Raw genomic sequence first — 123433 nt, forward strand, 5'->3', positions numbered from 1 at the left:
TGCCTTTCCCCTATTAGCATGGATCTCAGAATTTTAGTTTGAGAAGTGTGGTCATAAGGTGGTCTATACGCCGGTGCCCCAATGCAGTGGGGAAGATGAGGCCTGAATGCCCTTGAGCCAGTACTTCAAGGGCAAAAAAGTCCCTGGTCTTCATTAGCTGCAGTAGATGGTCAGTCAAAGCATGAATGTACACAGTTCTCCAGACACCGACGTTTCCTGTAAAATATTGCTACAAAGACATCGTGCTAAAAACAATAGACTGAGGTTACTGAGTTAGCTCACTTTGTGCTTTTCTTCCCATTTTCAGTTTTAGATTCACTTGTAAGCGTACTCTCCTTTTCCCAATTAACGCTGTCTGTTAAACAGATATAACCCGTTAGAGTTTAATGTGGGAGGGGAATGTTTCTTTTCATTTCAGTTACAAAACCTTATGTGGGTGAAATTTGATCCAACAAAGCCTTGTTAGTATCTGTTTTCATTCATTTGCCTGATTACATAAGAAGAAAACAAGCACGTGTTCATATAGGACAGGGTGGGAGACTGAACAGAATTCAGGATCTGCCAAATGGTACTCTGTTGCCATTGATATGGCTGCTTAAATAAACAAGGAAAAGGATCTGCGTTCATGGGAACCTCATGTGGGTAATAGGACTGGGCTTCAGGAATTCAAGTTTTTTTTCAATTAAAGAAGCCAAAGTAAGCAAGGAAGGAAATTCTAAAACAATGAAAATGATGTGGAAACTCGTATTGTTAAAAATACTCAAGACTAAATAGAAACAATATTGCCTCATTATGTAAAAAGTGATATGGACCTTCCTAAACGCATCTATCATCAGTATTTTTAAGGGCTAACAAATTCTCTCAGAACTTTAACCAAAGATATCTGCTGGTCCGAACACATACAAAGCAGATAAGCTTAGAAATTGTTATAAGATCTTGCTGTAAAATCCTGCTACAGATACTAGAATTCTGTATTTATTGTGATGAACAAATGTTTGAAAGACATCTCAATAACTAGTAAGTAGATTTTGAAACTTGAAAACAAGACTGGCTCTAGACTTCAAGCAAATGTGCATCTTCTGCATCACAAATACCCACAGTGGCTAATAGCACACAGAGCACTTCCTGCCTCAAGACTTGGCCATCACTTCTCACGAACACAGAGCAAAATGAAGAAATACAAGTGAGCTAAAGGAGGATGTGGGGAACAGACATGATGAGATGATGATGATCGGAGTGTACGCTATGGAGGGAAGTGAGGGAGGAAAGGCACCTTGAACTGATGGCGCTGGTGTATTTGGCAAAATGTTTGAGCAGTATAAGCAAGGATGAAGCAAGAGAGTGTGGGGAATGTTTGAGACAACAGTGGATGAAGAGCTAAGGAAGCATCAGAAAGCGCCAAGAACAGATACTGCAATCAGGGCTACAAACTGACCTCAATGCTTGAGAACGTGACTGTGTAACAGACAGTATGGCAAGGGCAGAGGGGTACAAAGAGATGACAACAAGAAAAATGGCAAAAAAGTGAAAGCTGGCTGATAGATGACTAAAACCTTTAGCAATGGAAGTGGGCAAGGAAAGAGTAGAGAAAGCTGGAACTAGTTCTAGAGGGAAATGGTGCAAATAGTGAACTCAAGGGTAGGAAATAGTCAAAGATAACACTCTGGGTTGAAGAACAGAAAAGTTTCTAGTGCTGGAGAGAAGTCATGAAGGAAGGAAAGTTGCTGGAGATAAGGTGACCTTGGCCAGACCATAATAGTGCTGGTTACACTATCTGAGCTGTAGGACAGGATCTAGCAAGAAGGCTCCTTGCACATTTCATGCAGAGTTTTCTGCTAACACACCATGTGGTTGTTCTTGGAAGAAGTGGTTTTAAGGGCCATTAATGTTTAATATTTTAAACATTAAAAATATGATGTTCTCCATCAAACATACATTACCCACCTGCTTTAATCCTCAGCTACCCAGGAGCAAGATACTACTACACGGAAACATAAGTAAGAGAAAGTAGCAACGGCAGAGAGATCCTTGTGTCAATGAAGGTATCAAAGCTGCATGTTGAGTGTACATACTGGTGCTCTCATCAGATGCTGATTTAAACCTTTTGTGCCTTAACTGATCTAAAACTAATCTACATGGAGGAGGAACAATTCACCAGATAGCTGGGAGTTCTAATAGAAACGGAGTACGTAATCTGTACTGTCCTTTTGCTTACGCAGTGTAGTTAATACAGCTCTCTAAAAGATTCTACCCCTTTGTCTCAATTACTTATGGACCAAAAAAGCTGTGAGCAAGCTCAAGAGACTGAGGAAATGGAAGGTTACCAACCTTAGCTTAATTTTAGTTAAATCCCAACTAAATCAATAACAGGTCTAACCCACACAGCTTGTGCCTGTCTGTTTCTCCATTTATCTTTTCATAGAATATCTTGGGTTGGAAAGGACCCATAGGATCAAGTCCAACTCCCTGCTCCTCACAGGACCACCTAACACTAAACTGTGTGACAAAGAGCATCGTTCAGATGCTCCTTGAACTCTGACAGGCTTTTGCACTGCTATGAACAAGCAATCTTTGTCTAGAGGATTGCAGTTCTAAAAAGTTCCCAAGATTTTCACATCACAGTCATTTCCCTGATTCTCAGTATTTCTTCTACTTTCACGCACGAATAGCCAGAAGGATGCTATGGGAGCACTCTCAAACTGATTGGAAGTTTTCTGTCTCTGTAAAAGGCTGAGATGCTGCAGCTGAACATCCTCAGATAATGAGCAGCCCTGAAACAAACATATCCATAGATTAGGTATTTTATGGGCTCCCAGTGCACACACAGGTAAATTCCAACATCTGGATAACTAGAGAAAAAAAAAAATCCTTTTGCATAGGTACAAGGAAGCATTTTCCGTGAGTTTAAAAAGAATGGGATAATTTCAGTCAGAGATATTTAAAGCAGCAAGGGAACGTAGACTTCCACATCCTATAACCTTCAAAATACCCTGCCAAACGGTAAAACAATCAGACTAGAGGCACTACATAAAGCTCACTTTGGTTCTTCACAGACATACTTTCCCACTTACTTCTTGCAGAAAACTCCCTCTTTCTTCCAAGGCAATCCTCTAGAGATGCCTAGGCAGTCCACTGGAGAGTTGTGCTTCTCCAGCTGGAATATCCTTCTTAAACTCTCATGATCTTCCTTAGCAGTGTATGCCCAAACACAACCCGTGCTTTACTTGCCATTAATGTGTCTCTCACTTCCAGAGCATGCCAACTACTGAAAAAGCAAATGATTTCCACATGGAGAAGGTGCCCGCTGTTCGTAGTGTGGTAGCCCAGCTCCATCCTGAATCAGAAGACAGCCAGCACCTGACATTGGAGAGGAGGGGAAGCCTCTTACATTTTAGCTGATGATGTCTTCTTAAAGCAGAGGCTGTTTAGCTCTCTCAGAAACTATCTCACACCATAAATCAAAAGCATTAGAACACTATGGTGTGATATTAATCTATTTGACTCCATAAGAGTGTGGTGCAGTAAGTCTCATCAACAGCCTCATTTTCCCCTTCCTAAGCACCCTCTCCTTTGGCATGACATTCAGATCACGCCATAGGGTGTCACTCACTGAAGTGGGAGCTGGGCTCCTTCTGTTTTCCCTTTGTCATGCAACACATGCTTTTCACAGGCTAATGCCAACGCTCAGATCTATTACTCTTCCTCTTTCTAGTAAGCAATACACACATTATGTACTTTGGCATAACCTCAGAGCTACGTATCCTCAGCTATGACAATCTTTGGTTAAAAACATGCAAGTGTTTTAACTAGAGCTGATCAGAACAGCATCTGGGAGGGATAGAGAGCTCACATTGGTTTCCATGGCATTCTGTGTTTTGTTTTGGACATGTTTTAGGTTCCTAGTTTCTGTGGAATAACTACATTTTCATTGTCCTCATTAAAAACCAATTCTGCTCCCCTACCACTACCTCCCCAAAAAAACCCAACAGTCAATAAACTGTCCCTTCTGTGGCTTCAGCAGGGGCAAGCACAGGTATTCTGCCACTGGGTTGCCCACTCCTCTATTTTACTCTTCAGTGGGGTTCTTCACAATCCTCCAAATCTGAATTAACCTCAACTTTGTGTCACACTTCAACTCACATTTTGCTGCCTTTAGGACCCAAGTTAGCTTTTTAAGGACTTTCCCATTTGATAAGCTTTTAAAGAGCTTATCAAAACGGTCTGTTGTGCACTGTTTTCTTCGTACTTTTGAAGAAGTCATTGTGACTGGAAAACATCATTTAGTTTTGCAGAACTTGCCATAGCTTCTCCCAGTCACGTTCAACTCCTGCCATTACTCTCTTAAATCATAATTTTCCTCATCACTTTCCAGCTGATGCCCTTCTCTTAGTTCTAATGGCAGCCTCTAGTACCGGCTTTCAAGATAGACTTTCACAGTCCAGTATTTCTCCAGTCTAGCAACCCTTCATAGCAATAAACTTCATCTGTAATTTTTAGTAACTGAACTATTTCACTCCGTACTGTTACATCAGATTAATTCTGCCTGGAACTGGCGATTTGTAAAAACATTCCCAAGTTTTCCATCTTGCCTTGAACATCTCCAGCACTGCCAGGATCTGATACTCCACAACTCTGAGAAGCAGAGAAGCAATTTTTACGATACAGTTTTTTGGCAAAGCTTACCACAACTGATTTTTTTCTTCCCCTTTCATTTACTAACACACAGCTAGGCTCATGTTTAACCCCCCCAAAAAAGTGTTCATCTCTTTACATCCATTTAACACTCAGGTTTTAGTAATTTCACATGAACTAACGATTTCTGGAGCATTTCTTCCATGTTCTATCTTAAAGTCATTTACCTTTGGCTGAACTTCTAATTTGACCCCAAACATCTGGATGATCAGGAATAATTTCCAACCACATGGTGTTCCTTCATGCGTCATTTTTCTAAGCTGAGTACTAGCCATTTTTACAGTGCACTTACACTTGGAAATGCCACTGTTACAGAAAAATGTAAATTCTATATTTTAATTCTTCTTCTAGAGATTTTATGTTCTGAAATCAATTAACTGAAAACAGAAGAGGTCTGTTCACTTCACAATCAGCTCCCAAGCTTGAGGAACAGCTGAAAAATACCTAATAGGAAAAAAGTTTCCATGACAAGGTGTCTCTGTAGAGGATCTCGACTTCAGATTTCCTGGCAAGGAGACACTCTGTCACTGCTGAGCATGCAACTTCTTATAAGCAATTTCCACAGTATTTCTTTTACTTCAACCAAATACCATCGCCATGCAGCGCGAGCAAGCTTAAGCAAAATTTGTTTCCTCACGTTGAAAGGCTTCACTGACTTCAGAGTTCGAGCATGCTGCAGGGAGCGAGTGTTGCCAAAGGCACAGCCCCCCTTGGCTTTCTCAGAAACCCACTGGCTACTTAACTGCCTCCTTGGGATGGGATCCCCTTCAAAAATCTGTCCTTTAACAGAAAACATGATCTAGAGAATTAAAAAGTCACACATATAAACTGAAGCTTTCCATTATTAAACAACGTTACTTGAAGTGTTGTGTCCAGAATAATTTACAGCACTATTTAGCACATGTAATTAGCAATCTTCAGAGACCACACGCTTCCCCCACGTCAGGTAACACCAGCATCCTACAGCCCTTTGCCACGTGGCAAAACCCAGGGTTCTTGTGGAGAGGTCTCTTTTTCCTGGTGCTCAACCCGTACCGGAGCACGGCTGTTCACTGCCTGCTGCCTGCACTCCCAATGGCTGGGCCCAGCCCCCCACCCACACATGGCAGATCTCAGTAGCCTTCCAAGTTGTGCAAATTGGAACCACCACTATTTCATTGCAATTCCCCTTTTCTTGGTGGAAGGAATTGAGAAGCCTGAAATGCTCTGGCAGCTCTGCCCCCTCCACCTGCCCAGCTCCACCGGCAAAGGCGGGAAATTTGCCCATTACTTTCTCTCTCTAAACACAACTGACTTCTCTGCCATGTTAGCTTTGACACACAGAAACACCTGTTTATCCTACCAACAACTGCTCTGGACACCCAGGAAGGCAAAGAGCAGCAGCACCTTTGCTGCAGGCAAGTCCTGTTCTCTCACCCGCCCTGGCTCTTACCTGATGGCACGGCACCAGTGGGAGCACACCAACCTGGGAGCCACTATGTTTATCAAAGAACAGTTAAAAACAATTAATTGAGCAGTCTGCAAAATGACTGCACCTGTCACAGCAGGACAGGCATCTACATCAAAATGTTCCTTAATGTTCTCAAGAATGTCCAAGTGCCACAGCATCGTGTGCTTCAACAGTTGTTCCAGGCTATAACGTCTGTACTTAAAATTACGCCATACTTGAAAGGTATTATGTAAGCATTAAGTACATTTTTTTTATTCAAACTCATTAGAACTGAGAAAGTAAACAATTGTAAATAACTCAAAAGAATGACAACTAAGGTGTAAGTGACCAGGTAGATATTTATAGCAAAAACATACCTACAGTAACTGACAACCTGCAGATCAATTCCTCAGCAGTGCAGCCTGCGGGGCGATTGAGCACAAGCCTCCAAAAAGGAGCTGAAACAAGGGAGAAACATCAGTCTTTAGTGATCTGGCCAAGAATCAATGTTGAGGGAGAATTTCTGAAGAATTTGTTTATCAAAAACACTCACTATGTTCTAAAACTACTCTAGTGCACATAATTTTAAAATTGTTGCACAAACTATGGCTTGCAATTAAAATAGCAGAGAAGGCAGAAAGTTCCCTTTTGCCATTCTCTTCAGGTTCAAAGATGAATAATTTCTCACTTTTGCAAGGCATCCTGAGAGTTAAGCATGAAACAGATTGTACAAAATGCAGGCTTGGTCTAAATTGACAGCACGCTTAGCACTGTCTGAAGTGGTCTAAGAAGCATAAAATCGAATGGTCTGATTGTAAAGCAACCTGTAAGTCATGTGATGATCAATCCTCCTGAAGTCTTCAGCAAGCAGGTGACGACCAAACAGAAAAATTTCTGATACTTCTTTTCTGGCAACATTACAAAACCAAGCACAACTCTGCCACACAGAGACGCAAATCAAGACTGAGGCTTACACAAAGCTATTGCAGACAGATCTCTACCCAGCACCATGAATCATGGGTGGTTGTTTTGGTGTTGGTTTGTGTTTTTTTTTTTTCTCCCTAAGGGAAAAAAGTACAACATCCATCTATTTTATTTTAATCTTTATTATAAACAATTTTGTAGTTTCCAGAATGGGATTACTACATACTAGATAACAAAAACATCTTCAGTTGAATCAGTTTTAGCTTTTACTAGATTAAATCAGAACCAGCAAAACAAGTATTATTTTAAGGATTTAGTCTATTGCAAGAAAAACAGCTTTACAAACATGAAATAGAAATAAAGATACAAATTTGATCATATATACATAAAGCAGCCGATGACGCTCTGGACAGAAACATACAAGGAACTTCTTTGAACATAAATAGATTTTTAAAAAGTATATTTCTTTCACATGTATACAAAATTATTTGCTTTCTATACTGAGCAAAGTTCTTGGAGACATAAACAGGGATTTCTAAGAGACAAAATCTCACATATTGCTTAGGATGTGGGCTGTCGTGCACACAAGGATGTAATAATACAATTTACACAGCATTCCTATACAATACTTCAGCTTCTTATATACATACAAGACACTTTTGTACACGAGATGCCACCTTTGCAATTGAAATGGCATCTCCCCTGAAAGGCTGCATTCGTTCCAGTGTTTGTATAAAGATAAAACAAGTTTCAAAAGGCAGCACCACTTGGCTTGCAGAGTCAAGGATCCACTGCGCTGCAGCTGTAGCGAAGGCAGTGAGGTAATTACACTGGCCTCTCTGTGTTTACACAGTCCCAGCTGGGAAGCTTGAGATGTGACCCTTGAAGTCTACATGCTACTCTATAAAACATGGTTGTGGCAAGAAGAATTGATTTTAACAAATCCGCACACTTTTGCTCTTCAGCTTTCTCTTTAAGCTACTTAAGCCAAGTCTGGTTCTGTCTTTGGGGGAGAAGTTTGGCTTTTATATGACCTTTTCAGTATGGTTAAGCTACACACCAATGGCAGGGCTGGGTTCAGTGCACACACATGACCTGTGAAACTCTTCTTTAATGCAGGTAGGAGGGGTGCACAGTGCAGCAATGACAGAGGACCCTGCTAAGCTTCTCCTGGAGTAGGGAATGCTCAGCACCTGTAAGAACCAGGTGCCAAGCCTGCTGTGGGATTAGGTCAGGCTTCCACTTTCCTTTAGGCACAACAGTGTCAAAAGAATGGCTGGGGTTTTGCTCCTTGTTTCTCTTAACCATACTTTGTCCAACTAGAAAATAGTACCCGGAGAACACTCAGATCAACAGGCAGGTGATGCCTTTTAAGACCTGGCACAGTGTCTAGACAAATGTGACCCAGACGTCAGCAATGCCAAACACATACTACTAGCTGCATCCGCAGGTTACACACACCCATATTCATACCAAACTGTCTGCTGATCCCCCTGGGTATCTGCAGACCCAGGAGTGCTGCTGGAGCTGCTTCCTCTCATGGGCTCCTCCACAGCCCCAGAGTTGCCTTCTGGTAGTTTACCCTGGCGCTTGGTAAGCAGGGTATCACCGTGGCCTTGCCCTAGGGAAGTATTTCCCTCAGTGCTGCTGGAAAGAGCTCTGGCAGGGGCCACTGTGGCCACCTCCCCAGTACGAGGGGCTGGCTTGGGTTTGACTTTAGAGGGAGCGTGTGATGTGGGTGAGTAGTGTTGCCCAGGGTTCACACGCTCCTGTTGCTGCACATTCAGATTGCTGGTGGATGCAGTGGGTGAGGCAGAGAACTGATGGAAGGAGAGTGGCCTCTCATCTTTTGGTGAGGCCAGGGAAAGGCGCCTTGCATCAACCTGCCGACAGCGGGAATCGACACCTTGCAAGGAACCTGCCGCCTTTGCAGACTGGGGCCTCTCTCTTAAGGTTGCCTGGGAGCTCATCGGCGCAGAAGCCCTAGCAGCCTGACTGACAGTGTCCTTGCCCCCACGCAGGTCTGCTGCTGACTTCTGAGGGCTCTCCTGCCTGTATGCCTCCGGGCCAGTGGCTCGGAGAAGGTCTGCAGAGGCTAAGCTAAACGCCCTGCTCAGTGACGTACTCCTCCTGCTTGCGGTTCCATGCTGCTGAGGCTGTGCCATCTGCCACGTACCACTGGTGGGCTGGTGCTGTGCTGTGTGAGAAAGCTTAAGGGACCCCTGGGAGTTTGCCAGAGGCTCAGGTTCAACTTGTCTAAGGTTTGGCTTCATGTAATTTCCAGACTTAGCTGTTCTTCCTTCTTCATTGGCGATGGTCATCTTCACAGTTGGAGCAACAAGACTAGTGGACATCTTAGCAGTCTCCTTTCTGGACGGTTGAACCAGCAGGTTCCCAGCAGCTGAAGGCTCATTTGCTTTCCTAAAATAATCGCTGAGCAAGTCATCTCTGTTACTGGAGGTGTCCTGGTGTGAGAAAATATGCACATGACACATTAATGACAACATTTTTTGTTTAAAGAATCATGCAGAGCTTGGTGTTCAGATGATCTTCCCACTTAATTCAACCCAAATAAAAACATAGATTTTATATTTAAAATGGAGATCAGAAGCTATAAATGTTTACAATGAGTATAAAACCAAATCAAGGAGTAATATGCTCATTATAATTAGATCATGACAGCCTTGTTTGCCAGACTAATGGTCTCAAATTTAAAAAACTTCACCTCACTTGCAACCTGGGCAGTAGCTCTCTTGCTTCCTTTCACATCAGCCACTGTCACTGTAACATCAATATCACATTAACGACAGCCATTGGTACCAGCAGATATCAATGATGGTCTGTCATCTAGCAGAATACAGTTCATCTGGATAACTACTGTAATTTCAGGGATATAACAGGAGAGAACACTCTGTGGAGATGTGCATTACAAGAAAGTTGCATTGCTTCTCCATTGATTTCCCTCAGCTCTCCCAGTCAATATACTATATATGTTAAAAGCTGGGTGTACAATATAATAAAATGTACAAAAAAATCATTAAAAATATGGAGAAATTATTGCTTGCCCACAATTAACTTGCAAATTTCAAGTCAGACAATTAACCTGGCAGTAAAAGAAAATATACAATAAATATTTCATGCGGATGGTCCATGCAATCCAAAAATGGTGATGTTTGATCAGCTGCCATTGGACTATTAGTAAAAGGCATGCTCAGAATAGTTAAGGAACATGCTGCCTTCACGAAAAACGTGCTGAAACAAGCTCATGGAATTTATTTCTTTACTCTTCTCTAGGGAGTATGTTAAAGCTTAATATATTCATTTCGCTAGTGTTCCAAATGTTCCAGTCACAAAACTCGTTTGCTAGAAGTGAACACCATCAATGGTAATAGCGCAGCGGGAAGACTTCTATGCTCAACTAAATGTTAAAGCGCTAAGAGTTATTTTTAACTTCACTTTAAGCTTCTGTTACACACATTAACATCACAGAATGACTAGTCCTCCAAAAACACGCATGATATGAACAGGCACTGGAAATGTTTTAAGCAATTAATGCAAGTGATCTGGCAGCCTTTAAAATAACAGCTAAGAATTACAGTATGCTTCTACAGGTATTAAGATGCTAGCAAAAGCTGTGGTAAGTTGGGAGCTGTTGCCTTCATAGCAAGAACAATGGATACCCTGGGGATATACAGTGAAGCAGATCTCCTATTTCCCCTGCCTGTTCTGTGCCTCAGGCTGTCGGGACATGAATGATTGAGGACCGATTCGAGTGACTGCGAAGGTTCCTGATGGAGGGAAGGACATAGGGAGTAGCAAGAGTGATACAGTGCATCAGCTTCTAACAGAAATTGGTGCAACGAAATCATTTCTCTCTCATTTAAACTGCGCCGATGCTGAAAAGGAACAAGGATGACAGAAAGAATGAAAATGGAGACATGGTCAGGTAGTTACAGACAAAAAAACATATCAAAGTTTAAACATCTCAAAGCCACAAATTGTATTTAGAATGAGGGAACAGAAGGTATATTTGAATATTGCTCTGAAAATTCAAGGACCAGAATTTACTGATGCCATAGAATAGTACAGCTCTGCTGATTTCAATAGTGTTACCAAGGCATTCATAAAACAGAAACATCTGTTCACTTACACTATGAGTGAATTGTTCTGAAGATATTAACCTACTCCATACTGCACTGCCTCACTACTGTACAGCATGTCCTAGCAGTAAAAGACAAATGCCATCTAAAACCCAAACATTTAATTTCTGACAAAACGCTTCAGTGTGTGGCACGTTCTTGCAGTCACTGAACCAACAGAACAGTGCCAGTCAGCACACAAACGTGCAGCATGGTGAAAGCATCGAGAACTTCCTTCGGCAAGGAAAATATTCTCTCTCAAATGCACTGATGGTATTTTCAGGTTAGGAGGTGGTTTTAACAAATGAGTATTTTGCACTTCAGTTGAAAACTACTGTTAGGTTTCACTTATAAGTACAGATTTAGCAGCTGAAAATGGTACAGAAAATTTATCAGTTTATAAATAAGAACACCTGGAGCTTAGAACTAATGACATAAAACGAAACCTTGACCACAAGTGTTTGATATTAAAAATCCCTAACAGTCCAATACATAGTACTTGCAGCAAATTATATGCCTGACTTGCCATAGCTGATACACCAAAATAAATGAGCAGAGTGCTGCGTGGAAGTTAATCTCGCCTTAGTTGTTGGAACTATTTCATTCATTTTGCAAGATTCGATAGTTCTCTGCAAGTTCCACACGTATGAACAAAGATCTTCTTGTCTTTCCCTGTTTCCCTATGCTCTCATCCCCTTGGATCAGTTTTGAAGAGTTTTTCGACATCTGAGATGGGCTATCTAGCTCTATTTACTTACACTTGGTGGGGACAGCCTGTTGCTTTCTTCCAAGAACTCTTCCAAAGTTACCATCTCACTACCAGGTGAGGCAGACCGTTGCCTGCCTGCGTAAGACTGGGATGGAGTACTCTTCTGAGATGTATCATAAGCGATCAAACCATTCCTGTGGGAGGAGGACTCGTGCCTGCTGCTAGGGCTTAAGACAGCAGAAGCAGAGTGAAAGGAATAAGCATCTTGGAGCAAGGCTGGTGCCTCTCTGCTTGGCACCATATCTTCACTGCTGAGGCTCTCGGTTCTACCATGGATGTGATCTAAGGAACCTGAGAAGAAGCATAAATATCATCAAAGACATTCTTCCTACCTCATTTCAGGAGATTTCTCACTGAGGTAGGAAATTCATCATCCAGGTTCACTTCCATGCAGACTAGGTGGCATTTTTGACCTTACTTTCTTCCCCCATAGAATTCAAGGCAGTCAGAACTTTGAGAAATCAGGCCTGGTAAATGTCTTAAAGCACATACTTTGAGCCTCTCTGTTAAAAGAGCACAACTACTTGTCCAAAGAATAGGACTAACACAGATAGTAAGGAAGCCTCTTTACAACCTCTGTGCCACTGGAAGATCTCCTAGTCTTGGCTGTGTGTGATCTGAGAGCCAGAACCTGCCAGTGGGAAAGCAGAAAGTGGATTTTTCCACAGTGCCAGGTCTCCCGGCATCCTTCAAGGATGCATAATTTCAGCAAAAGCAAATCTACAGAGCACAGTGATTCCATACACAAGCTGTGTACAGAGTACGAACAGCAGACACCTGTTGTTGTATAAGGACTCTAAGAGTGGCCTGATAATTCCCACAATATGCCACCAGTCAGACTGAAGCAAAACTGGACTGCCTGCCTAGAAAGTCACCCCTTGCCAGAATCGATCTTAGAAAAATACTTCTTGCCAGCAGTTTTTATTCTCAAGACAGACATGTCCAGATTGCATAATCATTACAATTTCAAAACAGTCTTCAAATTTAATTGGAAGGAAAACAGCATTTTGCACACTGTTTCATGGAATTTCACTTCCTGTTTGTCAGAACTCGGCTGTAAAAGCTTTACCTTTCAAATTGAGAGGTGAACTACTGCTGGAAGCATTTCTACTGCTCTCTAAACTGTTTGGCCTGGACACTGAAAAACACAAAACACACATTGAACAAACAAATCTTAAGTTCCTCTGATTCTCTAAAAGACTTGGCTACGGTCTGCCTTCTGAAAATAGAACCTACGCAACTAAGTCACTTTGAAAATATTAACAACGTACAACACAAAATACACAGGATGCCAAACTCTGGACAGAGTAGAAATCATTTTCACATTTCAAGTTGCTCAGGATCCATGTTTTTCTCACTTATTTGTTGCACAAAGAAACATGTTCTAGGTTTTGCTTTTACAGCAACCGTAAACAAAGCAATGTAAAGACTGAAGTTTCTTTGGAAGGAGCTGGTAACCAGCCTGCAAATTAAGCCTTCCACAAATCTCTAAGCAGACAGTGCTGCAGTTGCACCAGTGTTCCTGCTGTGCAACCACATTCCCCACTCCAATTTTTTATTTTTTTATTGCTGATTCACTCTTTAAGGAAGGAATTTAACATTGTCCAGAAAAATCAGCAACAAATCTGCGGGACATACATTAAAGGGTTTGTTGCTGGGGCAAAGCAACTCATTTCAATGTCAGCATAGTTTTTTAAAATTTATTTTGGGAAAATGTCCATTAAAAGCTTCTCAATAAAAAACCAGAAGTACTTAAACACACATTCCCAAAACAGTTTTGTGTTACTACATCTCATCCTATCATGTTAATTTAACTAAAACGCATTAGGACAGTTCATGTGGATGCAACGTAACAAATGTTAATGTAGATGTTTAGAGCATTTGCATATACTACAAGCTTACCGTGCTTTCTGGCGCATGCAAACTCTAGCTCAGGGGACTGTTCACATAGATTATCTTCTGAATTATAGCCTGTAAAGAACACAAAACTTAAAAGGCAATATTAAACACAGGGAGTTAATCCTTCAGGTCAGTCTCCAATGCATTCCAGCAGTGTAGAAGACTGAAGTGACCAAGAGGGGTTGGTTTTTTTAATAGGGACAACATTAGAAGAGAAGCCATCTTCTAATCACTGCTGTAAACCACTGTGCAGGGAATCATGGGAGAACTGACATCCAAATGTGGTCTGTTAAGTTGATGACATTACAAGAGTAAGGAAATCCTGTATCTGATCAATTAAACCATTGTAGGAGTGAAAACACTACTCCTCTGGTTTTGTACTTGAATGCCACTAGAAGCCGTGTCTCACCCAAGCAGGAACTACACAGTAGCCTTATCTGTACTAACAGCTGGTATATCAAATGCACTGCACACCTTTTGGTCTGCTCTGGAGCCTGGAGATGGGAGTGGAAGTGTGCAGATGAATGGCTGAGGTCGAGTAAGTCCTGGGACCCAGCTCCACACAGCAGTGTTTTGTCACCGAGTCTGCTGAGATTTCAACATTATCATTGCTGCCTCCGTGATGGGAATTCCTCTTTTGCTTTAGGTCCACTAGCACTGAGGGGGAGAGAGGTAAATAAATATGAGTCAATGAAAAACAGCATTAGGAGATTTGTATTTATCTGCCCATACAAACATGACAAGCAGGCACAAAGAAACTGCACAACAGAGGCACTAGTTTTGCAAGCTTTTCCATAAACAGTTCAGTATTGGATAGGAAACTTCTGCCACCGGTTTTTTCAATCATGTATGCTCTCTGTAAAGTGTGGGAGTGACAAGGGCTGCTTAGTGTCAGTGGGAGGGTTGATATTATACATGCAACAACTACCGTGAAAAGAGGAAGAAAAGGAGCAAAGACATGAATGCAGAAAAAGTAAGTGAGGTGTGAAATTGTCATAACGTTATTACTTGCAGGTACATTTTATAAGCACTTCCTTCAGTAATAAAATAGAATAAGTAAAGAGTGACAGAAGTCATGCTCTTATTCAAAGAAAACTAATGCTGATTTGGAAATTATCTAGCATGACCCGCACGCTAAGCTAATTGCTTTCAGGTTTACATATTCGCTGTGGTAAGAGCTCAGTCTCTACAAGGTTAAACTCTGCTGTTCTTAGGATGCTCTGGTGCAATGATTTTTAAGTTGAATTCCTGGGATCTTAGCATGAGAACTACAAAAACTACCTGCTAGAATATTATTTAGATTCAGAAGGCTGAAGACATCTTTCCTAGTGATGAGGTAAGTTAATTCATTTCTTGTAACATGAATGTAACACTTTAAGGCACACAGAACAAAATCTAAAGAATTTACTACAGGAAACACCCTTAATGAGATGCAAGATTCCAGTTTTCTGTATCTTTCTATGGAGTACTTGCTTAAGTAATTGTAACTAAATGCTGAAAACACAGCAGAGTGCAGTGGTAAAAATAAACAGCTTGCAGAGACAATGGACAGACGGTTAGTTCAAAGCAAGAGCAGCAGCAAAGCTGTATTAGAGAAATGGACTGAGTCACTGTCATCTTATACGATCCCTGGAAGCTGACTTCAGAAAAAAAGTTTTCTCCCTCAGTCTGCGTGTGCTCCATAGCACCGGGCTGGCACTCGCTCTCAGAATTGAAGTTTATGGCACACCAGTAGGGGCAATTACTGGCTAAAGCTTGCCATGCAAATCCGTATTTCTAATTGACTCTGTAGACGCACTTAACACCTTCCACAGATGCCAGAACTATTAATTGCCCTGGAGACAAATGTTCTCTATAAATCCCAAAACAGGCAGCAACAGGCTGCTGCGCCAGTGTCCTTGGTTGTGCCACAGAGGGACCACATCTCAGAGTCATAAGGGAGATGAGATCTTTTGGCCTCTGCTGAGCTCCCTGAAGCATATTGTTGGTGCTGCATGCGTTTCGCTAACACAGAGTGGGGACTGGACCCACACATGCATTTCAGAAGCCACCAGGTCATGACTATCAGGCAGTAAGAATTCCGGGCAATGGATCCACAAACAAAGTTATACCTAATCTTAAGAGAATAAATGTACTTTCTTCTTCTTCTTCTTCAAAAAAAATTCATCAAAGCTGAAGCAGCTGAAACTGAATTTTTAGCTCAATTCAAGATGAATTTTTGTAGCTGGAAGTGTAAAGCCTTGCTAAACAGTGGATTTGAATGCAAACATCAAGACACTTTGTGGAGAATAATTTTCCCAGTACCTTCCACTCTATATTCAAAGCTAGACTACTTAAAAGTAGACAAAGATGTTAAAAAAAATGCCATTTTTAGCATTTAACGGCACAGAATATTGGGAAAATCTCCAGGATTTGAGACTGCTTATGTTAAATTTGTATTTTAGTAGGACTACAACATTGCACGAAGCATAGCAACAGCAAATCAGTTCAACACTTCAACTGGACACGATGCAAGTATGTGATTGCAAGGAAATATCAAAGCACATCGCAACTTCACTTACTTATAACATGCACCACAGCCAATATACATACGCAAACTGTATGCCATGAGGTCCCCTAAAAATGTGCTGCATTGAAGAAATGATCCACAGTGTGCAATAGTGATTCATCTTCTACAGGAAAATTTAAGTCCATGTTCACTAATCTGTGCTTGTATTTAGAGTATTGTAAAGACATGCTGAGTGTTTCTATCAAGGTGTGTGTTGTTTTAAGGCACGTGGGATTTTTTTTTTTTATTTAAAATATTTGTCAGAAATAAATGAAGATAAATGCTAAAGAGAAGGTATTAGAAATCTCCCAATTCCGGGAAAGAAAGAGGTTCATTAGGAGAGGATGGGATGTCGGAAGACGACCAGAACCGGAGTCGATTAGAGAGAGATTGATGATTCGATGGAGACTTAGGAGACTTTTCTTTATCCTTGATTTTGCTTCTCAAAAAGGCAATCTTTTTGCGCTGCGCAGCTAAATTGTTATCACCCAGGTATCCCAAAAAGAAGAAGAAGAAAAAAAGTAAAAAAATCCTTGTAAATAAAAATTAAAATGTCTTAAACCAGATTAAAGACTATGCAACCAGTAAAAACGAAAAAGGCTAAACAAAGACTAACACATACATTTGGAAGACTGATGAAGTCATAATTAATGATAGTTTATCTGACTCAGACTAACGCATAGATTAACACATATACCCAAAATACATGCAAGTCCATTAAGAAATTACTGTTAGGCTACCCAAAATGTTTTTACTTAATAAAGGAAAATCAAATAGGTGTGAGTGTTACTCGGTGATAATATACTCAAATTTCCTAGATGTCTTTTAGGCTTTAACACTAATGCTCATCATCTCAATGTAAGCATGTTTCATATAACATCAAAAAGACTGAAGTCCCAGAGACTGCGTTGTCTCTGGTACTCCACAAGGTCCTTGTTCTGTGGAAATCCAAATCCAAATTCCCAGGTTGAATTTGGATACACGTTAAACATTTAACATCTTCTGAAATCACACAGATGATCCGAGACATGCATTTTTATTTTAAGTGAATCAACGACACTGAAGAATTAGAATGGAGAAATGGAAATATAAAACCCAATCAAACCAAAACTTCAGCCAGACTCTTGCAGTAGTTTATAACAACAGTTCTACCCTCCCTCAGCTGCTCCTCTTCTGTTTCCTACTCTCCTCAGTGGGAAGACAGGAATTCTTGTTTAAGGATTAATTTCAAAACTGCTTATTGAAAAGTATTTCTGGAGGACAACGATCTATATAGAAGCTGATAGAAGTGATCTCAATAGAATAAGTAAAGCTTGGGATATATTTTACCTTGAATAAAGATCATAGGTTATTTATTTTGAGAAGCTTTATTTCAATTTCCCATAATTGGGAACACCTGACTTACTATATGAACTAACTAGACAGAGAAATAAATAATTCCATCTTCCTTGCGTTCACTTTAAGTGTTAAAAAAATATCAAAACTTTACATTAACAAATTCTTAGTTTGATTCAAAGTCAAAACACGGAATCATCCTCCAAAATAATTAGATTACAACAAATTAGCATTTCCTGTTATTTCTTTTGCCTGTGCGCCATCTCCTGGCAACGGCTGTAAGACCAGCTATTACCCATTTGAAGAATAGTTGCTAATGAACCATAACGCTATGTGGTCCAACTTTGAACTGATTTGTTGCAAAACCCCAGTAAAAGAAGTATTTCCACCAACTTATTCAGTAGCATGCAATATACTCAGGCAAACCAAGAAACTATGTACAAAAGCTGAAGGGAGTAGTAGTAGATAAAAGGAATAAACCAAACTAAATACAAAACAATACAATCCCATCTTTTAGCTTACTCAGTTTTTTAGTTTGTTTTTTATTTTTGCTTACTAAAACTTTTAGTTTACTAAAAAAAAGGATATAAACCAAAATGTGATGGAGTATTAACATATCATATATTATTTAAAAAAATATTTTAAAAATATTTTCAAAAAATACTGTTCAGCTCATGAATTTAGGCTGGGCGTTCCTTACCTTTGTTTGAAGAACCCCCAGAGCGTTCTCTCTCTTCCATAGAGTTTGACCCTTGAGAAGTATTATCCTGAGTCTCTTGTTGATGTTTCAGTTTTTGGGAGGCAGATGGAGAGTTTACCATCTCTGCGGGCTCAGAATGCCATGGAGGGCTTTCTGCTGCTGGTTTCAACCGCTCCCTTGTAGTCTCCTTCTTTGGCTTGATTAGTTTGACTAAGGCTCTGGCACCAATCCAGTGGTTTTTCCTGATAAAGCAGGTTTTGTGAATGGAATTCATTAAACACTACAAGAAATGTTCCTTGAAGTTTACAGCTGTGCTAAAGCCATCAAGTCATCCTACGTTCTTATTTGTTTACTGTCATGATTTGGTTGGAAAGACGCAGCATGAATTTCACAGAGCTTGAGATCCATTTCTCTCTCAAAGTCAAAATTATTTTACAGAAGTATTTCTTCAGCATGAGAAACGTAGGAAAGACAACCATTCCCTCTGCTAGAAATCGAAACTGTACATATGGATCCACATAAGACATTGTAACAGTATGAAAAGCTTTACTACAGAACAGACTGAGAAGTGAAGAAACTGCTTTAAAGATGAATCCCTCTCTCTGCTAAGGCTACCAGTCAGAACTATGCGTGGTGGAATTAGTTTGGCTCTTTTTTCTTTTTCTTAATATAATTATTTAAAGTCCTTTCTCTCCAGTGGACTGCTTATTCCCTTTGAAAGAGCAGCTCTGGAAGCTTCTACTGCTGCTTAGTCACCACATGGGGGGTGCTTCCCCCCTGCTAGGGACAAGATGATATTCAACAGGGCAAAGTGGCTTTTTTCCAATACTGTTTCAGATTCCAGTATTAAAACAGTGGGCCCCACATGAGGTACTGTGCTCTATATTAACACAACTCCCTGCTGCTTCAGGGAATGGCTTGCAGAGTGACAATGAAGAGAGAAGTGGAGATGACATTGTCCTTATTTCAGACGAAACATCTGTTATCTCCAGTTATGGAGAGCCCTTTCTCACCCTCACAAATCTGTACAACAGTAGCAGAACTCAATCCACATGGGACTTACTTTTTTGGAGCAGGATCATAAAACTTGTACTGATCCATTATTTTCTCTTCAAGTTTTTCCTTATGTCTCCTTAAGGCATTCAATTTATCACTGTGAAGGGGAAAAGCACACTCTGAACCATCTGTATGAAATTCAGCGCAATCAAAAAATTGAACACCAAAAGCCACCAAGAGAGGAAAGAGACTGAAATGTCTTCCTATCCCATAACCTTTCGAATCCTACTGAGCTCATTCACTGTCTGTTTTGATAGGGCAAATGCAAAAGCCTACCAAACTTGCTGATGGGTGATTTTGCGCAGTACGCATGAAAGGTTAAATAACAACGGTAGATTGGTGCTAGATTACCCACTAATAACTCAGGCAGAGTTAGTTTGTTGGGTGTTAAAACTAATCTTATTTTGCTTTTTGAAAATTTGTTTGCTGATTGTTCAGTCTTATTCACAGAGCACTGACAATTACTTAAAGGTTAAGATCTTTACATAGTCTGAACTTCTTGTCTACATGATAACTGGGTATTTTATTCCTGTTCTGCTTACTGTCGTAACTAGAGAAATAAATAATGTTTCATCTTTTTAAGACTACTTTGGTCTCCTGCAAGCAGTGCCAAAGCACTTTGAGCAGTGCCATGTAATTTTACTATTTTTTTTTCACTCATTATTTTATTAACCTGCACAGTGGATGTTCATAAATCTTTTTTCATTCAAGTAGTAGGTCTAATGCACCTCCACCACAGAACTGTCAGACACCTGGGTAAATATGCTTAGAGTACATTTGAACTGTATTCAGCCAATTTCAGCAAACAACTTCTAATGTTTCAACCATATAATCCAGTACTGAAATAAAACTCAAGTCAGTAACTCCCACATCCTCCTGAGGTGCTTGAATCAAAGTTCTTGGTATTAAGAACACTGTTCTTCCTTCTTTCACACTTGTAAGAGAAATTCACTGCAGTGAGAAAAGGATTCTTTGTAAATGAACGATCTGTTTAAACAGGGTATCTCACTTAAGCACATCACCCTGTGCATGGGGTGTATGTTAACACTTACATCCTTAAAAACACCACCAAAGGAAATATTTCTTACAATGCAAATGAAAAAAACTACAGGAGTATGAATATTTGCTATTCTTCAGGAATCTAAACATCAAATAACTCTAAGACTAAATTTTTGTTCCAACTCTGCTCTTCTCCAAGCTCTTCAGAAACCTTTGAGAAGTACCATTGGGTACATTCCAGCTTTTATAACTAAGTCTTCCATATAGGTTCATCTATATTATTTGAAAGAAGCTGTGCTTGTCCAGGTGTCTCTTGAACATCCCTTTGTGGTAAGGCAACACAAAGAAATTTTGTAGCTTCTCCTCATTACGTATATCTTCTCCTAAACATCCCCTTTACTAGCCAGGTATCAAGTAGACCTACCATTCCCCTGCCTGTCTTTCTACTCCTGATAGATGATTTGTATCCTACATTTGTCTACATGACTCTTTTAGGTTTCACAATTCAAATCTCCAGTTTCTTACATGTACTGTTTCTGTTCTTCATGATACTGCTCCTTGTTCTCCATGTTCTGCTCCAGTAACATCTGATTCTGCTGGCTCAGCATCTGAATCTGACTCAGGAGATGATGGTTTTCTTCTTCCAGATTTCCCTTTAGACGGGACAGCAGCTGTTAAACAAGAGAAATTAATCTCTCCTCTGCATCTGGCTTCCCTCAAAGCGCACCATAATCAAGCTAACACAACAGCATAGCAACCTAGGGTATGAATCGATAAACTTCAAAGTATATAGGGGTGTTATTACAACCATATAGCTTGACCTTCCATACATAGTGTGCCAAAAACTTCACACAATGAATGTTAGCACTCCCACAGGAACCGAGCAGTATACCTACCTATAGCTACTCACCTCACAGTGGTTATCCAGCTTGGTCAGAGAGATATCCATAGACTGGTGCTGTTCTTTCAGCTCATCATAGCGAGCCTGCCAACGATTCAGCTCCAGCTGAGAGTTGTTCAAGGAAGTTTTCAGCTCTTTAGTGTGTGAATGCAGGCCTTCATATTCTGCCTTTAGTTGGTTGTGCAAAAAATTCACCCTAAACACAAAGCAGCCAGCAGGCTTATGAAGGACACTTCATAGAAAGTACCTCACATTCAAAGACCACACCATCACTGTGCAGCTGTCACCAAATCAAACATTAAATTCCAAAGACTAACTAATAAATATGTTTTCTATTCTAAGCATGTACTAAAATTTTATTAAGAAAGTACTAATAGCATTATAAAGTATTTGAAAACTACAAAAGAACTGAAAGGAAAGCAGATGAAACGTAAACCTGCTGTTTCATCAATGTAAAAAACTCAGCACAAATTTCTGAGGTACAGTGTATTTAAGTGTGCTTGGATATAAAGGCAGCTCTATCTTGAACAAATAAAAAACACTCAGAATTTTTCTCCTGATGCATGAAATATGAACATTAAAGTGTCCTGAGCTGTGAGACATTGTAATGTTGTAAGATGATACTGGGGCATTCTTTTATAGCTCTTGGTAAATCTAAAAATGTCTACAAATCATGAAGGTATAAAATTAAATAGAGAAATAAATTACAAAGATTAAGTTCTGTATCTGCTGACAGATCAGCTAAGCCTTGCTCTCTGCCAGCACTGCAATCAACATTTTGCAACACCTTCCTTTGTCCTTAGAGAAACAGAGTTGAAAACAGCAAGTTTGAGGAAACCTCCTTTGTGGAGCTCTGCAGTATTCTAAAGCACATTACAATCAGGACGGCATATGAAACTTTCGTGACTGAACTTAACATGTGATTTTTAAATATGATTCAATCTGACATTGCTTTACCTTGATATGACCTTAGCCCCTTACTTGTACCAAACCATTTCTCAAAACGCCTTTGTAGTATGAACAGTGGCACTGAACTGGTTACAATGGAGAGAGCCCCAGCAGGGATACAGGTTGTGAGGGGGGGGTGTACGTTTTACTGCTGCATTATGTAAAGTTCAGATGCTAGCTCACCAAAGGGGTTTGGACATGAGTTAACAAGTACCCAGTGATCATACAAATCACTAAGCCCAATTTTAATAACACGAATCAAGTCTCTCTAGTATTAACAAATGGCAGCTTTCTCTGGGCAGCAGAAAATAGATAGCAATGGTAACTCCTACAACTAAATCTTATTGTGTAAAAAAAATAACAGTTCCCCTTAAGGGAAAAGAAGCTGGGTAGCATTTCACACACCTCTAGATATTACTGGGGTTTTGTAGTTTTACTTAAAGACAAGTGCTTGGAAACAACTCATTACAGGAACACTTGTGAACTGAATTACACATGGAAGCTTGTTTTCAATGAGCAAAATTCCCAGCATAAGACCATGTCTGAAGAACTGACTAACTGTTTGTTGGCAGTGTCCGTGAAGTTGATAATCTTAAATGAGTTAAACAAAATGATCAAATTAACAAGACAGAAATTGAGAAAAATTAACAAAACACATTAAATGAAGGTATTCTGGAGCTACAGTTAATACAACACAGCAAAACATCTAAGTGTTTTGCATAATTGACTTTTTAATGATGTATACAAGAATTTAGCAAGGGAACCATACCTGTCCAGTTCCTCCCTCAGCTTCTGATTTTCCCCAGTGGTTATTGCATTTGACCTCCTCTCTTGCTGCAGAACCTCTCTCTCTGTTTTTAAAACTATTTCCAACTCTTCCAATTCCGCCTTGTGTTTCATTAAACTGTTGTATCTGCAAAAAGAGAAGCAGCATACTCTCAGCTTTCATTTAAACATTTTTCTTCCTCTAGTTTAAAATTTTTAATAGGTAATACCACAAGGACCAGAAAGGATTTTTTTTTTCCCTGCCTGCTTAGTTTCACACACATTTGTGTGGTTAAACATCCACTAAAGCTGAAGAATTCCACACTACGCATGGAAATTCAGTTTAGTCTCTAAGTCAAGATGGAGGCTCTTACAAAACAAAAAATTAGAAAAAAAAGGCATTTTTTAAGCAAACTGGAATGCAATTGTTAGAACCTTATTTCAATTCCAGATTCTGATCATTTGGTAAAAAGAACGTGAGTCTCCAGGGTGAGTGAAAACTGCACCATTAAACTGAAATCCCATTCACAAATAATTGTCAATGGCAGGTTTCATAAACCTGACTAAGAAGCGGAAAGCATCAGCCAAAAAGCAACAAGAAAGCAGTGGAATGAGCAACAGTTTACTAGGTAACAACCTAATATATATTAGCTTATATGCATAGGCAATAGCATCCTGCATAGGTAACAATCTCCTGCTTATTCCAGGCAGATGATGAGGCTAATATCAGTGAGTTGACAGCAAAACACCTTCAAGCAAGGGCTGACCCACCTGCTTGAGTGGCTCTGCTTGTTCTCTAGTGAGAAACCCAAGAGCAACACTGGTGTTCACGTTCTGGCTTCCACTGTTATCTGGTTTGTACAATTTGTGCATAAACCATTCAGAGCTGGGAGACAGGCAGAGACAAAGGGCAGATGCCATCAACTATGTCTTTAATTTCCATCTCTGGAATGCTAAAATAACAGAGACATGGAACAACTCCCCTGATACTTGGCACAGGCATCAACTACGCAGGCTCAGCCTCCCTGAGCTGCTACACCATCTGCCTTTGGAAAATGCTGCAAAGAACAAAGTGGTTTGAGATCACTTTGCAAAACAGCAAGTAGTTCTGAGAAGATTTTTTTTTTTTTGTTCTCCTCTGGTGGCCTCTGTTGGGGTCTGTGTCCACACACACGCACCAGCAGAAGCCACTGGTGCAGTGAATGTCAAAAGTCATCAGCACATTTTTCTGTGACTGTGATAAAAGGATATTGACCCAAAATACCCCTGAGCAGATACACTTGTTCCAGTCACAGAGAAACATTCTTCTATGCAATTTTAAAACAGCAACCAGGTGGAAGATGCAGCACTGCTTGAAAAAGCTAGAAAGAACAAGCATTCATCTCTCTGCGACTCTCATCCCAGCAGAGATGAATGCAGAGCACAGTTACTCTGCAATCACAAAAACTTCAAAATAAAAATAAAAGCAGCAGACAGAACTAAGTACACTGACTCCTGCCAACTTGTTTTTCTTTCAGGCTACCATTCCCTTCATCCCAGGGTCAAATTACAATTACAGCCTGTCCCAAATTCCAGTCCACTGAAGGGCCAACACAGAAAAGTACCTGTCTCCCAGACAAAAGCGGCTTTTTGCTATTCATTCCCAGTGACAGCAGTGGAGTTTAATGAACCTTATTTATTTGTTTTCTTCTTCCATTCAGCTCCAGGACATTTCAAATTCAATGTCCATACAACAAATGGAAGAACCTGAAAACAGAGGAAGGTTTCACATCCAGCTCCAAGAAGGATTTAAGACAGACTGCGTGCCAATCCAGAGTCTGCGAAGACAAACTCCACAGTCAGTCCCTTGGCAGCAATCACCATAGCTGTCTCTGCAGAAACTGTGTTGTGAATTCTTTTGCCATTTCTGTATGATAGGGTTACTCTGTTCATTTTTATCCAAGCTCTCTATTTTTTAAAGAGGGGTACTCAGAAGCAAGCAGTATACTGGCCCAGTTTTAACCAGATTGGCCCAGCTCCACATGCTACCTTTAAGCATAAGAACCCCTGACGCAGACCACAGCTGCTTCCCTAGACATTAGGTGAAAGGTAAGAATGAAGAGATTGTTTTCAAAAATGCAAGTGATTCTGCATCTCTGGAGCCCTAATGAAATCCCTAGGCAAAATTTTCATATAGTTCAGTTTCACCATGGAGTCTACCATTTGAGTAGGATTTGTGCAACCTGACAAGCTCTATCACCAGCAGCAAGGTTACCCATCCTGTAGGCTCTTCAACACTCTTGTTCACCTCACTTCTTTAAGCATCAGACACTGACAGAGGAGTTTTTAAAAAGATTTTCTTGTACATGCAAATAAAATCCATTTTGGCTCTGATGCAATCATTCCTGGGATTGAACAGTCACATTCCTCTTTACTCCTTTTGGCTTTCACTCCTTCTGCTGCTTTATTAGGAGAAATACTGTGAGTAGGTATTTGTGACTAAGAGAACATTTTAAATGCTCAGTTCTGATAAAAAGCATGTGGCAAGAGGAACTCAGAAATATAATTACCAGCCAGCATCGGCAACACAGTAATGCAAGTCCTTGCAATATGTAACCCTTCACAGCAGGGATTCTGTTTTTTCCAGTGTCTCTGCAGGATTAGACTTCTCCAGAGTAAGCCACAAAGAAATGCTTGAGGATCTGCTAATCAATTGTAGCTATTAAGTTATTACCTCCCCTTAGTAATGTGCAGTACGTAAAGCAATTTAAAAAACGAAGCAAGAGTCCAGCCTTTGTGTTCACTGAGATGGTCAGATAAATACCACAAAGTCAAGAAACTGCTATTAACGGTAAACAATCCTAACATACAAACTCTCCTTTTCTTGCTAAGTCAAATGCACAGGTCTGTGGTTTGCTGGGCTATGACAGGCCATTTCACTGCAGTCACACATAACCCGTTATTAAATCCCCACTGCAGAGTTAATACTGTACAGATAGAGCTGAGGGAGGTTTAATGAAGTTTGCTCAGGTGCAGAAAACATTCTGTGGTTAGAACACATCAGAGTGAACTACACAAACCTTGGCTGTACACGATGTTAAGAGCCCACAAGCTAACTAAAGCTGTTGTGGATTTTTCTAGACGACCTGCAATCATAGGTTTGTGCAAGAGCACAATCTTGCCTTAAGCAAAAGAACTGTAATCACAATGCTGTCACCAACTGAGAAAAACCAATTATGCTGGAGTTGGGACAAGCAAAACTCGGCTCTTAGACACTGCACAAGCAAACTACTTGGCTGCACCAAGCTGCTCTGGAAAAATTTAGCAGGTGGTGCATTCTAGCTGAAGTAAAAAGTGAGCTATTTCACCTCAGCAGTTAAATGCCTCAGAGTAGCAGAAGAAATCAGTTTTCTTAAAACTGTTTATCTAACTTTCTCCTCTCTGTTCCCTAAGCCAGCTGAACTGCACATAGCACACGATGGAGGGAAAACAAAACACACACAAAACCAGCTTTTCTCTTTTTTTCTGACAGCCAAATGAAGACACAGACTGCCTTTGGACAAATCACCTTGATAAGTATCTTTTCAGACTGATCTCCCAAAGAGGACACTGCACTCTTAAAACTGCCAAATCAACCTGCTTTGAGTAAAGAAAAGGCCACCATCTGCTCCCCTGCAACATTTCTCACTGGCAGTCCTATCTCAGTAACAGACAATCCAAATTGTTCATGTTTACAATGGTTATCTGAGCACTTATCACCAGAGATAACCTATTTTTAGAAAACCACTTTATGCTTTGGCTAGAAATGTTTAATAATTTGTACTTATCGAGAAATGAACAAACTCAGCTAACTGCCTCAACACACCACAGTGTGATAATCTCAAGTAAAGCCTGAATCAATGAGAACCATTAATCAGTCTGAGAGAGACTTGGTAAGCAGGAACAGTGTCTGTGTAATCACTTACAGCTCATTTAGTTGACAGCCAAGCAGCTGTCCTGTCACACAGTCTTGGTGGATATTTTAATCACAATAGGTTTTTTTTCTGTACTTTATAAAAATCTACCGCACATTGTATTGCCAGATCCTTAGTCTTTGGAAAAGAAAAGTTGTGTGCCAGTTTTTAGTCCACCCTCAAAGATCACCACTGAGTTGCTCTGAACCCAACTCATGGTCTTGCACAGATACTGAACCTACATTTTGAGGAAAATCACTGAAGTGCATAAGAGAAAGTTCTGAGAGGTAGGCAGAGCGGCACTTATGTAGCAGTACAGGATATAAATTGTTTGATCTATGCACAATTGTCAAAAAATGACAGTGACTAGAGACTAAACAATAAACACATTACTCTGATTTCACATTTCAGTTGAAGGGCCTGAAGCAAAAAGCCTTAGATTGTGAGAACTAGAAGAATATAAATAATACATCACTGTCTCATAGTTAGCTCAATACAACTTCCTTCAGAGAGCCTCCTTTGTTACGAGGTTTATACCACACACAATCTTCAATGATTTAAATTTATCAAGATACATACTAGTCACAAGAGCTAACTACCCAGGTTTAGGTACTAGACTTTATGACTAGAAAAGATACCCCACACAGTAGAACTGGCAGAATCTTTTTAAGGCTGCACGTTATTACAGCACAGATCCTTAAACATAGTAAAGGCATTTAAACTACTTCTGACAAAGCATCCCCAAGACCCAAACCCATGTTTGCTAAGTATCACCTGAGTCATCTGTGGTTTGTCACCTTTAGAGGTCTTTATAAAGATAGAGTTTTGCATATATTTTTATTTATTCTCCTAATGATACCAAGAATGAGAAGACACTTTTTCAGGGGAACAACTTAGTAGCTTCCATTTGTAATCAGAGACCAACATTGTAGGCTAAAATTATAACAGGGGCACATTCTGGCTACACGACACTCCTGAGCAGGGAGCATACCTCTCACCCAGACCTTTGTGCTCCAGATCCAGGTTTTTGTGTAATGTTTTCAGGCAGCTGTGCTGGTTTATTAGCATTTCATATTCTGCAGACTGTCGTTCATGCAGTGAAGCAAGGTGTTCATGGTCCTGAAGCAACGACTCATACTCAGCTTTCAGCTGTTCCTTCTGTTTCAGTAGATTTTCATTCTCATTCTCCTTGGCTGTCTGTTGATTTTGGAGTAAAGCATTCTGGGCCATCAGTGAAGCACTTTGCGAGTTGAGGGTTGAATTTTCTACCTAAAGTTTCTCAAATGAAAGGCACACATTACTTATTTACACCTACTGGTACATACAACAAACCCATAGTAGCAGCTTGTATCTTTATAGAGTTAATCAAGAATGCATCCATTGCTTGGTAGACCTAAGGCCTCTGTGGACAATTTGGCATCATTCTGGTATTATTGTTCATAGCATGCACCATATAAAGCCATGGTATCAGTGGTCTGAAAAGTATCAGGATAACCTCCAAACCGAAAAAACACTAGTAGAAGCTCTTGAGCCTGAAGACCAAGATGAGCTGGAATATTCACAACTCAACTGCATCTCTGACAATCACATATAAAGCCAAAGCAATCCCATGTTTACACGCAAGTAATGAAAACAAATTCATCCAAACTCAACAAAATTAACTGCACCACTGTGTTGGGGGCAGCACTCCTAACAAGTCTTATTTCAGTAGATAGATACTGTATTGATTCTATATGTCACATATACTTCAATTACAGCTGAGAAATAAGTAAAGAGAACAAAAAATACCTGTGAAAATGTGAGAGGAAAAGCTTAAAAAGCGACATTCACATTAAAAATGTGTAAGTAACGTTTAAGAGTACTTGTTTTCCACTGGCAACTTTGACATTTTGTCAGAAATTAAGAAAATTGTGATTGAAACTCATTGCTACAATGCCTTTTGGGAGCTGACTCATGTCCTCTTCCCATTTCTTCCAAGCTCTTTCACAGGCATTGTCTTAACAGGAAGAAAGAGCAAAGATCTTTTATTCCAGAAGTGCAGCTTCTGGAACAACACATCTGGATTTTGCTGCATTGATTTTAAAAATTTCCCTCTAAATAACTACAATCTTAACGAAGACAGCTACCAGACATCAGCTGCAGAGCCAATCTCCTTCCTAGCTTAGAGAAATTCATATCTCAAACTAAGCTCCATCTTATGGGTCTCATCTTTACATGACTACATTGGCCTATCAATACAAACATTTTCTTATCAGCTGCCATTTTCTCCACAGTACTATAATCAAATCCAGTCTCCTGGCACAGAGATGCAAGGTTGTCCTGACCTGGAGTTTGGCTGTCTGTGTCTGCAGAGTAGTGTTGTGCTCCTGAAGAAAGACATTTTGCTTCTGTAGTGTCAGGATCTGATTGTTGAAGGAGACATTCTGTGTTTCCAAAAGCTTCAGCTGCTCTTTAAGCAGCTGCTTCTCAGTATGCAGGGCCGCATTCTGAAAGAGAGATGGCATTGAAGGGGTGATAGGAAGAAATGAAACAGCTGTCCTGATCATTTGGAGTCCTATCAAAGATGAAAACCAATTAGTGATGATCATTCTGCAACAAGTGTGCAAAAGCAAACTCTTCTCAGCATTAAACGAAGGTAAGAACGACATTATACACAGGATTAGTCCCTACAATTATGTTCTACAAGACATATATAAGCATCAAAATCCTATGCAGTCCTAAGAGATACTCAAGGATTTTGGCAGACGTGCTCCAGAAAACCCACCAGAACCCTATATGCTCAAACTTCCAGTTCCCAGCAACCCACTCATCATCGCAAGGGAAGTCAGAGAGAGAGGAAGTGGGAGAAGGCTTACATTCCTTTCCAGTTCAATTGCCCTGTCCTTCAGTTTCAGCAGCTCCATAGTAGCTTCTCGGTGTCCTGTTTCTAATTTCTCATTCATCTGGTGGTTGGGAATGAGTTTCTCAGCAGAATACCTCAGTGACTTCTGAGCATACTGCCCATCCTGGTGAGTCTGCTTAAGTGCATCAAAGTCTTTCTTTACCTGCAAAGTCAACAAGGAACAACCTTCAACACTGATTTAACAGTGTGATTTTATATCAATAATGATGGGATATGCAGTTTCTTTCTTGCACTGTAGGGACTTTAGGGGATTCAAGAACCACTACCCTGACTTCACAGATGGGGAAGCTGCGATGCAGACAGATAGAAGAATCCATGTCTCTGCCTCCAGTCAGGTGCCCTTTGACTCAAGCTCACTGTCACCTAACTGACAGGCTGATTCTTAGAGATGTTTCAACTACAGCTTTCCTCAGCCTATGCTTTCGTTAAACAAGGTAGAAAAGCAACACCATGGCAATGAGAAAAAAACACGAGAAGAGAGATCTGCGAATAGTCATTATGTAAAAAACACTCCTGTCATACCTCCAGGCCAACAATTTTTTGCTGAAATAGGTGCCATTATATAGAAAGGGACAAGAGAAAGCAGTCCAGTCAAAAAATGTTTTTGGGAAGTGCATGCAGGGGTGAAGCAGAGATAACTTGGTCTTGCTGGGTTAAGAAAAACCTCACACACATGTGAATGTGCAAAACAACATCATGAACAATTAAAATTCAGTTAAACCCTCTTACCTTATTTAGATCATTCTGTAACTGCTGGTTCAAGTTCAGAGAGTCTTTCACTTGAGCTTCCAGCATTGCGATCTTTTCCTCTTTCACAGCTAGTGTTGTTTTTAGTGCTGATTCAGTTTTGCTCTCCAGAATCTTGTATTTTCTGAAAGACATGAGAATAGCTTTCCAATGTCTGCAACTAGGACATGAGCCACCATCTCTGTAGGAGACTTCACTTTCACCCATTCTGAATCTCACTACGTTACATCATACACGTCTGCTTCTTCAGGAAAATGATTTCCTCTACCACCACAAATTGCTACTGATATATTATAGCTGGGAAACTTGCTTTTGGAAAATCAAATCAATTTTAATAGAAGTAACGCCAGCATGGTTCTACAAAAATATCTAAGAGCTATATAACTTAAAAGTAAATTATTTTTTCTTTTTTCCTCCTAATTATGCTACAGAGATTTCTTCTCATGGCTCTTTTGTACATTCTTGATGAAAAAAATCTGCAATAGATTCTAAAGACTCCTACAAGATGGATATGTTTCTCTAATTAAGTGTTACCAAGAGGTCTATATACACATGGGTTGTTGGGGTTTCTTTGTTAATTACTATAGGACTTTCAAAGGAATTTCTTTCACTCAGGAATTTCTTAGGCAGCATCTACATTTATATTAACTGGTGGTTGGATCACCAATTACATGTAGTAATGACAGACACTGTTTAATAGACACTATTCTTACTTGTAAAGAGAATATATGGAGGAACATACACACTGAAATAGGTACTCAGCTACTCTACTGGGGAGTAGGGAGGGGCTGTAGTAATCCTGGCTAGCGTGGAGAATATGGCATTTCTTCCTTCCATATAAGAAAAAGTTTTGCAAAGCTTGCAGTATACTGCCATGCTTGCTACAGAAAAATATGTTTTATGTCCGAAATAGATACGGGTAATTGGAGTGAGACAGACAAGAACCAAAAAGAAAGCCAAAGGGCTTGAGTTAGGCTGAGGAAGAGCCTGCAGAGTCAAAAGAATGACTAAGAGAGCTCAGTTTCCTTACGTGTCGTCATTGCCGTTGTCATCCTGTAGAAGCAGCTCTTTGTTCAATCCTATCTTCTCCAGTTCCTGGCTCAGTTTGTCCAGCTCACTAGACAACTGTTGACTTTTCAGCTTCTCCAAGACCAAATCCTGTAACAGCACTAATGCGATTAGTGGCTGTGCAAAGGGTGGTGACAATTACCCAGCACCATAGATTTAAAAAGTATTGAAAAAGTCATTGGATAGAATCCCAGTTCCAAGAAGGTCAGCTAAAATTCATCAGTGGCAGCTGAGTGCAGAATTAAAATGATTGGTTTTACTTATAGTTTACTTGGAATAAATTTGAAGAATGCTTCTTTTGGCCTTTGTCTCACTCACTGAAATGAATCATTTCAGTCAACACCGGCATCCTGCCCGCCTGCCAAAAGAGGGAATGTGTGCAGGCCAGGAGGCATTCCGCCCTTGTGCCACAGAAGGGATGTATGCAGGTCAGGCGACACCAGCAGAGAGAGTTCCCATCTCTCAGCTAGGACAAAAAGCCCTGCTGAAAAGCCCAGCCAACACTGGTACACACACAGAGGAGTGACTGGATTTCAGTATGAAAGTTTCCTGAGATAATATGGCTAAGATGTTACTACCAAGGGACTCGGTAATAGTGCATTTTCACTACTGACTCTGAGCTCCTGACATATGGTAAATTAATGTCAAAATTAAAAAAGCATAATTACATTGTCATGTAAGAGAGAGGACAGCTCTGGAGACTACAGGGCTTGGTCACTTACTCTGGTATCTACTGACCCATTCTGGTTTCATTTAGGTTTCTTTGGAAGAAATTTAAGCAGAACCAGACAAGAAAGTTGTACGACAAGGAGATCTGACAGAGTTGTACCAGAAGGTATATTGGAACAACGCTTTGCTGTTACGCCAGTAAAGTGGTCTGTGTGGTAGCGGCCTGAGAAAACACAATGCCAGCCTGCATGTTTAAAAAGGACAAATCATTTTTGGTGCACAGCCGAGTTCAAAGATTCCTTCCATTCAAAATTCTCTGAAATGCAAATGTACCACAGAGAACTACATTGCTCACGTTTCTTCTCACAAGTTTTCTTAAACAAGGCACAAGGAAAGAACAAAGTTACTGAAGCACTTCAAGTAAGAAAAAAAAATTGTCCTCGATATCAAACAGAAGCAAGAATAAAATTTTGAAAAAATATTTTGTTGAACATAAACTGCAGGAATTCAATAGTGCTCTTATATCACAAATTTAGCCACATATGCATTCGCATGGAAAGGGAAAAAACCGTAAGGTTAAGGTCAGTGCCAGTCCATGGTCTATAGACAGGTCCCTTCAACATCCACAAACTCTTTCTGCAGAATCTATAGAAAGTAACTAAAAAAAAGAAGATACACTTCTATATGTGTCTGCATCACTGGAAATTTGCAGAAGTCTGAGAAGGGAAAGACTAAAAAGGAGCCTTCTCAGAAATAATATTATTTTATTTATTTTTAAGACAAGTTGGATAGAAACACTACTTGGGACAGTTTCAAATGTTTCTGATCATTTTTTTTCCTCCACAAAAATCACACTAAAGCTTCAAAAACCAAAATAACACTGAATTTTCAAGCAATGCTTACTGCATTAGTCTTGCTAAACTTAGTTATTTCACCAAGCTATCGCAGCATTGACCCTTTTCCTTTGAATGCTCTTTCACAGGAAATCCTTTTTCCGGCAGGACAACAGCAGCTGGGGCAGGCAATGAGAGCAAGTTGTAACAACCTGAATCTGCTCATAGGCCACTTATAAAAGTATCAGGTTCTGGCACACACATCATTAGTTTGCCAATGTGCTAATTGTGTATTTTTAAAAGATCACTACTAGGAAAAGTGCCATCACTGCATTCTGCAGTTGAGTCTGCTGTTTAACAGAGCTGCTTAGCACGCTCTCGCTCTGCACGGTAAATTTTGGGGAAAAATGCTGTAGGCAGTTGTAAAGCAAAAAACTTGCCGTAGTTGTTTTTGAAAGCATTAGGTTGGTCACCTGGGATGGTTCCTGTCTTAGCTAAGATTATTTTAGAACACGGATGTTAATCTGTCCTTAACAAATGCTCTAATTTCTAGGCTTAAGAGTCCATCTCCCCTGCCGGACCTCTCATGTTAGCAAACGATTTTGTGGTCACAGGGTTAGAGAAAGTATCAAAGCCTTTGGTTTACAGCTACTATGTGAGAGCTGTGTTAAAACCCTATTCTGCATGAAGAAAGATGTCATTTGAAAATGTTTTGTTTGTGGACACAAAGTGGTACATGGCAGTTTTTAGCAGGTTCCACTTTCCGAGGTAACACTATCCAGTGATGCCTGGTAAGGCGGTGAAGATCTCCTAGCTCATGTATTGAACAGTCATGGGATAGATGTTTCCCTTCACTACTTCACAGAGGAGAAACAAAAAACAGTATCGTACCGAAAACAGTATTTTGCTTACCTCTCTCAATGTAGCTAGTGTTCTTTTATCAATTGTAACTTGCTTTATGAGATCTTTATTGTCCTTTTCAAATTCTTTCAGCTTAGTGGATGAATCTCTGAATCGAGCAATTTCCTTTTCTAGTGTCTTGTTTTCTTTCTCGGCAACTGCCAACTTTACTGTACTATCATCCAAAATAGCATCTTTCAGCTCCACTTGCTGCCAAAGACGTTTTGTTTCCTTCTCTAGCATTTTTTTGTCTTTCTCAAGCTGTGACATTTCTTGTTCCAGGGCTTTGTTCTCCTTTTCTAACCTCTCTAGCCGTTTGGTAGAAATCTTTAGCTCCTCAAGGTTTCTCTGGAGGACTTGATTTTCATTCTCCAATCCCTGTACTTCTTTTTCTAGCTCCTGGATCTTTTTGCTGCTGTTTTCCAAGATTTGCTGAAGTCTCTGATTTTCAGAGTTGACACTCTGATAGCTTAACTCCAACCTCTCTGATTTCTTGCTCATTGCCTTTAACATTTCCACATTCTTCCTTAAGTCCTCTTTCTCCCTCTCCAAATCTTTATTTTCTGCTTCTATTTGTGCCATTTTTGTGCTAGTAAATCTCATGGTCTCCACCACTCTCCTAAGCTCCAGATTTTCTTCATCCAATTGCTTATTGTCCCTTTCCAGGTCCCCTAGTCGGATGGAAATATTCTGCAATGTGTCCAGGGATTTTCTCAGCTTCCTATTTTCCACTTCCAGATCCCCATTCTCCTGCTCAAGAACTTCAACTTTTTCCGTCACTATTTTCATCGCTGCTGCCTTCTTTGTGAGCTGTTCATTCTCTCTCTCTAGCCGATGGAGTTCTTTTTCCATTTCTTCCACTCTTTCCACTTTTTCTTTAACCTGGTCAAAATCCTTTTGTAATTGTTTCTTCTCAAATTCCAGCTTGCTCAGTTTGCTACTAGTCTCTGTAACCGTTTCATGGAGGATCTTGTTCTCTTTTTCAATATCTTTTACTCTTGCCTCGCTGCTCACTTGAGATCTTTGTCTGAGGGATAAGACCACTTGACTAAGGTGATCATTTTCTTGTTTAAGGTCCTTTATCTACACGAACAATAAAAAAAAAAAATCAGGTAAATGTTACTCATCTACCTTTCAATGTGCAGTCCTTACAATTAGTCCTGAAGCAGACAGGACAAAACTATGTCCATTTAATCCAAGACAAATTCCTCAATAGTTTTGACTAAAACCCACAACACAAACATATAAAAAAAAAAAGTTACCTCTGGTAACACAGGATTCTAACAAATTAAAAATAGTGCTATATTCCTCCTACCAGCTAAGAGGGTCGAGGCACAGGGAGACAGTGAACAAGTGACCTTCAGAGAACACTGCGGAGAGGATGCTTTCTTAAGAATCATTCCTAATAAGAGGTATCTTTCTGTTTAGGTTTACATTCGCATCTTTGGGATCTGAAGATACAAGTTATCTCTTGTTATGGTGTCAGAAACCATAACACATTTGAAAATTTATAACAGTTATAAATCTCAAGATTAGGACAGAATATAAGATAAGGACACAATTTCTGTAAAAACAGTACACTTACTCTACTGGACAAATTTCAGCTGAAGCAATTGTGATTCAGATGGCAATTTGCATTTGATTTTTATCTAGACAACATCCACAGAAATCAAGAAGGATTTATACCTGAAAAAAATCAGAATCTGCCCTTTTCTGATGATTGAGGATACCTCTGTTTTTACATCCTGCCCTACCTGTGAAGCATTCATTAATTCTTACCACAAAGAGTCTGAATGTGTTCTAACTGAAATGTAGGACTTTGGTGGTAAAGTGCAGTTTCCCAGGTAGAAGTTTGGGTAAGAATCCTTCAAGATGAAAAGCACTACACAAATAGGACATTTTGTTGTTAATCTTCACAAATCTTGCAATAAATTTTAATATGTGTTGAAAATACACAGACCAGTCTCCAACAATTTGTGTATTTTCTTCACTAGTCTAATTAATACAGATGATATCTTGCACAAACCCATGATAGGACAGTTTCAAGGCATTGTACATGAACTGCAGCACAGTAGTAAAAGCTGAAGGGCATTTAAAATATCAATCCAGAAGACATAAATGCCTTCTCAGCATCTTTTTAAAACAGAGCAAAAAGGTTGAGTGTCTAAAAACACCCAAACCACCCAATCAGGACACACAGCTGGCAGACCACTCTTCTGCAATAAAATGGGGTTTTTATTTGTACATTCTAAATCCAGTTGGTATCCCATTCAGTAAGATCCAGTGCTTTTTACCCCAAAGAGGGAAGGTCTGTCCTTACAACAGCCTGAAAATCCCTCTATGGTTATAGAAGCAGTGGCTACCAAAACATGTTGGGCTTTTTTGCTCAAAGAAACCTTTTACCCACATTTGAAGAAGTTCAACATGCTCTTAAATAGATCTCAAATTGCACTATCTCCCTGAGAGAACCAGATGCTCTAAATGGCATCAGTAAGTTACCGTTACTGAGCATACACTTCTATATTACGTTTGCACCTGTCTGTCTTTGTCAGCTTTTAGAGTCTCCATGACAACCTGTAGCTGTTCCTTATCTTTTATCAGTTCCTCGCTCAAGGTCTCCAGATCTTGATTACTTTGCTTCTCTTTTTCAATTTGATTTTGCAGCTTCTCAATCTGCGTGGAGAGAACACACCAAAACACATCAGCCACAGCTTGACACAATGACCGTCTGCACTTTAAGTTACTTTGAAGACCAGAGGGGAATGAGATGGGGAATATGGCTGAAAGATGTAATCCTTCCCTTCTGCAGCTTGCCAGTCTCAGAGAGGGAAATGGACGGTTTTGTTTTTCTCACATGCGAGAAATCTCCTTCATGCCTATTAAGATTAGAGCATATAAGGCAAAATATTAAGAAATGCTTCACCTGCCTGAATGCCCTGTTGTCACTGATTAAGCTCTGATGCCCACCTTGCTGAGGGACGTCCCTCTTCCTAGCCTCTCCATCACTGACTGCCTTAATCTACCAGTGAATGCAGAAAAAGTTATTAAGATAATTCAGTGAGCAACAGAGAACAGAAAAATATTAAAAAAAAACATCAGGAACAGGGGAAAAGCACTGGAGTTTCCAAGCTTACATTCCCTCTCCCTGTGCTCTGTTGGCCCTGTTTTCCCCAGCAGGTGACAATACTGGATTTGAAATATTTGTGAATAAGGTCTCAGTCCTGGGGGGATGATGAATAATGTCGTCTTACTCCCTCCTTTTGAAACCCGTATTCATAATGCACTAAGCAGAGAAAAGCAGTAGCTTTTCAGTATTTAGAAGCAAGAGGTTCAGAGAACTAGGCTCCCCAAGTCAGGAAGTATTCCTTTTTATGCTTGTAAAGTACTGTGAGCACCTACAGCTCTGCACAAGTATCAGCTCATTTTTTTTGTGTTGGTATTATGAACTTTGCAAACAGTGAAAATGTCAATGAAAAAGGTATTAACAATAATTCTTACAAGTGGGAAATAGCTGCAGGCTGGGCTCTGCCTATGTCAACATGTGCCTCATTACAGGAAGTGTTTAAACAAGCAGGGACTGCTCAGATTGGAGATAAGAAGGGCTTAACAGTTAGAAATGTAACCACATTAAGGCTCATTGGTCTCAAAGCAGCTGTTCAGAGAAAGCTGGAACATAAAATCAGTAGCTCAGCAATAGTTGGTCTTCATTAGCACCCCCGGAAAACGAGAGAAAAGTGAGAAACTACTGTTACAGCCTGTTTCAGTCCAAGAAGTTAGGAATGCAGAGGAAACAGACAGGTACTTGGACTGCTGCTACTCAACTGTGCCCAAAAGGAGGGTTTTCTATCATTAGCTCCTCTGAAAACCTTGCAAGAAAGGAAAAAATATGTACATGATTTTTCCTTCTTATCATCTCCTTTTGTACTACCTGAATAATCCTGTTCCAGCTACATGAAACTTCCGAGCACTAGATCAGTAGAGAGCCAAGCATATTGGGACAATTTTTGAAAGTCTCAGACAGTGGATGATATCTGAATCCAGTTAAACGACCTTAGGGAGGCAATATTTTACTAGGAGTATCTCAGGAAAAAGACATAGGCATATAACATTTGAGAAAAAAATATTCTTTATCTCTTGTCCTCTTATTATATGTGCTTGTCTTTAACAGCCCTTAAGACCTGTTGCCCCCTCCTCTGCTTACTGTACAAACCATTCTGCAATGAATGAGAGACTTCCCTATTATCCCCCTTTTCCCTAGCACAGGCCCTTGTGGACACGCATACCATACCCTCTAATTAAGGGGATACATGTGCGAGAGAAATAAAAAAGCATGTTAGAAGAGAAGATTTAAAAAATTTTTCTAACATCACAAAACTAGTGGCCTTCTATGATGGAGTGATTACATCAGTGGACAAGGGAAGAGCTACGGATGTCATTTATTTGGATTTCTGTGAGGCCTTTGACATAGTCCTCCACAGAATCCTTCTCTCTAAATTGGAGAGATACAGATTTGACGGATGGACTGTTCAGTGGATGAGGAATTGGTTGGATGGTCGTATCCAGAGGGTAGTGGTCAACAGCTCAATGTCCAGATGGAGATCAGTGATGAGTGGTGTCCCTCAGGGGCCTGTATTGGGACCAGTACTGTTTAGTATCTTCAGCAATGACAGACAGTGGGGTCTAGTACACCCTCAGCAAATTTGCAGATGATACTAAGCTGAGTGGTGCAGTCAACACTCTGGAGGGAAGGGATGCCATCCAGAGGGACCTGGACAAGCTCGAGAAGTGGGCCTATGTGAACCTCATGAGGTTCAACAAGGCCAAGTGCAAGGTCCTGTACCTGGGTTGGGGCAGCTCCCAGTATCAACAGAGGCTGGGGGGTGAAGGGATTGAGAGCAGCCCTGAGGAAAAGGACTTGGAGGTACTGGTAGACGAAAAGCTGAACATGAGCCAGCAATGTGTGCTCAGAGCGCAGAAAGCCAATCATATCCTGGGCTGCATCAAAAGAAGCATGGCCAGCAGGTCGAGGGAGGGGATTCTATCCCTCTACTCTGCTCTCATGAGACCCCACTTGCAGTACTGCATCCAGCTCTGGAGTCCTCAGCACAGGACTGAGGACTTGTTGTCAACATGGACCTGTTGGAGCAGGTCCTGAGGAGGGTCACAAAAACAATCAGAGGGATGGAACACCTCTCCTACGAGGAAAGGTTGAGAAAGTTGGGGTTGTTCAACCTGGAGAAGAAAAGGCTCCAGGGAGACCTTATCGTAGCCTTTCAACACTTAAAGGGGGCTTGTAAGAATGACAGGGACAGACTTTTTAATATGGTCTGTTGTGACAGGGCAAGGGGTAATGGTTTTAAACTAAAAGAGGGTAGATTCAGACTAAATATAAGGAAGATTTTTTTTTTTTTTAACAATGAGTGTGGTGAAGCACTGGCACAGGTTGCCCAGAGAGGTGGTAAATGCCTCATCCCTGGAAACATTCAACGTCAGGCTGGACAGGGCTCTGAGCAACCTGATCTAGTTGAAGATGTCCCTGCTCATTGCAGGGGGTTGGATTAGACGACCTTTAAAAGTCCTTTCCAACCCAAACTATTTTATGATTCTATGAAGTCAAGACTATTTTACATATCATGTATCAGGTCTCTGTACACTGAGAGACAACTATATCTCACACAGACCATAGAATACTGTCTACTACTTCCCTGAATGGGAGGTGAAGTCCGTCAACAACTTGACTGGCCTGTGGTATTCAGTCAACAGCTCCCATCATATTCTGTGTTTCTTTGGTGAACAGTTCATGCATTTCAACTGTTCTTAATAGTAGTATTTTGAACTGCCATTTTTTTCTCCTTGGTCTGATGCATACAGTGTGCCCCTTTCACCTCGCAGGCATTCCTCACTACCGTTTTTTGTTTTATTTAACTACCAGACCTGGAGGTGAACCCACTATGTCAACACGTTCATCATCACCAAAAACATCAAACCAGTCTTGGAATCACAACTGTTTGCACCAATACAGTGCCATAACATGAGGTGCCCACAAGAATGTGCCCGGGGCAAAGCCAAAGGTTGACCACAGTTGTTCAAGTGACTCAAATTGCAAATACACCACAGGTATCTGCCGAGTGCTTTATATGCCTTGATCTCAATTTTTAAGTACGTAAATTAGAGCTGAAGTGAATTACTCATACAGAACAGGTCATAAATGGGAGTGTGGAAGGAGCAGTACAGTGAATTGAATTTTTGCAGTTTTCCTTCTTCATAGAAAGCCAAGAAGCAGAACTGGTCTCTCAACTTCACAAACGAATTTCTCCAGAAGATGGAGCAATCCAGTGATGGATACCTGTTCTCCTTGGCAGAGAAACTGGCACTCTGCTAGTTACAATGTGGTAATCCATGACCAGCATTTTGTATCCAGATTCTTTCTCCCCTTGTCCTTTAAAGCATTCAGTTAGCCCACAAGCAGGTCAGAGAAGACGGAAATCTTTTTATCAATGTCTCAGACACACAGCTTAAAGCAGTAATGGCAAAAGGAGAAATGAGCCTTACATTCTGGACAATTTAGCAAAGGCATAAATGTGGAAAAAACTGACATGGAAATTTTTTATACTCAGACTAGCAAGCAGCCTCTTTCCTTATTGGCACTTGGCTCAATCAATCAGAGTTCAGGATGCAAGTTACTAGCCAGACAAAAATAAAGCTGGTGGTTGGAGGCGAACTGAGCACTATGTCTCACAAGGACAAGCACTGAGCTGGCATTTGAGCTAAATGTAATCACAGTTAATAATAGAGTGTAACACACATATATATAAATATAAATATAAAAAGTGATGACCTACATGTTTGTTTGTTGTTTTTTTTTCCACAAAGATTAAAAGAACCCAGATATTTGCAGAGGGGGAGTCTCTACAGAACTTCTAATAGTCAAAAGGACAAGACAGAAAGAGCTGATCCAGGACTATGGACAGCAAAAAAGACTTATTTAAAAATATACTAAACTAAATTCACCTGTGTGATTTATTTGACTTACGTGGAAACAATATTAAAAATTTCAAACAAACAAAATAGTTCAATGTGGCCATGGTTTCCTTGTCTAGTAGTTACTACCATAAGATGACAAAAAAGGACACAATCAACAGTACAATCTGACCAAGGCAAGCGAGCACTGAAAGTCAACTTTTATGAAAAAGGAACAGTCACTTTGGCTTACAATGAGGCACCTAAGTAGGCAGTGAAGTAGGAGGCAACAGAATAAACCAGTGTTAGAATGCAGTTAAATAGATGGGCCCCAAATTATGCCCAGTCTTTTGGGGAACATGGGTCAAGTCCTTGCAATCCCTCATTGTCCAGGAATGCCATACAGTCCTGTGCACACCATGTTTAAAAATCCAAAAGCTCTGTTTGTTCCTGTGAGCAAATTACCTTTTTGCTAAGCTGTTGATTTTCCTTTTCCAGTTCCACAAACTTTACGCTGCTCTCTCTGGAGGTCAAGGAGGCATCTCTCAGCTCTTGGATTGTGTTCTGCAAGCTCTGATTATCCTTCTCTAACTTCAGTATGCGACTCGAAGCACATTCATTCAACTCAAACACAAAGGACTTTCTGGCTGTTGAAACATGAGAATCAGAATGTGGCACTAACACAAACATCTCCCTCCCTAGGTCTTTAAGATTCACTTGTATGAAGATAATTGCATTCAGATCCTTATCATTTCAGCTTGTCTGCTAAATAAACACTTTGTTAAAAACAGAACCCATTTTCACAGATAACAATTAAGACCTTTAATAAATAGGGAAGTATCTAAACAGATAATCATCTTAAAAGTTATTTCTTAACCCTTCTTAAAGTTGCTTTAGCCATGTTAGTAGCATGCTTAATGTTAGTATGTACTTTGATATCATCTCATACTTCCAGAGGAAATAAATTGCAGTGGTTTATTTTCTGCCTCAAAGTGTTTGCTAAACAGCAAGATGGTGCACTTCCAAAAGCTAGTGAAAACTTAGGTATTCGATCATATTTAGTCACAGAAAAAATTATTACAAAAGTGAGTTTCAGTGCGTATCTTCACAGCTACTTCATCAAGGATAAGCTGAATCAGGGAAGATATTTCACTACCAGGTACCTTGGCAGAGGACATCCATCAGAATGTTGATCATAGAGAAGCATCTGAAGTTGAAATCTCAGAACTAACAAAAGTTTATGCAAGTTTTACAGGATAGGTGCTATTTTCCTAGAAATGTTTGTAGATCAAAAGTCTCACTACCTCTCAGCCTTAACTGCCAGCACCAAAGTCTCATTGTTCTGTTCATTTCTCTGCTCAGCACCTGCATAATTATAAGAGCAACCCTCTGTTTCACATGGAATGATTGCTTCCCTTCACCTCAAAACAACATTTCGCATGAAGTTGACTTTAACATTGTCTTTAAGTCTCAGAAAATTATTCACTCCTGCTAAGTAATCCACACTATTTACATACAGCATGGAGTACTTTAGAACTGGCAAGTTTGAGACTGGTAAAATCCCATTTGTCTCTTTCATGAAGCATCACCTGGAGAGTCTTGCTCAAATGACGACTTGAATAGTAAATATTAACTAAATACTCCAGTTGAGTTCTGTCCTGAAGCAAAACCCATCTAAATGACTTCTTCCCATGCTTATTTTTTAAATTATTTTGAATGCAATATTCTGAACTAGCAAGTAAAACCTTCTGCTATCTGCCACCCTTGCAGACTCAAATTGAAATCCAGGAACAGGAGGTCTTCCAAAAGAGCTTTGCAGACTGACACTAGTTGTACAAACAAGCTCCATTCAGAACAGCAACATGCACTGAAATAGAGCTTCTTAAAGAAAACTATTGTAAAAGTAGGACTGCACTTCTGTGAAATAATTTAAAATTTAAAAGTTTAATGTTCTTATTTTTTAAAAAAAAAATCAGGCTTCTTTCAATATTTTTTTTTTCCTACTGAATACAAGAGATTACTGATGTTCAGTTCCTCTAAGGTAAACCTGCTTTGCAAGATTATTAATTAAAAGTAACAATTAATTAGCCATTAATCTTAGTAAAGAGAACTCAGACCCTAGACAGCAAGTAGATTTGAGAGTTAGTGTCAGGCACATTTGGTTATTTTACAAAAAAAAGCTATTCTTCTAGACAGCTTTCCTGAAAATTGAACATCTGCTTACTCTAGTTTATTCCTTTGTCTTCAAGTTAAACTGTTGCTGGTACACAAAGCCAAACACGCAAGTCTCAACAGAATCAGGTGAGTAATCAATAAAAGCTGCACACTGAACTGCACAAAATAGTTTATATTTCCCAAGTTCCATTTTAGCATTGTTATTTCGGCTGGCATTATAGACTGGTATTATGCTAAAATTTGACTAGTGAAGTAAGCATTAGTTATGTTTGTGATGGTTACAGAAATCAAATCAACCATTCAAAAAAGTAATCAGCCAGTTATTTTAACTGTACACATTTTTCAGTATCTAGTAAAAATAAACGACTTCAGCATATGCTACTTCCTGAGACTTAAAAACCAGCTAATTGTCTGTACTAATTGTACTAAAGAATCCTAAAGATCACAGACTCCTTCCAGCCATTCAGTTAGAAACATCCAGTGTTTGGTGTGACATTTCTGTTGTCGTTTATAAAGCTTTCTTTTATAAAATTTTTATCAAATTACTTAAAGTCACTCTCTCAGTGATGAAGAAAGTAAAAGGAAAACATTTTAACATTTTCAAAAGAAAGTGAAAGAAACTAGAAGGAATACATTCTAGAAGTTCTGAAAAACTAAGTTCAAAGTGAAGTGGCTGAATGAGAGAATTTCTCCAAGCTCGGACTCAACTTCTGTTCCCATCTCAGTCAACGAACCCATCTACTCTGAAAGAGATCACAAACACAACAACAGCTACCGCAGCTGGTACTTACTATCTGCAAGATCTGTGCTCTTAGACAGTTGTTCTAGTTCCCAGCCTAGGTGGGCAGACTCGTTCATGCTCTGTTTCTGTGCAATCTCCAAGACCATGTTCTCTTCCAGCAGCTCTTCAATTCTCTTCTTGTCTGTGTCTCGGTCCTGTGCAAGACACACATGAAGGAAAATGCATATATTCAGCTTATCCATAAGACTGTTCTGTCAGTTACGCTGCTACAAGCACAACACATATTGAAGATAGAAGAATCTCCTCAAACACCATGTGCTTTTATACTGAAATACATGTAGAGCATTAAACGTTTGCTGTGGGCTACCATACATGCCACAGAATGCAGTGCAGACACCCAAGTGGCCCTGTTTAGAGTCAGCTCAGGTCCATGATACACTTGGAGGCAAGGGACTAGAATGAGAACATGCTGGGCGATGACAGGGCCAGTACAAGGCAGGACTAGTAAGACAGGCTGGATTCAAGCTGTCTCCAGAGCGAAACTCTTAAAAAATATGTTGCATCATGCACGGACAGACTAGAGACTGCAGATTCAACCTTGAATTCTACTGAGCTTCTTGAACTCATCACGTCAAATTCGGATCTAGTCACATGGATCAGCAAGTAACATCTGCCTCATAACCTGGATTTTAAAATATCCGCAAAACAGATTTGGAGAATGGTCTACCATTGCTTCTTGTGATTATTTTAGTCATTTGCATTTGTGAGAGCTGAAGTGGTGCCTCAGACAGTCCCATCCAAAAGCATTACCCAAATATTCATCAAGTCACCCAGAAACACATCATTCAAAATCACCAGTCACTTTGGAAAAGCTGGAGCATGACATGACCCTTATAATGCCCTGAATCAGTCACTAAACATAACTCCACACAGCAACCTCAACATCTTTGTTTCCCACAGACCCTGTTGGAAAGTCTATACAGTTAATCCCACAAGAATTCAAACCACAGAAGGATAAGAGGACTATTAAATACAAAAGATGAAAGAGCATTTATTATTTCTAGTGGAATTATAAAAATCTAATGTTGCTTTTGTTTGTACACAATCATCTGTCACTCCTTATATTTCCTTGTCTATGAAGCAATAAGCCATGCCTCTGATTTAACCAGAAACAAATTTTGGAATTTTGTGTCTTTTACAGCAGTAATGGATTCTTACATACAGTGTAATGGCTGGGGGTTTTGTTTCCAACAAGATCATTTACTACAGTAGATTTCACTTCTTATATCTAAGAGATTTCTACTTAACTGACAGTTTTTAACATCTCCATTAAGAATATATATGACAGCAATCTGCATTTTGAAATTGTGATACACCTTCTTGCATAAAATTAATCAGTCTCACATAAAGTAGAATTGGCAAGATTTACACTATCAACATGATATTTCAAGAATTAATGGACACAAAGTTCAAACTAAAGACCTCTTTCAAAAGCATGTAGAACATTTATTGGCCTGTCTCCATTGGTTTCTGTGGCATGAATCTGTGACCTAGCATAAAAACAGAAGTTAAAAAAATTAGCATAAAGAAAAGGAGAGGGCATACCAGCTCTACATCATGAAGTTTGGATTTCAACTGCAAGTTCTCCTTCTCTAATTCATGCAGTTTATCACCACGAGCTCTTGCCATTGTTAGCTGTTCTTCTAGCATGGCTTTTGTTTCAATCAATATGATGTTGTCCTCTCTTAACTCCTAGGAAGAAAAAATAACAATGTTAATCTCTTTACATAAACTGACTTTTCAAAGACCAGGTGACTTTTTAATAACTGAGATTGCAAAATACAAGAAATTTGACATGTTTCTGTCTTTCATAAAAAAGTTTTTACTTGATATTTTAATGTGGGATTATATTATGTTTAATTATCTGTGTCGTTAATGCAAGTAAATCTAATATTTCTTTTTGTTTTTCCTGAATTTTAGAAGTTTAATGGAGTTCCTTTGCTTATATAAGGCTAGATCAAGAGGTGCATCAAAGAGACTCCAAACACAGAAGAGTAACTGTTCAATTCCAATTCCACTGTTGTAATACCATTTCCTTACCCGACTCACTGTAGTTCCCAGTTTCAAAATAGGTATTTATTTACTTTTGAGAGACGTTATAGTGTATCCAAAGTATGCTGGGGAGCATTATCCATATCCCTGTTTCAGTACACTTACATGTAAATGTCTGTTTAATAAAGTTTCTCATGAATAGAATTTTAATTCACTTAAACAAGAGAAGTTGTTTCATACTTATCACTTAACGCACACCCTGCCTCATCCCCAATAAACACATAAGCATTAACTGTACAAGCCATGTTGCTTATCCATTACAGCTTTTGGATCTTTCACTGAGTAAAATCTTTCACTTATTCTGCTGTAGCCACAGCATTAGAAACGAGTTAATTATACTGCACTCCTAACATTCCTTGCAAAGTGACAAACGAAGCCCTGTGCATTCAAGTATTTTACCTCCAGAAACACGAAACATCCAAAACATAAAATCCAGCCATGCATTCTTGGTCATGTTTTAAGTACATTTATTAAATTATGTTGTATTTCAAGTTATAATACCTCAATGTTAGCTTTTACTCTTCTTGATCCTCAGGTAAGTCTTGAGTCAGACACAGAATTTTCTGTGGCAGGAATGTATCAGCGTTTAAAAGACTAAATGGATACAGGACAGATTTTCACCCAGAAGAGTTACAGCAAGGCATGAAGCAGATTATTTGATTCTCTAAAGAAAATTTCTTTTCTTTTTCTTTGCTTTCCTCTCTCCTCCCCCCATCCCTTCCTCTGCTCCAATGAAATATGCAAAAGCAGAACACGCGCACACAGGCAGGATGAAATGCTTATGGCTCGACAAGTTTATTTCTAGACAACTGTCTTCAAAATGTGAAATCTCTGCTGACATCAGTGTTCATGTCTGCCCTCTGAGACCACAAACATCCAAACCAAATAGATTCCTGAAAGATCACCAGGCATGAGCAAATCGCTTTCACTGCTTAATCAGCAACTACCCTCTCATTTTTAGGGGAAGAATGAGCCTTAAGAAGCCTTATGTGGCTCAGTTATTTAAAATAAACAAACCACAAAGAAAAAATGAAAAAAAATGATGATAGCTGTAAAGCACAAGTTGCAGGTATCTAATGACAGCCACTCCCCTTGCCTTTTGATGCTACAGAAGACAATCATTTAATAGTCTTATATAGCAAGTAATCTTAGTTGTTTGCTGCGTCTTGACTGTAGATGGCATAATATGGAAAGTCTACCTTATGCAGTATATATTGTCCTTGATCTCTCAGTGGGTCGGCTACCAACTTGCAAAATATGAAAGGAAAAACTTCCCTACTACAGTAGCATTAAAAAGACAAGTATGTTAGTGCTTGTGAAGTGGTTCAACTACTGCAATTAAAATGTCTGAATGTGCAATAATAATAATATGGAAACATTAATTTTATAGAACCAGCATTTTGGGCCAAGTCTGACCTAAGAGGGTCACTTCAGGGTGGGCAAACTAAAAAGGCTGACGCTAAACAGATGACAGACCAGAGGAAGTACACTACACGAGATGTGCTGGGTGTCATGTAAGCTGCCAGAATACCTGTAACGAAACATCAACATGAGAAGAATTTACTTTGCTAGATCATCACACTCATTCTGGACCACAGCCCTAAGTAGTAAGGTGGTGTCTGACCTCAAAAACACAGCCTCAGAACTATCCCCAAAACTGCCTACCAAGCAGGAAATAGTTATTTTAGCATCTCAGGAAGAGTCAAGCTACGTGCCAAGCACATACACAAAGCCAGGCTCTGGTACAAACCACACATCACCAGGAGATGCAACATATGGAAGACTGAAGCACTTTCCATTGAGCGCCCAGGCAGGGCGGACATGTCAGTTCAAAGCAGTTCTGATGAAATCTTAAATTAATAACCTGGTGGAAATGGCTGCTATGGTGAGCTCAACATTGCTCACTGGTGTACCCATGATCTGAGGTTGTCTTAATATTGAAAAGTTCATATAATTTAAATAATTACTCCATGGGAGCTTTGTAGAGTTATATCTCAAGGCCTGGAAGGTAAAACTGTACTAACTAAAACATGTCAGCAACTAACATATCCCAGAAGTTGCTGGGAAAACACAGGTGACCTAAAAATTTGTCTGGCTACAAATGGCACTTGTTAGACAATCAGCAGGTGGTGGCCACAGTATGGTAGTGCTTCCATTGAAATTATGGGGTTTTTTTTAATTGACAAATTCACTAACATTATTTTGTAATTATGAGGGTTTTTTAAGTCGACAGCAAAAAATAGTTGGCTGTGGATTTTTATGTTTTTAAAACACACTGAATATACTAGGCAAGGGATTAAAAAAACATCTTTGCTTTACGTCACTTAAATTGTGATGGTTTAATATCTAACATATATAATTCTGTTTTGTAATTTCTAAAATAAATTACATATTGTGGTTTGATCCTGCATCGCTATGCCTTGAAATAGCTTTAAGAATGTGCATTGTGTACACATACGATTACAATTAACTCTGTGGGTAAGCGGTTGCACAATCAGGGTGTGTTGCTACTGGAAAACATTTTCAGAAACTAAAGTAGCAATCAGATTGTTTAAATCTGAAACTAGAGAATTTGCACACGCATCCAGACCTAGCTATTAAACAAAGTTCAAACCCCTCCCTTCTGGCAGTTCAGAAGCTGCCCCTACTGAGCCAAGACAGTTAACATCTTGTGACAATCAAACATTGCCTTGGACAGCTATATGAAAACATACAAGAGATGCTTTTGCTTTTTTTAACATTCACAGAAATTCCACCCGCCATCTCACATGGAAACGTGATTGCAGTGAGAGGAAGAAGAATGAGCAAGGGAGACTCCCTGGCCTCAGAAAATAACCTGAGCTCCTGGACAAGCACAAGGTTCAATGGAGAGGCATGCCAGAGGGAATCTTTACATTGGAGAGAAGCACCTTGGACGAAAGCGCTGCACTAAGCCTGCTCCTCCACATTCACTGTTACGACCTCATTAAGCAAACCCAGCAGGAAGGTCTCCAGAGCATATTCATCTCCATCTTCCTTGAACGGTGGTCAAATTAAAACGTCATTTCTGAACAACTTTGTCAAGACAAACAGAGAAGGAAAACACACACACATGCCCACACGTTATATTCACATAAAGACTTGCTCCTTTTGCACTCGTTCTGCAATAGCTTCTTAAATCTCTTCCTGTCACCACTGCTGATTTATACTACATGCCTTCAGAAACTACTTGTTGTAAGCTTGCTCACAATTCCTAAAGCTTGTCACAGTATCATACACAGAGCACATTCGGTATTTTTTGCTCAAACTACCAAACGTGTATGTAAACTACAAGAAGGAGAATATTTTTAAGTGCTCATTTAGTAGCTTTCTGCATTGAGGCACAAAGGTAAACCCACTTTTTCTTCTCACTTACCAATTCAGCACTGCTTATGAACAACCTTGTCAAGACCTTATGGGTCTTAAGGTATCACACTACCATAGAAAAGTGGCTTACGCTGCACTTTACACACCTACATTTTCACTGCTGTGCTGAGATTTGTTCAGGTTTTACTAGACTTAGAGCTGAGGAAGCCAGCCGTAATGAGCAAATGCCACAAGACAAATCAGCAATGTACTGTCTAGTGGTAAAATTCTCTACCATGTTACATCCCTGCATAAATCTTACAACTTGGAATTGTAAGCCAAACATTTTTTTGAGGGAGTGGGAGGAATCTGTGCAGACACTGAACTGACTCCAGCCATCAACCCTTCTTTTGGAAGGGTGGAGGACTTGAGACAGGTAAGACAGAAAACTGTGGGACTAGGGAAAGTTGGATACTGGCTACTATGACAGCCTTTGTGCTAGTCCATGACTATAAAAGACAGAATAGTGCCCTGTGGAATCCTCTGAATATATCAGCATGACACCAGCAGTTTGCCTGACGCTGTGACTGTTCAAAACTGACAGACCATGGATGTGCCAAGACTTGATAAATGATGGAAGGAGTGGTGAGAATGTGAAACACTCTGGCTATCCTAGACCACAGAGCAGCCTGCAGACAGCTGCACGATCCTGCTGCATATTAGAAGAGCTCAGCCCCTACAGCAGCAGCAACTTTTGTTAGAGGCCACACCATGGCCCAGAATTAGAAAAGTGTCATATTGATGGGAAATATTCTTTGTCTCGCTACCATATTTCAAGGAGGTATCCTTGGAGAGTCAGCATTCATCTCTGATGTTCAATACTTTCACTAAAAACTGGCAGGGTGGAAGAGGGAGTGAGGAAAGTTGGAACAAAATTGAAAAGGAAGTGGAAGCCTCTTTACTGAATGATACGTTAAGATTAGCATGCAGACAGCAGAGCAGGAAACTGCTGGCTCTAGGACAAGCAAGGAGGCTGAGAACTCAACAACTGAAATAGCTACTCCCTTGATCTCCGATGAAGACAAGACTAAAAAACTGTTCTCTCCCAGCTCCAGTTAAATTATCTGTGTGGCAGGTAGAAGCTAAGTGACTCCAGTGCACAGCCAAAAGGGAAATGCCAGGATACCATGCCGATAGCTAGTGTGCTAGGTTAATGCACGGCTGATTTGCCAGCTTGAGGGAGGAAAACAGAGTCAGAGCTTCGTACTCCCTAATGTAAACTGGGAATTATTGAGAAAGACGACAGGCTTTTATAGTCTTTTTCTACATTTAACAACTATCCATTTTAGTGAACCTATTCAAAAGCAGCAGCAGCTAGCTGGCCCCTTAGGTTAAGGAGAAAAAAAAAAAATAAATCTACAAAGTAGAGTTTATAGAGCAGAAATAAGGTCTGTGTTCTCAGCCACAGGCCTGGCAAATGCGAGTTTCAGCACTGCCTCTTCTACCTCTAGTATCAGTGCAGTTGTCAAGTATCGAACCTCCACGTGTTCAGCAAGCCTGGATACTTATTTGACTTTGGCTGAAGTGTTACACATGTGCGTTACTGACAGTTTAGGTGAGAATGGCTCAAAGAACTGAAAGGACAGAAGATCAGAGCAGTCTGACCTAAATTTAAGGTCAGCCATGCTGTGAGCAATGAATATATCTAGATGATCTCCAAGGTCCTTTCCAACCCAAGTTACTTAATTCCAGGATGGGCACAGCTGCAGGTGAATAAGCTGAGTAATGGCATTACTACTGGAACAGAGCTATACATTTCTCATTGACATACTCTACTGAGGGCACAAGGGAAGATCCAAGTTTTCTCTCCTTTCTACTACAAGCAACAGTTGCAAAGAGGAGTGGCTAGAATTTGTCATCTGAGGTCATGCTTAAAAATGCCCAGCCATTTTAACAACAGTTGCACCTGCTACAAACCCCTAAGGAAAGACACTCAGACATTTATTTGGCTAATTTACACATGATAGTTTAAATGTTGGCCAAAGGAACAACTCTGGAACACAGGCGTTTCACCTAAGAGGAAATTTTCAAGGCTAGACTAAAGGTCTGGATTCTCTAAAAGAAGCGTCCAGAAAAGGTCTGTCCTGTTTAGCCACATAATGCTGAACTAAACAGAGTTTATTAAAACTAATAGGTACTTATTTTTGGCATGCACCAAGACTTTCTTGTCACTGAAAGAAGCTTTAACACTGGTAAGTCAATAACTATGGCATATGTTATGAAATTTCTACTTGCTCTGATGTTTTGCTACAGTCAGCTCAACGACAAACACCACATGAACTGGTAACACAACATATGCCGAACATTAAGGATTACTCAGCAAATCTCTCTCCCAATTTTCACTTGCCTCCATGCGAGCTTTGTAAAAATCCACATCATGAAGTTTCTCTTTGCACCGAACAAGTTCCATCTCAAGTCTCTCCACACGATTTGCCCTCTCTCTCAGAGAGTCCAGTTCATCTCTATACGCTCGGGCAGAGCGAGCATCTGAGGCCAGGTGGATATTCTGTGAAAAGTGAGGATAAGCAGGGAGAAAAAAAAATCTTAGTTAATACTTGAAAGCATGTTCTTTAAACTTGATTTTTATTTATTTACATATTTATTTTAAGCACAGGAAAATAGCATTCTCTTGGTAGAGGAATAAGGGAATTCTCCTACCAGCCAGTAAATTCTCTACAAGACAGGAAGTTCTTCAGCCTGTTGGGACTCTGGCATTTCTAATGTCTGATGCTGCATAAGCTTCAGGCATTACTAGGCTATTTGTAAGCTAAACAGATGAGATTGCTCTCACCAGTTAAGTGGAAAGCGCAGCATTGCTATGTCATAGCCATAATCATCAAACAGCTTGCTGGAGTAACTTGATTTCTGCATTAAAAAACAGGCATAGTAGTCTTTTTAGCCTCACACTGAAAGAGGCATTTTTAAACACGGAAGACTGTCACAGTAAAACAAGCCCATCTTACCTCTTGTTTTATTTTTTGCAGTTCTAGGGTGAGCTGCTCAACTTCATGCTTAGAATCTACAAGCTGCTCAGACTTCTCTTCTCTAAAAAGGGTTAGAAAAAAACTTTGTAAATAGGGACACTGCTGGAAATCTGGAAAGGAGGACAAAAATCTCCTAGCATATTCTGCACATAAAGTCTCTCTGTCATGCCAGCTTCATAACAGCAAGAGTTTTTTTTCCCTCATGATACCACACACATAATGGATCCAAGTTTGCAACTCTAGTTTTACACTAAGTACCTCAGTTTAAATCTCATTGGTGCTACTGCTGTCATAGCTAGCTTCACTAGCCTCTGGACTTCTCACTAATAATTAGAAGTGCAGCTAGCAGTTGGCATTTTGAAGAAGGGAAGAAAGAGATGAGACAAAAATAAAAATGGAAGTAGCCATCACTCTGTGTTTAAAGATCAGTTAAGAAAGAGAAAAGATGGAATATGCACACTAGCTTCCTACTGCTATGAATTTGAAAGACATGATTCTGAGAGCTCCCACAGAGGCCAGTGTACCAAAGTCGACAGGCAACTGCATTTTCAGGATGCACAAGACTTAATATACAAGTCTGTCTAGAAGTACAAATCACTGGTGACTCACAGCTCCTGCCGGATTCTTCTCAATTTAGCCTTTGTATCTGCCAGCTCAACTGCAAGGTGCTGCTTGTCTTCATTAGAAAGAAGGTTGCCTGGATTTGGTGAAGAATCTGGACTTGGTGCTTTTATAGGACTTGGTGGTTGCTGAGACTGCAGATAATCTCTCTCTTGGGTGAGATCTACAATGACCTGGAAATACAGAGAAGTGTGTAGTGTCTAGAGATAAATAGATCGTTTTTCAAATATCTAAAAGTGATGTATAAATGTAGCAAATTATTAGCCTGACATACAGAATTCAAGCGATAGCCAGGAGGGAAGGTTACACAGAGGAGAAAAGGAATCTCCGCTATGCTCAGACCACTATAACATTCTCCTTCTGGTGCTCATAAAAAGCAGTCTATTTTGCTTGGAGAATTCATAAAAAACAGTAACAACTATCAGTTTTAACTAACACAATCACAGTCAAAAGCATGACAGAAAATTAACAGGTTGAAGCGGAAAAGCCTCCTCCAGAGATCTGAAGGAAAAGGAACTGCAGAGTCAGCAACAGATGGGATTGTCTTCACATGGAAAAAAAATAATAGACACTTGAACCCATAATGGTAGATACCAATTGAGAGATAGGCAAGCAATCTCTCAAAGATGAATGACTGAACAGACTTGCAGAGACAAAAATCTCAAGATAAAGTCACAACTTCAAATATTTAGGTCTCTCCATGAAGAGAGCACTCCATTTCTCTTACCAAACATTTCACCACATCTTAGTGTTTACGTGAGAATCAAGGGAAAAGTCAAAATCTTTCTACTGATTTTCAGAGGTGTAGTAGAAAAGTGCAGAACAAACAGAAACCCAGCGCACAAACAAGACACAAGAGAAGGAACGCAGCCTGCATCTGCTGCTTCAAATGAGCTCTATATGGCAGAGACAGGTCATCGTACTTCTGTGCATTCATCTCTCTCATCAATGAGTCTCTTGAGGTGGAAAACCATATTCCTGGAAAGAGACTCAAGTTCTTCCGGGGCCATATCTGGGAGCTCCAGCCACTGCAGGTCAAAGACATTCTCTTGGTTGTGAGTCACCTAGGAAAAGAAAAAAAAAAACCAAAACCAAAAAGGTCTTTCCACTGATTGATTTGTAAATCTGTTTGCTGTATATGCTGTGTCCCCCAGGATCTTCTACTCATCAGTTAAAACACATACCACATCTCAACAAAACCAGGTGGTAAATAACAAACACGATGACCTTAACTGTAACATTACCCAACAATTTTTGGTATGCAATTTTTGGTATTCAATTTTTTTTATAATTATTAAAGTTTGTTTTTGTAAGTGATCAGATACATATGATCATCAGGAGCACTTCTGCTTGCATATTAGAAGCGTGCAACTGTCTTACTGCAAGTACTGAGGTCATCACAGGGATTTGAAGGGCTTGATCTCACACTGAACAGTTAGGTTGATGTCTCACTGAGAAGAAGCCCTGCTTTCCATGAATTTGCAATTTGCAGCTGATATAGCTGGAAGGAATTGCCTTTAGCAGAAATGTCTCTGGTTGCTGCTAGCAGCTATACCTTTCAGCTGCTATCTTACCCAAACTGAATTCCTCTCAATCATTTAGCAGAAGTGTCAGGCAAGTCTCTCAAGCTTAGTTAAAGACTGCTCCTACTTTTGTCATAACCATGAGCTTAGTTCAACACAATGTTTTGTTTTATTTTTTTTAAAGCAGAACTTTTTTCAAGTGTTAAGAAAAAATTCCTGTCTTAAAACTTTCACTGTTCCTCAAATCTGAGCATATGAGGCTTTCTACACCTGCATGCACTGACAGCCAGGCACAGCCAGTGCCCACTCCTGGCAAGGCACACCCAGCAGGGGCTGTTTCCACATGGTTCTCCTTTGGGTCTCGAAAGCAAGGTGGCTCCCAACGTCTACACGTATTCCTTCCTGCTACAGAAACCTTAGAAGTCCAAGAATACTGGTCATTGGATCAAACTTCTCTTTAAAAATAGAATATATGTCCTTTTTCAGCTGCAGAGTACACTTTTCAAGACCACCTGAGCTCAGCGGCCACTGTTCAAAGCAAGCCACTGAGAAGCCTCTGTCTCTCACCTACCACGGGACTTGCGGACTAAGTGCCAACACCATGGCTGCAAACTGCACTGCAGCTGCTAAACCATACATGCTTTTTGAAAATATTACACTTACATCCTTACAATAATTCCTTCTACATTTGCTATAACTGGCTAGCAAGGCATTTACCACTGCATCTCTTTAAAAGACCACTGAGCCAAGTAATGATCCCAGCACCTATCATTTTTATCCTATAATTGGATTGCAATCACACATTCAATTTTTTTTTGTGAAGTTCATGAATCCATTACGAAATTCCATGTATTAATATTTCATAGCAAAAAACTCTTAAGTCAAGGAAGGAAGAGGTAAAAAGTCAAAATAGACAATACTGAGAGTCCCACCTCCTGAATGTGTGACACAATGGCAGCTTGGGTTTCAATATCCAGTTGTTTTATTCTTTCAATAAACTCTTCTTTTCTTTCACACTGTTAAAAGAAAACACACCCTGAAACAGTACTACATATCCTAAAACTTACTGCACCATTTTTTATTTTAAAAAGTTTTTAAAATACCCACATTGCTAAAAACATTCAAGATCTACAGTTTGTCACACTAGAAGATATAACATGTCATTGCTCCATAGGGTATGAAATGAATTATGCATGAAATTATTGAAACTTTTTACAGCCAGTACTTAAAACTAAGTTAAATGGCTGGTTTTGTTCTTTAAAAACAAGTTCAACGTGCAATGAGATCAAGAGGTGGGGCAACAGCCAGAGGAAGTCATCGAAGCTTCATTAATGGAGGTGTACAAACGTAAACCTACATTTACATTGCATCGTTTAACTTGTCTGCTTTGCTGTTTGCATTTTGTTTGGTTTTGGCAACAAAGAGATGCATCAATTTAGATAGTGTTCACATCAATGCATAATGTTGCTTGTTGGACTAAATCAACATGTGCTTTAGATAAAAAATGGAGTTGGAAAACATTCCAGATAAAAATGAGTGACATTTCAGACAAAGAGATTTTAGTAAATCTTTTACTTACGGCTTTTAAAGAGGCAGACATCTGCTATCTGTGTATCTGTGATTGTACACTAACAACATTATTGCCTTCTTGTAACAACTCTGCATTGTAGAGAAGTTAAGTATTAAAGTTTTTTTTTAAACTCATTTACAGTGTCCCTTCAGGGCCTGGTCCTGAGTCTCACCATTCCTTTCACTGGGAAGAACTTGAGGACTGAGGATGCACAGCAGCTTGCCAAATCAGACCTTTATTCTTTGTGCTGCAATGCAACACCGCGATAGTTCAGAGCAGGCACATGAAGACAGCTTTACCCTGACATAATTGACTTGACACAGCTGAGCAGGGTAAGTGTCCTAAGGCATGACAAAAACACTAGGCAGACCTCCAAACAAGGTCAATTATAAGCAAAGGCTAGCCTGCAACACGTCTATTGTTTACCACCACAGAGGTTTGGTGGGCAGAACACTGATTTCTTTATCTGCTAACTGTCGTGAATTTCTGAGGAGTTTCCTGTTTAAATTGCCTGTTCATTTATTTTAACAAATGCCGCATAAAAATCCTCACATGAATATACAAAGTATCTATTCATTTCTGATTTTCTATACGTAATATTCAATCAAAAGATTATGCAAATAAAACCAGGATTCATTAAACAAATTTTTAGACTGTTAGCTTACCTATTTGTTTGGCATTAATATGTAGTGTTACACTCCTGTGTATTTTAAAAACAATAAGAACATAAGCCAACACAATCTTGATATCAAGAACACTGTTAAAAGCTTATCTCTTCCCACTTTGTTATCAAAGTAGATGATTAAGTGGCTGATTAAGCAATGGCAACAAATTGAAGCTACTGGTATCACAAAGCGTGCTTCCCTTCCCTAGGCTGTCTTTTCCCCTACATTTCCTTCATTCACCTATTGTGTCTTCTCACAACATCAGCTCAGAAGCTGTCTTGAGATGAAGATTTGCTCACACAGCACTGATCTTTGGGTGGATTTTCTCAGCCCAGAAAAAAAAAAAACAAACCCACAAAACAACAGATTAAAAAATATTATTTTTCAAGCCTGTAACGAATGTTCACCTGCACAGCACATCCCAGAACCAACAACAGCAGCTTCTTAATTTCATCCATGCTTTTACCTAGAGAGGAAAAAAGGCAATCAGTACATATGCACACCAAATTAAGTACTTGCAAGTGACTCTCTCCAAAATATCCACCTGAAAAGAGAAATAAGACCTTTGAACAAGTGCCTGAACAACATATGTGTCCATTATGATGTTACCATACTTTCCATGTAACAATACAGTTCTTATGGATTAGTTTAAAATCTCATATCTAGCAAGACTTTCTCCCCCCCCACCCCTCAATGCGCTATCCTCACCTACCTTTTCTGAGGCTTTTCTGATCAATGCAGAAAAATATATCCTTTAAATAGTTCAACGCATATGCTTAATGCCTGTCCCTTCTTTTGTGATTAATAAGGGTGCAAAAAAACCCTACCAAACCACCCACTCCCCCCGCCCAAAACAAAACAAAAACCACCCTGGGTAGAAGTGAAGGAGGCTTACTCTCAAAGAAAGAACTTGTCTTAAATTCTCTGTCTGTAAAATAGTTGCCACTCAGACTTCCCAAAGCTGAATGCCATTCTGTGCACATAAATTCTCTCTAAGATATGTTTTAGTAAATAAATTCCACCTCTGTTCTGCATCAAAGCCTGTTCACACTTTGAAGCATAAACCCCATGTGCTATGAGAGGGATAAAATATGAGTGATGTCAAAGGGAGAATATGCAGCTAACCATATGCTCGGAGAGCTGCAGGGAGGGAGGAGACACACGCAGGTTGTTACTGCAGGGAATCCTCCTGTGACCAACAGCCCTGCCGGCCACCTCCTAAGGTTAAAAGATAAAACCACACAAGGGGAATCGGGGTGGCTTTGAGCCAACTCCAGATCTTGTTTCAACAAAATTAATGCAGGGATTGTTGTGTGGTAAAGAAAATTATGTGTATCAAAGATAGATAAAGGAGAAGGAAGGCAAGGAGTTTCAATGAGAAAATAAAAAAAATCATTATGGAGTTAGGTTCAGAAAAAGCCTGTCCTCATCCATGCTGGAGGAAGAGAAGGAGAGAGGAACAGGCCACATGTAGTTTTCCCTCATCCCTATACAGCTGGAGGCATCCCTGCATGCCCCCAGACATATATATATTACCATGGGACAAACGTTTTCATTTTATATCCTGCTTTATTGGGTGTTCAATTGCTCCTATCAGTAAACAGGGAGATAGTAATTTCTGAGCGCAACTGTGTTGCTCCACCAACACCACCACCCTTGTAAGGCTGCACTGGCAGAAAGTTAGAGGCATGTGCAGGACCCAAAGCCAGGGAACTGGAGTTAAACTGACACACCAATTGAGCTGCCGCAGCTCCATGGATGCATGAAGGCACACTGACCTAAATCACAACGGGGGTTACCTCCATTCTCAGAACCTTGCAAGCCAGCGCAGCCACACGCGGGCAACTTCAGAAATAACTTGTTTTCTGATTACCTGATTTTAGGGCACAAAAATGCCCTAAACCGATCTTTAAATGTACCTTAGTTGTTAAACAATTTTTCAACAACTTTTAGGAATGTTGACCTTTAAAACGTTTCAAGAACACCCTATATAAAATTTTAGTATACTATATGAATCAATAGTAGAATTCTCAATATCCAAATCCCATGTTATTAATCATTAATTCTTCTCTTCTGCAGACAGACATATTTAAAATGTGCTAGTTCACACTTCACCCTGTAAATACAATATTTGTTCATTTCCCTGCAGAATATCTAAAAACTGTTTTTGAAAGACGTACAATCTTTCTTATTCTTCTCTCCTCATCTAGCAGCATACATGGCTTGCTCTTTTCTGAAAAATTACTATTTAAGATACAAATAACATTTCCGTCAGATTGTTCTGTATGATTCTAATAACACAAGCTTAAATGTAGACAGCATCACAAAAAATCCCCAGCAACAACAAAAAAAGATCTGTTACTTCACGAACAGTTCCTTGGAGGGCACTACTAGCTCAAGGAGATACTTAGTCTGGTCAGAAGAAATTTTTTTCACTAAACTGAATTCTCATTAGAGTTTCAGCATTGGCTTTCATTCCGCATCAGCTTCAGAGCAGATCCAGACCAGGCATTAAACACAGAGCAGGCCTGTGGGACACGAGAGCAAGTTGCTAAGTTATGGAAAGCAAGTGACTCAAGTGTGTGTTTCATTCTCCCAAACTTACTCAGGGCAGAACATCTTCTCCATGAGAAACTGAAGGAGCAGCCATCAGGCTGCTTGCTCCAGATTACTAGACAAGTGTTCTAACCCTTGCATGTTCTGGGCACCTCCACCTGTTGACCATAAATTCCAATCCGTGCACCATGGCATCACAGTTACCCTCAGGATGAGCCTAGTGGCTTGAAATCACTCATTTTGGAAAACATCAGGGCTGCTTTCCAACAGTGGAAGCATCTATACCATCCTAAAGACATGCAAGCTACTTAACCCATTCAAACCACACTCTACCTCTCTGCACCAAAGATAGGAGGCTTTGCTATTCTCTCCATGAGATAACAGATGGGCATCGGTGATGCTGCAGGACCCTGTGAGGAGAAACACCTTCAGCTATTACTGCAAAGTACCTTAGCAAGGTCAACCCTGTTCCACCAGGGACTACCTTGCCTGGAAAAAACACTCCAAGACCTTGCCCCCATGCGGGTCCTCCCATCAGAAAGGGAAGGTGAGGCAGACACAGCAAGCCCCTTTGGCAGAGAAGGCCAAGCCAGAGTTTATAGAAAGGAGTGAGAAATTAAAAGACAAGATAATGAGATTTTTAGTTTGCTACTGTTCTAAAGATAACATTTGGCAGCCTGCTCTCCCCACTGGCAGCTTTCACAGAAAACTTAGCTGTCAGTATTTTTCCAAGATTTTTTTTTTAATAAATTATTTTATGCTTGCAGACATGCTATGCACATGTAATTAAAATGAGATTGTACTGCCTACTAGAAACATTTTTAAGGTTGAAGGGTCTACTTAGCAGATCTACTCTGCCAGCCACACAAGTGTTTCTGAACACCATGTGTGACTATTTTAGAGTTATACTTTTCTCAATTCCTTGGGGTTTCATTCAGAAGTCATCTCCCATTCAAGCTAGGTTTGAGTAACATTTTAAAGCCTCGTGGAACAACCTTATTTACAGGAGACATTTAGAAGAAATAGGGTATGAGTATGAAAAAAAAACCTCTACTAATCTGAAGTGCTTTAGTTTTTTCAACTAAACCTCAGAATGAGCCAGGAAGGGATTAATTACTCCTCTCCCCTTTCATCTCACCCACAGGAGGGCTGAGATACCACACACTTAAGTGCAGTGCCCAAGGTTTCTAAGTGAATCGGAAGCACATCTAGGATTATTACACAGCGCAGCAGCTAAGTTCTACACTCAGGACAGAGCACTTATCCTGTAAAGCACGTCAAACAAAAGCAAGCAATCTTTATTCCAAATTCAGTCATGCCTCCTGAACAGTCAATGCCTCTGTGGCATTATTCAAAAGGCTTGATTTGTGCTAATTTAGTCAGGTGGTAAAGTTTCTCGTGCACTGCATAAGCAGGAATGGGTAGGCTTCCCTGTGCTGGCTTACTGGGATGACTCAAGTCCTTCCTAGATGGCTGGGAAAGATGTCCACCGGGTCCACCCAGGGCTTATTAATTGACCTTAACAAGACAGCATCCTCCTATGACCTAGGATGCAAACGCTTCAGTGTGGGGCAACTCCTGGCAGACAGTTACCCACATGCTGAAATGAATGGATGGGATTCAAACTAGCACTTAAACAGAAAGGTGCTAATTCAAAAAAAAACCAAACTCTCTTTTTACATCTTTTTGAAAATTCCAGAGCAGCTGCTCTCAGGTCATGTTTGTGCCTGCAAGGGAACCAGCCACCTGGAGGATTTGCAGAAAGACCACCTGCTCCCAACTGCGAGAGAGAGCCAGGGGAGTTTCTGGAAAATAAAGGGAGGGAAAGCCCGAGCACCACCTGTGCATCCTAGGAGCCTCCCTGTGCCAGAGCCAGGAGAGCCCTCTGCTCTCACAGGGAACAGAGGGTGGGAAACAGATGGCAAGACTCAGGGAGAAGGCAGGCAGAGGGATTAGGAGAGACAATAACGAAAAAGAGGAGGGTCAAGGTACAGTGAGAACACAAATGACAAAAAAAAAAAATCACAAAATGAGAGGAGTAGGAAAGATGTCGGAGAAAATGGAAACAACAGAGCCCAGGGAGATGAAATCTTCAGCTTATGCCACTTCTTTCTGCACATTTCAACTTTGACGCTCCTCCAGCGGAGGAGATGAAGCGCCAGCACGTGTAATCCTACACGGGCGGCCAGTGGATGTGCAGACAAGGTGGGAAGGGGTGAAACACGCAAGTGCCATTTTCCCAACTGTAGCAACATCCCGTGTGAGAAAAACTTGAATGCTAAATTTACACTATTGAGGCAATGTTTTGTTATTAACTTTCTATTTTATGAACCTTTGTGCCTCTGTAGGATTGTAAAACAAAATGAGGAAGGAAACCAGACATGAAAAAATACCCCAGTGAGAGTAGACATCTTATGATTTTAAAGAAAAACAGCTTCTATAGACACTTATTAGCAGGGACTTTGGGCTCTCTCATTCATAAACTTAACAGGTCATTTGAAAAGGGGATCTAAATAGCAAAGTTTTTTTTAAGAGACAGAAATGAGCCTACTTCAGGCAAATAAACGTCATTTCCATTCTTGGTCTGAAACTACTCTCCACTCTGAAACACTCCACTACTCCTGGTGCAGTGGAGGGTGTCCCTGCCCATGGCAGGGGGGTTGGAACTAGATGATCTTTGAAGTCCCTTCCAACCCTAACCATTCTACGATTCTATGATTCTCATATTGAGCACAGGGGGGGTTGTGGCGCAGTAATGAATAAAAAAAAAAAAAAAAACCTGTTCAGTAAGTAAAAATATGGAAGACGACAAAAACAGAAAAAAAATTTAATGGTAGTAGCTGCCTACTGTACAGTGCAGCAAAGAGAATAAACCCTGTAATGTCAGCTGCATCATTCTGCAAGTCAGATTCCTGGGAAAACTTTCTAAATCCTTTAATTAAGCTTTCAAGTTTCTTTTCAGCTCCCTATATTCTAGAAAACAGTCAAAGCCTTTATCTTCTTACAAATATTTTTTCAACTTTTATGCCCATGGCCAAATGAACTGAAGTAAGCAAAATTGCCATGGCCTGGAACAAAACGATTTAGAGGACATGAAAGGAAGGAAAGCTCCTAAACCAAGCAGACATGTGCTCTCTCCTATGCAAAAGCCCAACTGCTACAGCATTTTTAGTGGTGGTAGCTCTGTTTTTCCAACAGTTTCGTGTTTGAAGTAGAGCTGCAGAAGCCCTCAGTAGTCCCAACTTTTGAGCGCCAAATGGAAGCTAAATAGCAAGAGCAGCATTCTCAGCTTTAGAGCTGTTCAGTTTATAATTTAATGCATGTAACACCACTTTTGGCTGTGTTTTAGAAGGAAAAAGTAAAATTTGCAGTTAGCACTGGTGAAAAGACAGCTCTGAAAAAACTCGCACTGCAAAACATCATGTGGGCTTGTTACAAGAAGTAAGTCACTGAAATTGCTATACAGTGTATCATACTGAATGATCTAACAGCTCTCTGGTCTTGGACCTATGGAGTCAATGCAATCATTAGGGTCTTCCTAGCTCAAACAATGCAAAGTAACATTGTATTTATTCCAGGAATGTAATCATGGGATCAATTTTTCCTCTAGTCAAGAGGGACCTTTCCTTCTGATAACCTATCTACAGAACGAGGAAGGCAAAACTGGGATTTCATCACTGCCTCTCAGATCCACCCCAGTCCTGCAGACCACCTGCACCTCAGTCTCCAGCTCCTAGTGCTCCCCACATTGCCCAGCACTGTCTCTGCAGATGCCCCCTCCAGGACTCTCTCCTTCCCTCTCAGTCTCTGTCCTGGACTGGATCACTGATACAGACAAAGAGGTTTCTCCTCTACCATTCTTGCCACTTAAATCTCCCAAATAACCATCTCCATCATCTCTTCTCCCCATAATGCTGTCAGCCCCAGCCTCCTCACTTCTGTCAGCTTTCCTTGGGGCTTCTCTGTATTCATGCCAGAAGCACTGCTTCCCATGCCGATGACTGCTTTGTCCTCTCATCTCTATTTAATCTGCAGCCCTCCTTTAGCTCTCTCACTGACAGAGAAAATCTCTCACTTGTTCTTCCCCTCCTAAGTCCCCTTGCCTTCCTCTCACTCCTCTCTGCAAGACACTGAGTAACAAAAGCATCAACCTGACAGTCATCTGGTCATCGCTCACCCACATCGCTCATCACAGCCTGCTCCTTCACTCAGCTTTTTTATTGGTTTTACCAGCTTCTCCTCAGCCTTCTCCTCCCTGTTCCCTCTTTCCAAGCTTCCTATCAGTCCTCAGCCAGGTTCCTCTTCCTGAAGGAAGTTCTAGTTCTCCACTTCTCTGTTTCTTTAACACATCTTACCAGTGTTCATCTACCTAAGAGTAAGATTAAGATGAGCATCTCTTGAAATCCTATCTCTCAGGCACTCTCCTCCTTAAATACATGCTTTGGAGCAAGTACATCTCAAGTCTTTCTTTGTTCACCACCTTCTACTGTTGTGTCTAAGCTGGAACTGGTTCTCAAAACCACTATATAACATGGTTAAACAAGAACTTCATATTTTTTAATACACACATACTCCATTAATTTTAGACATCCAGAAGTTACTTTCTTGCATTCTTCATCCTCTCTTCGCATGTGCAACAACGCCAATGATAAGTCAGTAATAGATAAAATAAATTTAAAGACCATATTAAAAAAAAACACCACACAAAACTAAACAAAATCAACCAACCACATTTTAAAAGATGTCAGAAAGTGAAGCAAAATTTCTGGTTGTAATTAAATGAGCTGGAAGATGGGAACACATGGATGACCCATATCTTTCCTACAAGAGACACATCAGGTACTTTCTTCAAAGAAAGAAAGATCTAAGGTGCTGAGAAAAAACAGCAAGTCAATGACAGGAAATTATGGCTAAATACAGGAGAGCTTTCAAGTGTGCAGCTTCCCCAGGAACCAATGCTGTGGTTACTGCACTGTGAGTCTCCTGCCCAGCTGTTGCTCAGGAAGGGCCATGACAAGAAACCAGCCTGCCTATTCTGTTGACACTTCGCCAGCACGGACACTGCCTTGCTGACCCAGATGTCTCTGTTCACGAGCTTTCTTGACACTAGTAGCCCAGGCTCTGCCCGTTGCCCATATGACAGCAAAAAGCAACCGCTCTTGTATTTCTGTTTTATTCTTCACCCATAATTCTCCTGTACAGGCCACTGTTAAGACTGGCATTGCAGGCTTTAATATGCTTGCTGAAGCCATAGGTGCCTTACTCTCAGTTTGATTTTACTGCAGAAGTGCCAAGACTATGAGTTCCAGTGATCTGGAAGTTAATATTCTTTTCTGATATAAACCCTTTTTTGCACATACACACATTACTGCTGCGAAGAGCAGCAAAATATGATCTTCTGCCAAGCTTTCTGCATTTGTTTGTTCTGGAGATGCCGATTACCACATCATTCCCCATCAGTGCTGACAGTTCATCCAGTTTTCCTTCTTTGGTAAAAACCAATACATTGTCCTTGGCACTGGCACGGGGCTAAAGCAAAGATAGAACGAGCATGCAAAAATAAAAAAAGGAAAAACCACAGCAACAAACCCTTTCATTTCAGAAATGTGGTTCTAAGGAGAAGTGAACTTTGCTTTCAGGCTAAACAACTTTCATTTTGTCTCACCAGGACACTGGACACGATCTCATTGGCTTCCAGGTCACTTTAGATGTCATACATCTCATGTGACAGATATCTTTGCCTAGACAACATGGCTAGCCAGATGTTTTTCTCCTTGTCAATTCTCTTTCTCACTTTTTCCAATTTGTCATATATGTATTTTTCTTTCCATCCTCATGTATTTTTCTTTCCACACTTCATTAGCAACAGTTCCTTCACAAGTTATGGTAATTCTGCAAGACTTTTCTGGTGTGTATGTACTGCCACAGCTGAACTGATTTTACAGGCACACAGGACAGAAAACCTGGAGCACAAATGATTCTCCTATGGCAGACTGTATCCTGGGTCACTTGTGGCAAGGAATGAAGAGACGTGGCTTTCAAGCAAACAGTTACTGCTCTGGCTTTGGCAAGAACTAGCTCACTATCACATGTGTATGATGTGCAAACACACATATATCAGATAGTTTATTTGTATGTATATAAATATAAGTGTTATGTACTAGAGACATTAAACTGTGAGACTCTGAGGTACTCAAATATTTGTGCTTTGTCTACAAATACATAGTTTGTTTAAAAGCATGTTTGTTATTTAAGAAAATTAAAAAACCCCACAAATTTTATTTAGCATTTCAGACGAGGAGGGTAGAGAACCCAATAAACTACTCACCACTAAGAGGATCTTTGCCAATCATCAAAACATTTGGTAAATTCATTACAATCAGCTGCTGGAGGACCTCCTAAACAAAAGAGAATAACAGGCAAAGTTCAGTGTGAAGGAATTCCAATCAATCACACCACAAAGAATACAGAGCTCCATCGATTACAAAGCTTTTAACGTGCTGGCAGGTCAGAGGTCACAAGAGGAAGCCCCACTTGAGAGAGAAATCACTATTTGAACATGGCATCAGGTTGCACAGCTAACATAACACTAACCACCTCTTTTAACAATGGCTAATATAGAACTTAAAGGGTCCCATGGCACTAATCAGGATAAATGCTCAGCCATGCCAGGCACACCCATCAGTCATGCCTTCACCCCAGGCATGACCTGTATTCATTTGATGCTCAGTATACTGCAGCTGTCATGTTCCAGGGCGTACAAACGCAGTGCATTCATCAGTTACCTAAGCCATTCTATGAAGCTTGCGTAATTCAAATTATTGGTCAAATTATTTCATAGGTCTGAGATTTTAATGATTGGCTGGGGAAGGAGGCATGGGTGAAAGCTATTGAACAGACACCTTGTACTGCTCAGAGAAACTGAATTTAAAGTTCTAGATTTGTTTGCATTGTTTTTAATGGGAAGTAAAACAGATTTAAGTATGTCATGAACCTTGTTTAAAGGTCATTTTATTTTGGGGGAGATGAGAGAAAGGAGATGCATTGCTTGGTCAGGTTCAATATTTAAATGTCAGCTGACTGAGGCTACCCTGAAATGACAGAATGGGCTTGAGGGACAGGAAAGGCTACAAGCCCTGGGACAGGAAAAGTAAAGGTGGACAAATAAACAGATTGCAAAGGGGACTCTGCATAGTAATATGCTCAGCCATGCACCCCAGTAACACATAGAGCACAGGACTACAGTTGTCAGCTTCACCCTGCAGTTACCAGCACTCACTTGTGGCGATGTGAATAAAACACTTTGCAGCCAAGCACTCATTTCACATAAAAAGTCTGGGAGGAAAATGGTTGTGTGGATTAAAGCACTGTGCTGGTATTCAGGAAACAAAGGCTTGCACATACAACTCTACCAAATGTTTGGCAGGTGCCTTTTCCCTGCTTGCCTCCGTTTCCTGGCCTACCTCTAGGCCACTGGGAGGGCACATGCATTGATACTTGCAGAGCATTCAGAGCCAGGGGAAAAAGTACCGCAGCTGAGCACAGAAACACATTTCCTGAAACAATCACCCATTCACCCAAACACTTCCCCTCCAAGTTATCCCATTGTTATTTCTCTGCTTTCAAAGTTGCCATAGAAAGAAAATTAAGCCTGATTGAAAGAGGAAATATTTGAGTGACCCTGCAGCATTTGATAAGTAATCAGAGTGGAAATTCTAAAAAAAAAAATTAAAAAAAAAAATGTTTGGAACATAACACATTTCGTTTTTCCCCCTCTGATCCATACCCAAAACACACTCCTCAGCAGCTTCTCTTTTGGACAAAGCAGAAATATCTCAGTGTCACAGCTGATGGGGTTTTTGGTGCTGCTAAGAAAGAAGGCTCTATAGACCTTCCTGCACATGAAGTTTGGCTACTGTGGATGAAGTATTCGCTGAGTCATTAGCCAAATGTGTTAAACAAAAGTTTGTTCACATCTGTTAAAACAGGTGCAAAACCTATTGCATTTAACAACACATGGCTGGACTGCAATATCTGCTGTGATGACACAGCATGGCATTAAGGCTTTAAAGAAACAAAAAAAAATAATCAGAATTTGCTTATACCAAAGTACTGAGCTTTAATCAACAATTTCCATGGCAAAAAAAAAAAAAAAAGAGAAAGAATTGTGCTTCCAGTCACCCAGCATGCGGAGCAGCACTGAGGCAGGAATGCATAAGGAATTTGCGTTGTCTTTGTGTAATCATCAGATCACTAGCTATTTAACTGGCAGACACAAAGATATAACAGCTAAACTTTTCACTGTTAACATTCCCAAAAGCTCCTTCTGCAAAATTATTTGAGTATACTATCCAACACAACCATGACTGAACATCCTCATAGCTGTCTGAACTTAGTATTTTCTGGTAAGAATCCGACAGTCACTGAATACATGCAGAAACAGCTCCGAGCCTGCGAAGAGTGATTTCTTAATTCAGATTGAAAGATTCGAATTGTTGCAAGAGGTGATACTCTGATCTGTTTATTTTTAAAATAAATTATTTAAACAGATAACTATCTTTATTGTTCTAATTGCCTTCACTGTTATGCAGTGCAGCTCACCTGTAGACCTCAACACTCCATAAAGGAAGGTCAATGTCATTGCCCTCCTTTTTCAAGATAAGGAAAGTGAGTCACAGAAACAAAGTTATTTCAGTTTAATAAACTATTCTCTGTTAACAGAGATCTACCAATGAATCATCCACTTGTACAGCTACAAGCGTGAGATACAATGCATTAACTGAAAGCTCTTACACTGACACTGATGAATTTAGCTCAGATTTTGTCCATGCTAAAAAACACAGAAAGTTAATAAGGCTCAGCTGACACCCAGTGACTGACTCAGTAGCTGGAATAATGTGACTGTGCCTCAGGTCCATTGTTTCAAATCCCACATCTGGAAATACAACCGAAGTCTCCTCCCCTAACAGCGAATCAGAAATTCTTCAAACCTCTATCCACTTATCTATATTTTCTTGCTTTTCTTATCTGAAGCAGCAATAACACAGGTTGAGATGCAAAATGCTGTGCCTCAGTCTGGCCACTCTGCTTCCTTCACATCTTACCATCTCCCCAAATCTGAAGACCCCAAGAAGTCAAACTTGGGCTTCAGGCAGGGAGCTGTGCTGTCACAGCTTGTAAACGGGTACCAAGGATCAAAGGGCTCCACGGACCGGACATCTCCCAGAGCACAGCTACACTGGACATTGGGTTAACCTGGACACACCACTGAAGCCCAGTCAACAACAGAAATGGTAGATAAAATGCAATGTTTCCCCACAAGGGCAGCAAGTTATTGTATTATATAAAGCGATGCTGCTATGCTTGAAATCAAACACAGCTCTGAGACACCACAGCAGAGAGAGAGAGTGTGCATGTGTCCTCCTGCCTCCAGCAACCGGCATGGCTAGGGGCAGCACACCCAGGTAGGAGCTGCTGGAGGGCAAGGCAGGGTTTTTAAACATTTTAAATAACCCACAAAACCCCACAATATTCTGGAGAGCGACTGTGCAAGCAAAAAATCTAACTCCTCCTGTAAGAAATCTTTTAATCATTTTTACAGCACAACTAAAGCTTGGTTTAAACAGCAAAGTTTACAGCAACAACATATGGTAACAATTTCCCTGATTATTAGAACAATTAGGATCTAAGCTACCAGCTTTACACCTAGACCATTAACTAAGTCAGACACCAGCTACTGCAAGTCAGGTGCCACCTCCCTCAGACTACCATTTGCCTTTTTTTTTTTTTATTGTTGCTAATGAGATGTCCATGAAAAAATAACATTGGTATTGGAAGTGTTATTTAAGGAATCCCTTTCAAGCACATCTCCACCAGGCATTAGCGCAGCGTCTGTAGGTGCCTGAAATGCTTCTCAGCCAAAGATCAGGACATTTTAAGTTTGAAGAGATTTATCCATAATCTCAGCTCTTTTGACAGCAGTAATGGTCACAAGAATGCATGCTTCTAGGTAGCAGGTCCACACTACCATCACAAAATAATAACATCAGCAGCCAAGCCTTATGCTACGTGAGCCAGACTCCCAAACTCAGTAGATAAAGCCCACGAAGATTTCTGCATGCAGTTATGTGACCCTGTTATTGAGGGCTTTCTAAGTGAAGGTCAAACTGGATGTTCAGTCCTTGATCGCTCCCTCTGCTGTGCTTGCCTGCAGAGATGAAGAGCACGAAGCAGGCCAAGGCAACCAGCAGATCTGAGCAACAAGAAGGGTACCGCCTAAGCCAGAGGTAAGTTTTGCTGAAAGCAGCTAGGCACTCCAGGACTGGACTCAAGAATTCAAAAACATCATTAATTTACCTAGAAATCATGAAGTTAAGCATAAATAAATAAATAAATGCTGCATTCTCATTAGCAGCCTTCTGGCATCTAAGCCCTTGCTGCACACTTGCTTCACGTTTGCAAGCTCTTTGCAATCACTTTTCTGAGAAAGGAGCTTAAAAAAAAAGACACAAGAAAAGCCTAAATTCCTCCACATTGATTCTTGCAGTCAAGGGCTTTAGCAAAAAAATCAAGATTCAGGATAAACTTCTAAGCATCAAGTTAAGCACTTAGGCTTATTAAAAGCACAAACAAACATACTCATTCCCTCAATCTAAAAGTTTCTAATTCATCTCTGGAGTGCTGAGGCGCATATTACCCGTGCTTTTTATCCCTCCAAGATCACACACCCCGGATGTTTGTTCTCTGCCCCAGACCATCAGGAGACATGCAGTGGCAGCTCTCGCTCTCAAGTCACCATGGTCACATATTAACGTTTTATTTACCTGTAACAGGCCCCTCGTAATTTTGTAGGATCAAAGTCTCCTTGGTCCATACTACACTTCAATACACATTTGCTTCTTAAAAATACATATGCGGGGGCATGGAATAAAATGGTCTTAAGGTATTATTCTTGGCTGCATTTTTAAGTGCCAATATAAGCGTGCCAACAGCTCTTGCAAAGAATGCATTGCTAGAAAAGGAGTAGGTAAAACTCCACGGCTGAGAGACCACACACATACAAGCTCTACACAGAAAACTTCCCCCTGCACTGCAGTACAGCACAGCATTAATGTAGAGTAACTACTAGCTTCCCATGCAGAATTAAATTAACCTCTGCCTGAATCCTAAACAAGAAGTGAGTACTAAATAAATTATGTAAGAGCGGCGGGAGTCTACCGGCCATTGTAATTCAATGCTCAAGCCAAGCAATTCCATTTAAGTATATTGCTTAGCTATAAAATGCTAATTGCCCAGCTGACTGGAAGCCAAATAGTGCTTTCCTACTTAAAATGCCCATGAGGAAAAACTATCACCAGCTTTATTTATACCAGCAAGAGCAAACACTACGTAGCCAGGGAACCTGGCTTACATTTCAGCTGCAACTCAGGCCAACAGAGCAGGAAAGTTCTGCAGAGTCCTATCTGTGCACTACAGCCAACATCTTTCTCCGATAACCTCAGTATGGATCTGATCTCACAAACATCACGAACATTGTTGGAGTGCGAAACATTTGGTGAAGGAAATACTACATGCTTAGATAAGGTCTCAGCAGGAGTCAGTGGCCATCTGCACCAGATGGGAGTCTTCCAGCAGCAGGATGGGGTGGCAGCTTTGTCCCTAAGCGTCTTAAGGTCCCTTTGGATGCTACCACAAAGACAGGCAAGGTGCACAAGTCCAAGGCACAACTGAACTCAAGTTTTTCTGGATCACAACCCTAAGGAAGAGTGAGCACTCAGGTTAATGATCGAGTTTTAACATTAAAACACATTTTAAACAGCAGACTGAGACACAGAGTTATTTTTTAAATATGGTTTTTCAAAGTCTCCAATTTTTTTAAATATAATAATGAAAACAAGTTATTCTGCAGCCTACAATAAGATTACGTTTTAAAACAAAAAAATAATAATTGTCTTCCATACATGTAAACTATTTTTTAAGTTGTTTGTTTGTTTTTATTTATTTAGCTATAATTATTTGAGGAGTTATTAATGGTGTCAGGGAAATAATTTTCTAGCAAGATTCTGTAAACTGTACAACAGGGTCCCACAAAAGATTAGTCAAGATGAAACAAGTTGCTGCAAGGGAACGACAAGGAAGCGAAACACAAACAGATCTTTTATTGAGATGTCTTCCATGTACATCTTACCACGTAAGCACGCCTGATGACACTATGCATGTGACTCAGTACTCACTGTTTCCCTGCCAACACATCATATACATGACAAAATTTGATTAAGAACTTTGCTCATCTCTGCAACAATTGTATTCGTTATGTGATGGACTAGAGGATTAGCTGTCTTTAAAGAGATTTTTTTTTTTCTGAAAACCAGCAAATTACAAAGCATGCTTCTAAAGACCCTTCAAGTGGAAACCCAAAAGCCACTAAAATAACTGTTGCCTCATCTGCTGAAAATAATCAGTTCTGACAATCGTATAGTGGAATCTCAGTGGGAGGGGATGTGAAGGAATCATACCTAGTCTCAGCCATGCTCAGCCTGTATGGGGTGCAGATGACAGAAATATACTCAATGTAGAAATATAAGATCAAGTTTTATTTAAAAAAACCCACAACAAAACCCAAAACCAATACACACATGTGATGTGGATGGTATATAGCAGAGTACCATTATTAAAAAACCTAGAACAGACCCAGGCACAATCATCCACCTAATTCATTGTTATGGCTCAGGTTTATTTATTATTATTATTTATCTGTTTATTACTTGTTTATTTTTTATTATTATCACTCCAATTCTTATTAGAGTAGTGCAGAGGTCACAACCAGGAGCAAAACCTTATCTGCTGCAAGCTATACAAATACACAGTGAGACATCCCTGGAACAAAGAGCTTGTCATATATATGCAAGACATCAGTAGGCTGATGAAAAAATTGTAACAAGCAACGGAGGAAGGAAATGAAAACAAGATTCCATGGTTATAATGTGATCTATTGTGTGCACTCTCGCTGCTTTATGAACTGGTTAAATCAACTGCTCCAGGCTGGCACAGAACTAAATCACTTCTGACATCAGAGGGCAAGGCGAGCAAGGCAAGTCCTGATAAAAACATTTGCTTTAAGATCAATTCAAATTGTTGACAGCGCACATTGTTTTCATCACATAACAAAAAAAAATATGTATATTTAAATGAAGGTACTTTTATATATGTAAAAAGTATTTTAGGACATAACTAGTTTTATTTCTAGCCCAGTAGAATAAAGAACGGTGAAGCTGCCATCCTCCCCCCACGCACACAAGTTGCAGAGAAAACAATACTTTTTAAAATCAAACTAAACGCACAAGTATACATTTACTTCAAAAATAAGAAATGAAATGTTCAATGGCTATGTAGCAGCAGATTTCCTACCCTAGTTTCGCTGACTTCAAGATGAATCACCTATGCTAATACAACAAACAGCTCTATGGTTGTGCCTAGTGGCAATATTGATTTGACCCAGAGAGGAGAAAATCCAATTGTGGAGCACTGTGTTCTCCTGCTTTTATTGCCAGCAGCACCTTTGACTAATTTACCTACTTTGCTGAAAATAAAAAGCCTATTGATTTATCCACAACCTCTGTCTTCAAATCATGTGCAAGTGACTTCACATGTTCGTAACAGCATCCAGACAAATTACTCTCGACTTCCATTTTATTTCATCTCAGATTTGTCCTGGGGTGGTTCATGCAGTAACAGGGAATAAGAAGCGTGCTGTGTTAAAGGCCTGTCGCTTGACATTACAAATAAAACCAGCTAAAATGCAATCCATCTGTTCAACACGCTTCCAGCTAATCTATGGTGGTCTCTAAGGACCATAATAATTTAGCCTAACACACATTAAAAAAAAAAAACCACCACACAGGCCATCAGAACAGACTTGAAGCACCTCTGAATTCTCCGAAACTCATCACCAAGCACACTCACTTGTTTTAAAAGGAAGTCAGTTTTCCCATACACAGTTTGAGCATATTTTGCTGGGATAATAAAGCCAAAAGTTTTCACATCAAACTCTAGAACTGAGCAAGTATATTTCAGCTTTCAACATCGAAGCCTGATACCAAAGCACGTCAGCCCTGCAGAGCTCCAAGGTACAAACTCTGCTCCACTGCCCTTCTTCAATGAAATGAAAAAATTTACAATATTAAAATACAGTTTGAGATAAAATACATCTTGAAACAAATACCAACTCAATAAAGGCATTTCTAGGAAGATTATGTACATGTTTTCTATCATTTCTCTTATTACAAGTATTTGTAAAGCTTTTTTTTATATGTTTATATGGAATAGTCACAGTAAACACCTAACCAGGCACATGATACTAGTTCATACAAAATACATTGAATTTGTTAACACAATTTCTACACTGCCATCATGAAGTGCAAAAATAATTAACTCAAGGCAAGCGTATGGTAAGTTGCAGGGCTTATTTAGGGGTTCAGAGCTAGAGCTCTGCATTGCAACTTCAGCACCGCACAGAGTCCCAGGCTCTGAAAGAGCACCAAGAACTCCAAAGAAGCAGCCGATCACTGGAGTAGCAACCATAATGCACTGTCTGAAAAAGCAGCAGCTGAAAGTACAGGAATATAAAGGAGTTAGAGATAGGAAGAATAGGAACACTGGTTACACATCATAGTAATATTGCTTTCCTAAAGATGAATAATGAGCAGAAGCTAAATAGTATAAACGTACACACATTTTGCACTTTCACCAGTATCATCAAGTCATTTATTAGTATAAATGTTGCTTGAAAGAGAATGATGCATATTGGGGAAAACAGCAAAACAAACTGTTAATTCCAAAAGGCATGTGTGACAAGAACTATTTTGAGATTCTCTGGTATAAATATTGAAAAGTCAAACCAAAGCCGAAAGTTTAAATAAGAAAACAAATCTGTGAAACTAGGAAAAAACCTTACAAAGCAGGGGAGGGTCACACACAAGAATGGGATACTTTCAGGATTTCTAATTAATTCCTTGTTACGAACAATATTTTACTAGCAAACAGAAGGCCTAACAGATGCGATCGAGTTTAACGTGAATGTACAATCAAATTTCATTGGTGACAGATAACAGAAGTAAAACAAACATCCAGGTTGGCTGTTACAAATCTGATACTCTTACATCCTGTTTGAAGCAGGAACTCACTAGTAATCTTCAGTCTACCCTTCAATACTCAAAAGACACAAGCTGCTTTCATAGAATCATAGAATGGCATAGGCTGGAAGGGACCTTAGAGATCATCTAATCCAACCTCCCTGTCATGGGCAGGGACGCCTCTCAACTAGATCAGGCTACTCAAGGCTTCGTCCAACCTGGCCTTGAACACCTCCAGAGAGGGGGCATCCACAACTTCTCTGGGCAATTTATTCCAAAGTCTTACCACCCTTGTACTGAAGAATTTCTTCCTAAGATCTAATCTAAATCTGTTCTCCTTCAACTTAAGCCCATTTCCCCTTGTCCTATCTGTTGGGGAAGTTTTCTGGCTGCTACATGGGCTACTACAATAGAAAGCACCTGTGCCTCGTCAGGACAGGTGCTGTGAGTCACGTTGGTCAGCCGGAGACCACGTGACTCATGGATGGTTAAAGGCGGGGCACTCCCAAGAGGGAGGGGGGCAGTTCCCTCCTGGAGACTGGAGTGGTAGGAGCCCCTGGAGAGCAGTGTCTTGAAGCTCTCTGTTAGAAGCCTTTGATTGCGGTATAGACCTTTGGAGCGAAACAAAGCCTTCTGATATACGAGGGGAATCACAACAACCTTCTGGGTTGTGATTCCTGAAGAACGAGATACCAGCGGTCCGCGACACCTATCAGTGGACACTCTTGTAAAAAGTCCCTCCCCAGCCTTCCTGTAAGTTCCCTTCAGGTATTGGAAGGCAGCTATTAGGTCCCCCCAAAGTCTTCTCTTTTCAAGGCTGAACAATCCCAGCTCCCGCAACCTGTCCTCATAGCAGAGGTGCTCCAGCCCCTGGATCATCTTTGTGGCCCTCCTCTGAACACACTCCAACAAATCTATGTCTCTCTCATGGTGGGGACACCAGAACTGGACACGGTATTTGAGGTGGGGTCTCACAAGAGCAGAGTAGAGGGGGAGAATTACCTCTCTTGACCTGCTGACCACACTTCTCTTGATACATCCCAGGATGCGCTTGGCCTTCTGGGCCACATGAGCGCACTGCCGGCTCATGTTGAGCTTCTCATCTATAAACACCCCCAAATCCTTCTCTTCAGGGCTACTCTCAAACTACTCTGTGCCCAGTTTGTATTTGTGCCTAGGATTGGCCTGACCCAGGTGAAGGACCTTGCATTTTGACTTGAAGCTCATGAAGTTTGCACTGGCCCAATTCTCAAGCCTATCAAGATCCCTCTGTATGGCATCTCTTCCCTCAAGTGAGTCCACGGCACCACACAACTTGGTGTCATCAGCAAACTTACTGAGGGTACACTCAATGCCGTCATCCATGTCGCTGACAAAGATGTTGAACAGCACTGGACCCAGAACAGACCCCTGAGGGTCACCGCTTGACACTGGTCTCCATGTAGACATCACACCATTGACCACAATTCTTTGAGTGCTTTACCTTGTCACTCACTAATGCTGAGTAACATCCTACTGTCTCAGTAGCCCTCTTGAGTGCTATGGGGTCAGCTCACTGAGAAAAGTATTTCTCATTAGCAAAAGGTGCTATCCCTTGCCTTTACTACATCCAAACATCCTCAGAGTTGTTCAAATACAAGTTAGTTAAATGCTTAGAAATAAGCATAGACATGCTCAGTCTTTCCAGGATAATGCTTCCTGAATAAACAAGATTTAATTCATGTTACATTGGTAAATTATTTTGAGAAACTTGAATGGATGGTGCTGGAGAAATGCGGACAACATCACCTAGAAACTGAGGAAGAGTAAATGCATGAACAGTGATGACCAACTGGGATTTTATGGGATAAAACACAGAATCAAAATAGTTTGGGTTGGAAGGGACCTTTAAAGGCCACCTAATCCAACCCTCCTGCAATAAGCAAGGACATCTTCAACTAGATCAGGTTGCTCAGAGCCCTGTCCAACCTGACCTTGAATGTTTCCAGGGATGAGGCATCTACCACATCTCTGGGCAACCTACGCCAGTGCTTCACCACTCTCAATGTAACATGTAGGTTATTGGTTAACATCGCTTGCTTTGAAATGCATGAAAATCTTTCAGTCTGTAACTCAGGAAAAATAGTAATTCCAAGACAATTTTTTTCTCTCAGTGAAGTAAAGGGTTGTGACAGGGCTTGAAGAACACCACAGAGAGAACTCAGCAATAGGTCTGTTAGTACTCGTCCTACTCTCTCCCCCACACTCCCCTAACATATAAACGTGTGCGTGTGTGGGGAGAGAAAATCACTTAAGTTCAATTTAAATTGACCGATTTCCAAAAGCTTAAAGATTTTTCAACCATGAGTTTCCAACAAGCTTACACCTTCTTGTGCTTGGGCAACTTATAGGCAACCTAATATTGAACAACAAGTTAATGTTTCAGAAAGCATGTGAATAGTCACTATACCATTGGTTTATTATCTAACTTCAACAGAGGACAGCAGCACAGGCAAGAGAGCAGTCCTTGAGCCATCTGCAGACAACTGTGTAAAAATCATGTTGGATTTACAAAAGAGGGAAGCTTTCAGCTGGTCTGAAGGGAAGACAATGAGGGTGCAGGGACCAGCTAGCCCACCCTGCAAGGATGCCTGACCAAACAGCAAGATGCTATGGGACATATGAGGTGGCTGGGGAAGTATAGGGAGGGAAAGATTTTATTGATAATGTCTGTAGGTTAAAACAAAACCAAAGGAGCTCATATTGCTATTCATCTGATTACATTAGCTGCTTTCTCGTTCATCTCCTGCAACAACCAGACCTTCTCATCACTGAAAGCTCTCTCTTGCAGGCAAACTCCTGTTACCAATCAGTTACCAGGGGCATTAAAAACTCAAATACCAGAAATGCAGAGTCTTCACAGTTCACTCCTGTCAAATACACAAGAAAACTTTGAGGGATACTATTGTAGGTTAATGTTATGAGCTTTCCAATTGTTTTGAACTAGAATTTATATCCAACATCATTATCTCAACATATAACTACATTATCAGTATCATCTATCTAACATCAACAAGTTCAACAAACACCCAGGTAGTCCCTAGCCAGGAGATTTTTCCATTGTAGCAAGTCTGCAGTTTTTTTCCTTAAGGCAAGTAAAAGCGAGAAGCTTCAAGTCTGACCAGATAGTTTTCATGCACAGATGTACTGGGGGGTTTCTCTTTATAGCCACCAGGTTGCCCCAGGCAGGTACCATGCAAGGGATTTCAAAGGCCGTCAATGTTTCTTGCACCGTACAGGTGGAGAAGCTGCAGTAAATTTCATGTGGCTTTCCTAAAGTAATCCAAGCACTCTTGTGAAAGAAAACACTCCCAGCATTTACTGTGTCAATCACCAGTTTTACCATTAGCACTGCTGTAGTTTGGAAGGGGGAGGAGGGGAGGCACGGAGAAGGAGAGGAAAAAAGAAAGTGAAAGAGACCATGGAAACTAGAAGCAGTAAAAACTAACAGTGAATAAAAAGGGAGAGAAAAAGGGAGAGGGCAGGGAGAAGAAATGAGGGCCATGCCCTCAAAATAGCCTCTGGGCCTCTCATCATTCCCTTTCTGGATTTTCTATGCTCATTTGTTTTCAATAGCAAACAACCTTTCTATCTGTAGAGTTAGTGTGTCCCCCTTAGAGAGGGGAACAGTTACCTGCAGGGAGGGGATGCAGCTGAGCTTGGCTATTCACAGAGTTTACTGCCAATAATTTGAACCTCGGCAAAGCTGAGTCAGGCATAACCCAGGAAATTACCAGGTCATGCTGCCAGGAACAGCCTCCTGGGCTTGCCCAACTTGTTGCCTCCCCCTCGGACTCACCTCAAGAAGACCTTTCACTCGCATCTGATCACTTTGTAAACTGCCAGCCTGGAGCTACCATGATAAACAGGGATGGGGTTTCACGACACAGCCCTCAGCAGCCACCCAAGGCAAGAGGGTCCAAGAGGGTACCTGGGGCAGCCCCAGTACATCCTCAGCTTCAGGACACTAGGGCTCAGGTCCCATCCCGTGCCATCCCCATCTCAGCCAAGTTCACTCGTTGCCCTTGTCTTTTGGACATCCTATAATAACAGAAATACTACACTCTAGAAGAAATGAACATACACATATGTATATATATATATGTTTCTGCCTCTTCTCCCCACTATTACTATACCTGCTCAAACCTGGGACAAGCAAAATCATTCTAGAAACATCATTAGATTTCCTATACATAAGACTGCCACGTTCGAACATTCAGAGTCCCATGGCTCAGCAGCGAGAGCATTAGGACTTTTACCCCACACAGCAACAAGCTGGCTTCTTAAACACACACTGAAGAGTCTGCAAAAGCGATAAGAAAAAGTACGACACTTTGTATACTTGATAAAATTTAAGGTTAGTCTTTCGGGGTCAGGAAAATTCAGCTATTCGAGCTATTTTGAGTGTGAAATTACACAAAAAAAGAGTTACTCCAACACTTTTTTTAAAAAAAGAGAAAGGGACATCTCAAACATTTTGAACCAGTATGGAAAAACCACAACACAAAGTGCTGTGATACATTAAGATTTTAAATCTGCAATCACTAAATCCTCCCTTATGACAAATTTATCCTCTACACACTTACAAAAAATCCAGTTACCTTCCATGTTCTATTTCTACTTTATGTGCAAGGGAAAACCATTAAAAACTAACAGTGAAAACTCACCAAGCCACAATGAGTCCACAATTAAGATCTCCTTACTGTTGCAACTGCACAGCAGGAGAAATATTTCATGTTCAAGAAGAAAGAGTTATGGTAAAAAAAAAAAAAAAAAAAAGAAAAAGACACTTCCAAGAGCTGCCATAATTTCACCTATACACAGAACAGGAAATAGCCAATGTCCCTCTGTGGCAGCTGCTAGGCAAAATTTACTTAATGGTAATCCAGGCTATGCATTCACACACACACGCATACTTGCACATGCAAACATTCTCTCAAGAAGAATTTTCAGTCTTGCCAGTCCTTAACAGTGCTTCTTTAAGTATCTGAAATGACTGATTAACCCTGCTTAATACAATCTGTGTAATCTACTGTGAATCTTGCAGATAACTCATAACTGTTAACATTAATTAACTCAGCAGAGCTTTACCCTTCTTGCTCCACCAGCCTCATACCACAGACCTCAATTTAAGAGTTGTCTTTCACAACAGCCCCAGCAGACATCTTAGGCAGAGTTAAGCAGCAATGGAGAGATTCCGATGTAGAAAACCTACTTAAATAATTGGTGTGCATTTTTAAAGACAACTATCTCCCCATCTTATACTTTTCTTCATCAGTACTCACTGGTAGTCAGGCACACATAATGCATACAACACCCTGGGAATATCCGTAACATCTTAAAAAAAATGTGAAGGGTGCAGTTGCATCCTAGAAGATCCTTTCTTAATGCCATCTGTCACAAACAGAGGAAAGCTGTGTCACTGTTATTATTAACATTCAGGAAAGATTAACTTCTAATACTCCTGCTATGCCAGTTTTAAGGCTTCTGATCACTGGATTTTCTATGTCAATAAAATACAATTTCCTTTTAAGCTGTGATGTTTAGTATTTTCCTGAAAGTGAATCTCATCTATCATGCTTATACAAAAGCCTCACCTATAACCAAAAGAAAAAGCAACTTTCAAGACCTTATATTTACTGAGCAAAAGCTTAAAAATGGTCACAGAAGTTTCAAAAAAAAAAACAGCCAAGAGCCCTCAAACACAAGGAGTTGCTCTGGCTACAGGCAGAAAAAGCAGAACTGTGTACACTACCAAACCCCTTTTATATTACTAGTGTCATTTTTCAATTATGCTTCTTAATCCTCAGTGTCCTTTAACAGCACATGAAGGTGGCAGGCATATACGTTCCTAGGCAAGTTCCAAGCTGCCTCACATGTGGATCCTATCTCTCACCTACATCAGCAGAGCTCAGGTTTACTATTTAAGCAACATAATCGAGGGAAACTTAATATGACATATCAAGTGACTTGCACTGCCTATCAACCAGATCACTAAACAACAGCAGTGCAACCGTGATGGGCTGGCCTCTCAGCCAGCTAAAAGCAGAAGAGGGGAGGATAAATCCCCAGAAAGGTTGCTCCAGGCAAGAGCGATTCAAGCTTCAGGCTGCAGAAAAGAGCAACACCTCTTCCAGTCTAGCACATTTGGACTGTGTTGCTCTGTAAAAATAAAGATTATTAGAATTTTAAAAGATAAATGTTACACAAAAGTTTATATTGTTGTTGCAACTACTCAGCAGCAGATCTAAGCCTAGCAGCATTCAAAGCATGCTGAACCTCCCTGATGGTCTTGAAGAAGTCTGACTTCTAGAAGCAGCCTCAGTATAAATTTTAAGGGGCACTACAATCAGGGAAAGGTAGCACAAGCCACATTTTTATCAGCAGAGAGCATTTACACCCTTCACCTCAGTGAAGCACAAAACCTTGCAAGGACATCTAGCTGTACAACAAGGAAAGAAGCAATGTTAGATCCATTGCAAACCCCAAAATGTTGATGATGACAGGTGCTGGACTAAGGACTCTCTTGTCCTGGTTTACACATAGCTTTTCACATAACTTATTAAAATTGCTCTGCATCATTGTTTAAACATACTTTGGTGGAGGCATTGAGTTACTTTGACAAACCTGTTTTTTTGCTGAGAGCATTACGAATTGTTTTGAGTGATGAATGGCCGATCAGAAACTGGAGCTCCATGGGAATTAGTGCAGCCACTCACCAAAAGAAAGGCTGCAGTAAAACAAGTTTGCTCTTCAAACCTACAGGAATAGTTTACATTTAGAAGCTGGGTGTCTGAACTAATGGTCTTACTTATCAGTGCTCAGAAAACATGCAGCTCCCACTAATTTTAAAGAGAGAAACAGATGCTTACTATCTGGAGCAAATAATGAAAGAAAACCCAGCAGTTATAATACAGTACCTGAATCCAAGTCTAGATGCTCTGGCACCTCAGTAGCACTACCTGAACCCACCATTCCTCTAAATCTCAGCATAAGCCAATGTGTTTATCTCCACAACATTAAAACACATGGCAAATACACGTACTTGGTATTTAAGTTTCAATCTCCAAGTTAAGCAATTTCTGCTGACACTGTAAACATGCAGAAGATCTGCTAGGTCTCCAAAACTTACTACAGAACATTAACACACAGCAGCAAAATCCAGAATTTCCCCTGAGCTAATCTGCAGTCACTGGTGCCGCTTTCTTAGCAGCAATATAGAAACAGGCACAACCGAAACTGAAAATAAAAAGAGCGTTTGCTGCATTTCAGATTAGTAGATACATGATTCCTTGTGAATTTTGACTGAAAGTCATTCTCACGAGGTAGAGGCAACAGCCCCTTTGAAATTGGCTCAACACAATGCAAGCAGGAACTAAGCAAACTTCTTCAAACAGCTCTGCCAACACCATTCAGCTCCAAGCTGCAAAACTCCTTGTGTTTCAAACTCAGGGCCTCCTGTGAGCAGACTGCTGATTACACCAGGTTGTATAGCAGGTTTTTGATGCATGTGCAGGGCAGAAGAATGAGAATGAAACCTGCCCACCAGTCATACTAAATACAAGATTCCACACCAAAGAAAAGCACACTTTGCCCTCTATTCTTTCCCTTGCCCCCCATTAAAAAGAAAATATGTTGTAGTACGCTATACACATACTCAGTGTGCAGAACTCATGCAAGTATGACTGGACATGCTGCAATCACGAAAGAGAAATGGGAGACAGCACAATGCAAACACTATCTCCAAAGCAGAAGAGATGCGCAGTCAAAACAGCCAGAATGCCGAAATACATTGCTGAGGCACATTTAATCAGGCTCTTTATCCCCAGTTAAGCTTGTACACAGGAGAAAATTTGGAGCAGTCAAGGAAAGGGAACAAAAGCAATTCAACAGGCGCTTTTCATCCTGATTTTTATGAGAGGAGTCCAGAGGAATCAAACTTTTACAAGTTCCTGTGAAATTCTGATAGGGGAGGACCCCTGAGTATCTCTCCCAGCAAGGGAAGAGCAAGGGCTACCATACCAGGCAGCTGCTAGGTCAGCATACACCTTGCTCCATACACACACTCGTACCTACTGTTAGTACAAGCCATGGGAAAAAAGCAGGGTTTATGGAGGGCACGGGACCTACAGAAAGCTCTCCCCTGTTCCCAAAATAGTTGTTTCTATTTATTAATTTGAGCAAAGAGGCCTTTGCTGCCTAATCAAGTGCAGCCTCCTTGTTATCTTCTAGCATCACAGCTGTGAATCTTCTAATTGCATCTTTGGTAGGCAGAAGATGTGAAATCTTCATGAAAAGATGACACAAAAGGCTTCTCTGGTTGGTCATAAACATGAACATCAGAGTCTTTCCTCAGGGAATGGCCACTACAGAAATCAGATGTTCAGAATATATTTCTGCCCATATGGTTCAAAGTGATGAATAATGCACTTTGTAAAAGAAAGATGACAAAAACACAACACTGCAGTAAAGCACACATCATATTAAACAAATAACAGGTGGTGACTAAAAATGCATTTTTAATGAGCGCCTCTTTATGAATGCACACAATGCAAATTGGTTTCCACTGCTTTGTAACACCCCACTCCTCATTATGGATTAAATATATCTCAGTTATATAGAGCTAGACGTGTAATCTCTTCACTTTCTCTTTGGAAATTAAAAAAAAGTATTTAGCAACCAAACAACATGAACTTTAAATTCTGAACTCTTAATACTCAGATTCCTTAATTAACACTTTTTCACTAGGTAAATTTGTAATTAAACGTTAAAACATATACTTTGATGTGTGTTTTCAATGCATCTACCTCATCAAATGTGCCGTTCTTCACATGTGTACAACAAACTGAGAAAGAGGGCAGTCCAGTGGTTAATGCAGAAGACTGTGTTTGAATTCCTGGGTCCAGACAGGCATGAAATAGATCCACAACAGTTCTTCAAAGTGAAGTACTGCATGCCCAAGCTCTTCCCAAACCAGTCTGCATGAAATCCAGTGGCCAAGAATGAGACACTACTCCGTAGCAAGAGGTGTTCCTACACCATAGGGTATTAAAACATCGTAAGAACCATTTCACCAGGGTTACTTGTCTGACAAGAGAAAGCTAGAGAAATTATTATAGAATACTGATAACCAAGATATTTAGAAAGCAAAACTGGTTTAATGGACTGTTTCTGCAATAGAAGAAATCTCAAGCAGTTAATACAGCCAAGAAGTGTGACTTTCTGCTATCAGAGCTACAGCATAATAATGCATGTTATTCTGTCTCAGCAGAAGAGCCATATTATATCAAGGATTGCAGCAACAGTTTAAGTAGTTACTCAAGCCTGAAACTTCTTGCATGAAGGTCAGTGCTACAGAACATGAAAATAAATTTATTCATCCTCTCTCAAGTGCAGCTGTCTTGTTAATCTCAAAGATGACATATTCCTCATATATCAGTCACCACTTTAAAGCCTTGATTCATACAGAGACTAAGGAGCACATAGCAGGTTATTATTTCGGCAGGTTGCTTATTTCTACGAAGCATAATGCTCCCTGTAATTCTTAACTGCTTTCCCCCTGAGGGCATACAGCATATGTCTTGGGAACTGGAACAGACTTGCTCTGAATATCAAAGGAAAATTAATGATTTGTCATTAAAAAAGGTGAGAGGAAGTAGTTAAACTTTACCTCCTCCTAGTTGGTTATTTAGAAAAAAAAGATAATTTTTTAAAATGTCATTTTTCTCTTTTAATAGTTTAGATGATATGCTAAGAAAATAAACAAAAAAGGCTTGTCTCTGTAAACAGAAATTATTTCAGGCTACTGCATATCATATATATTACATATAATATTGTATTACATTAGTCAGCCTGGGAAGCCATCGAAGTTTGTGCTTAACAAGTGCCAGGAAACCAGTTCACTCCATTCATAATTTCTCTTTGATACAGCAGCAGCATGTGCCAAAGACGTGGAACTCAAAAAGGATCCGTATCACATGGAGCAGATGATGATTAAACAAACTGAGAGTGCTTAAACTGACACAAAAAAAACTCCCTCTCTCCCCATCCTCACAATAGTCAGTGCAGTAAGCAGATGTCAGTTAATGTTAAGAGGCAAATTCTGCCTTTTTATGAACACACAACTTCCCTGAGACCTTGAGATTTGCATCACAGAGTATAAAAATCTCTTTAGAAATCCTTTCTAAATTTAAAACTCGCGTGAGAAGCCAAGAATACCCCTCTAGTAGACTTTTCACAGCATCCAGCAAAAAGCACTACACTAATTCCAACATGGCATTTGAACACTTCTTTGCATATCGAGAGAAATTAAATTACATGTCTTATGATAGCCAGCTAGATACCAACAGTACGTAGTAAGATACACTAGTGTAATGAGCCTCAGAGTTTGTGTGAGTAAGAGCTGCCTCGTTGAAGAAGCTGACTGTGACTGCAGTTCCCAACCACCATACCTGGGGCAAAAAATAGCTTCTGCCACTGTGGATGGCCCTGTCAACTGCAGAAATTCAAGCCACCAAGTACAAGAGTAAAGTCTACTCAACGGGAGCTTCCTTTTGTATTGCAAACCGGCACGAGTCCAGAACAGACAGCAAACACTCCTCCGCAAGGTTCTGGTCTCTGAGGAAGTGTGGGTGTAAGCGTTCACACAGGAATGCGTTCAAACCAAGCTTACTGCATCCGATGAGAAGTCACCACTCCTGAGGCGGATTCTCTACTGCGTTATGTCACATGTCCTACACAGGGTGAACTGACTTGGAAACGCTTTAAGCCCACCACAGTTGCAGCATATCCAACAGATAGAAAGAACCAGTTCTTAGAACCCAGCACCCATCTGATAGAAGACACGTGCTCCAAGTTTCGGAAATTTGAGAAGCTGTACATATCAGTTCATATGGATTCATGCTTTAGGTAAGTCAAAGTTGCCATCAATATCAACAAATCTATCCGGCAATAATGCAGAAATTTCTAAGTTGTTGATGCAATAACTGCCATGAACCCAGCAAACAAGATCATATCTCAGATTTCCCCTTCTCCCAAGTAAATCTATCAACATCTAGAATGCAGGTATTCTGAGGCTAGGGTATTCAGTCTTTTCCTCTTTCAACTGTTCCATTTAATTTATTTCATATTCTTATCCTATTTCATAGAAGGCACACAGATGTGCTTTGATAGCACCCTTTCTTGTTTTGTAAAACTAGCTCTGCTCTCCTTTTCATACAAGTGTCCCAAACAAAACATCTCAGGCCAAGTCAAACGTTTCACTTGGTGCTTGGGAAGGTAGGAAGGGGAAAGAAGGATTTGGAAAAAAAAAAAAAAAATCATGGTTCTAGTTGAAAAGTGGAATAAGACAACAGTTAAAACAACAAAGAATTAAAAAATCCATACTATTTATTCATATCTGTTTTTTGTTACTGTAGAATCAAACCGATGTTTGAAATATCAAGCAACTATTGCATTAAACACCTTGGAAACATCTTACATCTAAACTGACTGCTAGGAAATATTTATCAGTATTTTTCTGCAGTTTCAGCTCTCGTCCTTTACATTCAAGTGCACTTTGTTATAACTCAGACTAACTTGACAGTACAACAAATCTCCATGGTGAGAAAGTTGTTACAGATATCTCCAGACTCGTACACTTGTCTCTTTCACAATTTGTTGGTACCACATTAAGCTGGAACTACTTCTTATCAACCCAGCAAAGAAAAAACAATGGTTGTGCCTACCCCAGCAAAAGAACACTGTGGTAGTCAACAACTCCCCTGCATTGGCACCAGCAGACAGAGCAGATAAACAGGGAAGAAATTGTAAGGTCACAGCATATACCTGCACAGTGCATTTACTTTTACCTAAAGAAAAAAAAAAAACACAATGCAAAGTCTAAAAAAGTAGTCTTTGATGTAAATTTTTGATACAGGGGTTTGGGTTTTTTGTCTGTTTGTTTCAGGTTTGGTTTTTTTTTTTTTAAACATGGCTTTGTTTTGGGATGAAAAACACAAAGATTGAGTATTACCCAGCCTTTTCTTTGCTCACGCAGATGTATCTTTCAGCAGCACCTCTCTACCAGTTACACAAACACAAAACACACAAATGGAGAACTGCAACACTATACACTCAAAATAAAAAAGATTATAATGAATTAAATCTAGGGCTATCCCAATAACCTCCTTTAGCATGCTGGTCAGCTAGCTGTTTTAGCAGCTCAGATTCAGCTGTGCAAAAGTATCAGACACAACCAGTAAGCTATATCCTCTGGTTTCATGTTGCTGTAGAAATTAATTAAAAACTGCCACATAAAAAGCTTATTTAAAACAAATGTGCTGAGTGCATCTGCTTGTCACATCCTTTGCATATTAAACATGGTTGGTGGAAGCACCAAGACTCCAGCATATTCTGAAGTTGGGAATTATATGCTACCTGACTGCAAAGTCTGCATGCTGGAAAAGTAGAGCCATTCAGTTCAGATTGTTAGAGAAACAACTGCTTCTTACTCTGTCAAACTCAGCTCTCTCATCTGAGTGCACCTCTCTTACTAGCAGGTTGGGCAGAGCATTCAAAACCTTCGAAACTAGATGTCCTGCTTAAGCTCAAGAGTGGGAAAGCAAGTGACGCTGAGTCCTTCTGCAGGTATTCAAACAGTTGCCATAAACACTGCAAAAATCTCTAAGTACTGATAAAGTGTGATAAATACCTTGACATTGGTAAAGGCTGCAATGTGCTGTCAAGGAGAAGAGCCAAAACAAACCATGATCTGGCAAACAGCTCTGGTTTCACAATATCCAAGGGTTTCAAAGCAAAACTGTTTAAAGACCCCACCATGCAAGATGCTCAGCATCTCAAGTTGCATCAAGTCACTCAGAGAAAGTCAGTGCCACTTCAAAATCATGTCCTATGCCATACAAAGAAAGTGCAATTGCAAGTTAACGGAGATGCTTTAAGAAACAAGAGGCCAAACTGCAGCTGCGCCTCAGAGAGAAGTCTTCAAGCAATAATAAGTGATTTGAAGTTTGAATCCCTCAACTGCATAGGATTTGGACCCAGCAATCTATAAAGAGAAAGGGCTATGTGAAAAAGGGAGATAAAAAAAAAACCAAAATCACTTTTCCAACCAAGATTTTGGCTCAGGATACAAAGGAAATCCATACTGGAAGAAACACAGGCCAGCTCAACCAAGAATTAAAACAGAGCACTCTGGTTTAGTTTCTTCTGCATGACTGGAAGCTGGGAGCTAGATTAAGTGCCAGAGCACTGAAGTGTAAGCAAGGCTTCTAATAATGGCAGCTTTTGTAGTCCTCTACTACAGACTCATTCTTTCTGCATGTAAAACTGTAAAGATACATCCACGTGTTGTTCAGATAAGCATTTGCCACAAACTTTGAAAGCAAAGACAAAACCTTCAATACTGACATATAGCTTTCTCATATTCAGGAAAACACAGAACACAGAGGGTGGGGTTTTTTTTTTGTTTGGTTAGGGTTTTTTTTTTCTCCTTTTTGAAAGATCAAAATTGAAGAAGACATTTATTACATTAAAAGGCAAATCCTTGTAGTTGAATTGCAGTTCTGCTTTGAAGTAACTAAAGTCTTGAAAGACTCCAGGTAACTCAAATAAGTAAATAGTCCATTTAGAAGTCTTGGGTTGGTTTAGGTTTGTTTCGGGTTTGGGTTTTGTTGTTGTTGTTTTGGGGTGGTTTTTGTTGGGATTTTTTTATTTTCTTTGGGGGGGGTTGTTGGGTTTTGGTGTTTGTTTGTTTTCCTTAAGTGAAGTAGGTTTTACTTTTAAAAGGTAACTAACTCTCAGGACTGATTCTGTTTCTTTGGAACCTGCATTTTGACCAACGAGCCTTTTAACACACATAGTAATTCTGTATTAAAATCAAAACTTAAAAAGAAATTCACCTCCTTCCAGTTTCTAGTGGTAAAAATGCTTATGCCTCTCATGGGACTCCACCCACTCAGCTTTACTGTAACACAGCTGCTCCAAAATAAACCAGGCATTAACCTCAGTACCACCCTCCCCTTTTCTTCTAATATACACTGCATGCCAAACAGGTCTTTACGATACAAATTTGATGCTGCACTCCCTTACAAATACCTTTCCAGTGGATATATTACACATGGGATCACCATTAAAAAAACAAAATTTTAATAATGGAAGAAAAAAAATGACGAACAAAATAAAAGAAAAAAAAGAAACAGCAACCAACTCTTTAAAGTGCCACAGGGAATTTACCTTTCTTCTTTTGCTTCTCAACCTTACAGCAAACTTAGATGTTTTTGACATCGGTTCTTTAACATCAGGAATATAAAGGTGACTTCTAGAGGAAGAACACCATCTATTGTAGTTTAGAAGTTTTAAAAATATTAATAGCTCACGAACTAATAATTTTCACAGACAGGAATATATTTAAACAGAATTCATACAATATTTTTCCTTTGTGCAAAGACCACAAGTCTTTTCTATCATCCCTCAAAGGCACAGATGTCTATTACTTAATCTTGATCACCTAAAAGGCACTAACGATGTCACTCTAAGTCTAAAAACCAAATTAAATCAACATCTAGAGACTTTTAATAATGCTAATTACAAAAGAGAACAGAGAGTGACAGCTCCACAGAGGCCATTTCAGTCTGCTGAGCAGATTTTTACTTAGGCACTTTTACTGGCCATATGAAGACTCACCAGAATCTAAATACTTAACTCTCCTTCAGCTCCATCTCTTAATAGGAAACAGGAGAGGCATCAGCTCACACACATCTTATATTCAAACAGTCCATCTAAACAGCTATGAAAACAGTCATTCTGCTTACTTAAAGTACAGTGCACACATTAATTTGGTGGTTTATTTGCTCTTTAATAGAAAATAAAGTTAGCTATTTTAAAAATCCTTCCTTTTAAAACCCAGTATGTTTGCAAGTGGGAGATGTATGCATCAGTGAGTGACAGCATTTCAATTTCTGTGCATTCATGAGCAGATGCCTTCCCTAATTTGTGTTGTGTAAAGTCCATACACTATGTAAAGAAATGCATCCCTTCCTGCGGTTTGTCTTCGGCAAAGAAGCTAGTACACTAAAACTTCCTCCTGGGTTTGTCGCTTCCTCATGTCCAGAGACCCACTCAGAAGGGTAAATCCCATCATTCTTAACCAGCGTAGGTGACTCCACAATGTCCACACACATTTCATGGCCCAAGTACCAAAAGTACTGGAGGTCAACATAAGCTTGAGCTGACCTTTACAATGCAAACTGCATTTTGTTTTCAGAAGTAAATACAACTCTGCATTTGGACACAACGCTCTATCCAAGATCTCCCACATGTTTCTGAGACTAATAACCACCCCTTCAAAACAACAGATAAGGACCACTTCAAAAGACATCGCAAATATCCATCTCAGATGAAAACACACTGTGGAAGAATTGCTTACAGGTCTAATAAGTTACTAAAAAAAGAAAAGCAGTGTATGAAAAAGTTAGAGTTCATTACAGACCTTTGTAACAAAAGCTAATTACCAGGCTGTTTGAGCAGAAAGCCTAGGCCAGCTGAGTCAGAGGCACAAAGAGACACCTTTGCTCATTCCACACCACAGGGTCACAGATGTCACTGGAACTGACAGGAACAAGCCTTGACACCAAGCCTTAATCTAGAGTCAGAGTTGTGCAAAAGCAAGACTGTGGACTGAATCCAGTGTGCCACAATACACCATGTGACAATGTCCTCAGTAAAAAGTCACACTGGATTAAACATTTTCACAGACAGAACACGCAAATAAAATAAGATAAATCACTTTCATTTGCTACCTGCCATTAAAAAGCAGAAATTATTTGCTTTAGGAACTAGTACACGGTGAAGAGGTTTGTTTTGCAATTATACTTTATACATTTGTGAAATTCGTCTTCTTGTCTCTTTAAAGACTTTTTAATGAAAATGACTAAATTACATGGAATTCATTACAGAAATACAAGCAATAAAGCTATCTAGCTTTCATTTATTATTATCGCAAAAATAAATCCCAAAGCTATTTTTAGCTACAAGTGGCATGTAGGCTATTTTCTAAATTACGCAAATTGGTAGGGTCTACAAAACTGTCTGAACAGTGACTTACATCTTAAACCTAACATACAAAAATACATACATAGTAGAAGACTGAAATACTCTGTGGCTTTAGCAGTGGTAATCACAGCAATAGTCTAGAAGATTAACATTAGGCCTCATCTTTCATTAAGAAAAGCCACACATGCTCTCTTTTTTTTTATTACCTTTTTAAGCCATATAAAGGATACAGTGCATGCATTCTGTAATTCAGACATCCCAAGAACTGTTTTCATTTAACACATCAGAGATTAATAAATACTGCTGTGTGGGAACCAAACAGCTGTTCCATATTGTAAAGTTTTTACAGGTCACTTCCATTTGCCTTCATATTTTAGGACACTGCTCCTCTCTTTCTTGGCTCAGTTTCTTCATTTTTCTGCACAAAGAATTCACATCCCTCTAGCTTATTAAGCAAAACAAAGACAGGACTACACAGACACATGCCAGCCTATTCTGCCCTTTCCCATGTTCTAGTTTCAGGAAATTACAGGCAATAAAGTAGTTTAAAAGCCAACCTATTCTCTTCCATCTGTTAGAGGTCACTATTTCATTCTGTATTGAAATGCATCTGGAGCCTCAGAAGAAAAAAGATAGGACTGTTGAAGCTCAGTCCATTAAACTTCCAGACATAATTCAATATATTAGTGAAATGTATCCTAGAATCACATCCAGTAATCTCAGTCAGGTGTCCGACAGCATGGTACTAGCCACTTGAGATAGTAGGTCTCACCAACCTGGGAACACTTTTCAAACTGACCTCTGCAGAAACTTACTTCAACTCCAGGGCAGAAGTGTTTCATTTGTCTAGTTCTTCCAGAATTGAGCAAGACAATTCTCACCAAAAAAAAGCATAGTAGTGATGAGCTATCTGTCTCAGCCTCTTTCTTACTCAAATGATAACAGGACATATGCAGAAAGACCATGATCTTTGAGATTGTTCTTATGTTCGTTTTGCTTGCAGCAGAGTGATACCACTATTTTCAGGCAAAGGGTTAAATCAGAGAATAGCATTGCTGATTTGGCATTTCCCAGAATGTCTGTGCCAAGGTCAGTTATTTCCTTGCCCTGTAGCCACCACGGCAGTAACTGAACGTCTTCACAGCATCAGTCTTACATGCAACCTTCATGTCTTATGATCATGCTACTGCAGAACAGGAAACCTAACTCAAAATATTTTGTCACTGCAGAACCAAGAAGGCCTTGTTAAGCTAAGTATTGCATAAATACATATAGACAGTCTGTGCCTGTAGCAAGTTTCAACTAATTAGATAAGTCACTCCTGAAGAACAGGAGTGGAAACAAATACAGAGCTAATAAGGTCCTACTCTAGGTTGTGCCTGTGGCAGAGTAGCAGTATCTCCCGAGTCCTAGCCCACTGCCTTACTGAAACACAGAGCATCTCTGCAATAGTACCTTACTACTATGTCACACCAACTTATTTATCGTACACTTGTAAAAAAAGACTAAGATACAGAGAGCTTCAGTGGCTGCTCATCATTGTTTCTACATGCAGCTGCAAGAACCTGTATGCTACCTTTGGCAGGTACAACACCACAATTCCCAATGGAGAAACAAAGCAGGAGACAGTACGCATATAGCCTGCTCAACTGTACGGGAAGGGGAGAGAACATACTCTTACGAATGCATGAGATGAGCAAAGTATTTGAATTAGAACTTACCTGTTGAAGTTTCTGGTATACTGCTTGAGAAAGTGGATATTCTCAATTAATAATCTTGGAATTTAAAACTCAAGATGAGGAAAGGTCCCCTTTAAGCCAAGCTGCTAAATTAAGATTTTCAGGGAACAGGAATCAAAGGAAAGCAGTGATGCAGGCATATTGTAGTTTAACACACCAAACAGACAAGGCTAGCAAAAAAGTAGTTTAGTTTTATCACCTAATTCAGTAAGTCATTGTGGGTACGAACTCCCTCAGAACAGAGGAATGCTTTTTGACTTCAAGGAGTGCACATTTATGTGCATTTCTAGCCTTTTGGTGTTTACTGTGCTAAGGACTGGATTACTAGCCCACTAGAATTAGCCTGCCTAGTAGGGAAATACTTCAAGTCACAGAAGAGGACATTGCTACTTCCAGAACTTTATTTATAGCTTGAGTACAGTTGCCAGTTCATAACTTGTGCCCAAATCTGGAGCTCCAAGTTTGAATTCCTCTTTGCGGTCCAGTCAAAAGCTCTAAACCTGACTCAATGCTTCAACCACAGAAGCAGGAGTTGTTCATTGATCTGGAAGCTGCTGGTATTGCAAGACCTTTGCTGACCTACCCAGAGAACCAGCTTTTGCCTCAGCCTGAAGACAAAATGGTCTCTCTTCTCCAGAGGCTAGAAACACAGCACCACCGCAGCCCCAGCACCAAACCACTCACAGTGACAGCCAAACTCACAGGCAGCAAACTCCCTTTAACACGTCCGATAAAAACCCTGCTGTTTGTACTTGTTTTACACAAATATAGAGCAGCCGAGTAAAAAGAGAAGGACACAGGACTGAAGAAATATGCGTTAAAAGTAAGGCATCCTTGCTTACCACTATGTCTGAGCCCAGCTAAGTGAGTTTAGGTGGGGAGGGTAGGATTTTTGGTGATACAGTCTCTAAAAATTCAGTGAGTAGTTTCATCTTTACTCCCTCACACCCTCACTTTAACATAAACGCTAAGAGTTTTGAGTTCTTACTGAAGCTGCCCAAGCCACACAGTTTCAGAACTACTTCATTTAAAAAAGCGTACTGAGAAGAGATTTCCAACCTATTTAGAAACATGAAGCAATCTGCTAGGTATTTAGTGCCCACAACTGCAGGAAATACAGGCAACAAACATACAGCCATGACCACATTGCAGCATTTCTTCCAACAGCACTTCTCATCCACACACTCCAGATGTAGCCATAATACCCATGCAGAGACTAGCCAAGCGATGATCACATTCTTTTTTTCTTCTCTGCATCAACCTTGATTTTTTCATGCAAATGGTGGGAATATTTGCTTGAGTGTGCAGTATTTAGTGTTGGAGTGATTACTGGCAGTTTTGAAGGTTAGGAAACTAGCTGACATCAACAGATCCTTTCGGATACTTAGGTTTTTTTATAAACTGGTATCAAAGTGATTTTTAGTTCCGTAGAAAAACCCTAAACACAAAGATTGACACATGAGCAGAAGAAGCACAGCAAAGCTTCCCCTGCCAGTCTGCCTTAGGCCTCTTCCAAAACTTATTGGTCTGAGCATATTCTCCAAATGTTGCAGACATCAGTGCAGCTGCTCTTACCCCGACAATTCAAATACCAGCACCTACAGGATCTAAATATCCTCTACAGCACAGCAAAGGGATAGGCTAACATCCCTCAGATTTTCTACCTTTCTTCTTCGTTCATCAGAAGTGACAGAACCAGCAGCAATAGTAGTTCTTGAACAGATTGTTGCAGCTTAAGGGGTTTTTTTTGTTCCTTTTCTTTTTGGTGGTTGTTTGTTCTTATTTTTAAAACATTACCAACAAACTCTGACAGAAACCGGGACAGTGCTACACCACTGTGAAGATAGTTGCCACAGCTGGGATTAATCATCATTTGGAAAAGAAGCACAAGGCCCAGGGAAATTAAGGCCATAAAAACTCACTGTCAACAAGGGTCAAGAGTGCTTATCTCAGTGAAGCATCATTCAGTCTTGCAGTACTCACACCTAAACTATTGTCAAGCTAATTTAATTGGACCAGTAGATAATCCTTAGCAGAGCTCACAACAGAAGCATTTCGAAGTGAAGGCAGAGCTCAGGGGTAGCAGGATAATTTAATCTATGTTGCACTGGGCTAGCCAGCATTACCTTAAGGACCAACATTCCCAACCATGTTCTCAACATAAGGTAGCAGACAACAGATGGAGGTCAACCTGTTTCATACACTCTGATGTACACTGGTTAGCTGTAATATGTGGTAAAGACTTCACCCTTTGAACAGGACGCACAACACCTGCACCAGTGAGAAGTGGATGAGCATCTTTTCTCCAATACACTCATTTCTGTTGACACTGTAAGCAATATCCTCGCTGCAGTTACAGACAGTAACCTGTAATTCTCTGTATTAAACTATTCCTTACAAAGCCATTTTGAATTCCAGTTTAAAAGACAGACAACTGTCTGAATTCATTCAGAGCAAGAGAAACACAAAACTCACATTATGAGCAGTGAACACATTCTGCTGTGCTCAGCCCTTTTCAAAGATATGGCACCAATTCCAGAAGTTTTATGACCAGCCATTTCTCCAGCGAACATTGCTGTAACAGTTATTAAATGCAAGTAATGACAGATGCTCTTGAACGCTCATGAAATCCCACAGCAAAATGAGTCATTTGCCTGGTTTCCAAAGAGGGACCTCACAAGCCAATAACAGATCTGCAAAGGTGCAACTGCTCAGCAAGCAGGTCATGCAGAGATGTTGCCTGCTACCACCAAGAAGAAATATTACATATCAGTTACAAAAAAAAAAAACAACACCAAAAGCTGCAGCAACCAATGCTGTCTCCCATTTTAAGAGTCTTGACACAATGTTTTTTTATGCAGCTAAGAGTTTTGAGAAGGCAACTCTTCAGAAGGTTGTTAATGAACAAATTCAGTTAGCAAACTTCTAAAAACGAGAAGTTATTTGAACTGGAAAGAGGCTTCTTCATTGCATTTAGCCCTCACCCCTCCCAATTTATGCCTGCTAAAGCACAGATAGGAACTCACCAAATGAAAGTCAAAATTCCACCAATAACCTGTTTTGTTCATAGTCATTCCCAGCACAGACCCTCAGCCTAAGAGGTCAAGAAAGCCCCAAAACTGTGGTGAATACCTGAATTCATCCATCCGGATTAGACCTGTCCTTGTTTTCTGAAGTAATATTACCTGTATTAATGAGAATTTTGTTTTAACAAAGAGATTAGCTATACAAATATATGAGAAATCAGATATTAGATACAGATATACTAGACAATTATATGGTCTGAAATGTCAACTCGCTTCTGAATATCAGAGTTAATTTTAGTAGCTGCTTATGTTGCCTTCCTCAGATACGGTTTACAGTACCACAGTTTATGTCATATCCTCAGTCACTCCTGTCCAGTTCAGAGAGGGGCAGGTATTCTTCCATACCCAGCAATCTCCTTCAGTAAAGCATGAGGTGGCACTTTCCACATTCTAGGAGATCTGGTTACCAAATTCAATAACTAAGCTGAAAACTTGACTTGGGTCCATTAAATGAAAGGGTAAGTAAAATGTCAAGGCCAACATTGTATTTTTAGAGCTTTGTTTCTCTTGAGGAAGCAGAAAATACATGTTCCTATTGTTTGCCAGGAACTTTTCCCTCCAACTTCTAGTCTGCAACTGAATTTGATTGTATGGTCTCAGTCAGTAAGTCACGCTACTCTCATTTTAACTTAAGCTAATGTATTAATACTACTTCAAACAATGATCACAACTTCAACCTAAAAAAAAAAAACGCTAACATTCAGGAGAGAAGAGGCCTAACAATATTTAATGTATTCCCTTTGGTTGCATGTTGAAAAAAAACTAGTAAAAGCTACTTATATCTGATCCTAAAACACAAGAAACCCTCCTAATATCTAACAGAGACATTAGTACAGATGTGACGTTACACTCAGCATTAATCACACAGAGCTCAGTTACAGCACAGGCAGCCTTAACTCCTCCAAGACTATGGGAAGTTGAAGGCTGCACATCACCACTCAAAAGGGAATCTCAGATTAGCATCAAGACCTTGCATTTGCCCTGAAGATGTGACTGTGACAAGGAGAAATACGTTTCTATATAATGTTATCACCACAAAAAAAACCGCTGATTTTGTTTTAAACTTTAATTGTACATTTTCAGGATCAAACGCAAAGAACAACCAGCTCTCATGACTGCTTTGTTTACATACAGTATACACAGTCTTAAGGCAGCAAGATTCATAGTACTTAATTTCTGGACTACAACAGGAATATTGCCGTTATGCCTGCTACTGCAAGCCTCAACTACTGTTTCCCACTGAAAACTCTGTGTCTTAAACTATTTTAGCTGTTGCTAGCTTTATTGGATTATGATTACACAGCTCACCAGCTAAGTCAGGACAACACCAAGCAACATTATCACATGATTCTGAATCACACTTCTCCTGAATCCGTTTTCTCTTCAGGTACTCTTAAAAGAGGTCAAATTAACAGCTCCAAGACAAAGAACTCACATGAAGAAAAAGTTTTAGAGTTTCAACATCTGAAGGACCAGACTCTCAGACTGTTGATCTTGCAGAGGAGAGGACAGAGGGAGAAAGACCAGTCCTGTCTTTGTCCTTAAACATGGTCCTTTTTCCTTGTAGACTCCATATACATCTACACTGTTCAGTGGGTAACAAGGCAAAAAAAACCCACTACTTTCAGCCTCTAGTTATGGCCAAATGGAATCTCCTCTTAGAAGTCACAAGTCTCAGCAATGACATCACACTGCATCAGCATCTCCAGTTCTCAACAATCAAGACACAGGTCAGCTGTCTTCAGAAATACATGATACTCTTCTACATCACCTCAAACCTGAGTTACACACTCAATTTTTCTAGCAGGCTGCTGGAACTTGCATGGATGAGTCATCCACCCCATCTGACTTATTCCAGAAGTCCCTCTCTTTTAGACTTCCCTAAGCAAGCCCAGAAGCAGAGCAGTGGCAATAACATGGAATAGCAATAGGCAAGCTCTGGAAGAGAATGGCATCAAAAGGCACTGCTGTAATTAATCATTACATCTCTTCTGTATTTTGAAGACAAAGCCAATACACAGTCTCCTCTATGTATGCACAGAAAAGATGAAGTCCAGGATGAGCACACTGACATCAACTCCTACAGTTTAGCTGTTTTGTCCATTATATGATTGAGACCCATATGCAGAGGAGCATTTTAACAGTCCTCAGTGGTTTCAGCCTGGTTTATACTACACAGCATTCAAATCTGGCAACAGACCTGTAAAAGGAAACAGTTACCCCTCTCACTAAGGGGTCTAAACATACACAGCAGTCTGTACACAGAAACTCTATTTAGAGTAACTGAATTCACTCTAATGGCTTTTCAGCAGCATCCAACATGCATCTAAGTCTGCAAAAGTGCTCAGCTGTCACCATCCTGGTTCTAGGGGAGCACTATTACCGCAGAGGAACACTGATGGTCAGTTCAAGGATGTCACCTAAGTAGTGCACCATTGTGAGAATTTGCAGTCATTCCTGCACTTAAGTCTCTTAGAGAAGGAGATGAGAAAAAACGCCTGCTTTAATATCTACGAACAGGTACACAGCATGAGAAATCTACCTTCAAGATAAGCACAAGTTTATTTTTCTGAATTAACAGTGTATCAATTTGAGGTTTATATTCTAGCATTAAAGGTATTTATTGATAACGATTTATTTGCTGGCACCCCCTTTAAGAGAATGGTACTTGTTTTAAACAAATTTTATGCTCAAAAACATTATTCCAATTTCAGCAAACCCCTTCACATACACACCTCACAATCCCACCACAAAAGAGCCTTTTTGTTACATGTATCTTCAAGTGCTATCGCAGCCTTCAAGCACAATTTCTTCTTTAAAAATAAGAAGGAGGCAGGGAAGCAGCCTTTGGCCACAAGGGATAGAGAAGGTGGCCATATTGTCATTTCATAAGGAAAGCATGGCTGAAAGTACTTTTACACAAACACAATTTCCTCTCCATTTCCTGTAGCAAGCTTCTTTTTGAGCCAGTCGCTGCATTAGCTGAAACATTATAGCAATCACCACAGATCAACAAGCAGAGAGCAGAAATCTCACCTGATAGTAAGTCTTAATGTTTCTGACTAAGATGGTCAGGTTTTGAACCCGAAGGTAAATATCATTATTTACATGCTTGTTGACGCGCTGGTTGGTTGGTCGAGGATCTCTATCAAAAGAGGAAAAAGAAAAGAAAGTATTAGTAGTTTAGTCAGTGCTAGGACTTAGCATCTCAATGACGCACCACCAGGAAAACCCTTAAAAACTTACTCGTTAAATGTGCCGACATAATTACACAGAATCCATATACATTGATTCATGATAGAATAAGCTCATTACCTTTGCATCTATGCATAACTTGAAATCTTCCTGCGCACCACAAAGTAACCTACTTTAGGTTAACTCACACAGCAATTCAGGGCAGCTTCCCTCCTTATTTATATCTCCCTGAAGCAAAGAGCATATTTAGTTTGTGCACACTAGATCAAAGCAGTTTCTGATAATAAGGGGTTTATCTTATTCAAACAAAGGGAACCCTAGGAAAGACTGCCTTAGCTTTGGAGTTTTCTGACAAGAGGGAGGGTGTTAACACTTGATCAACGATCACTGCACAAACTGCAAAAGCCAGGCATATTATACACTGAAACAAAGAGAAAAAGGAGCGCTGCACTTTTGTTATACTTGTATCATCTAACTAGATCTCTCTCATATACTCCGCGTCACAAAAAAACAGCTCTACTAGGCTTCGAGATATGAACAAAATATAAACACAGGTAGGCATATAAGCAAGACAGTGAAAAAGTTGGTAGAAAGATTTTATGGAAAGAATCCTCGAGTTTTTGTTTTATTTTCAAGGACGCAAATCAAAATTGTAGCTGAAATACTTTCCTTTCTAAAATAAAAAATAAAACAGGAAAAAGCAGCAAATAATCTAATATGAATGTGCACCTTCCCATTCTCTGTGTACACCCTAATATGTTGCAAAAAAAGGAAACTGAAAACCTTTATCTGCCAATAGAATAGATCAAAGCCTTGCATTTCTCCTCTAATAAAGACTCTTATCACCAAACTCCTACACAATCCAAACACCTGCCTCCCAGAGCTCTGCTTTGGCTGTTAATTAAGCCATTCACAGCTCTTCCAGGGCCAAACATTGAACCCAGGCGTTGACACGGAAATAAAAGAGGAACTGATCCAATATTTATTTTTAAAAATATATCTGCCAAAGTTTACATAAGTTTGTTAAAGAGCTTTTTCTTTCTCTTTTTTTTTTTTTTTTTAAATGCACAACCATCCCAAAGAACATCTCTAGAAAAAGTAGTGCTATGTGTATAAATATGACAGAATACATAGATATGCCAGAGATGAGAGAAAACTGACTTGGCAGCAGACAACATCAGACACAGCATTTATGTACCAGGGTTCAAGCAAACTGAAGTACAGATGACTGAAATCGCCACTGACATAAACTAGCAAGACCCTACACAGCCTTTACAGCAGCAAAGGATTCTGTATACTGATTGGCACTGTAATAAATTACAAAAAAAAAGAGAACAAAGAGAATAAACTGCAATACACTTTTAAAGTAAAATCTGTAGTAAGTACTCCATTTCACTGATGCTCAGATAGAGGAGTGCAGAAGCCATACCCATACACAGTTTGACAGTATGTGTCTTCAGCAACACAGCAAGTTGGAGAAGGGTAAACGGCACCTGGGCTTGAACTCAGAGAGTACCTTGCTTTCGGTACTCCCTGAGCAGACGCTGGATCCTGATGGAAGCTAGATGCTTAGCCTTTTTAAGCAAGGTCATGACAGCAAACCAGGAAGCTAAAAGGGAAAAAAACGTAAAGAGAAGCTGGCCAAACAGAAAGGTCAGCCTACAGTTCTTGTTTCCACATGAAAACTCATGTAGGCAGCACACTGCCATGCCACTGTCTGGCAGCGACCCAGGCCTACGGCCAGGAAGAAAAAGCTTTGACTGTACAGTGGAGCAATACTCCACGACCCTTCCCAAAACTGCACAAAAATCCACATGACGCACCCACCAGCCACAGCAAAGGAGAGGCAATCTCTTCAACAGCTGTAGGCAGTGTAACTGCCGGACTTGGATGAGGTTTTCAAAGGTGCGTAAGATGCAGAACAACTCCTCCTTCCACCTTTTGGCACAGTGGAGCGAGTCATCTGTTACAAGACCATAAGCATTGGCAGGACTGGGCCCTCAGAAGCAGTTTCGGAGCTTTTATCCTGTCATCTTAAGGGTAGTTGGTTGCCCCAAGAGCCCTTAATGCCACCAACCTCGGGGTCCTCTTAACCCAGAGCCCAGCCACAGCACACAGTGCCACACTGGCAGTCCTGCTGCCTCCTCCTCCTCACAGACAAGGAATTTGAAAGCTTTTCAGAAAACAGAATGTAGCTCAGAAAAACGATGGTTTGGATTTCTGAATATGTTGTGTAACCAACTTCATCCAGCACCTCAGCTCACTTCAGAGGGGACCCCTTGCACAAGACGTGAAAGTCCAGCACAGCCTACGCCATCAACTGCCACAGGGCTGACTGTCTCCACACAGAAAACTAAACCATTCCTTCTCAACAAGCAATATCCCATCTCTTCTTCATTTGTTACCATATTTTTTCCTAATCCTGGATGAGATGAGCTCAAATACTGACTACAGCTATTCTGGCTCCACAGCCGAGAAGTTGGAGGAGCTGCAGGAAGTCACTCTTGGAGGCTGTGGGAGGGTCCCAGAAAAAGAGAGATTTATTCTTTTCCATTTACCAGGTAAGCTCCGTTTTACCCAATTGAACTTGCAAAATATCTTTTGTCCTAATAAGCACGGAGATGGACACTCATAAGAATCATGGGTTCGAGGCACATGTTTACTCAGAAAGAATATCTTTGTTGCATTTTTCAAACATTTTCTGCGTCAGACCTCCTGCCTAGAAGAACCGTATCATTTTCTGCAAGGTCAGCTGGATCCCTCCTGCTGCCTCCTCCATGCCACTCACCCAGCTCCTGAGGCATCCCAGGGGACCTGGAAGAGCCAGGGAAGGGAGTAAATGGGCCTCCTGCTGCAGGAGCAGACCCCGGCCCGCCCGCTGCTCCCTCCCCAACAGGGAGCAGAGCGTCACCACCGCAGAACTGGGCAGCACCCCAAGGCTGAGCAGGCTGAGGTTACAGCGCTCAGGGAAGGAGCAAGCTGCCAGAAAACCCACAGCCACACGCACCTACCCGTCTCAAGAGAAGCGAAAGAAAAAGGCTAAAATCCTAGAGAGAGCGAGGTACTCAAAACACTACAACCCGAGCAGCCTGATCTACAGCAGTGAAAAGCAGGATGGGGAAGTAGAGTCCTCAAGGAAAAAAAAAAAAGCACCTGAGTAAGAGGCAAATTCTGCGTTTAAAGACACTTCTACCCTGAAGAAAACAGAGCTGTTGGTACCACACTCTGCACGTCATAGCACCTGTTTGGCTGGTGACACTTGTTTATCAAGAATTTTACAGAAAGAAAGTCTTTCCAAGGATCATATTGAAAATTAAAAAGATATTTTTTTTGCAACACTATCCAGGTAACCCAAACAAATTCCTGTCTGGATGTATCTGAAAAATCCCTGAATGCAACCACAACGAGATGCTTTATCAGTTCTTTGATGTTTGGTCTTTCCCTTACACACGAATATAATGAAAGCTACAATTCTCTTCTTCAAAAACCACCTACTCCTCAAGATCAAATAAGTTATCTAAATAAGACTGAGGCAGCATGTCTGAGGTGTGACTAAGGGAGGCACTTTGCAAACCATAAAAAACACCCAAGCCGAATAAACAGAAGGAAAGTTTTAAACCTCACTATATACCCAAACATTTTAAAGTCCTCCAGTTTGTACACCTTCATGACTTTTACAGGAGCACAGAGGAAAGGAAGGGCCAGGAGACAGAGGCCAACTGATGAGTTCAGCAGGTGCGAGCTAGCAGCACAAGTGCTTGAAGATGCAACTCCTTAAGCCACCAATTAATAAAAGTAAAAAAAAAAAAGTAGTAATTTCATTTTTAGAACTCAAAATGACAATCCCATCTGAGTAATTTCTGACAAGTAATTTTGATGAGTAAGGGGGAAGCCCACAAGCCAAGCCCAAGGGTTACGAGACACCAGAAGGAACTGGCTGTGCCCAGCATCCTGCAGCACTTGGCTCTGCAGGTAACTAGTTAACTGAACACACATCACTCTTAGACCAGTCTAAGTCTCCTGTCATCCAACTTTTTCCTCTATCATCAAGTGGGATACACCACTAAGGCTGGCAGGGTTTCTAAATTGCGTGGAAAATGGTAGAAAAATGCACCTCTAACTAAGATTTAAAGTTAAACAGAAGCATATCTTTAATCTTCCGGTATTGGTGCCATTTGCTACAAACCACAAGAACCAGGCACTCAACACGTGGCTGTTCCTGTCACATGGTCTAAATTAAAGACGACAGATTGACAGTACCATGACAGCTGCGATTCAAATGCAAAAACCTATTATTGTGCGTTTTTATTACATAGTTTTAATACAAGTAGTTTTATCAGCTGTATTCCTAATACACATTCTTGTCGGCTAAATGCTTTAACAGAAAAGCAGAGCGTACTAACAACTAGAAGAATTAGAACAAATCAATACGAAAACACTTATGTGCCTGCATGTGTAAACCCCCACACCATTTCTCAAATAAAACTTTTTATAAAAAGTTAAACAGGGCAAATATTTGCTTATGCTTGTAGGCATTATGCCACAGCTGCAACCGTAGCACTGAAGGCAGTCTATGCAGCCTGCGCCACGTGCTAGCTTCATACCAGGAAGTGACACACGAACATCTGAAAAAGTTTCTTCAAAATTTGTCTGCAGAGAAGCTCGTTAACCTGATACACATAAATCCACCAGAAACACAGAAGCTCAGGACACAGCAGTTCCACTTTCAAGATTAACAAGTATTTTGCATGCAGAGTATTCAGTATTCAGCCAGTACTGCAAGTCTGCAAATATCAACGTGTCCTTCATGCATGATCAGGTTGGGGTATACACTTCGACAGAACACAGGAAAAGGAAACCACTCATTTACAGCAAAATGACTCGAAAAAACATTTGACTTATTTTAAAATATAAGTGGGGAAACCAAACTCTGCTGTCCATCTCTTCCTATTAGATTTAGCTGGTTAAGAGGCTAGGCACCACTATAGAGAACCAAGCAATTCCCAGCTCTCTTTTAAAAAGGGTCTTGCTTTGTTAGTGGATCACCAGCAAAGCCTGACAGCTGGTTACCTACCAACCACATTGTGACCAGAATCTGCTGAAGCCCAGGCTGGGTTCCCTTCCTCCACCCTTGCACCATAGCTACATTTGGTGCACCTGAGCAAACTACATTTTATTCAGGGATAGCATTCCCAGGGGTAGTTCATTTCTGAAGAGGATGGAGCAAAGGCACAGCCCTATTTTCACCTCCTGTCATGCAGCCAGCAGGGATCTGGCAGGCAGGAGAAGTGATAGATGTCACATATCTCTCTGGTGACACAGCTGCCTTGCTGACACGAACTCACCACTTAAAAAACGTTGATACCACAACATCAAGCAGTTGGGATATTCTCCACCCACTCTAAGTTGTCAGACAGCACTTGGGCAAAATCCAACCTATTACAACAGAAACTAGAGGCTGACTGAACTCATACAGCCCACTCATGCCTCAAACAGCTAAAGTCTTACTTTCACTCAGCAATCTCCTCTCAACATATACCTCAGTTTCTTCACAGGTCCATCTGTCTTTTTGGCCATGGATTAAACTTAAAATCTACTTAGCTGCAGGACAAAAACGTTTTCTTTTTAATAATGAAATTCCCAAAAATTTGGCTTTTGAAATCTTCACCAAAAGAAACCTGTTGTTCTGCAGCAAAGTACTGCATCACACCTAGTGCTTAGATGCAAACTCATGTGCCTGTGTTATTTGTGTTCCAGGAAGCAAGCAAGCAAGCAAGCAGGATATTTAACCTCAAAAACTAAAAGCCAAATAATACATGAGTGAGGAAACAGCTACCCACATCGGGAGCCCAGCTCTCACTCTGCTACCCACTGCTCTCTGCATGTGTGCGCGTGCATGCACGCAACTGTGCTTTCAGGCAATCAACACTATCACAGCATGGCATATCAGATTTGTCAAAGGCCCTCATTAACACAATTTCAGCAGGAAGAAATCTCAAGCCAAGCACTGAAAGTCATCTTTAGGGACCATGACTTGAAAAACTGATGAGTAAGCATTTAAAAAAAAAAAAAACAAACAGAATTATTTTTCTATTCTGAAAGCTTTGCGAGGCAGAAATACATGTTGCAAGGCGCTCCTGATTTACAGGCAAGTAGTAATTGCATTGCAATATCTAAAGGTTAAGCCAGGAAAATTGAAGGTCTTAACACCTCTCCTGAGCACCTTGCTGGGTCACGATACATAAATACAACTATGATCCTTCCTAAGCTAAACAGTTTTGGGCTCTCAGAAGAAAGCTCTTAGATTCAAGCTCCTTAAATACCACTAGAAGCACTGCCAAAGCTGTCTGAAAGGCGAAAAAAAAAGCCCCGATTGTGTTTAATGGGATAGTTTCCTATTCCGCACTGCTTGTGCTTCCCTCACTTTCACTTTCTGCGACATTGCTGGCAGAGGTGTCTTTTGGAAGAAACAAACTTACTTTCCTGACTGCACAAGGCAAGCAAACATGCCAGGACATTTCTCACAAACGCATGATATCCAACAAAATGCCAACTAGTGTCACTGCACTCAGTCAGCTTATACGCTCACCTTCCTTATTTCAATGAGATTTTACTGTCCACTCCTTGTCCCCAGAGCGTTGTTAAGCTGCTCCATAGACTTTAACAGTTTTATGTCTCCTTAGACATATTTCAAGGACAACTACAAAATACTTGTTTACATACACCACCTGACAAAGCACTTCTAAAACACATCACTTGTAAGAATGCCAGTGATTCAAAAGTCACATAACTTCAGCCTATTTAATAACAAAAATCAAGAGCAACTAAGCTCTTTTTCTTGTTTTGAAATAATAAGATTCTTTCACATATTAGGTAACAGTGATAGTTTAGCTAGTTAAACTTGCAGTAGACTCAACTGCTGCTGTTTCTTGATAGTTTGGTTGGTCATGCCCATGCCAAACACAACGGCCATAAATCAAAATCCAATTTCCCACATCTTGGAAAAGAATTAAGAATTTAAGAATTACACATAAAGATTCTGATATGGAGTCTTCATTGAAGTGCTTGGACTTGGCCTAACTTTGCAAATCACTGGTCAAGCTTCAACTGATTTCATTCAGTGAAAAAAGTGCAGTGCCAAAATAAGTGATTTCCAAAGTCTCCTCACCTGCAAGTCAAATACTGCTCCCTGCAAAGTCTTTATCAGATGCATTTCAGAACACTTAAAAGCAAATGCAGAGAGGATACAAAACAGTCTGCACACAGCAGACTGGCAACAGGAAAGGATGTGGTTAAAAAACGTAAGTTTTCTGAACAACTCCAATGCTAAGGTATTTGCAGTGTTTGCTCTTTTAGCCTATTTATAAGTTTCCTCAAGGCATACCCTTACAAAGCTGCCCAAAAACGATATTACTGAAGTCGATATTAAATATATAATTTAGAAAAAAAAGCCACAAAGTTTACAGGATAACATAGACACACTTCTAGATGAATCTTCCCAGTAGAGCTTCATATGATGAAGTACTTTCATTTCCCTATTTGTACTGCCACATACCTCCCCCTAAAGCGTACACGAACAACTAAGTAAAAGTAAACGGGGCAGAAAAAAAAAAGCAAAACCCACCTACTCAAAAAAAAAAAAAAAAAACAAAAACAAAAAACCACTAGAAAAACGGTAAAGCAGATTTTACAGAACTGGATGAGGGTGTTTTTCTCCCCTCCTTGTCTTGTTAATTTCAAATAGCAACCAAAAGGAAAAAAACGCAAAGTCGATGCTTTCGCCCTACACCGGTCCTAACAGCCTGCCCGCTGCCACCAAAGCCGCGAAGAGGCTGCCCGATCCCAGAGCCACGCGCAGCACGGGGAGCGGCGGCCTCTCCCCCCGCAGCCCCGACGCCGGCCACGGGGGAGAAGCCGCGGCGCGCTCGGCGCTGCCGCCCCGCCCGGGCCACCGTCCATCCCTCCCTCGGGAGCCCACTCACATTTGCAGCATGATTTTGTTCAGGACGACACCATCCACCAGGTCCATGTAGACACCGAGATTGTCCCCGTCCCCGCTCCCGAGGGCCCCGAAGGTTTTCACCTGCCGGGATAAAGGACAGCGTGGTTGGGGGTGGTGAATGGCGGGAGGGTCCAGACTCCCCCCGCGCCCCGACTGGGCCGGGTCCGCCCCGCCGACAGCCTCCCCGCTCCCAGCCGCCCCCCCTGCACTCACCCAGGTCACCAAGGGGCTCTGCAGGAAGAGCTCCAGGAGCTCGGAGACGGTCACGTCCATGTCGCCGGGGCCCGGCTGGCGGCGGCGGGAGGCTGCGGAAGCGGGGCAGGCTCACTCGGGAGACAAAGGCGCGGAGCCCATGGCCCGCCGCCCCGATGCCCGCCGGGCGCTGCCTACAGGGGAAACAATGCGCGGCTCATCGCTCCCCCGCCCCTGCGCCGGGGGGAGACGCGGGGCCGCTCGCCGCCGCCGCGGTCCCTCCTCCCAGCCGCAACAGGCCGGTCTTCCCCCGCCGACTTCACCCCGCGGCCGCCCGGCCCCCGCCGGCAGGAGGGGCTGCCCGGGCAGCAGAGAGCTGCGCCGGGAGAGGGGAGCGAGGCGCGGCGGCCGCCCGCGGCGAACTGCCCCGCGGCCGGGAGCGGAGGCGCGGAACTCCCGCGGGGCGGCTCCAGCCGGCTCCGAAAGGCGGCGCAGCCCCCCAGGCGGAGCGGCACTACCTGCGGCGGGGCGCGCCCTCGCCCCGGCGGTCAGACCCGGGCCGCGGCAGCGCCGTGACGGGCACGACCCGCCGCGAATGAGAGGCGCGGAGCGGGCCGGGGCCGGCCAATGGGCGCCGCCACTGGGCGGCCGCGGGGAGGGGGCGGGACGCGGTGCCAAGTCGGCTCAAGCTGCCGGCGGTTGCCGTGGTGCGCGCTGCGCCTCCCGGGAGCGGCCGCCCCCGCCCGCGGGCCGTCCCGCCTCCGCGGCAGCGAGAGCCCTCGGCCCAAAGCTTGCGAGAGGGGCGCCGGCGGCGTCTGTCCGCCCCGGCGGGGCGCGGCGCCGCGGAGGCGGGAGGCAGGAGGTAAGGGCAGCCGCGCTCCCGCCTCCTGTCCCTCTTTGACCCGCGGTGGCGCGGGGCCCCGCGGCCAGGTTAGCCCGCGCCGTGGGCGGCTTTGGGATCGCGCCGTGGGCGGCTTTGGGATCGCGCCGTGGGCGGTTGTACCTGCGCACCCGGCTGGGCCCGTCGCCCGAACCGGCGAGGCGCTGTGCCCTCCTCTGCTGGGCAGCAGCGCAAGTGCAGAACGCTGACCCGCGGTTGTAAAAGTTTTCGGCTTTAAAAAGCATGAGGCGACCCGTAAAATACTTCAGCAGCCAAGAACAGATTTTCTTTTAGGGACGCTTCAAGACGTGCAGCGCAAACCCCTTCTCGCAGCACAAAAACCTAAAAAGGAAAACTTGGAAATGACGAGAGGCACAACCTGCTGCCTGCGCGTTCGAAATGAAATGCGACGAGGTGCAAACGGCGTTCCTCATGGCTGCTTTCCAGACTTGCCGTAGCATTGCAGGTGCTGTGGTGGGCTCGTAGTGCCGAGCTGTGTGGTGCCAGCTCTCCGCAGAGGGACGCCGTTCGTTCCCGGCTGGCGCAGCTCTCAGCGCGCCGGCTGCGCGGTTCAGGACCCGCCGCCCGCGGTGCTTCCGCGGCGCAGGCAGCTGTGGCGGAACAGTCGGGCCGACAAGGATGTGAATTATTTTCCTACGGGGGGAAGAATTTATTCCATCTTCAGTTAAAAAAAAAATGTCCCAGGTAATCTGGATGATTACTCCTTTGTTTATCAGAGCCTCAGATTTTGGTAATTTAGTCATAAAGTTGAACCGTCACATGCATGGTGTGACGTCGGGAGGTTTGGTTTTGCTAGGGATTGCGTTTGGTAGTTCGCTCTGTTTTTCACAGATGCGGTCTTTTGTCTCTGGTGTTTGTCAGTCCTTTCGTCAGCCACTTCTCACTGCCTTTTGCCTATTTCTTGCTTGATTGCGCGAAACTCACAAAATTTAATTTGGCTCTTACATGGTCAGGCAAACCGCATCTGAAATTCTGCGTATTATTAACCTCTTAAGTCGTCCGTATTTTTGGAAAGGGAGGGGGGGATATACGTGTGTTTTCGTGTCAGCCGAGGGATGGACAGCTGTTGTTTTGCCCGAGGGACCTGAGCAGTTTGTAAGCAATCCATCACTAAGCCATAGGCACTGGTGTCCCATTGCAACGGCCTGTTTTGTCCCACTAAAGATCGGGTTTCATGATTTGCTTCCTGGAAATCCTGATTTTAGGCAGCCCTATACATACCAAGGAGCCTGCACTTTTTTTCGTGGTAGCATCAGTCACCGATGCGTTACTGGGGTCAGACTCTGTGTTTGCTTCTGACAGACTTTACGAGAGCAGAAAGGGAAACTCGCCGCCGTGTCCGAGTGCTGCGGTAACGCCGGGTCCGGCTCCCTCCCGCAGCCGTCACTGCGGGGCTCGGCCGGCGGAGGGGAAGGGACTGGCCCCTTCGCACCGCCCGTGCTCACGGAGCGCTCGCCTGGGTCAGCCCCGCGGCGGAAGTGTCTGGGTTCTCATTCAGCAGTAGCCCAAGCCTCAGGCTTCGGATTTGCGTTGGGATGGATCCCATTGTTACGCAGGAATGGCCCGAAATTATCTGGTGAACGTGCTGTTTGAGGCATGCGATCTATTTTTGATCCTCAAACCTTTAGACCAAGGAAGGATGACCCCTGGTTGCTAGCTGGACCTGGCTCATGTCAACTGCTGCTTGTTTGCAAGCCAGTACGGCTGTTTCACCCCAAGTTTCTTGAGAGGATGTACCAGGAAGGTAAAAATAGTTAAATTCACCCTTTATTGTGTGTCATGTAGTCTAAGCGTTTCTGAGCTTGGAAAGAAGGAAGGTTTGCAAGGAAACCATCTGTTGTAGTTGGAAGAGGAAGATACGCTTCTGAATGTAACAGCTGCTGCTCAGTTGTGAAGAGAAAAAGAAGAATGGTTAATAATTTCTCAACGCTTCACAGAGATGGACTGCTATACTTGTTGAAGCCCTGTCATCTCCTGTTTTGTGAATAGATTTTATTAAATAAAATTTTAAAGCTGTTACTGCGGTACTTACAAGAGAGGACGGGCGTGTTAATCAACAGAGTCAAACCAAAAAGAACTTAATATTTGAAAAACACATAATCAATCTCCTTCGGAGAAGAAAGAATACAAATGCAAGAATACTGTCCTACTTTTCACACCTTGGATGCGATTCGTCTGTAGGAGTATGCCTCTACACACTCCTGAAATGGAGCCACTGTTGCATGGTCCCATCTCCGTGTTGCCAGCGGTGGGATGACTTGAGAGGGAGGGCGCATCGTGGAGCACAGTTATAAAAGCCCGAACTTCTATTCCAGGAAATCTTCCTGGGGATGCTCTTAGGTGCCAAACGCTCACGTGTTGTTCAAGGGCGTCGCAGAAAATAGTTGGCCTCTCGCAGTAGCAGGAGGGGAGCGGGGCCGGGGCCGGGGCCGGGGCCGAGGCCGAGGCTGCCGCGGCGGCGGGGGACGGGCGCCCTCTGCCGGTGGCGGCCGGCGGCGCAGGCGGCGCGTCCCGCCCGGGCCGGGGTGCCGGAGCGGAGGCCGAGGGCGGGCTGCTCCGGCTGCGGCGGCCGGCTGTCTTCTCACCTCTGGTGCTGAAAGCAAAACAACACTAGGAAAAAAAATAAAATCTTGGTTTGAAAAACGATATCACTGGTGGAGTATGTAAAATATCGGTAAATTCCTTCAACACGTGCGAGATGGGCGAATCAAGCGCTGCGAGGGTCTGCAGCCCTCAGCTGAAGTGCAAAGCGCTGAAAGAGTGACACGCTGAGAAATGCTAACTGGGAGTCTTTTAAATTCCCCGAGACTAACGGCTTTCTTGATCCGCAGACTTCAGGCTGGCTACAGAAGAGCGCTGCGTGGTGGGAGAACCTGCTGACCTCAAGAGGAAGACGACCAGGGGTGTCCCAGAGTCCTGCAAATCCCACTCTCGGGTACACAGCGCAGAACTCGAGGAGGTCAGACTGCCTGCCTTGTGCAAAAAACATACGCTGGCTATTAAACCCCCAAACTGAGTATGTTGGTTTATTTCTCCTCAGTAATTCTGTGTCTGTCAGCCCCAGCTAGGTGTGTATTGCTTCCTCTATGTTCTCTCCCAGCTGTGACTTAGCATTTATAGTATGAGGGCTTTTATTTACCCACCTTGTGTTTCACCAAATATGTAGCTGGTAAAACCTCACCTACTTACTATGGGTCAAGTTCCCATTTCTGGTGGTACCTGCAGCTGCCGCCTTCACACAGCAGACAAAATGAAATAAATGCCTGTGAATATAGCCAAGAAAATTCAGATCCAGACATGTACATGCAATTACATTTGGAAATCATGCTTCTTACAGTAAAGAAATTATGAAAATGCACAGTGTTTAATTTTAATGTGATTTGCAACAACTTTCTTTTCGTACCATTTGCACATGGTCAGCTTTTAACTAAAAACATAATTATCAAAGAAGTAAGAAGCACCAGAACGATTTAAAACACATACAAAGGTACAAGCAACTAAAGACACCAGGATGTTTAATACCTCCGTTATCATGTGTATTTCTAACGCGCTCTTCACAGCCACTAAGCACTGGACTCTCGGACTCTCAGCAACACAGACAACAGAAGGAACTTTCTAAGCTCAAACATTTCCAATATTCCTTTCGGCTGACTGTAAATGGCATGATTCACCTCCCTCAGACTGTCCCCTAGCAACAATTACAACCATCAACAAAGCTCCACCATTCATCTGCTGTCTGAAATGTAAGTTGCCGAGGGATGGGAATAACAGAATTCACGAGGTTACAATACAAGAGTTAAACTCATGGTAATCAGGAAAAGGCTTTTTCTCCTCCTTTGCTTGGGACTGTCGTTAAGCAGCTTTCTCGTAAATATAACTCTACTGTTCATCGACCAACTTCTCAGCTATGAAGCAAGTTTACTTTAAATAGACTCTGGAGCTGTAAACAACGGGTGCCAGGAAAAACAAAGGTGGCCAGAAGATAGCTTTGCTCCTTGCATTATCCGATTCTGAAATGCTGTTTTCAGTATTGTTCATTTTGTTTGGACAAAGGTGGTAAAGAAAGTGTGTGAGAGAAATGTGAATGAAAATAAAAAGAAGCAACTATATGTGCTACCAAGACACAAACAAAAACCCAGAAGTATTTGCTTACGTGCCTTAGATCAGTCTGAACACAAGGGAGATGATGGTGATTTACAGTATCTGAAAGAAAACACTCGGAGAAACTTGGAAAATTTAGCATTGACTTTGATACAGAGTGGGATGTTTGTTCAGTGCTGAAATTTAAGCCAGCTGCATAGGCTCCTGACGTGATTAACATAATACAGAATCTAAAATACAAAGAGACAAGAGTTTTGGGCAGAATATCTCAGAAACATCTGACTCCATAGAAAATAGATAAGAGTCAAATACACGAGGCAAACAATAAAGTTAATGCTGAGCAAAAGAGATGGGGAGAAGGTGAAGGGGCAACAGTGGGATATGGCTCTTCGCACGGACTTGAAAGCAAGGGAGGAGTACTCCCATCCCAGGCAAACACAGGAATGATGGCGTAACCTCCTTGAATTGAACTCTTCAGAGGAGCAATGAGTGCCATAGCAGCGGAGCAATGCTCATGAGCCTGAAACAAAAAAGAACAAATTCATTTAAGTTAGACTTACAAGCTAGAGGTGCTAGAAACAAAGGCCGATCGTGGTCATCTAAAGCGTTGAGCTCAGGTGCAGGAGTGTGGGAACTACACGTCCAGCAAATTGGGAAAGATGCCATGTGAAGTAGCAGCAGAGAGGGGAAGGTGTCTTGTAGGGTTTAAAGGCACCGGTCTGTTCAGAAGGTGATTACTGAAGAGGCAAGAACCAAAATAATTGCGTGAAGGTTTGGGGATGTCCAAAAGCTTGGGTTCTCATCAAGGCACAGAACATAACCGAGGCAGGTGATTGCCATGTGTGTTCCTCAGTTTCTCTCTCTGGCAGTAGGTACAAGAACAACTACACCAGCAGTGTTAACTGGCAATCACGAGATGAGTAGAAGAACCAATAGGACCACTCTAGGGACTGTTACTGGCCACTCTAAAGGGATAAAGGGAAGTATAAAAAGAACTAAACTGTATCAAATGGAACATCTTTTGATTATGTTAAAGATTCAAATCAATCATCACTAGCAAACGTCCTTATAAAAACAGAAGGTGATTTTGAAGATCCAATGCTTCAGGCAATCATTCATTCTTCAGACCGCTGTTTTGGTGCTTTAGTGACACAAGAGTGTATCGATATCTATACTGATGACATTGGGGACTAGGTAAGAGTAACAGGCAAGCACAACCAAAGATTTTATAAGTGGCTTTGGAGAGTACTTAGGCTGGCTGGAGTTGAAGAAAAGTGTAAATTCACGTGCAAGGAAAACACTCCAAGGAGGAGAAGTTAACAAAGCCTCGCAGGGAGGTAGGTGACAGTAGGGCTGGGATCTCCACCTGAGATATCTACCAAGAGGAGAGCCGTTTCTTGGAACACTGAACAGTGTGGTAAAAGGGAAAATTTGTGTCCATGCTACCTGCTCAAACAGCACCCTGAATTCACTTCCGTGTGCAAGAGTCAGACGGATGTGGGAAGATGTGGAAAAATAACAGAAACTGGGGGAATGGGAGAATATTGTCCCCCAAAGTTCAGCTTACATCTTAAACAATGAGCTGTAATACTAGAGCAGCTTTGAGGTGTTACACAGTTGCTGTTCCAAGAAACGGAGTGCCGGGAAATGGTTAAGGCCTGCATCTAGCCGGATGGAATGTGCGATATCCCTGAAATGGGGAGTAGAGTGGTGCGGAGGTACCACGGCTCGTCCCTGTTATCAGAAGATAACAGCACAACTGCTGTCAAGAAAGATGGACTGCAACTGCCTCCTCAACCACAATGGTTGGATCGTGCCCTGAAGCTGAACTTTGCTCATTATAATGCCATTGTAATATGTATGACTAGAGTCACTCAAAGCTCCACCTAAAAGTAAAGAAATAGTATAAAATGGCTAAAGAGAAGGGGGATGTTAGGGGTGAAGACTTCCATCGAAACGTCTGGGATCAGTCGACGGGCTGAACCTCTCTTCCCCCCCCCAAATTGGGACACCTATTGGGTGAGAGCTCTGTGTTATGCGCATTTACTTACTAACATTTTGCTAGCTAGTTAGTATTATCACTGATCAGTTCTAATTTAAATGGTTCTAAATCAAATCTATTTTTGCAGTCAGTCCCTATCACCGGCTATCTTTGAATCTGTATCCTGTCATGAGCATCAGTATTAAAATTTGTTGTTTTAATATAAGTTTCTGGAAACTTTAATATAAGGGAGGATGACCCATTGCGCTGCCCATGAGGTCCCTGAACAGGTTAGGCAAACACCCTCCGACTGAGCGGGCTGCCCAGGGTGGGCAGGCGGGTCGGGTACAAGGGTCTTGTCTTTCTTGGGAAGCTGGTAGACTGGTCGAATTGCTCCTGACTTTTATTGAACTGACCTCTATTGGTTGAATACTGTGTCATTCCGTGACAGAAGAATTTGAGGAACTAATGAAATTAAAGACTCCAGTTTTGAAGGGTTGTGACAGAAGGCACGAAACTAAGGTTGTCCACTGATAACCCCAAAGAGGAGGTTAGAGACAGATGTTTTACAAGAATAGGGTAAAAATTGGTGATCAGTAGTTTATGTATCATGTGCACTGACTTAAGTGTGCTGAAACACAGAAGGTGGTTTTGATTCTAGTTGAATTATGTAAAAGTTTAATCTGATTTAGAGAAGGTTAATGGGAACAGAAACTGACTTTAAAAAATCACATGGACTTGGCTCACTCTCTTAGAAGTGAGATGATTTTTCAATTACAGATGCTTGAGAGAATTGTTACTTGCATTGTAACACTGGTGTTTCACAGATGCTGCAGTGACTGTAAACTCACTGTAGAGCATGCAAGGCCTCTAACTTTGGTGATGCTACTGTTTAAAAGCCATTCTCTTCCTCGGCTATACACGCCTTGTTCCTCTCCTCATACTCTGATGCGAGACTTGTAGGCAGATTCTCAATCAGCGTAACTCAGTTCTCTCACTATTTGGTGTAGCAGTAACTGGGGTGTCCAAAAAGCGCAGAGAGAAGATCAGACACATTGTAGTGATTGTATTCACTACACTGTACACACTGTCATATCTGATCTACATCAGCCATACTTCGCTCATGTTTTACAAAGGCTGGTAGTATACTGCAAGCTGCCAGACACATTTTGATATTAGCAGCACCCTAAAAGAACCATAGCATATTATTACTGCAGTAGCGGAAGTCTTGATGCTCACTGGGAAAGGTTATTAAGAGGTGGGCTACATCGTGATATGGTAGATTACCTTTCAAATGCCTGGATTATGGCTAGAAATAGATGAGGTGGTGATGTGAATGGTTTAGCTATCATCATCACACATCTAGCTTGCAAAGTTTCTCCAGTCGCCAGGTATGGCTCTGGAGAAGGACAGGCAAGCTGAAGCTTGCTTTTACATTTGGAGCAGGTAACGCCAAAGATGGCAGTGAACCACAAATTCAGGTCTTGTGGAGTGAGATGCTATGCTGTTCTGGTGAGCAGTTTTATGGCCTTAGTTATAAGATGCTGAATGTGGCATCTCCTGTCTTGGGTATCTTTTGGTATTCTGGATTTTAATAGCCAGCACAGCCATCAAGCTGTCTGTTTTCAGAGCTCTACAAGAGGCTTCCCAAGGGCACTCTGGCAACCACCTGGCTTTCTTTGTCTACTTTTTATTCATCACCAGTAGCCTGCTGATCCTTTCTGTACCAGAAAAGCAGGTCCTGTTCCATAGCCTATGGAAATTTGTCACTACGCTTGCAGTACTCTTAGTGATAGCCTTCATTCCTGAAATAATTAATCCCTTTAAGAGGATCCATATATTTAGACAGGTATTTAATTTCTTTTTCGTTAAAATGATATAATTAACAGCAATCTTGAGTTTGAGTAATATTGCTTCACTGTGAAGGTAAGTTGCAAGATGAATGAGATTTGTAAGAATCTATCGAGGCTTATGGCACACTGAGAACGGGAGCAATTCTAGTAATCTCATTAGGGATGATATAATCAAAATAAACACACACACAAATCTGTATAATTTCTGCTGTTGTTCAGATGCTTATGATAAGAACCAAGAGATCCTGCAGTCTTTTACAAAATCGTCAGCATATGGCATAGGGGATAGCATAATTGCCTGACGATACACAGGTGATTTGGCTTTTGATGGAGATGCTGTAACTAGCCTCCTGTTCCGAGGTCTAGTGTGCAAACTTGATGCTCTGGTTATTCCTAACTTTGATAGCGAGAGTGGGAAAAAGTCCTATTCTTGGATATCAAGAGAAGATATGGCTGCATGTATCAAAATGACTCACCCCTTGCAGCTGGATACCCAAAGACTACTATCTTGCTTCTCCCTTACACTACGGTCATGCAAGTGGTCTCCCTCCCACCTTGACCTCTTTGAGTCTGTCTCAAAAGGTAAAAAAGCAATACAGTTATTTGGTGTCAAAAATAAGGATACTTGGGCAGTGATTTGGGTAGAACCTGACTCAAGTTGTGCCCAGGGACGAGGGGCTGAAGTGTGTTCCCCATAAAGCCATCAGGCACTTCATCCAGCACCTAGTGCTGCCAGGTGAGGAGGAAGGAATGTGTTTTTTCCTGGGGTTACAATCAAGCATCCTTACATTAGCAATAGGCTTCAAAAGACAGCTCATAGCTCCACACTACACAACTAGCACAGCCTTTTCCTTCAGGTATCACATCACATGATGTAGCCACAGTCATATATCTCTCAGCTAAGGAGCTGAGAAGGTAGATTTGCATGCAGACGTATCATGCAAATGCAGCTCTTCTTTACTACAAAATTAACATGAATTGGATACCATTCAATCAGGAAAATGAAACATACTAAATGCGTGGAGTTCAGATCCTAGAGGCTTGAGTTTAGCTTAGGTCACTGCTGTCAGGCACCTCACTCTACAGGGAGGTCTTTTGAACATCCAGATATAGAAAAATCATCTTAGTCACCAGACTAAGCAAGAGAAAAGTCCGAAGGTCAGCTAATTGCGTACTCCAGAGGTTCTACCTGTTGTCCTGTCTGTCACAGTGAAGAGTGAGGACTGTGGTTATTCTCACTCTGCTGTGCAGAACATCTGTATGGCCCTGATGGACAACTTTATCAAAAAATAAATCTCGCAATACAACTAGTCTCCATACTTGGTTCCAGAGGAACACATGTTCTGAAGATGAAATAGTGCCTATACATTCAGATAAATATATGGCTAGCTATACAAATACTGCGAAAATTTGAAAGGTGCTTTATAAAGAGCATACACATACAAAAAATTCTGAAGACAGATAAACACTTGTATGACTCTCTTATTAGCTTTGGTACTCAGTTCTCTTGCCCATGAAAAACAAACATTTACATCTTCCTTGTTTCTTACTGCAGCTAATCTAGACCTTGAAGAAGTAGATTTATTTCCATTTTGAGGCTAAACTCTAACATGCTAAAAGCTGTGCTCTGTTGTTGGTTTTAATCAGCATTTATTTCTTCAATAAGAATTGCAGCTTCCAGCTCTCCTGGCTAATCTACAAAATTCCGACTGATGGCAGAACAGGAAGTCACTTCTGTTTTGGGGAATCGTGGAGGTGGGAGGAGCCAGGGAGAGGAAACAAGCTTTTTTCCAGGATAAAATGGTCTAACTTAGCACCATTTTCAGACATGTAAAAGTAGAAGCAGATTGGAAATGTAGGTTTTTTTAAGCTTCTCCCAGATGTTCATCGTTGTTAGCATAGACTCCTGTGAATCTGTTCATCAGGAACTGCTTCCAGTTACCTCCACATCCTTAGTCACAACATTGATCAAATCCTGCTGAATGGTGAGCTGAACAAATTGCACATCCTCGATCATAGCTTCTTTTGGGAATCCTTGACCGTTCAACACCAACTCAGTGACAGAGTGAGGGTACAGTTGTTCTGTCTCTGGCCTCAGCAGGAGGATGGAAGACTACTGAACTCTCCAACCTAACAGCATCAAACTCCCATCTGAACACCACAGCTGTCAAATGGCCAGTTGACATCAGCAGGTTTAAAATAAGCCTTACTGAGGCAAGCACACTTTAAAATAAAATTTCCAAGATTTCAGGCGTTAAAGTGTACATCTGAAGCATGAGAGAAAAGATGAGCCTCATCTGAAAACTCAAGAGCATGATGTAAGGGCTCTGGTATGCACATACTTCCAGAAGCAACGCTAATGAACATGATACACGTGACTACTGAATGCTTCTGAACCCTCTTTTAGGTGGACAGCCCACATACAGTATCTTTATGCATGTAATTTAAAGTTGCTTACAAGCAGAGTATAAAAATCAACGTTATTCAGCCCAAATGATCCCCAGTCTATATTACAGGTGCACATTTTGTGAGCATAATTCCATCCTATACTGAGAAATTTCCAGGTTTCAACCTAAACCACCAACAGTTGTTCACATAGAGCCATTTCAGAGGAGTTCTGAAACAGATACCTCACGTCTGGGAGATCATAGAATTGTTTAGGTTGGAAAAGACCTTGAAGATCATCAAGTCCAAAGGTTAACCTAGCACTGCCAAGTCCACCACTCAGCTATGTCCCTAAGCACCACATCTACACGTCTTTTAAATACCTCTGAGGGTGGCGACTCCACCACTTCCCTGGGCAGCCTGTTCCAATGCCTGACAACCCTTTCAATGAAGAAATTTTTCCTAATATCCCATCTAAACCTCCCCTGGTGCAAGCTGAGGCCATTTCCTGTCATCCTATCACCTGTTACCTGGGAGAAGGGACCAACACCTCACTACAACTTCCTTCAAGTAGGCTTAAGTCTCCCCTCAGCCTCCTTTTCTCCAGGCTAAACAACCCCCATTCCCTCAGCTGCTCGTTGTAAGACTTTTGCTCTAGACCCTTCCCCAGCTTCATTGCTCTTCTTTGGACACACTTCAGCGCCTCAATGTCTTTCCTGTAGTGAGGAGCCCAAAACTGAACACAGTGTTCAAGGTGTGGCCTCACCAGTGCTGAGTACATGGGATGATCACTTCCCTAGTCCTGCTGGCCACACTATTTCTGATACAAGCCAGGAAGCTATTGGCCTTCTTGGCCACCTGGTCACGCCGCTGGCTCATATTCAGCTGGGTATCGACCAATACTCCCAAGTCCTTTTCCACTGGGCAGCTTTCCAGCTATTCTTCCCCAAGCCTGTAGCATTTCATGGGGTTGTTGTGACCCAAGAGCAGGAAGGACCCAGCACTTAGCCATGTTGAACCTCACACAGTTGTCTTCGGTCCATCGATCCAGCCTGTCCAGATTCCTCTGTAGAGCCTTCCCACCCTCAAGCAGATCAACACTCCCCACCCAACTTGGTGTCATCTGCAAACTTACTGGGGGTGCACTCAGTCCCATCATCCAGATTGTTGATAAAGATATTAAACAGAACTGGCCCCAGTACTGAGCCCTGGGGAACACCACTTGCAACTGGCTGTCAAGCGGATTTAATTCCGTTCACTGCAACTCTCTGCACTCGGCCAGCCAGCCAGTTTTTTAACCAGCAAAGAGTACACCCATCTAAGCTATGAGCAGCCAGCTTCTTCAGGAGAATACTGTGGGAAATGGTGTCAAAGGCTTTACTAAAGTCTAGGTAGACAACATCCACAGCCTTTCTCTCAAGCACTAAGTGGGTCACCCTGTGAGAGATCAGGTTAGTCAAGCAGGACTTGCCTTTTACAAGCCTGTGCTGACTGGGCCTGATCACCTGGTTGTCCTGTACGTGCCTCTTGATGGCACTCAAGGTGATCTGCTCCATAACCTTCCCTGGCACCAAGGTTGGACTGGCAGACCTGTAGTTCCCCAGATCCTCCTTCTGGCCCTTCTTGTAGATGGGTGTCACATTTGCTACCTTCCAGTCAACTGGGACCTCCCTGGTTAGCCAGGACTGCTGATAAATGATGGAAGGTGGCTTGGTGAGCATTTCCACCAGCTCCCTCAGTACCTGTGCAGCAGTGCACAGCGAGGCTACCAGCGTAGTTCTCAAATCACAGCAAATGAGTACCTACTTCAGTCATTTGCCAGCAGCATTCTACCTGCTGGGTTTGTTGTTTTTTTTTTAAATATTATCCACTGGCTTGTATTATTTTTACATTGTTCTTAAGTACAGTTGCCATACAGAAGACTACATTTCCCCCATTTTTTAGATTGCCTTTTTTTTTCCAGCAGGCCACAGGGTTTCATTTCAGCTTTGAATAGTTTTTAAATTTCAATTTATATAAAAACCCCACAAAATTTACACGCTCCAATGAACATGATTGCAACTAGAGCAATATTAAATCAAGATATGAGCAAGACAGCCAGCCTAAGTTATGCCTCCCTCACATGAACAGCAGACTTTAAATTGGTAGCTATGGTTGAAGGCAGCTATTAGAAGTCTTTCCACAGAAGGTTTTGTTGTATCTGCAGCATGCCCACATGCCCTGCCTCCTTTCTGGCCTGAAGTATACACTGTATATACCTCCATTTCTTCTGAACTCCAAAAAGAGAAAGCAGTAGGAGCAAGTGGAGAACAAGCACAGGGACAACTTACCTGACAAGCCCTCATTTGTTGCTAACTTCTCTTCTTTGAATACTTGCCTGGTTTTACACTTACGCTGCGGGTGAGCCTGAGCAGTAACCCATCTTGCTTCCTACCTTCATAACTCACCAGGAATGGGTCTCGATACCCTCACGGCAGGGGAACTGCAGTACTACTCCAGCACAGACAGCATTGCTCCAGGATGCCTCTGCAGCTGTAAAACGATGCTAGGAAACATAATTTATTAAGGCAACCAATGTAACTTGTGCTGGGTTGAAAGGAAGCTAATTCCCTAATGAAGCCACCACAGCAATATGAGAATAGACTCTTACCAGTTATCTAATTAAAAAGTTTCTGAAATTTGCAGAGATGTAAAAACACAGCCAAAACTGATCTGAACAATTTCATCCTTGGTATGTTAGAAGGACTGGGCCTACTTGACACTCAATCCCCTAAGAACATGACGTCTCACCTGGGTGGGCTATGAGAGATGGATAACAGTCAGATCTTGTTTACCAAGTCGATGTTACAGACAGGTACATTTCAGAGGCAACTTGGTGTTAAACACACCAGCTTTCAGATCCTTTCACCCTCATGACACAGGAGATCTATTTTTTGGTGATGTGTAGTTACCTGACTGCAGCCACCCTCGGTATACGTGAAAGAAAATCGGGAAATAGTCCAGATTACCTGGAATTACTTTCATCAGCACAAGGGTCTGCTTCCATACGGGATCAGGTACTCTTACATACTTTTGTCTGGTATCCCCAGCGAACCCAGGCTCAAAGCTGGGAAGTGTCCATCAGAGTAACCAGCAAGTCTTTCAACCACTGAAGGAACACAGGGGCCTGTACTGATGATTCAAGCACGTTCTATCTTGCCTGTACAATACTTAAGGGTTTACCCTGTAAGCTGTGTTTAAGGATACAGTTAAAACACAATTAAGACAACTGAGCCATGTTTAATACAATATACACGCAGCTCTGTTGGGATGCGGACAAATGGTATTAAAACTAAGAATAAGCAAGCCCCATCAGCCCAGAGAAAGATCTAGAATGGAACACGGTTTCATAATTTTTTCCACCTCTTAACTCATACCCACTTTTTTTTTTTAATCATAGAATGGTTCGGGTTGGAAGGGACCTTAAAGATCATCTAGGCCATGCCATGGAACACCTTCCACTAGATCAGGTTGCTCAAAGCCTCATCCAACCTGGCCTTGAATACTTCCAGGCATGGGGCATCCACATCTTCTCTGGGCAACCTCTTCGAAGTGCTTCACCACCCTCAAAACGAAGAATTTCTTCCTTAGATCTAGTCAAAATCTCCCCTCTTTCAGGTTGAAGCCATTGCCCCTTGTCCTATCACTACATGCCCTTGTCAAAAGTCCCTCTCCAGCTTTCTTATAGGCCCCCTTTAGGTACTAGAAGGCTGCTAGAAGGTCTCCTTGGAGCCTTCTCTTCTCCAGACTGAACAACCCCAACTCTCTCAGCCTGTCTTCATAGGAGAGGTGTTCCAGCTCTCTGATCATCTTCATGGCCCTCCTCTGGATCCACTCCAACAGGTCCATGTCCTTCTTATGCTGGAGGTCCTAGAGCTGACCACAAGTGGGCTCTCACAACAGCAGAGTAGAGGGCCAGAATCACTTCTCACAGTCTAGCTATTTCCCTTTTTTCCTGAAATATGTTTCAAGATTTCCATGAACACAAAAGTGAAAGTCACTGGGCAAGCTCACACCCACTGCTGTCTCCAAATTAACCTACTTTCTGACTACTTCCAACTTCCATGAATGTATCATTTAAGCGAGATCATCCAGTCCAATCATCCCTAATCCCCCATTAAACCATATCCCTAAGCAGTTCATCCACCCTTTTCTTAAACACATCCAGGGATGGGGACTCAACCACCTCCCTGGGCAGCCTATTCCAGTGGCTGACAACCCTTTCAGAGAAGAAATTCTTGCTAACATCCAACCTGAATCTCCCCTGACTAGCTTATACCCATTTCCTCTGGTTCTGTCACCCAACACTAATGTAAAGAGCCCTTCCCCCACTTCCCCACCATCTTTTCTCAAGTATTTGTAGGCTGTAATCACTCTCCTCAGCCTCCTCTTCTCTAGGCTAAACAGTCCCAATTCCCTCAGCCGCTCCTCATAAGTTTTCCAGCCCCTTGACCAGTTTAGTCGCCCTTCTTTGGACTCGCTCCAGGAGCTCAATATCTCTCTTAAAGCGAGGGGCCCAAAACTGGACACAATATTCCAGGTGCGGCCTCACCAGTGCCGAGTACCGGGGCAGGATCACTTCCCTGTTCCTGCTGGTCACACTATTCTTGATACACGCCAGTATCCCATTGGCCTTTTTGGCCACCTGGGCACACTGCTGGCTCATATCAAGCCGGTAGTCAACCAACACCCCCAGGTCCTTCTCCGCCAGGCAGCTCTCCAGCCACTCTTCTCCAAGCCTGTAGCGATGCTTGGGGTTTTTATACCCCAAGTGAAGGACTCTGCACTTGGCCTTATTAAAGCTCATGCCATTGGCCTCAGCCCAACGACCCAGTCTGTTCAAATCCCTCTGAAGGGCCTCCCTACCCTCGAGCAGATCGACACAGCCTCCCAGCTTGGTGTTGTCCGCAAACTTACTGAGGGTACATTCAATCCCCTCATCCAGGTCATTGATAAAGAGGTTAAACAGAACTGGACCCAGCACTGAGCCCTGGGGAACCCCACTGGTGACCGGCCTCCAGCTGGATTTAGCCCCATTTACCACCACTCTTTGGGCCCGGCCATCCAGCCAGTTTTTAACCCAAAGGAGGGTGTGCCTATCCAGGCCAGCAGTTACCAGTTTCGCAACCAGAACACTATGACAGACTGTATCAAAGGCTTTTCTAAGGTCAAGGAAAACTAGATCCACAGCCCTTCCCTTGTCAACCAAAGGAAGGAATTAAATTCAGGCTAATTAAGAAAACCTGCAAAATTACAGACTTCCTTGTCATGATTCTGCTCTGACACCAAAGT

At 41.3% G+C, this 123433-nt stretch overlaps 1 protein-coding gene across 5 annotated transcripts; it reads right to left on the reverse strand.

Annotated features, from left to right (window-relative positions):
- Positions 1 to 7269: 7269 nt before the first annotated feature.
- On the reverse strand, positions 7270 to 107000 carry CCDC88C (coiled-coil and HOOK domain protein 88C). 5 transcript variants are annotated; one of them, XM_086614082.1, is made up of 31 exons: positions 106903 to 107000; positions 106670 to 106770; positions 98529 to 98637; positions 65776 to 65845; positions 57299 to 57357; positions 55589 to 55672; positions 54057 to 54197; positions 53122 to 53306; positions 52492 to 52573; positions 51876 to 52034; positions 45638 to 45784; positions 44082 to 44226; positions 41581 to 41762; positions 36691 to 36828; positions 34168 to 35238; positions 31716 to 31843; positions 30668 to 30809; positions 29892 to 30080; positions 29361 to 29522; positions 28028 to 28305; positions 23109 to 23252; positions 21401 to 21587; positions 21016 to 21161; positions 19499 to 19588; positions 18436 to 18677; positions 14327 to 14509; positions 13856 to 13924; positions 13023 to 13091; positions 11943 to 12244; positions 10726 to 10941; positions 7270 to 9510 (listed from the first exon to the last, which is right to left on the reverse strand). In XM_086614082.1, exons 1-31 carry the CDS (start codon positions 106960 to 106962, stop codon positions 8497 to 8499), a joined length of 6294 nt encoding a protein of 2097 aa, XP_086470208.1. In that variant the 5' UTR covers positions 106963 to 107000; the 3' UTR covers positions 7270 to 8496. The 5 variants fall into 5 exon arrangements, with proteins under 5 accessions (XP_086470208.1, XP_086470204.1, XP_086470205.1 ...); XM_086614078.1 differs by lacking the exon at positions 10726 to 10941 and having other exon boundaries at positions 14327 to 14503; positions 106903 to 106963; XM_086614079.1 differs by lacking the exon at positions 10726 to 10941 and having other exon boundaries at positions 106903 to 106963.
- Positions 107001 to 123433: the final 16433 nt, after the last annotated feature.

Source organism: Tauraco erythrolophus, chromosome 6 (genome assembly GCF_009769465.1).
Source record: "Tauraco erythrolophus isolate bTauEry1 chromosome 6, bTauEry1.pri, whole genome shotgun sequence".
NCBI classification, from domain to species: domain Eukaryota; kingdom Metazoa; phylum Chordata; class Aves; order Musophagiformes; family Musophagidae; genus Tauraco; species Tauraco erythrolophus.

Bases quoted from the DNA above. Each gene is read 5' to 3' on its own strand.
- CCDC88C (XM_086614082.1), bottom strand. From the start codon at position 106,962: ATGGACGTGACCGTCTCCGAGCTCCTGGAGCTCTTCCTGCAGAGCCCC. The intron at 53,307-54,056 runs GTACGATGACCT...CTGTATTTCCAG, and splicing joins AGAGAGATGAATGCACAGAA to GTCATTGTAGATCTCACCCA. The intron at 30,081-30,667 runs GTAAGAGGGTTT...TTGACTTTGCAG, and splicing joins TACAGAATGATCTAAATAAG to GTAAAGAAAGACTTTGATGC.